This window comes from Clytia hemisphaerica, unplaced genomic scaffold, assembly GCF_902728285.1.
Source record: "Clytia hemisphaerica strain Z4C2 unplaced genomic scaffold, Clytia hemisphaerica genome assembly, whole genome shotgun sequence".
Classification (NCBI taxonomy): Eukaryota; Metazoa; Cnidaria; class Hydrozoa; order Leptothecata; family Clytiidae; genus Clytia; species Clytia hemisphaerica.
The window spans coordinates 481,876-583,102 of NW_027103528.1; the positions used below are offsets into that span (position 1 = coordinate 481,876).

Sequence of the window (101,227 nt, forward strand, 5' to 3'; positions counted from 1 at the left end):
TCCGTTTGCAACCATCTTGGTCCGGATTTTGACTACTGTTTCCTGTTCGTGTTCTTCGGTTCCACCGTTTTGGTTCTCTTGATTGGAACTGTTTTCCCTTGAGTCGTCTTTCTCCTTTTCTGGTTCCCCTCCTATGTCTTCTGAGCCTTCAATATCCTCGGATTCGTCACTGCTTTTATCTTCATCTTTCCATCACTCGGAAGTTAGGATCTTTGAATGATTTCAATCTATTCACGTGAACTGCTGTTGGCTTTCTTTTGTTGAGCGGATCAGATAATTCGTAGTTTACCTCCGACAACTTCTTTGTGATTCTGAATGGTCCAATCCATTTCGCCATCAATTTTGGACTCAGTCCCTTCTGTCTGGCCTTGTTGTGTAACCATACTTCGTCTCCTACTTTGAACTCTTTACCTTTCACGTTCTGGTCGTAGTGATGCTTGTTCTTGCGTTGAGCTTTCTTCAGATTTTCGTTGGCTATCCTTTGCGCCATCTGCACTTGACCGACTATTCGAGCTCGATGATCCTCCACTTGAGGTGATAGCTTCTCTTACCCGGATTGAACTGTAAGTCAGATGGTAAGGTTGCTTCTCTCCCAAAACATCAGGTTAGTATGGGGACTCCTTTCTCGATTCATTGACGCTCGTTCGGTAAGCGAAAAGCACTGATGGCAGATATTGATCCCAGTCGTTTTGTCTGGAGGCTACAAAGTGTGAGATTCCTTTTACCAACGTTCCATTGAGGCGCTCTACGATACCATTGGATTGGGGGTGGTAAGGAGTGGGTCTTTATTTGTTTAATGTTCAGCATATTACAGACTTCTGCCATCAGGTTCGAAAGAAAATTCTTTCCTTGATCTGTCACGAAATGCCTCGGTACTCCGAATCTAAATATGATGTGGTGAAGCAGCAGCTCTGCTATTACGTTTGCCTCGGTTGATGCCACTGCAAACGCTTCGGGCCAGGCTGTCAAGCGCTCGATAAATACGACTACGTACCTGTTACCGGCATCCGTTATTGGAAATGGACCGACAACGTCGCAATGAAGGGCTTCAAAAACTTCTCCTGTCGCGATTGGATACAAAGGTGCATTCTTTTTGGTTGTTCCTTTGTCTTGTTGGCAAATAATACATGTGTTCACCCAAGTCTGGATATCTGTCAGCATATTGGGCCAGTAATATCGTCTGCGGATTTTATCTGCTGTCTTTGCAAATCCAAAATGGGCAGAGGCCAGTTCATCATGGTTGAGTTGCAGAATTTGTGCACGATACCTCTTTGGGATAACCAGTTGTTTCCATGTCCCTTCTGTTGTTGCAATCTTTGGACTAAATACGTGATATAACACGCCATTATCAATGAGGTAGTTATCGATATCGCGAAGAATTTCCTTCTTTTCTTTTGAGTCCTCGGGTATAACTTTGTCTGCGAGGTATTTCATCTTTCCTAGTAGCTGTGGGTCGGCCTTTTGATGCCTGATTATCGATTCCTTATCAAAGGGGCTCTCTGTGATCGCCGAGAACTTTTGTTTCTCTCCTTTCTGCTCATCTATAATGCATGGAGATGGAATTATTCAAATTTCTCTCGCGAGGCTCGAGTTTGCTTCTCTCCTTGAATGCTTCTGATTCATATTTCATGACGTTTGATTCATCTTCTCCTTCCACCGTTGTATTTGGGTGAAAAATACCTCTTCCTTTTCTATTTGATTCTGGTTGTTCTGTTTTTTCCTATTTTTGGTAGACTTCTTTTCTTGAATAGGATCTTTTGCTGCTTCAGACTTGAAGTTGTTTCCCATGGGATTCTTGATAGAGCGTCTGCATTTCCGTTTGCCTTTCCGGGGCGGTATTCAATAACGAAATCATAGGCTTGTAGGTAAAGAACCCATCGAACATCTTATTGAATCGGTCCCGTGTCTTCAGCATGTATTCTAAGGGCTTGTGATCGGTCAGGATAGTAAATTGATCGTTTTGCCAGGTAATATGATGCAAGTTTTTCAGCTGCTACTATGGCTAGACCTTCTTTCTCGATCACTGGATAATTCTTTTCCGCTGGCTTTAAACGCTCTTCCTCCGTAGTGCACAGCTCTATCCATTCCATCATGCTTCTGACTAAGAGTCCATCCGATTCCAGTGTTGGATGCATCTGTTTGAAGATAAAACCTTTTGTAAAATCTGGCATAGCGACAACCGGATCAGACGTTAGGATGTCTTTAAGTGTTGTGAAAGGCTTTCTCGCATTCGTGTGTCCATTCGTACTTGACTCCTAGTTTGGTGAGATGAAACAGTGGTGCCGATAAGTCTGCGAATTTCGGCACAAAGCGGCGATAGTAACTACATAGGCCTAAAAAAGCTTTTCATCTGCTTCGCATTCTTCGGTCGAGGGAATTCTTTCACCTTCTTGGTATTTTCTTCATTTGGTCTCACCCCATCATGAGTTTACGATATGGCCAAGGAAACGCAATCTCCGTCTCTGCTAGGTCGCATTTTCCCGGGTTAGCTTTGAGGTTTGCGTTGGCGAGTTTATCAAATGCACGTTGTAGATGTTCGACGTGCTCCTCGAAGGTTGCACTAAAATGATGATGTCATCCAGGTAAGCCAATACAAGTGCCATAATTCGTCTGCCATCACTGCCTCTACGAGTCTTTGAAAAGTCGCACTTCCGTTTCTAACTCCCATAGGCATCACCAAACACTCAAAAAGACCACGATGACAACAAAAAGCGGTCTTCGGGATGGAGGATTCTTCCATTGGGACTTGCCAGTATCCTGCTTTCAAGTCGATCTTCGTGAAGTATTTTGCACCTTGGAGGTGATCCAATAAGTCATCCACTCGGGGTAGGGGGTGACTGTCTGGCGTCGTAACTTTATTTACTGCTCGATAATCGAAGCATACTCTTACTCCTCCTGAAGGTTTTGGCACAACAATTAATCCTGACGCCCAGGGACTGACACTCTTGCGGATCAATCCTCGTTCCAGCATTTGATCCAGCTCTTTATCGATCACCTCTCGCTGTTTCGGCGTCACTCGATACGGTCTTTGTCTAACAGCAGCCGCATCACCTGTGTGAATAATATGCTTAACCATTGGCGTGATCCCTATTTCCTGGATAGTAGAAGCGAACGTGTCTTCGTATCTGTTCATCAATTTCTGAAGTCTTTGCTTTTGCTCCGGGTTGAGTTCGGGATTTATCTTCACTTTGGAAGCTCTGGACGTGTTGTCATCTCCTTGTCCTCGATCTCCCATTTCTTGTTCTTTATTGCCCATTCCTCTCTGTGTTGCGTCCTCGTCCAATGTGTCTTCCTCCTCTTCATCACCATCCATCTGAATCATCGGCGCAATTGTCTTGATTTTTGACATCGTACCCAGCAACGATCCTTCTGGTATGACCACTGGATCTCGGTTGGTACTTATCACTCTCAATGTGATGATCCCGCTTTCTCCTCTGAGAATGGCTGGCTGGATCGAAATCGACGTCTTTACTTTCAGCTCTTCTGATTGCTCAAAAATGTAATCATCGCCCGTCGGGAAGTGGTGTGTCTGAATTGCCAAATTGTTTCTGACCAAGCCGGTATAGTCTTCTTCTTTTCTCGAAAATACTTCAATTTCTTGAGGTTTGCTGGTTAACATTCGTATTGGCAGGGGCTCGTATTTGTTGTACCTCCCGCCTTTTCGGGCCCATTGATCTCCAATGTCAGGTTCCGGTCTTTGTAGTTGATTGTGCCGTTGTTTTCATCAAGGAAGTCGTGTCCTAACACCACATTATAGCTTAAACCATTAATGACATACATCTTTGTTAGGTAAAGTTCCTTTTCATTTCCAAGGGTAAAGAGATGCTTCCGAGTATTTCTAGTGTTCCTTGGTTGGCTGTGACCAGATTCGGAAGATCCTGCGATGAAAGTTTCATCGGTACATACTGTTTGATATCTTTCCATAGGTCGTTGCTCATAGCGCTGATCGCTGCACCACTGTCAATTAAGAATTGGCATGATCGTCCCAAGAGCTTTCCCCAAATGCGGACTGACGTCGCTGTACCACTTGCAAACGTAACTGTCACCTGTGACTTTGATGTCTTTTCACCGCTTGGTGGCTCTTCTCGACAACCGTCTTTCTTTTTGTCTGAATTCTTCTCTTCTGGTTGAGCAGAACCTCCTGTCTGGAATGAATTTGTCCTTTCTGTTCCGCGAACTACGTTGAGGACCGACTGTGGTGTACTAATATCTTCTTCGTTCCTCCTCTCCGACATGTCTTTTGGGATGAAAGGTTCGTCTAACGGTACCTCTTTCATGGAGCCATGATTCGTTTCATTCCATTGTCGTCGTTATTAATATCTCCGCAAATGAGTTATGCAGGGATCCCTCAGTGGAACAGGAGTTGGAGCAGAGCCCAGGGATTGTGTCTCTTTCATAACTTCTGGAAGGTTCGTGGGGACCACTAAGGTTTGGAGGTGTACCAATGTCCATTAGAGCTGTTTCAGGGGGTAGGTACTCAACGAGTTGGGATGTAATGTGGGGACCACTAAGGTTAGGAAGGGAGTCATCGCTATCAGAAGTTAGACCGGGAAGGGAATCATTATTATTTCCTGGGGTCATATGGGTTTCCTCTATGCAGACAGCAATTTCATTAACGTCGAGGTTTGGTAATACGTCGACTTCCCGAAGAGTTTGGAATTCTTTCAGCATGTCTACGACGGGCTCTCGTCACTAAAACAGGGATTTCCTCACTACCATAGTTAATTGCGTCCTCAGGAGAGATAGGTGCATTTAGATCGGGAATGGCTGCTTGGTTGAAATTCATTGGTGGCGGCGCATCCATCTGGTGATCTCGATCGGCTGCTTGCAGCTGCCCCATCAAGTTGAATGAATCTCTCTTCCTAGGGTATGTGATACTCTTACCATTTGCCTCATTTCTCAGGTATTGGACTTGTTGGCGCTGCTGATGGTGCTGTTGCTGAGGTGTTGGACCTGTTATTGCTGGCGTTCGGGTTGCCATGTAACGGCGCCCGTCAGTGATCGGGATCCTTGGGTCTCGACCTCCACTATCCTGTCTGTACATCAGGGCGTTGCTGTTGTTGTTGTTATTATTGTTGTTGTTGTTGTTGTTGTTCCCGGTATAATTATGGTTGCCATATCGTCCGCCTCGATAGTCGGTATACTGTTGATAATCGTACCTCCGATCATACTGTCTTGGTCCTCCTCCTTGAATTTCTTGGCAATATTTGCTTATGTGACCAACTCTCCTACACTGGTTGCAAATTGGCTGCCCATCCACCGTTCTCTCATATTGGTTTTGAAGCCAATTCTCCTATCTTGAGGGGGTCTGTTTCGTCGTCGCTTGAGGTCCTTGATTTCATTCTTCATTCGTTCGATCTCCCTCATTGCGTCTGTTGCTGATGCAAAGTTTGGATGGCCAAATGTGTTGATTGGCTGAGGTACCACCATTTGTAGCTTCTGTTCGAGCAGTTCGGAGATTTTATCGTCCAAGTCTCTTCCGTCATCGGGGTAGTCATCAACGATACTCGTTTTCGTGGTGCATTGGCAGATTGGACGGTGCATACTTTGTCAGCTGCGCCTGCTGTTAATTTGTCGATTTTCTCAGTCAATTCTTTGATTAGCTTGGCAGAATCGCCTTTATCCTTTGGTTTGATTGCGTTTCCAGTCTAACGTAGGCCACTGCATCGCTGAAGGTCTTAAATCTTTGTAGTGTTACTGACGTTCGTAAGTCGTCCTTCAGTCCGGCGATGAGGGCATCCAGCTTCTGCTCTCCGTTGTAATCCAGTTGATACGTTAGATCTTCAACACGGTCTATATATGCGTCTAGAGTCGAGCATCCTTCTTGCTTCAAGTTGGCCAATTCCGCTTTCTTTGACATTCTCGTGTCAGGCGACGAGAAATAGTCCAGCATCGCATCCTTTATCCGTTGGTACGATGTTTTCACGTCGTCTGACAGTGCACTGTAAAAAGTGCTTGGCGTGACCTTGCAAACCGTAACCCGTTAGTGCATCTAGGCGTTCTTGGTAGTTCCATTTGCCAAGGGTCGCAATGTTCTCGAACTTTTGTAGGTACGTCTTGATGTTCTCGTTGCTCGTCCCGTTGAATTGAGGTATTTTGTCCAAGGTCACTTGGAGGCCATTCATCTTGAAAACGTGGGTTACTGCTCTTCCATTTCCACTTGGGGCAACGCTGTCGTTCGAGCTGGTTGCGTATGGCTCTTCGTAAATGTGTTCGTCACTCGAAGAAGAGGTGTCGAGGATGTCTCGATGTGCTCGACGCAGCGGAGCTGGCAGTCTTGGCGTTGTTCTGTCGATGGCACCGGCGTGTTATTGAGTCTTCTCCTCACGTTCGCCATCTTGTTTTTCTTTCACCACCGCTCCTCTTCTCGTTCTTCAGATTTATCGGTTGAATAATTTATAAGTAATAAAAGTATTACCTGCAGTTGTTGTACTTTCCTGATTTCTATTTATGCATTCAACTTCTGTTTGATGGCACTTCAATGAAAAGTTTGTTTCTTCTTCAACCGCCGTAAATCTTTTAATTATGCAAGTGTTCGTATCTTGTTTGACTTGAATCAAATGTAATCAAAGATGCTTGATTAACAGTTCTTTCCAACTTTCCTTCAGGTCCTTGAATAATTGATGCCAAGCGAGGATTTTTCTCTCCTCGATTAATTCTAAATATTTGATTTTGTGTAAAATTCTCGTTTTGATAGTTTTTGATATTCCCTGATGTAAAATTTCTTGTGTCCTTTTTCAAAATAACGTGTCCTTATTAATCGTGAAATCAACCAAACTACCAATCAACAATAGTTCAGTTTCTGTGGTGTAATTAAGTAGTACTCTACTGCAATCTCTTACTGTTCTCGTTCTTTGGTGTAATGTAGCTTCCTCCTTTTGGATCTTTGATTCTTGCGAAGCGAGTTCTTCTGGTTCACCTTCAGTGTGACGAAGGGAAGTTAGGCGATCGGGGTCACCCTTTAGTTATTGAGGGGACCTCTCAGATCACTTATCTGTTCCTTCGACCAGGGTATCCCTTATTGGGGATAAGTCTATGGACACGTAGTAAAGGTACGCTAATAGATTTCAATCAACATCAATTCTGTTTCTCCAATTAAGTAATAAATATCAAATAAGCGTAACATAAATAACATCAAATAACTTAGTAACTCTGGCATATAATTAACAATAGTCTCTGTTCAAGTCCTTCTCCTTCAAGTTCTCCTTTTCAAGTCCTTTTCATTCGAGCTCTCCTTTCCAAGTCTTCTTCCTTCGAGCCCTCTCTCCCAAGTCTTCTTCCTTCGAGCTCTTTTTCCCAAGTCCTTGATTTCTTTCCTTTTCTCACTCATAATCTCTCGCCCTATTCAGAGGTCTGAGCTCGAGGGCCTGAGCCCCACTCTATTGATGTCTATTCATTTTTCAGTTCATTAACATCGTGTTGGCTCAGTCCCAACCTCCTTTGCATTATTCATTATCGTTTACTATTCATCATCATCAACCTCACAATATTAGAAAATGAAAGAGCCTTAGCTCATATGTAGGGAAATTAAATATCTAAAGTGAGGAGAGTGAAGGGGGTTTAGCATTTGCCAGCAAATAATAATGAGCTGAGTCAGGCTGGATTCTCCATGAATTTCGACCAATTTTGAGGTGGTAGAAGTTTCACAACTCCTTCTTCAGATGACAGTGAGAGAATTCTCTTGCTCTTGTCATCTGCGACTTGAATAATATCAAGAATCCACAATTAATAAAAGTTAACTAACCTTTGTTTTATTGCAGTTGAGCTCCAGCACGCATTTCAAATTCAAAAACATCTCAAAACTGAAGAAAGCTCGGTTTTTTCTTCTTCCCATCTTCTTCGTTCTTAAATTGCACTAACATCATCATCATCATCATTGACAACACCAAAAAAAAATCTAAAGCTTTTTGGAGAATAAAATAAAGAATTGTAAACAACAAAGAAGTGAATAAAAATGAAAACTGAAGCTATAACTCTGGGCAAAAATAATGCCCTTCCAATAAACTTGTGCATCCAAAATACAGTTGAAATTACTAAGAAGTGTTTCCTGATTATAAATCATAATTCTTTGAAAGAAAATACATTTTGACTCTGTTTAATGAAAAGAATACCGGTATGCAACATTTAGAAAAAGAAAATATCAGAGTCCTTCCCCTCTCAGAAAAAAATATTTCAATGATTTCGAAAGATCGAGTGACAAATAACATTTTCCTGACTGTCCAGATTGAACGTACTTACTAAAATAAATTGTTTCTAAACATTCGAAAACATTTGCGCGCTCGTGTGAACACTCAAAAACATTCGATTTTCAAAGCGCTGCTTACATTTGAAAATTCGAATGTATTTTCGGCGTAAAGCTCTGTTTAGACTTAAACACGGAAAAAACTAGACTCGGAAAATTCACCTCATTGATTTCCTCGAGTGCGGTCACAAACCTCTTTTTGTGGGGATATAACCTCAATGCCAACGTGGGGATCTTGGGGTTGTAATGATTGAGTTTTCATTATCCGAATGTGGAATATGATCATCTAAAAAGTATGGTTCAAATACTTGTAGGTTTACAGTATAAAATATACATTAACTTTATTAAATAAGCTCAAATCAATATACCAAAAGTCTTAATCATATTACACAATATTCTTAATAGTTTTACAGTTACAATGTATTGTTTGTAGTTTTAGAGTGCTATTCTACAAGAAATTATTTCATACAAATATGTTTGATAAACAAAAGTAAGTTTTACCGTTTCCTTCTTTCTTGGCTAAATTTTTCTCCAGCCTGAAATGTATGAAATAATTTTCATTGTAATTACCTAAACTTAATCAAAAAAGATTTGATCTTAAAAGAAATAGTAACTCACAATTTGCAAAACTTCTTTCGCAAAATCTATATGGACTTTTGTTACCGACTTTTTAATTTAAATTATGAAAAATAGACAACATGTATGTCAATGATACTGCTTTGTATAAAAAGATAAACCCTAAAAATGCTTGAAGATTAGCCAGATGGTATCGGCCAAAATCAATTACCAGATTACGTACTCATGACAACTGAAGCATCATATCATTTGATCTTTGCCCATGAGGAGCGTTTGCATAATCATTAATGAATCATTGACAACACCTAACTTTTTACTGGGAAAATTTAAGTATAGTTTTAAAATTAATTGACAATAAGATAACAAGTTTCGCTAATTTTGATTAATGTTGCAGAATCTTACTTCTTTTCTTTCGCTGTTTAACTGCAGATAATCGTTTTCTCACACTTCCCATTCAAATCAAACTCATCCAGTATTGGTTTCATGTATGATTTAACCTCACTGAAGTCGGATGTGATTTTCAGTTTTTTGAGCTGAAATCTTTACATTGGGCTTCTCAGGAGAAAACCTTTCAGTCTTATAATTTCTCAACTGAACCAACTTAACAATTTTTCTTGTCCTTTTTCGATTTGCTGTAGCAGTTAAACATGAGACGGGCTTATTGGACATTGCCCTCAAGTTTCCAACTTTAGCATACATTTGACGAAATGCAGTTTTTTGGGTAGAAGGAAGGCCACTGAAAATGATGAAATTGACAAAAATAGTTTTAAGTCAATGCATCAAATTAAAATTCAAAGGTCTGTTTAAAGTTTTTGTGCACAGATATCAATCTATTTACCGCGTAGTCCGGCGGTAACCCGGCGGTATTTCTCATTCGTCAGATAATAATAATAATAACTATAATGAAATTTTGATTTTGAACGAAACGCGCGAGGGTTTGAACGATATGTCGGAACTTTGAACGAAATGACTTTCCCGAATGAACGACATGTCAGATCTTTGAACGAAATGACTTTCCCGAATGAACGATATGTCGGATCTTTGAACGAAATGACTTTCCCTAATGAACGAAAAGCATATTACCCAGAAAGCACCGCGGCATTTCGCAGCGAAGAAAGGAGGTTAGAAAACCAGTACAAGACTTTGATATATAAGCACGGTTAGCGTACGGATATATAAGGACGGTGTTGTCTCTAATTTTAGCCCGATCTGGTGGGAAATTTGATATCTGTGCCGCTTCGAACGAAGAACCTTCTTACATCAGGACGTCCTTAAATATCAGGAATATTCTGTACTGAAAGTATTTTAAAAATTCTAAACAAAATGGCAGTGAATTGATCATGTGCTCGTTTATTGGGGGAGGAATGTATAAAGTGATTGCTGGAAATAAAGATGTAAAAAGTTGTCATTTGACTTCAGATTTTGTAAATGGGACTGAAGAGTTTGAATTTTCAACAAAAGAACCTTTGGATGTTTGTGAGTATGTACGTGCGATGCGAAAAGTTACAAGTTACTTCTTATTGACTTTATACGTTTGCAATAAGCTATTCCATTTTTAAACAGGAGTATTAAAAAACTTTTGCAGGGCGCTTGAACCTTTTAAGAGGCTATATAAGTAAGTAAGTCAGTCGTCTGGGAAATCCACATATATAATTGCACGTTTTAACTTCTGTGGGCGTAAGCATGCAATTGCGCGCTTCTACCGTCAAATTGGGTAACTTTCATAATATGTGGGTAATTATCATCTCAAGATTACAGAATAACTGTTTCATGTTTTAATATACCGTGAATGCACGTTAAAATTGAACGCGTACCTAACTTTGAATGAATGTAAACAAACTTTCCAGCTGGTCTTCAAAATAATATCTAACTTACTACTTACAAGGTTTGTCAATTAAATGCTTTTCCTTTTCTCTTTCCTTCCACGATACTTCAATCCCCACGGGAAAATCAAAATGGTGCTTTCGCTGCATTATTCCAGGGAAAGTCAATCGAACAATTTGATTGTCGAATCAATCGAACTCAATCGAATTCAATCGAACTGATCGATCGAATCGATCTAACTCAATCGAACTCGAATTTTTACTTTTTTTTACAGTTGATTGGGTTCGATCGATCCAATTTTTCAATTGACTTCGATTAAGTTTTCTTTTTGTGCTAGAGGACTAAAGTCCGAACGAGGAACGATAACGATGTGTGTGATCGTCTCATTTCTAAATATTTCTTCTACGCTATTGGCGTTTCCCCGCCCCGCGCTCGATATAATTGAGATATTTGATTGTTTATACCCCACCCTGCATTCGATAATTGATGTGTTCCCATGCCCCGCACTTGATATTTTGATGTGTTAACCCACCCTTCCACTCTATCTATGATAGAATGGGGGAACATATATTTTTAAGGAAATCGTCTTTCTTTCTTAGAAACTAACATCTGTTTCCCTGTTCTCCCGATCGAACTCATGATTGATCGAATCGATCGAATTCAATCGAACTGATCGATCGGACAATCGAACTCAATCGAATTTTACATTTTTTCCAACTTTGATTGAGTTCGATTGTCCAATCGATCAGTTCGATTGAGTTTGATCGATTCGATCAATCAATTCGATTGATGAATTCGATTGTGTTCGATTGCCATCATTGAGATTTTTTGCAGATCTAACTGAGGAATTTCGTTACATTTAACCCTTTCCATGCAGAATTACACTCCCTTTGCCGCATGTCGGATATATCCGACATAGGCAATATATACACCTTTAGTTTAGAGACTTACACTCTTTTTTTTTTAAGCATACGGGAATATTGGGTCGAGGCTCAATATGCTTAGCAAAATCTCATTTTCAGCCTTAATTTATGCTTATTTATATGCTTAGACTTTAGGTTTTTTTTGGGTTCATGAAAATTTGGAATTTTTAAGTCGGAACATTGATTCGGCTCAAAGAATGAAAGTTGTCTTTGTAATTTGGCGCCGCAGGCGAAAATCTTTGGTCTAAGAAAACTCAAACAACTTTAAAAGTAACCCTAAAAAGGTCAGCGTTTTAGAAAAGCTGCACGAATTTTTTTGCATTTCAGCTTGGAGGTATGCTTAGCATTATGCTTATTTTTTACCGAATTTGAGCCTCAGTATGCTTATAAACGTTATGCTTATAAAAAAAGAGTGTATTTCTAAAAACTTTAAAGATGACTTTCAAAGGTTAAATTTTCTTATCAAAGTAACTGTTTTTGTGAATGTGTAACAAAAAATTGCCCCTTCTGGATTTATTTTTGTCTTTATTGAACACATCAAAGATTTAGGCAAAAATCTTCAAATTTTTGGCAATACGGAAGCACATTTTTAAAACCCGCGCGGCAAATAGGTTGAAAATTACAATGTCGGATATATATCCGACAATGGCAAATATATAAATGGGAAATACGCATGTCGCCGACATTGGCTCGGAAAGGGTTAAATAAAAACTTTTCACAGAACAACCCAATTTTGAGATTTTACTCCAAATTTATGCTTTCATTTATAGAAAATCTTTTTGTAATTCTAGATAAAGTATTTTTCATGTACAATACTCCAGATTTAAGTGCTAATGTATACAAAAATTTGAATGTGATATAGTAAACCACAGTAATAATTAATACAAAATTTTGCTTGAAATGCCTGATCTTGGAAGAAAGATGCAAACCTAGAATGTTCATGGGAAAAAAAATTTTAAACCGTTCTGTTATCCCTTAAGGGCCCCCTCTAGGAAGAAAGATGCGAAAAATTAATCCGTTCAAAGTACGAAGACAAATAGTTACCAATCAGAAAATTAAAAAGGAAAAGGATCCTCGAAAGTTCGTCTTACAGACGACAGATTACCAACGTACATGGGATTCAGACAACCACATAACCAAAAATTAAAAATCGACTTGTCGACACAAAGAAAACAAGAAAGCTTATTATACATGTTGATCGAAAAAGCAGAAAGAAACAACTACCATTTTTTCTTTGTCGGTTGTTCTTCCTTCGACGAAGAATTCATATAATATTCCAAATCCAAATCTGTGATGTGAAAAATAAAATATCCGCACCTTGCTAGAGCGCTTATTTTCCCCGTTTTATGGATATATTTTGATAGGTAGCGTAATCTATGCATATACCACAATAATTCTTATTGTTTTTATTTTAGGTATGCAGAACAAGGATCAATGTCATCACACACAATGTCACAACGAGAATGACGGATTGACAATAAACGAACAATTACAATGCAAACAACTAATAGAAAACTAGCCAAAAATCTTTCCGTGAGGTTGTCGTATACAATGCCTGCTTAAATACCCATGCCCTTAGTGGTGAGTGTATTCAGATCGCCTAAACCAGGGGTTCGATTACAACAGTTTAAATTTTGTATTTTCATTCTAAATCATTTTGAAAAGATAATCTTCGCTAAAATGCATCTTTATTTATAGAAATATAAAGAAATCTTTTTTGTTAATAAAATCTTTAAAAAGAAAATGTTTGTTCCCCGTATAAACCACCCCCCATGTTAAAGTACCTAAAAATCTGTAATAATAATTAATCATAGTGCAGAGCTCACCGTCGAAAGCCGAGATCCATAATGGTAGGTGAGCTGTGAAAATTTATTCACAGTTGACTAGGGTTTGTGACTAGTTGCTTGTGGTTTGTTGGTGAATTTTTTCTTGCTTAGACAAGCTGAGAATTCGTCTTTAGGAATAATACCGGGTGACCCACGAAAAAGTTCAGACGTTTCTCGACGAAAGTTGTTTTGTGGATGCTGGAAGCAGTTGGATCTGGCATAAATGTAGACAAATTCTAGTCTTTTTATCTGTTGGAAAGGTAACTTTTTGCTACACTGTGTATAAGGTGAGCTTCCAGACTTATTCAAGTGTACCCAGGTGTACCAAAACCTCCCATACAATGAAAAGGCCTGTTTTTTCATGTAAAAAAAGTGACAGGTACGTACCATCGTAGAAAATAAACTACCTAGCTAAGTTGTGGCTGCACAATCAATAAAGTCATTCAAAGAAAAGCTAAATGACACATATGGACTTAAAACCACCCCAAAGATTTGTTGCAAGAGGAATGTAAAGGGAGATCGGTTAGAGGCCCACAGAGAGCCTAGCTTGTAAATCTATATGCATAATGATAATAAAAATAAAGAATTTTTTGTAATTTGTGTAAATACAGTAATTTTGTTCAGTTATATATTGTAGGCTAGAAAAATTAAAACAATTTTTAGGAAGTTATCAAATTTGATTGAAAATGTATTGAAAATCTTACTTCGTTACTTCTGGTTTTCAAATTGGAATTTCTGCACATCTGACAAATTTCCATTTCCTTTTTGAATTCTTTTTCGCGTTCCGAATGGAACATTTGCAAAGTGAGGTTGAAGAGTCAGTGTGGAATCAAAAGTAACAAAATAACTACTGGTTGAAATAACTTTTAAAATATAACCACACATCAAATGATAAATACAACCACACATCAAACAAAGTCGAATTTATTCAGATGATCATGGTCATTTTTAATGTGACGTTTGTAAATGCTCAAAAATTATGATTTATGCTCAAAATACAATCTTTTTAAGTGTGTTTTTTTTAGGATAGTAGATTTTCAGAGTTTATTAATGTTACAAAGAACTTCATTTTTATGTTAAAAGTGAGGTTACCATGAAATTTAAACACCTTCACTAAATTTTAAAAAACTACTAGAATTAAGGATTATACCGATGATTTTTCGGCCATGTGAAGTTAGATAACTGAGGTTCCATTTCCCAAAAAAGGTGCTGGAAATATGAAAAGTATGAAAAATCGGTTAGATTATTTGAGAATTTATGCACCAAACGCAAGGAAGATTTCCATTTCAACGAAATTCAACTCGGTCGTCTTTTGGGTTCCGGAGGTTTTGGTAATGTACATGAATGCACAATTAATCGCCAGAAGTATGCACTCAAACGCTTTCATATCACCACCAGAAACGCAAGGGCTGCTCAAGAAAGTTTCACATCCGAGAACATGGCTATTCGATTGCAACATAAAAACATTGTGCGCACACATTGTACGTTTATACAAAATGAATCACATTATATCTTAATGGAATATTTGAATGCAAGGACATTACAATCCATAATTGATGACGAAAACGAGGTAATATCATTTAAGCGCAGAATTAGATTCGCAAAACAAATTTCTTCCGGTCTTACGTACTCACATGAGAAAAGTATTGTACATTTAGACTTAAAACCATTGAACATTTTAGTCTCCCAGGTTATAGATCAGTGTAAAATCTCTGATCTCTTCTCTTACAACTCCAACAAAGACAAGCTTGACCGGCACCTATCCATACCGTGCACCTGAATTACTATGCGGCGAGCCTGCTACAGACAAAGCTGATGTATACTCTTTTGGCATATGTTTGTGGCAAATGGTAACGCGCGAAAAACCTTATGGAAACGAACACCATGAAGTTATAATTTTTAAAGTGGTTGCATACAATTTTAGACCCCACATACCAGAGGACACAGAGAAACTCTATTCAGAGGTGATGACTCAGTGTTGGGAGGAATGTAAAGAGAATAGGATGAAAGCTAGTGAGGTTATGCAATTTTTCAGAGAACATTTTTAATCTAAGTAGAATAGGTTTGTTTTTTTAATATTTGTAGAAACTCAATGTTTTAAATTTCCTATTTCACTAAAGGGGAGTCATTTTTCAAATTATTACTCTTTTTACAAAACCTTAAGAAATGTTGAAGATCCTTAAATCTTTGGCCACGAAGGACACATATATGCGACTGTCTCATTCTCTGGCGGTTATAATTTAAAGTGACCAGAAGTGACATAAATGCTTTTAAAAAGAGTATGAAAATAGCTTTCATATGATACAAAAAGCGTTGTTATGGTCACACATACCTGAGGACATGAATAATCTCCCAGTGTTGGAGCAATACAAAGACAATAATGGGGGCTAGGGAAATCATGCAATTCTTCATAAAACATTTTTTAATTTTTTAAATTTTTAATTTAATTTAGTTTATAGGAAGTACGACCATGTTCAAACATTCTTTTCTATGCAGCTCTTTTTCTGTTGAAAAATAATGCTTCAAAAACAATTATCACAGAATGGTATTTTGCGAACATAATAATTCAGATAAAGAGTATTGCAAAATTGTTTCACCTATTTCATTACTGTGCCCTTAACGGATTTCAATATTTTTCAAGTTTTGCCCAAGTCCAAACATTGAAGTTTTACTTGGAAAAAAAAACGTTACATTGGGCAATTGATGAAACATTTTGACTACTGTCAAAAACATTTTTATAGTAGTTTAACTTGCTCAAATTTGAGCGATTAACAGTTAAGGAATTCCCGCATTTGCGGTAGTGCTTTTCTCATGCAATTGCGGTATGCACACAACAAAAAAGAAATTAAGAATATTGGAGGAAAATGCCCTATTTTCATAAATGTTTATTCATATCTTTTTAACTCACAGATGATTTTTTTATTCCGTAGATCAGATTTTTTTTCATGATAATCAACTTTAATCTAGTTCTGTTTTTGTTACTCGATTTTTGTCTGTTTGTGTCGACCAGCACTATGTCATTTCCTAAACCTTTAATGTGTTCAAGAAGAATGCAGAAAAATTAATGCAGGGTGGGCATCATGCAAAAAAAACTTTTGGGTTTAGCATAAAAAATGTCTCTAGCATCTCAAAGGGAAATAAAAACTGTCCTAATTTGACCAAAAACTTGCAACAAAAAACAATCTTGACAAAACATGATGATCTTGCCTTTGATGGGGCTTTCCTTTTTTTCACAGTAAAATTGTCAACTTTTTTAAATTTCTTTTTAACCTTACTTTTCTTAATACGCGAGTATTAATAGTAAAACTTTCCCGAGGTAACGGCAAGCCACCCTCAAATTTCTGTGATACCATTTTCTTAGCAAAAAGAGCATGCTCCTGAAATGTTGGAAGATGGGTGTCGTTTGCACCTCTATTAATCTTATTTTAGCAAGAATCTTCTTCATGTTTCAATATCTTTTATGTTACTTATGTTACTTAAAAAATTATTCTCTTTTGCAAATCTTTGAAAAAGTTGAAAATATTCAGCTTCTAAGTTTAGAAAACAATTATTTAAATAATCTTAATGGCTCCGTCAGTTTTCACCTTAAAGCAACTGATTTTGGCGGCAATAATATTTGGCGGATTTGAGCAAGTCCAAAGATACCTTAAGGTATATTTTGGTGAGAACTAATTTGAGAAAAATTTTGCCAAAATTAAATATTTCGTCCGCTCGCCAAAATTCAATTTTTTGGAATTTTTCCCAAATTACCCCTCATTTTGACAAAAATGTTAAAGATAAGGCAGATAAGAAAAGAAAAAAAATGATTTCCCAGTCATTCACCAAAATAAGTCCTTGCCAAAATTAAATTTTATTAATTACAATTTTCGCTGCTCGCCAAAATTAGTTCTCGCCAAAATAAGTTCCCTTAAGGTAATTGTTTTCATCTGTCTCAGACAAAAAGCCCTCTTTATTATAAATTTTGTAAAATCCATTGTTTAATTTAACAACTAAGAAAAAAAAACACATGTTTAGCATCAATATTTCGGCCTAACAGCCTTTTTCAAGATCATTTGTTAATTTAGATGGAAAGTGACTATTCTTTATCTTTTTGGACCATTTTCATACCACTCTCATCTAGAGAGATAAAAATTGTTGTCACTTTTCTGGTAATGAGAAAAAATAAAAATAAATTAAGTCAGAATGTTCCCTCTTCTTATTTTACCATTATTTTTAGTTTTAGCAATCTTATTGGAATAGAATATTTTTTAAATTGCTACATTTAAGAAAGATTTGTAATTTTGAAATACCTTAAGGGAAGAAATCTTTGTAGAAGTAAGTTTTCACAAAGATTTTTGGAACCTAAATTATTTTCCACCTATATCTTTTTATCTATATCTTACCACCCAAAGTACTCCCCTGGTGGACCAAAATACCCTGAACCGCAAAATTTTAATTTTCGAAACTCAGAAACCTAATCGCAAAATTAGATTCCACAAAAATTTCTTCCCTTGCGGTATTCCTTCTACCATGGTCTCACAAATAGTGATTACTGCTATCAAAAAATTACTCATCACAAAATTTAACTTATTGTTTGTTTCATTCAAGATTTGTACTAGCATTCTCATGGTTGCAAGGGAAATTTGGGATAAATTCCCAAGGTCAATTTTGAAATATAATTAGACCGAGGGTAATTTATGCAGAATTTCACGAAAGTAAGCATGGGATTCCTAACTTGTCAAGCATTCGAATTTTCTACAGTAGAAATTTAGAAAAAGAAGTTTCAATTTCAAAATGTAAGAAATTTCAAATTTGTGGGATATTACAAAACCTAGGAGGGGAATTACAAATTAAAGTCTGTTTCAAAAAAATTGGCAGTCGGCACATTTTCATACATTGCTCTTGATTGAAAAAAGCTATTTTAAAAAGTAATACCATTTTGGAAAGATATCATCGAGTGGAGTATTTAAAGAATTTAAAAATTTAAAAAGAAATTGAAAATGAAGAAGAAAAACGAAGATGAAAAAAATGAAGATTTTTTCTACTGCACCAAAAACATTAATTTTCACTATACAAAAACTTCAAACTTAGCTGATTCCAAATACCTTAAGTGGATTAAATTTTGCGTGGATTAATTTTCGGGATTTTCGCGAAAGTTAGTCCTCGCGAAAATTTTAAAATTATGATTTTTGCCAAAACCCGAAGGATAATGAAAGAAATTAGGTGAAAAACAGGCTGATTCGCGAAAATTAGTAATTAGGAATTAGTTTTGTAATTTTAGATTTTAAATCAGATAAGTTTGAAGTTTTTGTATAGTGAAAATCAACATTTTTGGTGCAGTAGAAAAAAATCTTCATTTTTTTCTTCTTCATTTTCGATTTGTTTTCAAATTTTTAGATTCTTGAAATACTCCACTTGTTAATATCTTTTCAAAAAGGTATTACTTTTTAAAATAGCAATTTTCAATCAAGAGAAATGTATGAAAATGTGCCGACTGCCAATTTTTTTGAAACAGACTTTAGTAGGAAATTACAAATTATTAATGTAAGCAAAAACTTCAATCGAATTTCAATCAACCATGAGATTATAAAATGGAATTTTGGTAAATTAATGACCCTAAATTATGAAAAATTAATTTTGATCAATCAACCAAATGATATTTTTATAATGATCTATGGGGCACCGAAATGCTTCTTATTGCCAACCTTTTTATAATACCAACTTTTTTAGAATGGAGGATATTGATAGAAGACTTTATTCTTGTTTTTAACCTTTTGTTATAATTTATTTTACTCTCGGGTACTTAATAGCCGTTCCCCCCCGCTAATTAATTTTCGAAAATTTTCACCAGGACATTTTATCCAATGCTTATTAATTTTTGGGAAATGTTTTGAAAGTTCCCTTTTTTGTCCTAATTCAGCTGTATTAGCCTCTTTTTCAAAAATTTTCCACCCAGGACATTTTATTCCAAACCCCCCGCTTATTAAGTTTTGCGATTTTTAACCCCCCGTTATCCAAACCCCCCCGGCTATTAGGTACCCGAGAGTAGATCAAAACATCAGACAAACAAAAGGCTTTTTAATACCAAACTTTTTATAATAGAGGATATTGATAGACTTTATTTTTGTTTTTACCTTTTCTTATATCTTTAGATCAAACATTTATTACCTTAAAGGAAGAAATTTTGGCGGAAAGAAAATTTGGCGGATTTGGCGGATTTGCCTGAAATCCGCCAAATTAAGTTTCCGCCAAATTTAATTTTTTCCACCATCCGCCAAATTAAATTCCCGCCAAATTTAATTTTTTTCATTTTATGTCCAATTTTTCCACAATTTACCCCCTAAAAATATGCGATATCAATGTTTTCGCCTTGATTTTTTACCTAAAAATCTGTCATCCGCCAAATTAAATTCCCGCCATAATTAATTTTTTCCCTGATCCGCCAAATTAAATTCCCTTTGAAAAAACTTTTTAGGCCATCCGCCAAATTAAATTCCCGCCAAAATTTCTTCCTTTAAAATTTTAAAATTAATTGAAGGATCTTTATCCATATAACATCAACTATTTTTATTCTTTCACCCTCTCCCATATTTTTCTCGATGTTCTGGCATAGCTTTGTGGCGCTGATTCTTTTTTTTATTCACAATATTTTCAATCTTCTTTTCAAGTATCACCATTCTTTGATTTTGCTAATCATGACACTGATGACCAGGCACCAGGACCTAGTTTTCAGTTGTGTTAATTCTTCCTCTTGTGCCTTCATTATGCTTTCAAATGTTTTGATTTCATTTTGGAAACCGTCTATTTTCAATGTTTTGCATGAATTGTACAGTTTCTTCCTGTAGTGTGATCTTGACACAATTTCAACACTGGAAACTCCTTGCTTTTGATCTTAACAGCTTAGGGGTGGTCCCGTTTGAAAGGTTGTTGTTAGCCTGTAAACTATACAATGATTCTCAAAATGCAACCTCCGATAAATCCTGCTATTTTCCTGAAAACTTACCGATAATTTTAAATTATCAGTAAATATCGGCATATTAGCAGTATTTTATCGGAACATTATCAGAAAAAACAGGGAATGTTTTAGCGGGAATTAAAGGGATCACTGATTTCCCTATAATTTTCTCGCTAATCATAAGCATGAAATAGCGGCATTCCGATAATTTTTACAATCAAAACATTTGTATAGAATGCGCAATGCAACGTTTTCTTTTGTCAATCATCGGCATCTCGATAATTCCCGGTAATATGCTACTGATAATTGCCGATTTTTTCCTATTTAATTATCGGGAATTTACCGGGAAGATTATAGGGAATTATCGGGACAATCCCGCTTTTTCCCAGTACAACTTTTTCCTGATAAAAGCGGCAATTATCGGTGATTTAAGCAAGATTTCTTTTGTACTCTTTTTCCTATGAACCGTCACAAATTATATAGGTATGTTGGAGCACAAAAAAATAGTGCACGGTTTTGGTACTTCACATTCCATATTTTTTTGGGGATGTAAAATGTTTGGTGGTTTCTTACTCTCTGCCTTGAAATGGAAATTTGATCAGGAAAGGACATTTAAGATTCCCATTCCAATTTGAGCGAAGCAAAGACATGTCTGCCTTGTTTCCATTATGCCATAAATTTATATATTATAAATAGTGTTTATCGTTCTTAGGGTCGCTTTTTCTACAGCTACCTATTTACTCTTCTAAGAACTTATTTTGATATGTTGCAGGGGGGTCAAGCAGTCAGTACCAGACACTATGAGTACTAACTGCAAAATTTGAATTTTGAAATACACCCACCACCCCTCAGCAGTTTGTACCCAAAGGTACTAACTGCATTTGAGGGTTGAAAATTGAATACCACCCATAATTAAGCAGTTAGTACCTAAATGCTTTTACGTAGAAAGAAATCGATACCTCCATTTTTTTGGCTCTACAAACCTTAAAACACGGTAAACCCTATGTTTTGTGTTTTGGTATAATGTTTGGAGCTCAATCTGGATGAAAAAGGGAAGTTGAAGAATCTTCCGGAATTTTCTGAATTTTCTTTTGAATATTTTGGACATTTTGCTGCATTTTGATTTAAGATCTGAGTAAGGCCTATGTTACACTATGGTGCGTTCTTGATTCTAAAAATAGAAGACATTGCAAATTCAAAACAATTCAAATGAGTAAGGCGTAATGTTACATATGTTAATAATGACCGGTTTTTTTGAAAATGTTGCCCTTGGTCATCGCAAAGACCTCGCAAGCTCGGCCTTTACTTAGACCTCTGGCATATTTCATAGTAAAGCCCTCACGAACCGGTCATTATTATATTACAGCTATTATGTTGCCGAATGGAATTAAAAAGAAGTCACTACATTGCTGATCAGTGCTGATAACTAAAAAAAAGAAATGTTTGTGACATATGGCAGGGCAAAAAACATAATATGCTGTTATATGCAGAAACCGCGATGGGATTGAAAAAGATTTTACCTCAGACTTTTATTTAAAGGTAGCAACCTTTTTTTAGCACTTACATGTTTTTTTTATAAGCATTGCACTTATAAGCATATCTAGGCTCAGATATGGGAAAAATTAACCATATGCTAAGCATTACCTCGAGCCTGCGAAAAAAATTACTTTGTAGTACAGCTACTTTGTTTTTTGTGAAACCATTGCAAAGCAAATTGAATGTTTAAATAAAAAGTTTGAATAAAAAATTCGAATGTTTATAAAAACTTTGAATGTTTATGTGAAGTTTAAGCATATTTTGAGCCTGATTCAGTATCTTTAGTCAGCATCCTCGCAAAATTTATGTTAGGATATAAGCATCCCTGCCTCAAGCATTTTTTCAGCCTTATTATATGCTTATAAAAACATGTAGTACCCAAAAGTACAACTCAATTACTTGACAAATTCTGAGATACCACCCCTTTCAGCAGTTAGTACAAAATCCTAAATCAGAATATGACCCACCACTATACTAACTTTCAACGTGTCTGTACTGACTGCATGACCCCCTTGTGTGTGTTGAGCAAAATCTTCCTCAGCAGCGTGAAACAAGGTACCAGTTAGTTTATTTTCAATAGATCACAAAATTTCAAAGGGGTAAAAGTATTGAAATTTCACTTGAAAGAGTGAATGTGAAAGTGAAAATAATATTTACAAAATGTCACCCAGTTTCTTTTTTGCAACAGTTTTGATTGGGACCACACTCGTACATTTCTAATGCGATGGACAGAATTCACATAATTTGTTGGATGTTTTCTGTATTTAAGAGTTACCATTTTTGTTTCCATATTATCTATATTCTTCATATGGAAATTAACGTTTTCCCTTCATAAATATTGTGAACACCTACAGTACAGATCCGCTACTGAAAACAACATCTTTTGGTTCATTTAGGTATAATATAGAACATTGTAAACCTAACTTGGAAATAGATGAAAACTACAACAACAACTACCTTAATGTAGATGTTTTTATACTCTTCCATATCATAGAAATCTATATTACACAACAATTAACAATGTTTACAAGAAAGGATTTCTATCATATCTAAAGTCGTTATCTAGGGAATTTGTATTCAATTCTTGGTGCCTAGGGAATTTTCTATGCAGGACGATTGCTAGTTTGATTTCGTTAATATCGCATTGCGATGTACAATGAAGGAACATCAATTGAGTCTCTTTTATGTTCCTTATTGAACAGTTTGAGAAATCATGCCCTGGAGATTTCCATTTAATTCCTTCTTGTTCTTGTTGCAGAGAACGAATTGTTTAATTTGAATTGAACAGATCTAGTTTTAACAATGATCCTTTTTATTCTTTTTTTGCGGGATCAAAAGTGTTCTTATACGTAAAAGAACAGTTTTACTTTACCGCGGAGATCTCTTTGTCCTTTGTATGGAAGGAACATATTATCCCTTGAGAGAAGGGGAACAATAAAGTTCATACCTTTCATTTGAAAATAGAAGGAATGAACTGTTGTTTAATTAGTGAGAACATTTTAAGTAGTTTTTTATAGGAACATTTTATCTTTGTTGTTAGCTATAATTTGTTCTTATTTAAACAGTATAAGTTAATGATCAATTTGTTACAAAATGATTCAAATTATTGTTCATGAAAAATGAACAAAATAGACAACATTACAAAAATGTAGTGTTCTATTTTAAACCTGAATGATTTGTATATTTAAAGAGAACAAAAGATAAACGTATTCACAAAATGAAATGGACAATTAACAGCACTTATGTGTGCATTTTGGCGGGCAAAATACAAATACCCCCTCGTAAGAATATAACCAATCAAACATCAAGTTTCTTAAAGAATGCATTCAAAAAAATAACAAAAATAACAAAAGGACCCCCGGAAAGAATATATATATTATTTTAGAAAGGTATAAAAGAGAAACTATGAACATTGAATATTATAAGGAGGGCCATAATGGCCCGCCGGAGGGTGCTCTTCGTAGACTGGCACTCGGTCAATGGATCAGCCAATGGAAAAAGAAAACTGTCATTCAAGGAGAATGATAAAGGTAAATTTACATGCCCAGCTAAATTGTGTTTACATTCAGACTTCGAAAGCAAGAGAGGTTTGAGAAAACACATAGATAACAAGCATCCTTGGTATTACTATTTTGATGACCAGCCAGAAGTTAAAAGGGAAGAAATAGAACTTAACCAGCCAAATATTCAAAAGAAAGCTTCTACAAGTTCTAAACCTTACTACTCAATCGATGAAGGGATCGGTAAATCGTTTTATAAATGGCTAACTACTACTTGTGGAGGAGGTAAAAACGACAGAGAAGCCAAACAAGTGGCCAAACGTGCTTTGAAATTTTTGATGAATAGCACTGGGGATAACGAATCCCAAACACCTTTATCTTATGAACTGATTGACTGCTGTTTAGGGTCAACAACAATTATACTGAAATTTTTAACTGTTTTAGAGGAAGAATGGAAATTATCTTCTTCAGGAGCATTGAATTATGTAAAAGCTATATCAGATTTAATGGATTATAGAAAATCATTTGGAGTCAATGATAACAAATTGAGGTGTTTTACAATAACAGAAGTTTATTTGAGGAGAGCAAAAGAAAATTTGAGAAAGAAGAAACGTCTTGACGGTACAAGAAACTTTAACTTAGAGACACTTATCGGTCGTGATAGCTGGGCCAGCTTAGAGGAAATGGAAGCAGTAATACCTTATCATATCTTCAATTTTAAAGAGATTGTCAACAAATGCAAAGTACAAAAGCCTCTGCCAAACAAGATAGAACTTACATTCTGCACTCGTTTTATTACAACCTTTTTATTTCTTCGTGTGAAATGTAGTAGACCAATGACATTTCAATACTTGACTCTACAAATGATCGAAAAAGCTAAACAGACTGATGGTTTTATTGACCAAAGAGAATTCAAAACGACAGGTAAATATCTCTTTGATACACTAATTTTAACTGAAGAAGTATTTACTATATTAGATACATACATAGACTTTATTCGACCACTTATGAAACCGACTTGTGATTACTTATTAGTATCAACGACAGGCAATCAGTATCAATCTCTAACAACAGCAATGACAATACTTGTTCATCAAGCCATAGGAAAGTATATCCATCCAACAAGATACAGACAAATAGTCGAAACAACAAGTGCTGATAGATTATCTCGTTCAGAACAGGAAATAATATCAGAAGACCAAAAGCATAGCTCTGATGTTGCAAAGGTACACTACAAAAAGAAACAATCGAGAATAGTCGCTACACAGGGACAGAAATGCATGGAGAAAATGCTAGGCACGGCTCGCCAGGATCACCAAGTGGCGATTTCAGGGGTATTTAGAGATTTAGCTGCATTATCAAAAAGTCCATTTGTTACAAAACAAGCTAGTCTAAATGTCGACGGTGGACAATGTTGTTCGAAATCAACAAGCAACAATATGGCTATCCCAATTGAGTCAGACGATGAAGCATTTGAGCCCAGTAGTATCGAATCTCAATGCACAGAAGTGAACAGCATTATGCAACGCGTTCAATCAATGTGTTCATCCAAAGCTATTGCAAGTCAAAATCTAAACAATTCGGCAGACATAGAAATGGAAATCATCAGCTCGACAGAATCATCTACACCAATCAGATCTGGGAAAGAGAAAGCCTACAATACACGAAAGATAAGTCAAAGTGTTGAAGTAAAAAAGGAGATTGCTATAAGGGAAACAGCAAAAAGATCTTCCAGAAATGTAAAATTTTCGCAAAAGGAAGATGAAGAACTTTTAAAGGGATTACAAAAGCATGGAGAGAAGAACTGGGCAGCTATCATAAAAGATGAAACTTTTGACTTTCATCCATCGAGAACTCGTGATTCTTTAAGAGTACGAGCAGATTCGGCAGCATTTAAGAAACTTATAAAAAATTGAATTTAATTGTAATCAAAAAAGGGTTTTTATTAATAACTAAATTTTAAAATGTAATTTGTTTATTTAAAAATTTAAATGCAATTCTAATAGCACACATCAAAAATATATTATGTCTCTTACTTCTTTCTTTTGTTTTACATTATTAACTATCTGTTCCTATAATGCAATAAATTAACTGTCACCCTTTAATGATTACTTGTCGTTATAGCTTCTAATGAAACTTACTTAAAATCTCATATATTTTGGTTCAGAACGGAATAATGAAAATGAAAAGTTTGAAATTAAATCTTAAAAATGTTTTTCTTGTTACCCGTTGTTACCCGTTGTTACTCGTTATTACCTGTTGTTACACTTTTTCTCGAACTAAGTCAAAGTGGCCGAAAAAGTTTAAGTCCAGAATCGAAAGTGCCTCTTGTTACTCGTTGTTACCCGTTGTTACTCGTTATTACCTGTTGTTACACTTTTTCTCAAACTAAGTCAAATTGGCCGAAAAAGTTTAAGTCCAGAATCGAAAGTGCCTCTTGTTACTCGTTGTTACCCGTTGTTACTCGTTATTACCTGTTGTTACACTTTTTCTCAAACTAAGTCAAATTGGCCGAAAAAGTTTAAGTCCAGAATCGAAAGTGCCTCTTGTTACTCGTTGTTACCCGTTGTTACTCGTTATTACCTGTTGTTACACTTTTTCTCGAACTACGTCAAATTGGCCGAAAAAGTTTAAGTCCAGAATCGAAAGTGCCTCTTGTTACTCGTTGTTACCCGTTGTTACTCGTTATTACCTGTTGTTACACTTTTTCTTGAACTAAGTCAAAGTGGCCGAAAAAGTTTAAGTCCAGAATCGAAAGTGCCTCTTGTTACTCGTTGTTACCCGTTGTTACTCGTTATTACCTGTTGTTACACTTTTTCTCAAACTAAGTCAAATTGGCCGAAAAAGTTTAAGTCCAGAATCGAAAGTGCCTCTTGTTACTCGTTGTTACCCGTTGTTACTCGTTATTACCTGTTGTTACACTTTTTCTCGAACTAAGTCAAAGTGGCCGAAAAAGTTTAAGTCCAGAATCGAAAGTGCCTCTTGTTACTCGTTGTTACCCGTTGTTACTCGTTATTACCTGTTGTTACACTTTTTCTCAAACTAAGTCAAATTGACCGAAAACGTTTATGCCAATTTGACTTAGTTTGAGAAAAAGTGTAACAACAGGTAATAAGGAGTAACAACGGGTGACAACGAGTAACAAGAGGCACTTTCGATTCTGGACTTAAACTTTTTCGGCCAATTTGACTTAGTTTGAGAAAAAGTGTAACAACAGGTAATAACGAGTAACAACGGGTAACAACGAGTAACAAGAGGCACTTTCGATTCTGGACTTAAACTTTTTCGGCCAATTTGACTTAGTTTGAGAAAAAGTGTAACAACAGGTAATAACGAGTAACAACGGGTAACAACGAGTAACAAGAGGCACTTTCGATTCTGGACTTAAACTTTTTCGGCCAATTTGACTTAGTTTGAGAAAAAGTGTAACAACAGGTAATAACGAGTAACACCGGGTAACAACGAGTAAAAAGAGGCACTTTCGATTCTGGACTTAAACTTTTTCGGCCAATTTGACTTAGTTCGAGAAAAAGTGTAACAACAGGTAATAACGAGTAACAACGGGTAACAACGAGTAACAAGAGGCACTTTCGATTCTGGACTTAAACTTTTTCGGCAAATTTGACTTAGTTTGAGAAAAAGTGTAACAACAGGTAATAAGGAGTAACAACGGGTGACAACGAGTAACAAGAGGCACTTTCGATTCTGGACTTAAACTTTTTCGGCCACTTTGACTTAGTTCGAGAAAAAGTGTAACAACAGGTAATAACGAGTAACAACGGGTAACAACGAGTAACAAGAGGCACTTTCGATTCTGGACTTAAACTTTTTCGGCCAATTTGACTTAGTTCGAGAAAAAGTGTAACAACAGGTAATAACGAGTAACAACGGGTAACAACGAGTAACAAGTGGCACTTTCGATTCTGGACTTAAACTTTTTCGGCCACTTTGACTTAGTTCGAGAAAAAGTGTAACAACAGGTAATAACGAGTAACAACGGGTAACAACGAGTAACAAGAGGCACTTTCGATTCTGGACTTAAACTTTTTCGGCAAATTTGACTTAGTTTGAGAAAAAGTGTAACAACAGGTAATAACGAGTAACAACGGGTAACAACGAGTAACAAGAGGCACTTTCGATTCTGGACTTAAACTTTTTCGGCCAATTTGACTTAGTTTGAGAAAAAGTGTAACAACAGGTAATAACGAGTAACAACGGGTAACAACGAGTAACAAGAGGCACTTTCGATTCTGGACTTAAACTTTTTCGGCCACTTTGACTTAGTTTGAGAAAAAGTGTAACAACAGGTAATAACGAGTAACAACGGGTAACAACGAGTAACAAGAGGCACTTTCGATTCTGGACTTAAACTTTTTCGGCCAATTTGAGTTAGTTTGAGAAAAAGTGTAACAACAGGTAATAACGAGTAACAACGGGTAACAACGGGTAACAAGAATTCGGTACTGGAATTTTTAGGCTCGAATGATAACGTTCTAAATGTAATTCATTTTCTGGTTTTATTTCTTGTTTTAGCTTTCTTTGGTAGAAATCGAAATAATTAGTCATAATTTCGAAAGGGGAGTAAAACTGAGTAACAAATATAAGTAAGGATATAATGTCAAATGTTGAAACTTAGGCAAGTTGTATCCACCTTTATAACCTAATATTATTTAATATATTATGATCATTTGTAGGAAATCATAATAAATTATACGATATCAATTAAATACAAATCGTATCTTCTGTATAACTATAAACATTAAGTTTAACATAATCCTAATACCTTTCTTCTAATTGATTTTCAAAGGAATAAGGGTTAAAATCATTTCATACCTAGTAAGTCTTAATATTATTCTCCTATGTCAGAAAATCATAACAAAGAGAAAAAGAGCATTTTAGAATTTTCAAGAAGCATTTGATAGCACAAAGAGGGCGAAACAGAAGGTAGCTAAAAAGTCCCATCCCATACAATTTACAAGGTCAAGTATTACTATCAGAATCACTGCATATGTTGATAATGTCTTTCAATACCACTTTTGGTTGAAAACGTTCAGCCATCAAAGTCATTTTGCTCCCCTCTGCTTCACCCTCTGTATCTGTTTCTGGTATGATAGTTATAACGTTCTCTTTGTTACTGGATTTCTGCTTTCGATCTTGATACAACTTTGATCCCTTTGAAGAGCCAGTTTGAGAAAACTCCAGCTGTTTGTATCTGCATTTCCTTTTATTCTCTTTTTTCAATTCGTCGCTGAAAGACTTGGTCTCGTTTGTTTGAAGGCTTTGAAATAGAGATTTTTCACTCAAAAACTGGTTGATTCCCGATCGCTTCTTAAAGACGCCACTGTTCGATGTTTTCTTGAGAGACATTGCGCTCGCGAACTACTTCACTAAACGCGAAGTGAACACTCCTCGTTCATATGCCTTAAGGGAAGAAATTTTCGCGAGAAGAAATTTTCGCGGAAGAAATTTTCGCGGAATTTAATTTCGCGAATTTGGGTGTAATTCGCGAAATTAAATTCCGCGAAACACACCAAAATTGTTAAATCGCGAAATTAAATTCCGCGAAATTCGATTTTTTTTCTTCTTCTTTTATTTTGTTGTTTTTGACCAGGTATTACCAAAAAAATATGGGCACAATTGATTTTTAAGCATTATAACGTGTATTTCTTATCAAATATAAACAAATATAAATAACTCCGTGATGGTTAAAAGTTAATTTAAGTTGATAACTTCTTCTTAATCGCGAAATTAAATTCCGTGAAACTTTTGAAATCGGCTCATTCGCGAAATTAAATTCCGCGAAATTTGCCATTTTGAAACTCTGATTCGCGAAATTAAATTCCGCGAAAATTTCTTCTCGCGAAAATTTCTTCCCTTAAGGTAACTAACAACAACAACAAGGAAATGGAGACTGTCAGGAAAGGTTTGTGTGTCTAGATTTTTACATTAACTATTGCATAATCAAAAATAATAAAGTTTACTGTTTGACTTGATTAACTTTACTGTTTGACTTGATTAACTTTACTGTTTGACTTTGATTGGTACGTTTTACTGTTTTCTATATGATGTTTTTAAATATCTCAAGTTGTGGACAGAAAGATGACAATGACACTGACAATTGACTGAAATACAAAACGATACTATTCATTTGTGACTGAAATACAGCAGAAAAGATTTTAAAGGTACCCAGATTACTGTAACTATAGAAAATCTAGAAACAGAATGTAACAGAATGTCTTTTAATGACTACATTGAAATATTCTTTATGAACTTACTAAGTACATCAATGACAGTTAATACATTACAAATTTCTGACAAAATAAGAGCTAACAATATCTTTTAGACGTGTGTGCAATAACTTGCAAGCTATTTTTGCATTATAGGGGGATTCTTTACAGAACTAGAAACATTCCTTTACATAATAGAATACCTGCTGTTTGTATTGTAGCATATCTCACAATATATATTGTGTTATTATATGGCTGTATGTAGTCTATGTAGCCCCTTATTTTATCAAGTTTAAACATCACAAATTTACTAAACTAAAATATCAAATACCTTATTTTATCAAGTGGATTAATTTTCGCAGTACAAAAGATCTTTGATTTCGTGCGGATAAATTTTCGTGATTTTCCCTTTTTTTTCGGGTACCTTAAGGGAACTTATTTTGGCGAGGACCAATTTTGGCGAGCAGTGAAAATCGTAATAAAATTTAATTTTGGCGAGAACTTATTTTGGCGAATGACTGGGAAAATCATCTTTTTTCTAGCATTTTTGTCGAAATGAGGGGTAAATTTGGGAAAAATTCCAAAAAATTTAATTTTGGCGAGCAAACGAAATATTTAATTTTGGGGAAACTGATTTTGGGGAATTTTTTCTCGATTCGCCAAATTCGCCAAAATTAGTTCTCGCCAAAATAAATTTCCTTAAGGTAATTTCTTTCATTTTCCTAGGGGTTTCTAAGATTATCATGATATTTTAATTTTCACTCGGATAAACGCGATAACTAAACCACTTAAGGTATAACTTTCCTAAAATATCTAAATCTAAAGAGTTCATATTTGTATTTCATGTTATAGAGAAACGACGAAAGCGTGTTACATTAGAAGAGCTTGTTAATCTAAAGGAGAGTGAAAGATTCTTCCTTGTCAAAATCAACGATAAAATTGGTACTATTTTATACTGATGATGTGTTATTTATTCACTGATAGTTTTTCATTCCTTTCTTCTGTTACAGATTGATCTATCTATGTTAAGTTTTTGTTGCTTTTGAGTTAAACTTTTGATCTCATCAATGACCTTGTAAAGTTGTAAAAATATGCCACCATTTAAATTGTCATGGCTGTTGTATATACAATCTAATTTTTTCATAGGTTATGGAGTTTTTGCAAGGCAGAATTTCAAAGCTCTTGATTTGCTTCTTGATTACAAAGGTAACCTATAGCTGATAGTTTTGAGCCTTTCGATATAAGGCAAGTTCTTTTTTTTCTGTGTTTACAGATTTTGAAGAGGAAACTTTGCACCAGAGGACAGAAAATAAAATAAAAGCGACATTTCTGAATCTTTAAACTTCTATTTTCAAAATAATATGCCAGCTGAAGCAAAAAATATGAATATCTTTAAAATTATATTTTACGGTCAGAAAAATCTGTTTAACTCTAGGAAAATACCATTTATTTATAGAGAAATCGTAAAAATATCCTTATTTTTTGCAAAACAGAGTATAATAAACTGTATTAATTACACACATTTCGCATTCAAAAAATGTCAAAAGATTTTTTGCGTTTATACTTCAAGCAAGATTTTTTGTTTTTGGAAAATTTGACTTGCCTTGACTGAAAAAGAATTGCCTAATTAATGTTTAAAATATGAAAAATATACTCCATGTCTTCTTCTTTTACACATATACTACAAAATACAGAAAACTATTCACACAATTTCAGTGTGAATTTTAGCGTTTACAAATTCGAGGAAAATTCATTGTCCAAGTATGATTCAAGGATTGGTCCAGCACAACTTCATAAAGCCCTTCATTGAGAGCATTATTATTATCATTATTTTTTCAGGAGAGAAAATATCCACTCAAGAAGCAAAAAGAAGATCCTTGTTCTACGATTACGAAAATAAGGGGTCATTTATTTTTGATGGTGTGAAGGATGGTTCGAACTTTGTCAGGTCAGGATTTGCTCTGATTTCTTTTATTTTTATCAAAGTTGGTGTCCTGTCCCTTAGACATTTTTTAGGCTTTGTAATGCAGTACTTAGTTACGTTAAAAGCAGCTATAATATAAAAACTATTATTAATCATAACTGGAGTAAAATTACTTAAATCTGGAATCTAGTTAATTTAGAGTGTTTTTAGTGTTTGATGTAAAATTTCATTTGTACTCTAAATCTTATGTGAACTTATTGTAAAGAAAGACAAAAATGAGAAAGGTTTAAACATAAACTCATCAAGTAAGAAGAATCAATTTCTTGTTACATACTTGCTTTTCATAGTATTGACGCAACATATTATCATAAATCCTTCGGACGATATGTTAACGACTCGCCCAAACAATTTACCAATGCCAAGGCCAAACGGATGGTTATCGGGAAGGAAGTCAAAATAATTTTAGTGGCAACAAAGGATATCGAAATTGGAACAGAAATTAGGTTAGACAAGTGATCACTTTATTTTGAATCGAAGCCTTAATAATAAGGAGAAAGAGGCCTACTAAGGTCTGTACCTATTGAACTGATTACATATTTTTACTGTAGCACTTTTCTTTCAAGAACAATGATGAAAATGTGCTACCAGAAATTTCAGATTGGACTTTAGAACACCTTTTTTTTAGATATGATTATCTAGAAGGGCAACGTTCCATCAATTACGAAGTAATGCCTTGGCGAGCGCCAGTATGTATTCATTTAATATATACAGTCTACATCATTAAAATATTAAAAATACAATGGAATTAACCACTGTTTTTCGGTAACACACGGAAGAGTAAGTCACTTAAAAACAAAAAAGATTGCACCACTTTTTTGCTTTACGTACTATAAGAGGTAAAACTAACCTTTATCGTACTAAATTAGAGGAAAATCAGAAATTAATGAATATGGACTCGAACTAATAATTACAGGCATTTGCTCAACATAATTCATTCGTACTAATTAGAGAACAGATTAAATTAGAAGAATGGCGGTACCATTATCTTTTTAAATTTTGGCACAAAATCATTTTTTCAGTATTTTTTATCCTTTCCTTTCCAGCAATATGAACCTTCAAGACCGTGTCACTTTGATGTTGAGAAAGAGGTTAGTATTTTCAAGGAAAATAAATAGTCTAATAATCTATGGTTTACGGTTAGCTCATTTTAGAATTTTACTATTGAGCCTACGAATGATTCAAACAATACTGTGAAGTTGTGGCAGTCCAGTTAGCAAGTTCGACAGCTCAACAAAGGAAATTTTTAAAAGAAATAACTGGAGACTTGCTTAGTTTGAAAGGCCTAAAAAGGTAGCTGTTCCACATCCTAAGAGACTTTCAAAGTTTACACGAAGAGCTTCTTTTTTGCTTAAAGATTGTTATTGTGAGTGACACTGGCAAGAAGAAGCAATTAACTCCATCCCAGGTATCACATAACTTCTACCTTAAGTGGATAAATTTTCGCGAATCAGCCTCTTTTTCACCTAATTTCTTTCCTTTTCCTAGGGGTTTTGGCAAAAATCGTGATTTTAAATTTTTCGCGAGGACTAAATTTTGTCAAAATGGCCAAAATTCGCGAAAATCTCGAAAATTAATCCACGCAAAATTTAATCCACTTAAGGTATGTGAAATGTTCGATATCATAAAACTTATTTACATTTTTAATATAATAACAATTTCAAGTTTTTAGCCCTGCTGCCATAGTATCTTAATACCTTGTTAAAGACAAAGCCTTATCTAATTTAACAGGATAAAAATATCTATAAACCGCCCTTCAGTGTCTTTAATTGGGTTGATTGTCACAAGATTAAGTGCTAAAGTTACATGAGTCATTGTGTGCAGACTCAAATTTGTATTTTCTTTTTGCTTTTTTTCAGGCTATTAAAATCATGAATCAAAGTTACATGGTGGGTAAATCATTTCATATTCAAAAGTACCTATTTTGTCAAATTCCAGTAGTACATACAAACAATTTCATGTAAATTTTTAAATTCAACGAGTATACCACTTTGTGAACTGAGATTCAGTAAAAGTTTACATTAGTTTACTCTTTAGTTATTTTGTTTCAGAGGAATAACTTTCTTGGCTTTTGAAAAAAAATTAGTAAGAAGTTTCATGGAAAATTTAATTCATCTGATCATCCATTACTTTTATTACTTTTTTGAATTGACAGGAAGAAAAAGAAGAACAAAGTGAGGACAATGAAGAAAAAGAAGAACAAAGTGAGGACAATGAAGAAAAAGAAGAACAAAGTGAGGACAGTGAAGAAAAAGAAGAACAAAGTGAGGACAATGAAGAAAAAGAAGAACAAAGTGAGGACAATGAAGAAAAAGAAGAACAAAGTGAGGACAATGAAGAAAAAGAAGAACAAAGTGAGGACAATGAAGAAAAGAAGAACAAAGTGAGGACAATGAAGAAAAAGAAGAACAAAGTGAGGACAATGAAGAAATAGAAGAACAAAGTGAGGACAATGAAGAAAAAGAAGAACAAAGTGAGGACAATGAAGAAAAAGAAGAACAAAGTGAGGACAATGAAGAAATAGAAGAACAAAGTGAGGACAATGAAGAAAAAGAAGAACAAAGTGAGGACAATGAAGAAATAGAAGAACAAAGTGAGGACATAATACCACCAACTCCTCAAAAATTGTAAGTTACCTTAAGTGGATTAATTTTCGCGTGGACTTTTTTTCGCGAATCGAAAATCTAAAATTTTCGCTTGGATTAAATTTCACGAATCAGCCTCTTTTTCACCTAATTTCTTTCATTTTCCTAGGGGTTTTGGCAAAAATCATGATTTTAAATTTTTCGCGAGGACTAATTTTCGCGAAAATTGCGAAAATTCGCGAAAATCGTGAAGATTAATCCACGCGAAATTTAATCCACTTAAGTTATGTAAGTTTGTTATCTGGCTATTGAAAATGAAGGTAATTTTGAGAAAGCTTTAAGGATGGAAATTATGTATTCCAGTACTGTATCCATAATAAATCCAAATATGATAAAACAGTCAATTACTTTATTCGGATTAAATTTCGCGAGATTAAATTTCGCGAGGTCAAAAATTCGCGAAATTTTTTGGATTTAATTTCGCGAATGAGCGATGCCAAACGATTTCGCGAGTTTTAATTTCGCGAAAAGGGCGAAAATTCGCGAAATTTAATCTCGCGAAATTTAATCCGAATAAAGTATTTAATTTATTAAACAAAATTATTGCCAATGTTTTTATTTCGGATATGAAAGGCAAGTCTCCAATTTTTGTGGTAGCCTTTGCCTTTGATTAAACTAATTTCACTTTTTAAGGTTGAGTCGAGGGAAAGTCAAATCAAATGTTAATCAAAAGATTGAATCTTCCAAAAAGGTAAGTTTGTAATTTTAACATTTAAACAGAATTATTCAGACCCTTGACATTTTAGAAAAAAAGCCAATTTTTTAATTGATTTGCCTTAATGAGAATGTTTACAAACAATATTTTTCTGTAGCAATAATATCAGCCATAATCCCTTATCCAAAAAGAAACTTTATTTCGTAAATTTTCATTTTCAATCTCTTTGAATACATTTTACAGTATTTCCTTTTACCTTCTTTTTTTTGTTTTTATTTTGTTTTTGAGAATCCCTTGTTAATTCATTTTGTGGATTATTTTCATCATTGAAATTTGTAAATAAAAAGGTATCCAAAAGCTATGACATTTCATGCTTGAAAAGGATCTGTAAGGATCGAAATAATATGGTTTAAAAAGAAATGTGTTTTAATTCATGTTTTTATTTTTTTGTTGATACACACTTCGCTTCTCTGTTTGACTCGTTATTTTTTTTCAATTCATTCAGAATTTATCGTTCAATGGTAATGGAAAAGCTGACTTTACAATCGTGAGGACAGTTGATGGAGTCATCGAGATCATTGATGATGAGGTTTTCAAAAACACTTATTATGATGGGTTTCTTATTGTATTACTCTCTGGTCTCTAATAGAAGGGGGTTGGAGTTGCCGGGGGGTTGGAAAAAAATGTAAAACTTAATTGCCGGGGGGTTGGAATAAAAATGTCCTGGGTGGAAAAATTTGGAAAAGCAGGCTAATACACAAGAATTAGGGCAAAAGAATGAACTTTCAAAAATATTTTCTCAAAAATTAATAAGCGGGAGGGTTGGAATAAGAATGTCCTGGGTGGAAAATTTTTGAAAAATTAATTAGCGGGGGGGGGACATCTATTAGAGACCAGAGAGTAAACTGCAAGAAATACTGATAGCACCTATTTTTGCCATTTTAACATTGGGATTTAGCGTTATTTTATAGATGCCTCTCAAAAAACTTTTTTGAACTGGTTTGACAATAAGGGAAAACAACCGTCTCACTGATTTATAACATAGGGAAACCAAAGTGAAGAAGATGAAGAAAAGAACAACAAAAAATCTGGTAATTTTTATGTTCTCAAACTGAGGAAGGAAGGGTTCAGGACACCCCTGTCTCAGTGCCCCGGTGGCATGATTTCAGTACATGATTTTTTTCAGTACATGATTTTTTCCTACGTCACTGGAGTAATCAAATTTTTATTGCACTCATTTGTAATCATCCTAAATGGCTTGGGAATTCAAGAACTGTTTTTTTATTGTCGCTGTCTTTATTCAATTTATATCTCAATTCACAAATGAGTGCAATAAAAATTTGATTACTGCAGTGACGTAGGAAAAAATCATGTACTGAAACCATGTACTGAAAAAATCATGTACTGAAACCATGCCACCGGGGCACTGAGACAGGGGTGTTTCAGGGGACGGGTCATATAGTCAGTACCAGACACGTTGGTGGTTAGTACCATGGTGGGTCATATTCACTTTCAGGATTTTCAAGTTAGTACCAATTTGCATTGGTACTAACTGTACCAATTTGCATTGGTACTAACTACTGAAAGGGGTGGTGTCTCAGATTTTCACATAATACATTTAGCTTGAGTCTAAATTATCCTTGGTTAACCGTATTGATTTGTCACTATGATTTGCCAATAAAAAAAGAGAGCTAGAACGATTGGAGTTAATCAATTTAACAGTGTCCCTATTGTATAATATGAGATCCAACCGACTAGATCAATGTCAGTTGAATAAAGAGCCTGGTCAGGAAGTCCAAGCTAAGAGGTTGAAATTTTTTTATTTTGATCACGTGATCAATTTGTATGTGCAATCTCAACCTTTTTTGCTGGGTGACGTCACTTTATTGTTTTCATATTAGAGAGTTTACGATTTCGGGATGCCAACGGCAACCTCTACGGGAGAGCTAGATAGATCGGATATTTTACATGGATTACCTAGTAATCTTGGACTTTTAGGCAGTCTTTCGATTGTTTTCACAGGGTCCATGTGCGAGGTCCTAACTATGTTTAAAGCTCCCATTTGAGCTACGGAATTAGCACCGCCTAGTTAGACAACCCCGCAAATCTTTGTAGGTGAGGATCCCAAGTGGGTTCGAACTCACATCCTTCGACAGATTAGGCTCCAAGTAGCTAGATTACAGATGCACGCCACCACATCCATATAATTCAGATTTTGCATTTAGTACTCCAGTGTCCAGTACCAACTGCATGACCCCTCCCCTGAATGGTTTTTATTTCAAACAAGAATACACTTTCTGTTTGCCCTGGGTCAGGCTAGGCTATGCTGAGGTCTTCAAACTCTGACTCCGAATATGCTTATCTCAGATGATATTCACCCACCAGTGAACAAGAAAAATTACCTGGAGTATCAAGGGCAGAGACAATAAAATTTTGAAAATCATCCTATTTTGTTAACAGAATTAAGTTTGGATTTGCAAATTGTTTGCAAAGCTTTATATACCTTAAAGTGGATTAATTTTCGCGTGAACTTTTTTTCGCGAATCGAAAATCTAAAATTTTCGCGTGGACTAAATTTCGCGAATCAGCCTCTTTTTCACCTAATTTCTTTCATTTTCCTAGGGGTTTTGGCAAAATCATAATTTTAAATTTTTCGCGAGGACTATTTTTCGCGAAAATGGCCAAAATTCGCGAAAATCGCGATAATTAATCTGCGCACTTAAGGTATGCAGCTGTTGTGTATGCTTAATATGCTCAGTCAGTAAACCTGAGCTATTGTACAGTGTGTCTGTAAAAACCAACAAAAGTTTATATAAAATAAAATCCTCTAAAACGTGTCCCTCTTGGGATTTGACTGAATCACTGCAGCACGAGCATTATTTCATTATTCAAAAGATATCCAATTCCCAAGGCAATTTAATTATTTTCTTTGCAAGAAAAAGCAATACTTTTAGGTCATTAAAAGTGATGATGAATTTTAAGGATTTTTTGTCTGCTTTTTTACAGACACACTGTATGGTTATAAACCTTATGCTTTTATAAAAGAAGAAACACGTATCAACTATAAATAATTTCCAGATGAATCGTAGAATTTTCTTAGCCTTATACCAGCACTTTTATTTTGTAGAATTCCTTCCTCACTCCCAACTAGAACTGAAAGGCTTGTAAGTAATTATGTTACGAGCTTTCTTTTCTTGTTACGATATTTGTCTACTATATAATGTTTTCAAAGCAACAAAAGAACCTTGATCTGAAACTACACATTTTTGTTATAAGCAACTCGATTTTTAGCTTCAGCCCTGAGGTTGCTTAGCATTCTAGCTCAATTTGATCACCCCTGATATTATACCATATTTATGCTTATTTGGTCAAGGGCTATCGTTTGCCATGTTTAGATTATCTCAAAAGCTTTTACTTTACGAGATAGAAATTTTTTTTGCTAATTTCAGGGCTCGAGCCTGTGTAGTGTAGACAATGAAATTACAAATTTCACAAGATTGTTTCTGAATGGCAGTTTTATCTTCAATTAATCTATTCTGGGGCCAATCAGAAAAATAATTTTGACTTCTTTTTTAAAGTAAGAAGATTCCAAGTGCCTACATAAGACGACAGATAGACGATTATTCTGACACCATAAAAGTACCCACTAAAGCTCCAGATGCAGTTCGGTATTTATTGACAAAGATGTTTTTCATTTTTATACTTGTAGTTTTCGTGATATTGGAATAAAATTTTGCATTGATACTTGTTTATTTCATAGGATTGTCTTATACCCGCACTGCTTGCTAATGATGATGTATTGTTGTATTTGGTTTGATGCAAATTTAATGTACTTTAATGTTTCCTTTTTCAGGAAAAACATTTTCACCGTAGATGAATGTTTCAATAAAGATTTTCGGTATGAACATAATTAATTACTCAGTGTTTAACATAGAAAAAAGTGAAAAAATGTAAATTTTAAAATAATTTGTAATTTGAAAAACTTGTGATTAAAACTTTCTAATTGTTCCATGTACTTGAGGGCAAAATTATTGCACTTCATTTTCTTTCCAATCAGGCCAAGCTCACGACCGAATCTACCATATAAGTAGTTGTGTCAACGGATTAAATCTACTACTATATAAGTAGATTACAATCTTTTCACTCTACTTATAAAGTAGAATCGTTCAGGGGTAGGTTTAAATGATAAAGTCATCTGTGCCCTTATAGCACATTGCATGGATGGTTATTGTTTCAAAACCTTTTTCCTTTTTATAGTTTTACATCCAGAAATTGGCATCTTATTAAACCGTATGTTCTCAGAGTTACTTTCAGAAATGACATAAATCTTTTAACTTTAATTGTTTATTAAATCAATCAAATCTCTGTTTATACACCCAACAATAAATTTCTTGCTCTCTAGTTCGCTAGTCAAACAATAAAAATCCAACATGTAAACCAAATTATTTTCATCACATTCAGACCTCAAGCATCAAATGGACTTAAAAAGAAGATGAAGGTAGTTGTTTCTACAATTTTAAAATTCAATTCATTAGCGGTTGATGATTTTAAGATCATTTTTATATCGCTTTATGCATAAGTATCAGATAGGTGAACGTGAAGATCGTTGAAAATATGGTCGTCAAAAATATGAAAGCTGAATTGAAATGATACACTGGGACGCGTTTATAATATGTTTTGATGTGACAACTTTTTTATTATAGGAGGCAGTTTGTATAACCTCAATTTTTTAGTATCGGCTCTCAATACCGTTTAATATTATAGTTGTCTCACTTGCTAGACTATTGGAATGATGGAAAAATTTTTTTTCAACGGAGAGAAATATCAGTTTCAACAAAGGCAAGTTTACTCACACGTTTTCTGCTATAACTTTCTTTCAAGGAAAACATTTGCATGGAGAACAAGCATGAATTCACGTCATCAAGCCAATATTTGTCATCTCATAGGTATATATTTTCATCAAATGTAATTCTTTACTTGCTGTAAAATTGAACTTTAAGATTATTATTCAAATGGAATATTAGTTACTAAGACTGGTGATAATTTAATTCATTTTCCCCAAAAAATACACATTAATGTCAATTATGGTTCTTCGTCCATTTCCCGCCCAAGTAAATTTAAGTAGATTTAGCAATGAGACACGTTTGATTCCTCCTGTTTGAAAATTGTGATTTTCTAGACTCGGACTTTGTATATTTTGTTTAGATCACCTAATACAAGTCCATTCAGAAGTGAAAGGTACATTCGAGCTTTTTTAAAAGTGTATACAAAAATTATTTGTCAACAATTTTACAAAATTTAACTGGATAAAATTTCGCTGGGATTTAATTGGCTATTTCACGAAATTTTAAGATTTTTCCTTGCAATAATTGTAGTATTTACTTATTTACAGGTTTCTGCCGTTGTTTTCAATGTCGCCATCTCCATTGTTATCCAGAGACAGGTAATAACTCTTTGTAAAGCTAACGAAAACTCACAATGCTTTGGTTTTATTGGTGTTATTAAGAAATTGAAATGCATTGATTTTTTCTTTCCAGTAGTGTTGTGGCGCCAATTAAGATTGGGATGCTTAATGGAACTCCAACGAAAAACAGGTAAACTTTTGAATTCCTTAAATATTTCACTACAAGATATATAACTACCTTAAAATATAAATACCATTTTTAATAACGTAGAATTTAATGTGAAATTGTGTTGATAATAATTTAAAACAGAAAACACAATTTTTTGTGACATTTTTACGACGTTTGTCTTAAGGTTTCCCTTTACTTTGACGCTTTATATGAATTATATTAAAAAATCATTTAAAGATTTGGCACTTCATTTTGAAAGAATTATAAGTACAAAAAGAGTAAAAGTGTATTATTTTCATTTTTTAGCTTATCTTTATCAATTGGACATTTCCCATCTCGCAAATCACTCTTTGCTGATATGTGAGGACGCTTATTTTCACTTCAAGCATTTCATTTGACTTGGTGAACTAAACCAATTGAATTATTTTGATTTTAATAGTAATTTGTCTTTTGATTCTTAAATATATCTCACTCGATATTTCAATGACGATCAAAGCCGAAGACTAAATTTGGAATTTTAATAATTTGTTGTTTATTTTTTAGTGACGAACAACAGGACAATTTTGGTAGAGAATTGTAAGTCATTCTTTTGGTTCATAATTTTCACACGCAAAATATCCATTTCTGGAAATTCTCATATTGATATATACAGCCCCTATTTCATATTAGCAAACGTATCAGTGACTGCTTTAAAGGACACCCTTTGTATTTGTCTATACTGGTAAACTAATTGCTGTAGTATGGTCTGTTATCATTGTCTGTACAGCGTTTCAGATTTCTCAAACAAACAAAAAGATGAAGTGCTTGCGCCTCACGTGTACACGCTCCTATTTTTTATCAAAACTCTTTCTCAGAGACATTTCACAGGAATTTTTCGCAATTGCAGACAATGAGTACACAATTTACTAACGAACGATAAACGTGAGATATACTCAGGTACAGGAGTACCTTTTATAAGCATACAGGAAAATCGGGCTAAAACAAAAACAATATTTCGTTTTTCAGCCTCAAATTATGCTCAGGCATATTCTTATAGAAAGAAATTCTCAAATTTCTCAATTTTAATTCATTTTCATTTCCAATTGTTCATTCACCATCAATGTCTACAGGAAATAAATCACAAAAAGTCACCGTGACTTTTTGGGTGAATTCGCCATAATTCACGGTGAAAAGCTGCACTCGTGAAATATGATCACAGCTTTTTAACGTGAATAGTGGCGAATGCACCCAAAATGATTTTTTCCTGTGGTTCACCCAACCATTGAGTAAACTAACTCATCAACTGCAAAAAGCATTCTTATAAAAAGAGTGTAACCACACCATACTCTAGAAAACAAAACTATTCCTGGAAATATATTATTTGAACGAAATGTCATTTTCTTTTAATTTTTCAGTGCTCCTCCAATTTCAAACCTTGTTGTCCAGGATGCAGTTGGCTCAGAATAGTGAGATATTTACTTCGTCTCGTATTTTGAACGAAATGTGACTTTTCCTATTTCAAATTGTCAAGGTCGAATGAATTATTATTTTGAACGAAATGTCGTTTTCTTTTAAATTTTCAGTGCTCCTCCAATTTCAAACCTTGCTGTCCAGGATGCAGTTGGCTCGGAATAGTGAGTTATTTACTTCGTCTCGTATTTTGAACGAAATGTGACTTTTCCTATTTCAAATTGTCAAGGTCGAATGAATTATTATTTTGAACGAAATGTCGTTTTCTTTTAAATTTTCAGTGCTCCTCCAAATTCAAACCTTGTTGTCCAGGATGCAGTTGGCTCAGAATAGTGAGATATTTACTTTGTCTCATATTTTGAACGAAATGTACTAGTAGAAGTAGAGTTTTTATACCACATCATAGTACGAACCAGAAACTAATTATTCATTCGTGGAAATGAGTTATTATCATGAACGAATGTCATTTTCTTTTAATTTTTCAGTGCTCCTCCAAATTCAAACCTTGCTGTCCAGGATGCAGTTGGCTCAGAATAGTGAGATATTTACTTTTTCCCATATTTTGAACGAAATGTACTAGTAGAAGTAGAGTTTTTATACCACATCATACTACGAACCAGAAACTAATTATTCATACGTGGAAATGAGTTATTATCATGAACGAAATGTCATTTTCTTTTAATTTTTCAGTGCTCCTCCAAATTCAAACCTTGCTGTCCAGGATGCAGTTGGCTCGGAATAGTGAGTTATTTACTTCGTATTTTGAACGAAATGTGAGTTTTCCTATTTCAGATTGTCAAGGTCGAATGAATTATTATTTTGAACGAAATGTCGTTTTCTTTTAAATTTTCAGTGCTCCTCCAAATTCAAACCTTGTTGTCCAGGATGCAGTTGGCTCAGAATAGTGAGATATTTACTTTGTCTCATATTTTGAACGAAATGTACTAGTAGAAGTAGAGTTTTTATACCACATCATACTACGAACCAGAAACTAATTATTCATTCGTGGAAATGAGTTATTATCATGAACGAAATGTCATTTTCTTTTAATTTTTCAGTGCTCCTCCAAATTCAAACCTTGCTGTCCAGGATGCAGTTGGCTCAGAATAGTGAGATATTTACTTTTTCCCATATTTTGAACGAAATGTACTAGTAGAAGTAGAGTTTTTATACCACATCATACTACGAACCAGAAACTAATTATTCATACGTGGAAATGAGTTATTATCATGAACGAAATGTCATTTTCTTTTAATTTTTCAGTGCTCCTCCAAATTCAAACCTTGCTGTCCAGGATGCAGTTGGCTCGGAATAGTGAGTTATTTACTTCGTCTTGTATTTTGAACGAAATGTGAGTTTTCCTATTTCAGATTGTCAAGGTCGAATGAATTATTATTTTGAACGAAATGTCATTTTCTTTTAATTTTTCAGTGCTCCTCCAATTTCAAACCTTGCTGTCCAGGATGCAGTTGGCTCGGAATAGTGAGTTATTTACTTCGTCTTGTATTTTGAACGAAATGTGAGTTTTCCTATTTCAGATTGTCAAGGTATCAGTGACTGCTAAAGGACATAGTTAAGTATTATACCACATCATACTACGAACCGGAAACTAATTATTCATTCGTGGAAATGAGTTATTATTTTGAACAAAATGTCATTTTCTTTTAATTTTTCAGTGCTCCTCCAATTTCAAACCTTGCTGTCCAGGATGCAGTTGGCTCGGAATGGTGAGTTATTTACTTCGTCTCCTCTTTTGGACGAGTTTTCTTATTTCGGAATACTAAGTATTTTCGTAAATGCTAAAGGACATTATCGTATAGTGAAAAAATTTGAGCGATCTGATTGGCTTAGGAGGAGTGCATAAACTAGTTAATTTCCAAAACAAGTCCTAAAAGCAGTGCAAATAAGTTCAAAAATCATTGCGCAAATAAGATCGAAAAACAGTGCAAATATGAGAAAACTTTCAAAATGGTAGAATGCTAGGCGGTGGTTTATAACGTCAATTTTCTAAAAAGTTTCGAAAGGCCAAGCGAGCGTCAACAAAACACACCACAAAAACAAACACAAAGTTACCAGCTAGCTTTCTGGTATAATCTATCGGCGAGTTGATCAAATTTAATAAAATTAAGAACATTGGAATTGAAACATAAAGCATTCGAATTGTCAACATTCAGAAGTTAAATGGGCGCGTGGCGAAGGACTGGTTTCGACTGGTTGAGCAAAATGATATAATGCCCGAATTTTTCAGTATACGATAAACCAGTTATCGCGCAATATGGCTTATTTTTCTCGTTCTTTTATTTTTACTGTTATTTTCACTCGACTAAAGTGAAAATAAGAATCAAAAATAAAAGAAATCGAAAAATAAATTCCATATCATATTGCATTCTGCACGATGCAATAACAAATAATTATTTTTATTTTATTTTTTACGTGGCCTGCTCGGTATTTTACGTGATACAATTGGAATGTATGCGTTAATATTTCAGGATAAAACCAAATAAATTAATCTTCCTTGTTAGAAAATGGCAAATACAATACTAACCGGTTTCGCTCAGACTCTACTTAAAAATATTGCCCGAGGTTAAGTTGATTCGTTGCGATGGACACCAATCTGTCATTATTGCGAAATATTCACATTTGAACCAAATTTTCCTTGAATTTTTCAGTGGTCCAGGATCGCTACCATTCGCTACCCAACATGTTGCTATCGGCTCCAAACGGTAAGTTATCCATGAGGTTACGCTTAACCTTGGTATGCGGGTATGAAAAACTGCCTCAAGGAGGGTCTAGGCCTGGTGCCCTTGCCTTGCATAGCCTGAGGTAATCTTGGTTCTGATTTCGTCTTGTCTTTTCCAAACTTTCTCTCAAATTAGATGCCAGTCAAAAATACCCCCCATAAAAGTGAAGTTTTTCAGGGCCTTCACAAATGTATTCAGTAAATGGACAGGTTTGGTGGCTGACAGTTGTGAATAGATTGAGAGAAAAATAGAGAGATTGGGCTTTCCGGAGATATAATTTTCCTCTTTGGCGGCTGAAAATATTAGAAGATATGAGCACTTAGTTCATGTACGTTTTTGGCGGCTGATACTTTAGGCGTAGAAACTTTCGCGAGCAGAAACTTTCGCGATTTTCGCGAATTTTGGCCCTTTTCGCGAAAGTAAATGTATTTAAAAATTCTAGGAAGGGCCATTCGCGAAAGTTTATGCTCGCGAAAAATTCTTCACAAAATAGAAAATCTATAAAACTTCAAACTTTGAATAAAATGTAACTTTTATGGCACTTTTTAGCCTGCTAAAAGACTAATAAGTCAAAGGACAAATGTTTCAAGCCAACCCAAGAAGTATTTGTGTCTCTAAGCCATTTTTTCATGTGAAAATTCTCAATCTTACGTCTTGATTCGCGAAAGTTTATGCTCGCGAAAAATATTTTTCCGTTAAATTCGCGAAAGTAAATGTCGTGAATTTCGCGATTTTTCATCCTCGCGAAAGTTTCTGCTCGCGAAAGTTTGTACGCCTAAAGTAGCTGGCGGCTGATATAAATAACTTGTTATAGCTTCCTAACGGATAAAGGATATAAGATTTTGTAAACTAGAAACGTACACTAATGTGATAGAGTTTATAACAGAAACATTTTTGGTGGCCTAACATGTATAAAATGTACACAAATGGCGGCTGCCTTGGTTATGAAATTGGGTCACTGAAATTTGACTTAAAGTTTTGGTTCCTTGTCAGCCTCCATAGATATATTTTTACCCCTTCTTTTAATTTAAATTACATCTAGTTGCACTTGCAATTTCAAATTTTCAAGAAATTTTTTGATAAAATGTACACAATTGGCGGCTGTCACAAGTTGAAAAAGCTCTATCTTCAGCCACCAAAACGTACCAATTACCTTTATATTTTGATGTACATTTTTCTATCTATGTTAAGAACAGTCTTTCCCCTAAAGGATTTTAAAAAGTTTTAATATGAAAGATAAATGTACAGAGCGGTGGCTGACATTTTATGAAAGACTATTTTACGCCCTACAGCCGCCAAAAATGTTCCTTTACCAAAGAAAATTTACAGGGCTGTTTCTATTTGTATTTCTTAGCCTGTGTGAAAATTTGAAGCTGATTAGAAAATTTAATTACAGTATTTCAAATGACAAATGAGTTAAGCATGTTATAAAAACTCCAGTTAAAAAACGCTGTAACTTTTGATAGCCAAAATAAATGCTAAAATTTTTTTGGAAGTTTTAGATCAATCATATCACTATATTTTGAGAAATAATGCAAACAAATTACTTCGATAGAAAAATGATTTCGTCAACATAACCCCCTGTTTTTAACAAATATGATGAAATTGAGTTTGTACAGAAAATTATGGTATTCCTGGGCCCTATATCTTCCGAAATATCTATCGGCTCGGCTGAAGTTTTGCACACAGACGTGTCTAAGGTAGAACTACCCCTCCTGTAAAAATGAACATCACGGCAACAGTAGAAAAAAACTAACTTTTAACCGCTAAAAACTTTAGCATTTAATTTGCCTACAAAAGTTACAGCGTTTTTTAACGCCACTGTCAATTATTTTGAGATACACTTTATAAAATATTTCGTACTAATATTTTTAAAAATTGAGATTGCACTGGTTAAAAGCAGCAAAAATTGCCTAAACTTTAAAAACTACGGTACAAAAAGGGGATTTTTACCCCCTGAATAGCTTAAAGTGAACATTTAAATTATCCAGAATCAATTTGACCGATTCAAACGTGAGATATAACCATATAAGCCATGCAAGTTTCCTTAACAAATCATTGTAGAGGTAAAAAAGTACCCCCGGCACTTGGCTGGGCCGATCATTCCTATCACTAGGATAGTTAAGGATTCCAAAAAATGTATAATTAAGTCGGTGGAATGTTGGGTTAAGCAAAGTCGCTTATTTAAGAAGATATAAGATTTGGCTCCTGGACTACACCTTAGGTCAAATCACTGACCTAATCTTTCTTTGTAGATTTAACTGTTCACTCCGGTTATATTTACTTATGCTTTTTAAATTTCTTTTCTAGTCGCCGTGAAAAGAAACCATGCCCGGTTTGTGGATTATTGATCACTGAATTACCAAAGCATATGCGTGACGAACACACTTGGTCGACTATATCCTCTCAGAAGGTAACTGGACTCTTCGGGTTAAGAAAGAAGCCATCAGAAAGCACCACTAAAAATGAACGTAATCGCAAGATATGTCCATTTCCCGACTGCATGGCTGTTACAAAAAACCCCGGTGAGCACCTGCGAAGTAAAAAACATGACAAGAAAATACACGACGATGATTACAAAAAACTTTTAAAGATGTTTAAATTGTATGATCCGCAGCTTTTTAAAACAAAAAGAAAACTAGATGTGAATTCTCCTAGAAAGGAAGATGGAGTCGTTACAAAACGAAGCAGCCATCGTTAGTGCAGAAAAGTAAAGAAAATCCTACAAAGCAAGCTGTCGATATGGAGATTTACCACGATCCTAGTTATTCTACTGGACACGATTTTGGTAAAGATAACATTTATACTATTCATCCTTTTGTTGATGATAACGATTCTGGGCAAGATACGAATCAAGAGACTGACCAAGAGACCGACTATGATACCGACCAAGAGACCGACCGTGATGCCGACCATGATGCCGACCATGATGCCGACCGTGATACCGACCATCAAAAAGCTGGTGATCTTGATAAAGATTTAGAGAACTTGATCCTAAAATTCGTAGACTATATGACTGGTCCGTATCGTGGGCGAAAGAAAAGATCCCTAATATGTGTTTCAAATGACGTCCGCAGGATCCTGAGAACAATCGAGGCCAAAGATCTAAAAGGTTTAGAAGAATTTGTTGCAACGGATGAATTGCTCCTCAAATATGTTGCTCTTTGTGAAAATAAGAAACTGTCACCAGGAACTATAAAAACGTATCTTGGCTCGATGATGGATTTTTTGCACTTTCTTGGCCACTCGTCAAAATGCCACAATTTAAACACTCCCAATATATTACATACCGAAAATATCATAAAAGATTGGAGAAAGAAATTAAGTAAGAAGTGTAAAATGTTCAGCCACAAAAAACGTGTAGACGATCGTGTTATGAGTGTTACTAGAGAGCAGGTTCGGAAATATGACAATGGACCTTTTAAGGCTAAAGCCACCAAAATCATTCACGAACATAGAACAAATCCAAATACCCAAATTACAAGATCTCAACACACCATTGTCCGCAGTAGCCTTGTGGTTGAGATTGGCTTAGCCAATGCTCATCGCTCGGGAGTGGCTGTGCACATGAAGATGAACGAGTTCAAAGGATTCATTAAGAGTGAAGAGTTCATCAAAATTCCTGTCTGGGACCACAAAACTATTGAAAGTTACGGGCCCGCACCAGTCCATCTACGACACAATGCATTCAACAACTTAAAGATTTATGTGGAGAGAATTAGACCACAACTTAACCCAAGCGTGGATGAAGTGTTTGTTACGTGGTCTGGAAAAGCCCTTCAATTGTCTGATCCATCAAAATTTCTCCACTCTGCATGGAAGGATAGTGGAATATTCGATGGGCAGGAAATTCCCCGAAATCTGTGTATGAATCACATAAGGCAAACCGCTTCCACACGATCTCGTGAAGAAAATAACCCTCATACAAAAGAAATAGCGATTCTCATGGCACATAGTAAAAAGACAGCTGATATGCACTATGATATTTACGAAAAAGAAAAAGCTAGTTTGGTTGGTGCACGTGAAATCGAAAATATATTCAGAGGTGAAATCATAATATTTTAACCCCTTGAAATACAGTTGTCGTTCACTGTTTCCATGTAAACTTTTACTATTCTTAGAAAGCCTGTATATTTCGTGCAGTCTCGATTCTTTATCTCCAATTCGCTTTAACATTTTGTTCTCCTTTTAATCGAAAGATCAATCTTATGAGAAACAAAATGATCCACTTGGCTTCCTAAAGACTGCTTTCAATTAACTATGACGATTTTTCAAGTCAAGCATTTACTCGGTCTTAACCTTTCTAATCTGTTTTTCTATTAGGAGAGACTCCAAAAAAAGACCACGACACTAAGAATAAAAGCCCGAGGAAAATCTGGAATAAGACAGAGGAATCGATTTTACGGAACGCCATAGTTGAAGGAACACCAGTTAAGGAGATTCCTGTGACGGCAACAACGAGGCAAATAAGAGATAAATTACGAAAACTAGGTCCTACGTCTGCTATTGTAGTGTGGTCGTGTTACAAAAATACAGGCTGTTTGTAGGAAAAGAATAAGATCCAGCTGAAACTTTCTCCAGACCTTCTCTATAGGATGGTTATGCCTCAGGAAAAATTCCCCTAAAATCCCACTGGTGGAACATCCTTTTTTTGGGACATTTCTTTTTCCCCAAACTCATTTTTAGATATTATCAAGTATACCATTCGAAAGCTCTCGAAAAGTTATATAGAAACTTTTAACGGGTAAGCCGATTTCCTTACCTAACTCGAGATATTTCATGCGCAAGTTCCACTTTTCGCCACATTTTGGTTATTTTGGTCTAAAATTGACCATATATAGCATCTTATGCATGAATTATCTTGACTTAGGTAATGAAATCGGCTATACCCGTTTAAAAGTCTTCTATATAGTTTTTCGAGAGCTTTCGAATGGTATACTTGATAATGTCTGAAAATGAGTTTGAAATTTTCAAAAAATTTTGCCCTTAGGGTTTTGCCTGGGGAAAAAAGAAATGTCCCAAAAAAAGGATGTTCCACCAGTGGGATTTTAGGGGAATTTTTCCTGAGGCATAACCATCCTATAGAGAAGGTCTGGAGAAAGTTTCAGCTGGATCTTATTTTTTTCCCTTAAATTATGCTAGACAACCCCACTATTGATAGCCCACCAGGAAGTGATGTTCCGTTGAGTCCGACAACAGATGGTAGTGATTGTACTCCAAGCCCTAGGCGTCACCCTATTCATGTAAGTAGTAATTTGTATAAATGTTAAAATGCGATAGAGATTACGAGTACGCCTTCTTTTTCTTAAAAGCAAGTATCTGTTCTCGGTCAAGCTCAAGTATAGTTGTCAAGGAATGCTTATCCCAGATGATTATGTCTTCTTCCTCATGAAAATATATTTACAGGAAATAGCTTTGAGGGGTGCCAAAACGAGGCTGAAACTTTGACTTCAAATACTGTCGGACTTGACTTAAGTTTTGCATGCTTATATTCCTTGTGTGAATCCCTAATCATTTTTGGAAAATTCAGGTTTTTGGTACTTGAGGAGTTTTTCGCGAAAGCGAGGCTACAACTGTGAGACAGCCTGGAGACTGAAACGAATTGTCGGATTTGGATGTAATTTTGAACCCTTGTCCCCCCCCTGGTGAAACCGTGTGGGAGTTTTCTCATTTTGAAAATTTTGATTTTTAAAGCCTTGGGACGAGTTTTTCGCTAAAACGGCAGACTGGAGATGTCAAAAATTTTCCGATTTGGCTGAAATTTTGCACACTTGTTCCTTGGATGAATACCTGGTGGTGTTTTTGGGGGGCCTGGGGACGAGGTTTTTCATCAGAACGAGGTTAAAATCTTTGGGGCAGTCTGGAGATGTCAAAAATGGTCCGATTTGATTGACATTTTGTGCACTTGTTCCTTGGGTGAATTTCATGTTTTCATTGGTTTTCTAAATCCGACAATTGTGCCTTCAAATTGTTTGAAAAATACTGAAGTTGAGCCAGATACAATTTCCGTTTATTATCTCAACGATTTGAAGCCAAAAAAACATTCACAAATTACTGTGTACAGCTCCGCGCTTTCAAATCGATATACACTTTCATTTTATTATTTGAACGATTTGCAGCCAAAAAACATTTAGTGAGGTTGCTTAGTACAAAATATTGCACAGCAATACTTCAAATGGTGATAAAAGGCTGATATTTGGCACAGTTGACCCTTAGAGGGTCTAAAACAAGATTTTAAACAGAAACACTTTATTTTCTAAATTGGCCACCTGCCAGATGACGTCATTAGGTGACTGGGCAAAAAAATATTTTTTTTGAGAATTTTCAAAAATCTGATTGTACCAATGGAAAGAGCATGAAATGGATAAAAATCGTGGTATAAAACATGCCTTGATTATTTTTGGACCTACCTTAAGGTAGTGTCCTATAATTAACCCATGTTCGTTTTTCGTTCGTTCGTTCGTTCGTTCGTCGTTCGTTCGTTCGTTCGTTCGTTCGTTCGTTCGTTCGTTCGTTCGTTCGTTCGTTCGTTACCAGCTTTTCTCGATATTGGCTCATTCAATTTTTCTGATTTTTTACAAAGGTGCATTACTATAAACCCTCGAATGTGACGGAGCCCGATTTTCGAAAAAAAAAAAAATTCCGGCCGGTAGAACCGGAAATGTCCCGAAAAAAGCGGCTTTTTGAGATTTTCTCGAGATTTTATCATTAGTTTTTTGCGATTTTTTTGCACATAGATGCACATTCGTACTGCCAAAAAGGTGTCGAAAACCGTTTACCGAAAAAAAAAATTTTTCCGGTCTATAGAACCGGAAATGTGCTGGAAATCGTCGTTTTTTCATATTTCCGTCACATTTTTTCAACTTACTTAATCGTTTCTTTACAGAAGAAGGTTCTTTATGATGATGCCCAAAACTTAGCATCGTTTGATTTGCAAAAAAGTCATCCTTTGAATCCAGAACTCTTTAAAAATCGCCGGAACAGCCGAAAACCGGCGTAAAACGGGTTTCCTTCATTTTTTCAAGTTATACTCGACAGATTTTAATGATTTTTTGCACAATGATGTAAAATCGCAATGCCCAAAATGTGACGTAGCCCAATTTTCGAAAAAGAAATTTTTCCGGCCGGTAGAGCCGGAAATGTCCCGAAAAAACAGATTTTTTAGATTTCTCGAGATTTTATCATTAGTTTTTTGCGATTTTTTGCACATAGATGCGTTTTAATGTTGCCAAAAAGGTTCAAAAACTGTTTTCTGACAAAAAATGTTTCTGGCCTGTAGAACCAGAAACATGCCGGAAATCATCATTTTTTCGGATTTTCGAAAATCATATTCATATTCTTCATATTCTTTCCTTACTGAAAAAGTTTCCGAATAGGGATTCTCAATACTTCCGTGTTTTAAAGAATTCATTGTTACCTTAAACTTTCATTGTTTTGTTACATGTTCAATGTTCGTTTCATAATAAAGGTAGGTCCATAAAAGTATCGCTTGTCCTATCAAAAGTTATTACAATCTGAAGGTTTTAGATGACGTCATCACAAGCTCTTCTGGGTAAAACCAAAAAAACTCTTAATTTCGGAACCAGTTAACCAAATTTGATGTTTTACACATGTATTCGCGTCAGAATTCTGCATTCTTTCTGATGGTAGGGTTGAAGTATGGTGAAAAGTATTCAAAAATGTCTAATAATTTGAAAACGGTTTCTTCCAGTTTCTCAAGACAGAAAAACTAAGAAAAATTAAATTTTCGATAAAAAAGGATTCCTCATTATTTGACGAAACCATTGAAAAGAGAATTAAATTCTGATGCGAATACATGTGTGTAAAACATAAAATTTGGTTAACTGGTTCCGAAATCATGAGTTTTTTGTTTTTGCCCAGAAGGGCTTGTTATGACGTCATCTAAAATCTTCAGATTGTCATAACTTTTGATTGGAAAATAATCAAGGCATGTTTTATACCTCGATTTTCATCCTCATTGCATGCTCTTTCTATTCTCAACAGTTGAGCTAGAATCTGAGAATGTCTGAATGTTTGTGTGTGTGTGTGTGTGTCTGTGTGTCTGGAGACTTCAAAAATGGTCCGATTTGGATGAAATTTTGCACACTTGATCCTTGGGTGAATCCCAGGGGGTTTTTTTTTCATTTTTTTCAAAATTCTCATTTTTAAGGGCGTGGTCACGAGTTTTAGCCCCAAAACGAGGCTAAAACTTTGGGGCAGGCTGGAGACTTTAAAAATGGTCCGATTTTCTCCAGGTTGGTAGGTTTTGACTAGGGATTTCATAGGTTTCACTCAGTTTTATCAATTTTACAATTGGGGATTCGATCTTAAAAGATACTGAAGTTGAGCCAGTGCGGTTAGCACGTTCGACAGTTGGTACAATCGGATTTTGAAAATTTTCAAAAAAATATTTTTTTGCCCAGCCACCTGATGACATCATCTGACAGGTGGCCAAGTTAGAAAAATAAGTGTTTCTGTTTAAAATCTTGTTTTAGACCCTCTAAGGGTCAACTGTGCCAAATTTCAGCCTTTTATCACCATTTGAAGTATAAATGTGCTAACTGACTACACTAATTCACAAATTACTGTAACAGGTCCACTCCCTCAAATTTTTCCTTACAAATCTCTGTGTACAGCTCCACTGCCTTCAAATCGATATACTTTCATTTTATTATTTGAACGATTTGCAGCCAAATGACATTTAATTATTTGAACGATTTGCAGCCAAAGGACATTTAATTATTTGAACGATTTGCAGGCAAAACATTCACAAATCTCTATGTACAGCTCCACTGCCTTCAAATCGATACACTTTCATTTTATTATTTGAACAGTTTGCAGCCAAAAGACATTTAATTATTTGAACGATTTGCAGGCAAAACATTCACAAATCTCTATGTACAGCTCCACTGCCTTCAAATCGATACACTTTCATTTTATTATTTGAACGATTTGCAGCCAAAAGACATTTAATTATTTGAACGGTTTGCAGCCAAAAGACATTTAATTATTTGAACGATTTGCAGGCAAAACATTCACAAATCTCTATGTACAGCTCCACTGCCTTCAAATCGATACACTTTCATTTTGATATTTGAACGATTTGCAGCCAAAAGACATTTAATTATTTGAACGATTTGCAGCCAAAAGACATTTAATTATTTGAACGATTTGCAGTCAAAAGACATTTAATTATTTGAACGATTTGCAGGCAAAACATTCATAAATCTCTATGTACAGCTCCACTGGTTTCAAATCGATACACTTTCATTTTATTATTTGAACGATTTGCAGCCAAATTCACGAATTACTGTGTACTCGAATTTTCACTGACTTCAAATCGATACGCTTTCATTTTATTATTTGAACGATTTGCAGCCAAAAGACATTTTATTATTTGAACGATTTGCAGCCAAAAGACATTTAATTATTTGAACGATTTGCAGCCAAATTCACGAATTACTGTGTACTCGAATTTTCACTGGCTTCAAATCGATACACTTTCATTTTATTATTTGAACGATTTGCAGTCAAAAGACATTTAATTATTTGAACGATTTGCAGGCAAAACATTCATAAATCTCTATGTACAGCTCCACTGGTTTCAAATCGATACACTTTCATTTTATTATTTGAACGATTTGCAGCCAAATTCACGAATTACTGTGTACTCGAATTTTCACTGACTTCAAATCGATACGCTTTCATTTTATTATTTGTACGATTTCCAGCCAAAAGACATTTTATTATTTGAACGATTTGCAGCCAAAAGACATTTAATTATTTGAACGATTTGCAGTCAAAAACATTCACAAATCGCTATGTACAGGTCCACTGCCTTCAAATCGACACACTTTCATTTTATTATTTGAACGATTTGCAGCCAAAAGACATTTAATTATTTGAACGATTTGCAAGCAAAATATTCACAAATCTGTATGTACAGGTCCACTGCCTTCAAATCGATACACTTTCATTTTATTATTTGAACGATTTGCAGCCAAAAGACATTTAATTATTTGAACGATTTGCAGGCAAAACATTCACAAATCTCTATGTACAGGTCCACTGCCTTCAAATCGATACACTTTCATTTAATTATTTGAACGATTTGCAGCCAAAAGACATTTAATTATTTGAACGATTTGCAGGCAAAACATTCACAAATCTCTATGTACAGGTCCACTGCCTTCAAATCGATACACTTTCATTTTATTATTTGAACGATTTGCAGCCAAAAGACATTTAATTATTTGAACGGTTTGCAGCCAAAAGACATTTAATTATTTGAACGATTTGCAGTCAAAAGACATCTAATTATTTGAACGATTTGCAGGCAAAACATTCATAAATCTCTATGTACAGCTCCACTGGTTTCAAATCGATACACTTTCATTTTATTATTTGAACGATTTGCAGCCAAAAGACATTTAATTATTTGAACGATTTGCAAGCAAAATATTCACAAATCTCTATGTACAGGTCCACTGCCTTCAAATCGATACACTTTCATTTTATTATTTGAACGATTTGCAGCCAAAAGACATTTAATTATTTGAACGATTTGCAGGCAAAACATTCACAAATCTCTATGTACAGGTCCACTCACTGCCTTCAAATCGATACACTTTCATTTTATTATTTGAACGATTTGCAGCCAAAAGACATTTAATTATTTGAACGATTTGCAGCCAAAAGACATTTAATTATTTGAACGATTTGCAGGCAAAACATTCAAAAATCTCTATGTACAGCTCCACTGCCTTCAAATCGATACACTTTCATTTAATTATTTGAACGATTTGCAGCCAAAAGACATTTAATTATTTGAACGATTTGCAGCCAAAAGACATTTAATTATTTAAACGATTTGCAGGCAAAACATTCACAAATCTCTATGTACAGGTCCACTGCCTTCAAATCGATACACTTTCATTTTATTATTTGAACGATTTGCAGCCAAAAGACATTTAAATATTTGAACGATTTGCAGGCAAAAGACGTTTAATTATTTGAACGATTTGCAAGCAAAATATTCACAAATCTCTATGTACAGGTCCACTGCCTTCAAATCGATACACTTTCATTTTATTATTTGAACGATTTGCAGCCAAAAGACATTTAATTATTTGAACGATTTGCAGCCAAAAGACATTTAATTATTTAAACGATTTGCAGGCAAAACATTCACAAATCTCTATGTACAGGACCACTGCCTTCAAATCGATACACTTTCATTTTATTATTTGAACGATTTGCAGCCAAAAGACATTTAATTATTTGAACGATTTGCAGTCAAAAGACATTTAATTATTTGAACGATTTGCAGGCAAAACATTCACAAATCTCTATGTACAGCTCCACTGCCTTCAAATCGATACACTTTCATTTAATTATTTGAACGATTTGCAGCCAAAAGACATTTAATTATTTGAACGATTTGCAGCCAAAAGACATTTAATTATTTAAACGATTTGCAGGCAAAATATTCACAAATCTCTATGTACAGGTCCACTGCCTTCAAATCGTTACACTTTCATTTTATTATTTGAACGATTTGCAGCCAAAAGAAATTTAATTAATTGAACGATTTGCAGTCAAAAGACATTTAATTATTTGAACGATTTGCAGGCAAAACATTCACAAATCTCTATGTACAGCTCCACTGCCTTCAAATCGATACACTTTCATTTTATTGTTTGAACGATTTGCAGGCAAAACATTCACAAATCTCTATGTACAGGTCCACTGCCTCACGAATTACTGTGTACTCGAATTTTCACTGACTTAAAATCGATACACTTTCATTTTGTCGTTTGAACGATTTGCAGCAAAAACATTCAAAAACCTCTGTACACAGCTTTAAATCGTTACCATTATATCGATATATATCGTGTACACAGAGATTTGTGAATGTTTTTTTTGCTGCAAATCGTTCAAATAATCAATTGAAAAGGGTATCGATTTTAAGAAAGTGAAATTTTGGGTAATTTTTAAATGCTTTTTGACCGCAAATCGTTCGACTAATAAAATGAAAGTGTATCGATTTGAAGGCAGTGCAGCTGTGCACAGTAATTTTTGAATGTCTTTTTTTATCAATTTGGTTTAAGGTCTGAACTCACTTCACCTCTATGGATCTTCTTGTGAGCCAGCCCATCACCTAGGGCGATTAGCAACGCGAGAGGCTACCTCGCTACGTGATCCATACGTGGGGCTCGAACCCAGAACCTTCCGATCAGGAGGCGAGCGCTCTACCACTGGACCACACCCCCCCCCCCAAATTTTGGCTGCAAATCGTTCAAATAATAAAATGAAGGTGTAAATCGATTTGAGGCAGTGGATCTGTTACAGTAATTTGTGAATGCTTTATGGCTTCAAATCGTTCAGATAATAAAAGGAAAGTGTATTGTATCGATTTTAAGAAATTGAAAATTGGGGTACACAGTGATTTGTGGATATTTTTTGGCTGCAAATCGTTCAAACGACAAAATGAAAGTGTTTCGATTTGATTTGAAGTCAGTGAAAATTGGAGTACACATTAAATTGTGAATGTTTTCGGCTGCAAATCGTTCTAATGATAAAATGAAAGTATATCGATTTTAAGGAAGTGGAAATTTGGTTAATTTTTGCATGATTTTTGGCTGCAAATCGTTTAAATAATGTAATGAAAGTGTACATCGATTTGAAGGGAGTGGAGCCTGTACACAGTAATTTGTGAATGTTCTTTTCTGCAAATCGTTCAAAGTCGTTCAAATAATAATGAAACTGTATCGATTTGAATGTAGTACAAACTGGCTGCAAAGAAACTTGTTATTGTTTTTTGGGTGAAAATCAGTAACGATGATACCTTTAGATTTCATCTAAATTTCTGATTACCGAAAGTGTTACCATAGTTTCTATTGAAAACTCTACTGTATTAGTGTTGGTTAGGTCATTAAATAAAAGTTCAGGAAAGGCGGCTCGCCATCAGTAACGTGGTGGCAGAGGGAAGCGGACTTTTTTGAAGGGGCGCCGTAGTAGCTCTTTAGCATCTGATTTCAGCACCCCTATCCCTTCAAGGCGCCCTTTTACTTTTCGTTTTGGTCAAATCCAATCTCTATATTGTGAATTTTTTCGCTCGCTTCGCTTGGCTCAAAAGAATCTTAATCATCATGAAAGCAGTCAAAAAAGTCCAAATGTTTTTTTTGCTTTGACTATAGAGAATTATAATCGAAGAAAGAACATTTATACGTGGTTGCATTTTGTTGTTCCACTCAAATCTTTTCGTGCTCGCTTCTCTCGCATTTCAATGTCATCGCAATCCGCTCTCCGCATTCCTTTTCAATAGAAAAATTTCTAAAAATCTTGTTGATGTTTTAAAAACCGAAAATCCAAAACACTGTAAACTAAAAAGGCAGTGTCCGAATTCTCCATAGAAAGCTGGAAAATGGGGACGCCAAATAGGCCAACCGGGGCGCCAAAAGCTCAAATTCAACTTTTGCCTCCCCAGCCTCGACTTAGCCACCACGCTACTGATCGACATGTAAATTTTACGGTTTCTGCATGCTTAGACGATAAAATGAAAAGAAAACCGTTTTTCGCTGATTGTTGCTTCAATTTTCTAAATTAAGAGTCATTTTTTTTCCAATATTAAATTGATATTTAATTGATTTCCGATATGAAATTGTTTCTGAAATCGAGTAAAATCAAAATTAAGTTGAGTTCCAGTTCTCCATAAAATGGTGATGTTATATTGCTAGAATCGCTATAAATTCTGACTAGGAGAATATAAGTAATTTTTAATATAAGCGAGGTCTACCCATTGAGTTTAAAGCCCGAAGGGCTAGAGTCGAATCTCCTGGAAGGGAAATGATGCCACTTATTTCCCATCCTTAACGCGCTCCCCGCGTGGTTTTTACACAAACGCCGGGTTGAAAGTAAAATATATCGCCAGATTTCGAAAAATGTGCTGCTCAAAAACAAAGAAACTACTAGATTCAATCCGTCGTCGTGATTGTGGCGCTAATCTTAAGGTTTCAGTTTTTCTTACCTGGGAAGGGTTAAAGATTCTACTCTAGCCCTTCGGGATTTAAACTCAATGGGTTTACCCATAATATCCCTAAATCTTACTCACAATTAAAGTTTATTTCAAATTAGCTGGCAGTAAAATTTCAAATGCTTGTATTTTCTGATAGGCTTTGAATTAGATAGCTATTTTGTGCGCGTTGAAAAGATAATCGTGAGTGGGATATTATCAAATAAAAACATTCAAAAAACTTTTGAAAATGAAGATGAAAAATGAAAAAGAAAAAAGTCAACTCCCGGTACAATTGCGATATATCTCCAAAAAAATTATTCAGGCAAAAGATATGGCTCAAAGTTTATCACTGATTGACTCTGAAAAACACCAAAAAACAGCGAAAAACAGCCTTTTTTACAGTAAATTACCTGAAGACTTTGTGTCCTATCTTTTGACTGAATAATTTTTTTGGAAAAATTTTTTCACGGTGATGATGTTCTAAGATTAAAGAATTAACTTTGTGAAAATGGTAATTATATCACAATTGTACCAGGAGTTGACTTTTTGGACCTACCTTAAGGTAGTCCTTTAAATTAACCCTTGTCCGTCCGTCCGTTCGTTCGTCTGTTCGTCCGTCTGTTACCAGCTTTTCTCGAGATAGGCTCATTAGTTTTTTCTGATTTTTCGCACAATGATGCAAAATGGCAATGCCCAAAATGTGACGGAGCCCGATTTTTGAAAAAAATTTTTGGGCAAATTTGGGCCAAAAACTGCCTAAAAATAGGGTTTTTCTTTTTTCGCGATTGGCATTTTTTTCTGATTTTTTGCACGATGATGCAAAATGGTAATTTTCGAAATGTGACGAAGCCTAATTTTCGAAAAGAAAAGTTTTTCCGGCCGAAAATGTCAGAAATATGCCGGAAAAACCGGTTTTTTGGCATTTTCTCGAGATTTCATCATTAGCTTTTTCTGATTTTTTTGCACAAAGATGCGTATTCCACTAACGTTTTAATTATTTTCACTTTTCTATTTCTTCTAATTTTTGCAGTCTAAATTGTCTTACTATTTTTGCCATTTTTCCTATTTTCATCTGATGTTAATCATTAGGTAGGTCCATTCAGCATGTTGCTCGTTTCTTTTTCATTTTCAGTTTCAAAAATTTTTTGAATTTTTTTATTTGATAATATCCCACTCACAATTATCTTTTCAACGCGCACAAGATCGCTATCTAATTCAAAGCCTATCAGAAAATACAAGCATTTGAAATAGACTTTAGATCTTTAACCAAAGAAATCAGTCTTAACTGAAATGAAACTCCCTTAAGAGCTCTGACCATAGTGGAAAATCATTTTCAGAATTTGAAAATAAAACCTTATGTTTTCGCTTCTTTGGCATGTTTAGGAACAGACTGCTTTTGAAAAATTTAATTTAATTAATTATATCATGAGTAATTAGGAAATAAGTGTGGCATGGACCTTAAAATAAAACGTCATAACGACGTTTGTTATTCATATACTTTTACAAAAAATGCTTAATCTTTTTTAATTGGAATTTTTTTCAAATTATTCACAGATAAATGCACAATTTTAAATTTTTCGAAAATTTTTTCTTAATCCACTTTTCAAAAGTTATGTCAATTTATATGAGAGAAAATAGGGTGAAAAATTGAAGAAAAAGCACTATTTTGAAGATTTTGAGACAAAGAAGCCATGACAAAAATTTTCCGAAAATCTATTTTTAGTTCCTTAGTAGACACATCACCTGAGCCAAAAATTTTTCCAAAAAGTTTTCTTTTCGTCGAGAATAAGGTCCTCAAAGTTGAAATATACTCTTCTTCGCAAAAGTCTTCAATTTCTTTTTCATGAAACTTTTTCCTTCCGATTTTTACATTTTTAGACGCACAAATAATTGGCCTCACAGAAAATGTATAATATGGTACACTTAAATGGTCTATATAATGCACAAATTAACACTGGTGCATACCAAAATACGAAAATTCACTATGGACAGAGCCCTTAAGGGTTAGATCTTAGATCTTTAGGACGAGATAATGACGAACCGCATTTCAATGAGTTGTTTTCTATTCCCTTTCAGTTCTCTGTCTGTTCATCTCCAAAGTCTGATTTTTTACTACTGAAAATGAAAATGAAGTAAAAGAACCCTAGGCAAGGTCTGGGTTTTTTTTTGAAAATTTTGATAAAAGAATGGCCTTTTCGCTGGTCTGTGTTCTTCAAAGCTAGAATCCAGGTGGGATTAAGCCCCAGGCATGTGTTTTTTGGGTTTGCAAAATGGAACATACTGCATACTGGCAGAGTATTTCCAAAGCCTCGTTTTTTTTAATTCTGGGCCGAAAATGGCCAATTCTCAGGCCCGCGTTTTTGTGTTGAACCTTTTTCGGGGTGGGTTTTTTCTATATTGGAAAATTTGAATAAAAGTAAATTACCTACCTGGCCTGTGTTTTTGGGGTGTAAAAAGACCATTTCTCTATTCATGATATGCATCACTTACAATGTCTTCTGACATTACATCCGTACCCAACAGGTGATTGGTTGCAAGTGACGTATTGACTGATTTTACGTCACTTACAACCAATCAGCTGTGGGGTCTATGATGTAATGCCAGAAGACATTGTAGTGATGCATATCATGAATATTGGAAAATTAAGTGAAAGTAAAGCAACGATACAGTATATATTATACAGGCCATTTTCAAGGCCTTGTATTTGATGGATTGTTGTATTTAAGTGCTGTCAATCACTGATGACATAAGTATATACAGTGCAGTATGTCCGTAACAAAGCAAAATCCTCAAAAAATCTTGTCATGATAAATGACCTACGTTGATTATTATTCTCTTACAAACTAATTAAATTGTCTGGGGAATTAGATATCTTTTGAATAAGCAAAAAAATTCTAGCATGCAATCGTTAATTCAAATCCCATAAGGCTAAGAATTTTGAGGATTTTAGGTATCAATTTGTGGTCGTTTTTTACGGACACACTGTACAGGTCAGCCTGGTTCCGGGTGGATCTATTTGACACCGAGTTTAGTAATTTTTAATATCGCTATTTTTCTTACATACAGGAACCAGGAACACGGGTCAGCTTGTGGATGCCCCCTGATTACCTTTATCTACGGCAACACGGTAAAATGTTCATTGATAAAAGTGTTAAAATGAATGAAGAAACAACAAATGTCTGGGTTATCTCTATGATAAATACTCACTCACCCAAATCAGAGTGAGAGTTGCGTACGAAAGAATTCTGGAAACTAATGAGAAGAAGAAGAAAAAGAAGGCAAAATGACTTGTTTATTGTACCGGTTAACATTATCGCAATAAATCTGTACAGGAGCATTCCATGAGATGCCACACGCGTAACGAAGTTTCTTTGATTTGTAAAGTGGTTGATTTGTAAAAGGGTCTGAAATTAAAACCAAATTTTAAGGCTATTCTGTTTAATACGAACTAATTTTTAATACAAAAAGTTTCTTTGAAAAATTTCAAATGTCATTTTTGCAAGTTACGTGTGTGCCACCAACTCACGTTGGAATGTACTGTGAGTGTCTCGGTTGGCTTTCTGTGAAATACAACCTGTGAAAGCAAAATGGAGAATTCCATTCGGGCAGACTGTCAGCAATAACAAACATTGTTAAATGTTATTATCTTAAGCAACTTTCAAAAAACATCTGAGATGGAGAAACATTAATTCCATTGACCAGAAGACAATTTGCGATCAAAGCTATAGGAGTAGTGAAAGCTTTTACAATTTTAAAAATTATAAATACAAACATCGCATCTTGCAAGCTCCTTTATTGTTCCAAAAGGATCATTTTCTATTGCAAAAAAATTACAATTCTTTTCAACTCCTTTGATGATTAAAAGGAAAGAAATTCCAAATTCAATTCTCAAGTGACTTACGATAATAGTTTTCTTTTATAAAAGTTATCACAGTCAAATCAAGACACATTTTAGAACAATTCGATGTTTTCAAAAAACAGGCTCTCTCTCGTGATAAGCTTGAGATGAATTCATGAAAACAAAACAGACTTTTTGTGCTACTTGATTCCACCACGGGAATTCAAACATATCTAGTTTGCTTAGTCCAGCTTTCTGGACTAGCTGCTATGGTTACCTTTGTTCTCAGTTGAATAGAACTGCGATTTGCTTTCACAGTGAGTATTACGAACTGTGATTATCACAGAAGTTGGAATGTTCATACAAAGCTTTGTTGGCAACGGAGTTGGTAAAGTTCAAACTCCGTACGATATCTTTTGAACTGTTACTGAAACATTTACACCATGAAATTTTATGATTTTTTTTTTTAAACATATACACATCCTCGATAAGAGGTGTTAACGCGGTAGTATATATTTTTTTTAGGTTGTATGTATAGTTAAACCGTGCAAAATATACGTTAAACCAGAAATATGGCAAAGAAAGATAGATTACGTCTATTCATCTTTTGTTCTCTAGGCTAGTCAACACTTTTTGTTCCTTTGTAACTGTCAGTTAGGAGTAACTTAAAATTAGCCCATCATCTCGGAATATCAGCAATTTAGCCCAGAATGGGCAATTTAGCCCAGATTATATAGGAAAATTAGCCCATAATGAAGAAAAATTGATTTTTGAGCGAAATATTAATAGTCGCATTCTATAACTCCTCAGATTTGATTTTTAATGATTCAATCAATGTATATTCCAAATATTATCCCTTAATTAGCTCCAGAATGGGAAATATTCAATTTTTTCTAACTGCGCATGCTCGAGCATATGCGCAGTGAAACAAAATCAGAAAAAAAGCTTTCTGCACACGGCACTCAATATCTGAAAAATAGCCCATTATCGATTATTTAGCCCATCAGCTAATAATTCTTTTCTAGGAGCTAAACAGGAAAGATTTTTCAGTGGAGATTATTCTTTGAAACATGAAAAATTTGTTTCTGGCAAAAAAAGATGCGACTACTAATATTTCGCTCAAAAATCAAATTTTTCTTCATAATGGGCTAATTTTCCTATATAATCTGGGCTAAATTGCCAATTCTGGGCTAAAATTGCTGATATTCCGAGATGATGGGCTAATTTTAAGTTACTCCTAACTGACTGTTAATTTCAATTGTTAAACAGCGTTTTCAGCCAATCAAAGTCAAGGATAACAAAACCTCAGTGCCAAAATCTTCGAGGCTGAGCCAAAAAAAAGTAATCATATATACGGAATCCTGGTAACCTATGCTACACAGAAAAATCTTTTTCATTTTCTAAATATTCCAGGAATTATTTTTTAGACCTTACGAGTGATAGTAAATAACACGCCCTAATTAGCCGATAAGTAGTGAACTATTTCGTTCTTTTGACGTGAAGCGTTGGCTCAGTGTGGTTAGCACACTGGGTTTCTAATCATAGACACTTTGCATTTAGTGGGTTCGAACCCCGTAGGTATCAATTTTGAGCAAGGGGATTTTCCCCGACGAAAGTTTTCAACACAAATAGAAATTGAAACTTAATTTCTTAGTTTTAATCTAATACAGTGACCGTGTTGAGGGTCGATCATCGTTATTTCATCAACTGACATCTATTTCTTTCCATCAATCACAAAAACAAAATTTCGGGCGAGGATTAAAAAATCAGATAGGATTTTTGGAGGAGTGTTGAAAAGTACGGGGAAATTTTGTAGAAACGATTCCAGGATTGCCTAGAATACTTGCTGACATTAGCATTGCGGTATTTTCATTAAAATGTCATGTTGGAAATAAGCCAATTCGATACGACCGTGCTATGTGTATAAAGGGTATGGCCATTTTCGTCTTTGAAAAAAGCAAATACCAAAATAATCATCAAATTCAAAATTTCAACAAAAACACGCTCTTAAAAGTTTATCACATTTCCCTTTCTCAAAATTCGCTGCGCTTAGATACCGTGGAATTAGGCATGTGCCAATTTCTATTATAACTATCGGCAGAGCGTCTCAAGAAATCTCCTTTTTTATCATCACAGAAGAAGTGATTTCCTTTACCTCAGATTACACAGTTCAATGTTCATTGTTGAACTGAGGGGAATCTCCTTCAAAACACATTATTAAATATCCCACCTTGCCGCAGCCTTGAGCTACGGTAAATCTTGCGATTTTTTTATACCGTATTATAGAAAAAACTCAACAGGAATCGTGTATCCATGGATTCATTATAGACACCGGATGAACATTAGGTTGAATTTTTTCTCAATTTTTCATGTTCTAGCTACTTTAGGGGAAGAGACTTTCGCGGAAAGAAACTTTCACGATTCATTAAATTTCCATTGTTTTTAACCCAGTTTTTTTTATGAATATCTTTGCAACAGGTGGCTAAAAACGCGGGCTTTCTTCGCACGCCCATCAAACCAAAATGTGTCCCAATATTGATTTTTAAGTCGGTCTGAATGAAATTTCAATACCAACCGTAAATTTTAGAAAAACATTATTTTCGCGAGAATTAACTTTCACGAATTAGCTTTCAGAATTTTCGCGTAATTAACTTTCACGAATTTGCCCAAAATTAGCGAAAATCGCGAAAGTTTCTTTCCGCGAAAGTTTCTTCCCCTAAAGTATGTCCGCAGTAACGACATTATTGTTCACCCTCCTTCAGTGATAAAATATTATTTCGCTGCATAGTTGTATTGCCTTTTTACACTATAACGTTGCTTTTGAATTCCCAAATGAGACTTCAAGTCTTCCTCAGAGAAACAAAACCAAAAAACTAATTACTAACTACATCTCCTTGTGACGTTTCAAGTTGTGAGATAGATGCAACAGTCACGCTATCTATAAGAATCTGAACAGTTATACCAGAAAATTTTAGAATCACCTTGCCGCCGCGTGCCGACAATACCATGTGAAGCTAAGGTGCCCCGGTTTAGTATATGTGAAACCCAGCTCTTAACGACTTCATCATCATCATCATCATCTTTCGACCGCGGTCGAGATGATGGATTCCACCCTCTGGCGCCAAGAATCGCGGTCGCGCATGGCAGTCTCCAGGTCACTATAATGAAGTCCAGTGTCCCTGCTAACTGCGTCAGTAAAAGTTAACTTTCTCGATCTTTGAACCAGCCGCTTGGGTTTCCAGAGTAAGAGAGAGGAGATGACTTCTGTGGATGCACGAAGGCAATGACCAGCAAACTGAACACGTCTAGCCTTTAAGATGTTTGAGATAGGCTTAATCGAACCATAGATGGTGTTTTTAGTGGGATGATCGCGCCAGGAAAGATTTTTAACTCTTCTTAGAAGGTGTGTGTATGTTCCATCGAGTTGTTTTTCTAATTTACGTGTGAAGGACCACGTTTCCGAACCATAAAGAAGGATAGGTTCTATGGTGGATTTAAAAACTTTAATCTTAAGGTTAGAGTCAAGAAGAGAAGATGTCCAAATTTTGTGTAGTTTGTTACACGCACTCCAGGCAAGTGCTTTGCGAATCTTAAAATCTTTTTCAGATGACGAAATATAGGAGCCTAAGTATTTGTAATCGTCAACTTTCTTTAATTTGATTCCTGCAACAGTTCTGATACTTTCGGAAGGATCAATGGGATTGAGACTGAAAAACTCGGTTTTTGATTCGTTAAGATGTAAGCCTATGGAATTTGCAGCCGATTCTAGTGCATTTAGTAATTTTTGAGCGTCTGAAAGCTTAGAACTGGTTAGAGCTATATCATCAGCAAAGTCTGTATCAGTGAGATAAGTCGCTGGACTACGAGGCCCAAGTTTATGTTCAAGTAGAAAACCACATTGTGAGATTTTATCAACAGAAATACGCATGATGTAATCTACAACTAAAATAAAAAGAAACGGGGCTAGGGTATCACCTTGCAAGATACCTGCTAAGATGGGAAAAGTATCAGTCTCGCCGTCTGTAGTCTGGATAGAAGATTTGGTGTCTGTATAAAGAAGCTTGATGGCATTAATGATTTTCAAGGGAATGCCATATAGTGAGAGGATATCAAACATTTTATCTCGATCAACTGAATCGAAAGCTTTTTTAAAGTCAACAAATACAAGTATAGCGTCGAGATTGAAATTCCTGGCTTCTTCAAGTATGCGACGAAGGGATAGGATTTGTGTTAGTGTGGAGCGCCCACTACGAAAACCATTTTGGTTTTTACGAAGAATGGGTTCGACTTTAGACCTAATCCTATTGAGTAAAAGTTTGTTGTAAATCTTGGCCGCTATTGGAAGAAGAGATATACCACGATAGTTAGTGGCAAGAGTGAGGTCTCCCTTTTTCGGAACAGAAATGATATGAGATTTTAGCCAATGATTTGTGCAAACATTTTCTTCGAACGCGATATTACAGAGATTAAGAAGGAAACTGTGGAAGTTTTCGTCTTTCCAGATAATAGGTGGAATGTTATCTGGACCGAAAGCTTTACAAGATTTAGTTTGGGAAAGGACCTTTGTTAATTCTTTTAAAGTGAAAGGAGAAAGAGGAATGTCCAAAGGCGGAGATATTTGTTCCCTTTCCCTGGGTAGAGAATTATTTTCAGAGAGAATTGGCTTTTTGCCAAGAAGATTTTTAAAATGATTGAGCCAATTATCTAGACGTTTCGCAGTGGATCCGCCTTTTAATTGAATGGGGGGTTTCGAATTTTTTCCACTAAGCTCTCTGACTAGGCTCCATGCATTTCGATAAGAGTTATGCGAGAAGTATTCAGACATGGAGTTTATCTTGCCGTTTATAAAGGATATTTCGGCTTCTAGGTAGGCCTCGTCAAGTTTAGCTTTGCAAGAATCTAAATTTGCCTTTCGCCTGCGCTTAGGGACATTGTTGTAGAGAGATGCTGCAAGTTTGAGATTTTCTCTTGCTGCAATGACAGACGGGATGTCTTTCGAGTTTGAGATGTTTTCTTTTCTTTTCCTAGGAAGCTGCTCGAGAGCTATTTTTTCAGTGGTTTCAATCAAACTGGAATAAGCATCTTCAATGTTGTCTTTATTTAGATCCTCAATGAAAAGATGAGAAAAGCGGTTATATACTTCGACAGTAAATCTGTTACGGATTTCAGGATTGAGAGAAGATTCCTTCCAATCGATTTTCTTCAGAGGGTGTGGCTTCGAGTGTTTTGATGCACGAAGGCTCAATTTGATATTTGAGGAAACAATACGATGATCAGAGCTAACAGTGGAGAATGAGGAATATGCCCTGGAGTCTTTAATACTATTCCTCCATTTTTTACCAAAGAGAATATAGTCAATTTGAGCTTTATCGCCATTTGGATATCGGAATGTCCAAAGGTGATTGGCACATTTCATGAAATAGTTATTTGAGGAGAAAAGGCCGTATTCATCAATCAGATCTAAGAGGTATTCGCCATTGCGATTAGTGTGCTTATTAAAGGAGAAAGAGACATCGGGACATGCAAGCTTCGCATTAAAGTCACCCGCAATGCTTATGAAATTATGTCTTGGTATATCGTCGAGTACATTTTTAAGTTCCAAATAGAATTCCTCAACTTCCTCTTTGGGGGCGCTATTGTGTGGACTATAGACACAAATAACTGATAAAACTGGATTGCTTGAGAACTCAGCAATCAAAATTCTAGGCGTGATAGATTCTACCTTAATCAAGTTATTTTTAGCTTTGGAAGAAAGAAGAAGACCTACTCCTCCCACCGTAGTATTAACAGAGTTTTTGGTTGCTGAAGATGTAATAAGTTGAAAAGTAGAGTTTGAAGAATACATAAGGTTATCAGCAGGGTGAAAAATGCGATGTTCTTGGATTGCAATCATGTCTATGGAATTTTCAGACATTGAACGCACGAGCTCGTTTATTTGTGTAGGTCCATTCAAGGTTCGAACATTGAAAGTACTAATTTTCAAGAGATTGGTACATCTCAGTAATTTGTTTTGTTTTGGGTGATCAGGTTCTTTCTTGTCAGAAGAAAACCTCCCCAAGGAACTGGGGGTGAAGATCTCTCCATCATTGGATCCCTTTATGGTATCAAAGAGAGAAAAATGATCGATAAAATCAGGGGCTTGCCCGGGGATCAAGGGCGTGTCCTGAAGGACTACCGATTGATCCCGGACCCTGGTGCTGTTTGGTGTAGAACCCATTATCTTTTCAATTGCTAAAATAGTGCTGCGCAACGGCTACATACCCATTTTCCCATGGGTGGGGCAGTACTCAACTAATTCGAGAGATATCTCCTTAACGACTTAACATATGACGACGTGAAGATGCTAGAAAGATTTCGGTCTCTAAATGTTTGATATTGATTTGTGCCTTTTGCTTTTGCTTTTGCTTGATTTTTCTTGTCAGAAGAGTTTTATGGCATGCAAGATTTGACAAATGTATTTATTGAGCCTTTTTGGTTTTATTTTGAAAGTTTCTGCTAGTACAAGTTATAGAAGTTATAAAGCTTAGATAATTAATCATTTTTCAAAATCAGAAGTCTTCGAGCCGCCATGACAGTTGTCCTTTGTACAGCAATTGTTTTCTAAAACAATGGAAATACAATGGCTCGCTCTCCACCGTTTCATGAGATGTTTATCCGGAGTCTGTAATAAATCCTTGGCGGAAACACTCTAAACAGACACAAATGTCAATTCTATCCTTTATTTTGATTTTCTTTTATTTAACTTGAAATGCCAGAAAGGGTATGATTCCTTTGCTCAGATTGGCATTTCAAATTACCACTCGCTGGCATCATTATTAGGAATTTGATAAACTGAACAATAGTGTAGAACAATTGGACACAAAAGAAAATCAACAGCAGTTACATATGCCGCAATGTCTAACCGAGCCCATTGTTCAAATTTGTTGTCGTATAATTAGATCAACGCTAATCCCAAGGGCAATAAAAATCTTATTTTTTCTTTCTTTTCGACATTCTTGCTTTCGAGCAAGAGACTTGATGATAAGACTTGATCTTAGTGATCTTAATCTTACGACGTATATAAGCTTGACACGATTTAATGTTGTGTGGAATAACTTTCTAAAGTCCATTTTTTAGAGGATTTTAGAGTTTAAAACAATAGAATTCTAATCATAAGCCGAAAGTGAAACGAATTTCGATCCCTTATGGAAATGTATTCGGAAGTTTTAATCCCCAAAGGTACTCTTTCGTGCTTAATTGTAGGGGGTATAATATGCAGGGGGTGGAACTCCGGAAGAAAAATCATAAAATGGGGGGGGGGGTCATAATTGAGGGATATTGGAGTGGTTTTAGTGATTATCCCTAGGAAAATGAAGGTTTTTGAAACTTTTGGGGCAAAAGTCATAAAATGGGGGGGGGGTCATTATTAAATGATTTTGGGGGTGAAAAAATCGAAAAAATGGAAAATTACCCCCCCCCCTACAATTAAGCACGGGAGTGTATCGTCATCGAAACAGTCGTGAGGCAATTTTGCTTGGCTGTAACTTTTTTTGCTCTGTTTGATTCACTTCAACTTTTCAGGAAGTGTTGTCCTCCTTAGAAATAAACAAAAACAGGTAAAAATATTTTTGTACAAAGATATCAGAATCCATGTTGGCGGAATGTTTTTCTTCTTTTGCCTCGTGGGAATTTAAGGCAAAACAATTTTTTTTGAAAAAATTCAATCCCATCAACCTTTGCGTTAATTTCTCTTGCACGTTAAATGCATCCAATTACAAAAGAAATGTAACAGCCTGCACGGATTTTAAATTAAGGCGAATTGGATTGTGGGATTGAAACCCGTACAAAAATGAAAAGTAATAATTATGATGTTTGCGTTACGGAGCGCTATTGCAAAGTATGTCAACTTTCTTTCCTGCTCCTTTGGGAATTAAAAGTTCTCTTTAAAAATTCTGCTTTCAATTCTCTAGTGACTAAAGATAACTGTTAATTGTTACTTTCATTTATAAAAGCCGTTAACAGTCAAGTTAATAGAAAGTCAATCTTATTACAAGATGACTTAAATCTTTAGACAAGGGAAACAAACTCTCTTTCGTTAGAAGTTTGAGAAAAAATCAAAAGAACAAAGCAGATTTTTTGTGTTATTTGATCCCACCACTGCAATTTGAAAATATCCCCTTTGCTTGGTACAAGAATCTGTATCGGTGCGATCGGTAAATTTTGATGACGTTGTTTTGGCCCGAAATGAGCTTAAAACCGCTAAATCAAATCTCAAACATTAATTAAGTCGCTAAAAATCAAGCCTATTTGTATTCTACACGTAAAATTTCCGATCCATGGATAGGTCAACGACCTGTAAACTCTTTTCCAATCTCAAGATATCGCACTTAACTGGTATTGGTGACGTCATTGGGCCCAACATTGCCCAAAATGAGTGGCCTCTACCCAGACCCCAAAAACCTATCCAAGTGTGTCCTTTTTCAAATTTCCGATCCATCGAGTATTGAAAGACATCCCAAATCCATTCCAAACTCGAGATATCGAATTTCAAAGATTTTGATGACGTCATTGGGTCCAAATTGGTCCAAAATAAATTTGCTAAAGTTCTAACCTCGACATCGACTCTGGCAACCCTCTTCATTGTATTCTCCGTGAAGTTTCCGATCCATCGAGTGGTCATCGAGACGACCTTTTAACTCCAATCCAAACTTGGAAGATATCGCATTTCAAAGATTTTGGGCCAAACGATGACGTCATAGGGTTCGTTGACCTAATTTTTGGTCAACGTTAAATTCGCAAATTTCGAAAATTTAGCGGTATTCGTGTAGCTTATGCCCCAAGGGTCCCAAAAAAACAAAATACGTCAAAAATTTCCATGGGAAAGTAAGTTAAAATTTTTGCGAAAGATTAACTCTTGACAAAAAGTTTGAAATCGAAAACGAAAGTGACACACAGAAAGAACAATAAATAATATATAGACAACTTGATACATATCCCATTTCACATTATGACTGGAGTTTTTAATTTAAATTTAGATTTTAATGGTATTGGATAATTTATCCAATGCGGACAGAATTAACAGCTCTCTGGATTCAACCGTTTTTTCGATAAAGATAGCGGGGCACCATTGGTAACAATAAGTAACCTTTAGAAAGTACATACATTTGTTCTTTGAATAATGTGAATTTTTCGAAAAATTCGAAATTTCAAACTTTTAGAGTCGGAATTAGAATTCCGAATTCCTCAAAACTCAAAACAGGCAAGTATCGAAAATTTCTTTTGATATTTCTTTTGATTCGCTTATATTTTTTCCTCGGCTCTATAATTCGATATTTACCATTTTATGTTTATCGCATTAGGGAGACTTCTCACTACTCAATACGCTCCATTATTCCTTAAAAATCGAATTACTTTAAGGAAAGAAACTTTCACGGAAACAAACTTTGGTCAAATTCGAGAAAGTTAATTCCGCAAAATAATCTGAAAAGCTGATTCGCGAAAAGTTTATTTTCGACTTAGAGAGCAATTTTAGAATGAATTTTAGTTTGTTAGATGTAAACAAAGTCAGTTTTTTGGGCTTCTTTCAAGGAGAAAACCGTAAAAAGTTGAGACAAAGCAAGAAAAAAAAATCAACAAATCGCAGAAGTTTTTCTCTCGCAAAATATTCTTACAAGCTCAATTCGCAAAAGTTGCGAAATTGCTAATTCGCGAAAGTTTCTTTCCGTGAGAGTTTCAGAGCATGACCGAAATGTTTCCAATCGGTCCGTTATAACAACGCAGTAAGTCGCAGCAAGATGAGTTACATCATAAGCATTAAGGGCTCTGACCATAGTGAAAAATCAATTTCAGAATTTGAAGATAAAACCTTATGTTTTCGCTTCTTTGACATGTTTAAGAACAAACTGCTTTTGAAAAAATAAATTTAAGTAATTACATCATGAGTAATTAAGGAATAAGTGTGGCATGGACCCTAATAAAACGTCATAACGACGTTATTCAATTACTTTTCACAAAAAAGCCTAATCTCCTTGGGGAAATCTTTTATTGTTTCAAACTTTTTTTAAGTTAATGACAAATAATTTCTTTATTTAGATTTTTTCGGAAAAATTTTCTATTTGGCTACATCCCAAGTTATAGCTGTTATAAATTTAGTGCAGAAAATTGCCAAAAATGAGGTTGTTTGGAGATTTTAAAGGAAAGCTACTTCCACAAAAATTTTCCGAAATTATATTTTTAGATACTAAATAGATACATCACCTGAACCAAAAAAATATTCCTAAATGTTTGATTTTTACCGAGATTAGAGCTTTGAAAGGTGAAATACTCGTTTTTCTTCGAAAAACTCTTCGTTTTCTTCTTCATTTAATTTTTTCAATATTTCGATTTTTAAATTCTAAAAAGGTAGGTTTACCAGAACATATAAAAAAGTTATACATTAATTTTTTTAAAATGCAGAAATTGCCATTTAAGTTGGTGTAAAATCGAAAAATGTCCAGAGCCCTTAAAGGCCGGTCTCCTCTTTCGCGCGAAATTAGCGACAGAGTTTTTTGTCAACTGTTTTTGCCTGAAGAAAAGATTACGTCATTGCGCGACAAATAAAAAAGTTGAACTCAGTTAAACTTTTTCCAACCGTTACGTCAATTTTGGCCAATGTAATCGCTTCTTTTTTCGATCGGCCAATGACGTGCCTTAAAATTAGAAATCTGTCGCTCATTTCGCGCGAAAGAGGACACTGGCCTAAATAGAGTGGTTTTCAACCCTTTCAATATCGAGGTGACTTTCGCAATATTATGGTGACTTTTAAAATATTACGGTGACTTTGAAACTTTTAAAATATTAGGGTGACTTTGGGTGACTTTTGAAATATTAGGGTGACTTTGAGTGACTTTTGAAATATTAGGGTGACTTTGGGTGACTTTTGAAATATTAGGGTGACTCTTTCAAAACTTTAAAAATGAAGCGCTACAATGGTTATAAGAAATTTACATTTCGTTCATTCCGATTCGCAAATCGTTCAAAAGTTTTGCCGCGGAAAAAATCATTTCTGTAATAATAATAATAATATCCATTTGTCTAAGCTTTCATAAGCGGGGCGGGAAAATAAGCGTGCAATTGCGCGTGTATGCATGGGGCGTAAGTCGATCGACGCGCAATTGCAATCTTACGCCCACGGAAGTTAAGCGTGTAATTGCGAACATTTCCCAGACTGTATGATGATATAATTTAAAATGTTTGTATTACCGTTTACGAGGGCTTTCCTATAATCCTTATTTACCACGTCCATAATTCGATTGAATGACTTTGGATATTGCGTTTTTGGTGTATTTTTTGTGCTACGACTCTCCCTGCGCCATTGGGCTACTGCCTAAAATAAGAAAACCGCAGTATTAAAACATATCATAAGCCAATCTCTAATTTGATTGATACCGAAGCCCTTCATTGAGTTTTATTAGATAATCCTCCAAATAAGAGACCCGCTTACGTATGCATGAACCAAAATTTACTAGAAAAAAAATTTAATGTGCAAGTCTGCAAACTATCTTAAAAGAGCCTTTATTCAAGGATATTTAATAGCAACACTAACTGGTAATACCTTGTACCATTCATCATTTGTGATGTTGTTTTGAGGGGCGTTGTAATCTATTTAGACTACCTTTGCCCATTGTGGATTTAGTTTAAACATCTTAGTTCCTGCATTCCGCTTACTGAAGATTAAGGGATTTATGCCTAAAATGAAGAGATTATGCCTAAAAAAAAGAACAATTAGTATAAAGCAACAAGGTGCCAAGCATGTATAAAAAAGATTATATCCAAAAGTATTAAAGAGGTATATAACAATTGAATGTTTTATAATAAAAGTGGATTTCAGAAGGTCGTGAAGAGAGCTTGGATATAAAAATAAATAATTTAAAATAAAAGATTATTGGCTATTATAAAAAGATAACATAAGGGTTAAAAAGAATATGGTTTGTATTACTAAAACGTAATATATGTATTCGGTGCGTGTGTAGTGGGCTGTAGGCTCATAGGCTCTGTCCCAACTGTTTAAAAAAATTTTTTTAATTCTAAAAATGGATCGTTGTTATTACTGACAACTGTTTGTTTTAATTAAAGTATTGTAATAAAGAGAAAGGTTTTTTTTTATTATTCGAAGTAAAGCTGACATAAAGGAATCCTAGTAGGACCTGTCTGTATTCTGATTATAGAGATATAAATATTTTATTTGTGTGAATGAAAATTAAACTAAAAAGGGATTATTTTTTGAGTGATATGTATATGTGTATTATAAATATAAATAGAAAAGAAAATTGTTAATAATCAAACTAAAAATTTAATATAAATTAAAATGAGACAAGTTTTTCATAAAGTGTCTTTTTTTCTGCATTTGGCCTATTTAAAACGTTATAATTATTGAGTGGGTGATGTTGTATACCATTGCTAGCAAGTAGCCAATTTTTAGAAAGTCGTTTTATCCTATCCTCCAAAGAAGTAACTCTTGCTTCTCTATATAATTCAGTTATCCTAGTCCATCTAGGTTTCCCTAAAATAATTCTTAGTGCCCTATTTTGTATGATTGGTATGATTTATTAATCTTGTTTGTTATATAGGACACCAGATTTAGTTGCTCTTCGAGTTGGAGACCTAAGAATTTGATCTTATTATATTTTTTGAGTCTCACATTTCTAACCCAAATTGATATTTTACTCGTACCGAAATTCACATGTTTGGTCTTATCCATATTGACTACTAGCCCCCATTTACTAAACCATTCAAACAAAAGTTCAATATACTCGTCTAAATTTGAGTCATACACTCTCTTATACCTTTCCCAGGCAGCCAGATCGTCTGCAAACTGGGTCATCTTTGTTGTATCACTAGATAGTTTGGGAATATCACAGACAAAGAGAGACAAAAGGATAGGTGAAAGACAGGAGCCCTGAGGTACTCCTGCTTTCAAAGAAAAAATGTTTGATTTAAAGTGAGAGTATTTAATATAAGCCTTCCTGTCTTTAAGGTAACTATGTAGGATGTTTAGGAGGTATTTTGGGATACCTAAAGAGTTTAGTTTAAAAAGAAGAAGAGAATGGTTGACTTTGTCAAAAGCCTTCTCAAAATCCACAAAGACTGCATGCATTCTTTCACCCTTGATTTTTGCTTCTTGATAGTCGTTGAGTAAAAGGAAAAGATTATCTACTGTACTTCTTTTAGCTCTAAAGCCAGACTGCTCCTTGTTTAAAATGTTGTTATTTTCAGCCCAATTATATATTCTGTCTGCAAGGATTTTCTCGAAGATCTTACCAATAGTAGGAAGAAGGCTAATTGGCCTATGTTCTGAGATCTTGTTTGTGTTCACTACTTTGGGGATGAATCTGGGAAGATGGAATTATTCAACCAGTCATTAAAAAGAGAAGTAAGTGGTGATATAAAGAGAGGAGAGAGTGTGGAAAGAAGTTTATTTTGTATGGCATCATGGCCAGGTGCTTTGTGGACTTTGAGGGACTTTAGAACATTGTCAACCTCTTGATGTGTTATTTTTTCTTCGACTTCAAATCTAGTCAAGAGAAGATCAAGCATGTGATATATAGAAAAACGTTCTCTTCTATGAAAAAGAGTGTTCTTAAACCAGTGGTCGACAATATATTTATGCCTTCTGTCAGAGGAAATATTTGGTTGGAAAATTTTTTCTTGTCTTTCTCTAAAGGAATTAGCTATGTCTTGTTTATCTTTCACCTTAGAGCCATCTTCTTTGACAAAAACTTTATCTTTATACTGTGTGTTGCATTTTTCACCATCTATAATTGTTTTAATATATTTCCAGGTCTTTTTGGTTGTTTCTCTAACATTAATTCTTTTCTTCATGAGCTCGAATCTTGCATCATCGCTATCTCTTATTTGTTGTTTGATCTGTCTGTTTAATTCTGTTTTTCTGCTTCTCAAAAAGATGTTATTTTTATTTTTTCTTAACAGATTGATTATACTTCTTCTTTCTTTTATCAATTTTCTGGTTTCAATAGACATACCCTGGTTTTTACTTGGTATCAACTTGGTTATCACATGTTTATCTATGTCTTGAAGAGTGGAGATCAGTTTGTTTGTTTTTTCTACGACATTCTTTATTCCAAAAGTTTTGTCACAAGAAAATTGATTTATGATCCTAGCAGCAGTCTCAAGGTTAAGTTTATGGTAAAGTTTAACAAATTTTGATTTTTTAGGTGCTGTAGGATCAAAGAAAGAAAAAGAGACAGGTAGATGGTCAGAACCAATGGACTTAAGCGAAGTAATGTGCTCAATTTGAAAGAATCTAATAGGAGATGTTATAACTTGTTGTATAACTTCTTTAAATTCACCTTATTTTGGTTTTAAAGTTTGGTGGCATCACATATGTTTCAAAGTTGTTATCATCGTACAATTTCCTAAAAGTAGTACCTCTATGGTTGTCTTTTATACTGCCCCAAGAATGGTGTTTAGAATTTAGGTCTCCGACTATGATTGTATTTAGAAGAAAGAGAAGTTTTAAAACTTCAGCATCTGCTGTAAAAGTAGGTGGAAAATAGCAACAACAGAGATGAAAAGATTTTGACATATTTAGCGAGTCAGGAAAAATTTTAATTAAAAGGATTTCGTATTTCCCTATTTGATATTTCCTTATCTCATCATGTGCAATATCCTCTCTAATTAGGATGGCTGTCCCTCCTCCATAAGATCTTAAAGTTCTTCTATTCTTTCTATTGTTCATGATAGCTGTGTAGTGTTTGATTTTGATGGTTTCTTTGTTAATTAACTTTGTTTCGTTCAAACAAACTATGTCAGGTTTTTCTTCAGCTAAGAGAGTTTGTAGATCTCGTTTTTTCGATTTAAATCCGTTAAGGTTTGATTGGATTATTTTTAAGCTCATCATTTTGGAGATAGGGACACCGGTGGTTCTTCAAGAATTAAAGAGGTATTTCTGAGTTCATCTAGGGAATTCAGGAAGTTTTCCTTATCAAATTTATTATGGTGTCTCTTCATGATGGATTGAAGATGAAAGCAAATGTCAATGTGTGTAGTCATTTTCTGTTGCTCAATAGCATAGCAAGCTTCAAAAACAATAAAAGATAAAGTTTTGATGTCAATAGATTTTTCAGATAGTGAGAGAATTTCTGAAGAAAGTTCAGAAGAGAGATGTTCTTTGGTTACATAGTTATCTTTGACTTCAGATAAAGTATGGCAAATGATTTTATTTTGTTTTTCTAAATTGTCGATTCTGGATGTAATAGAAGAGAGACTGTTACTGATTTTGCTAACGGTTTTCTCTAAAATGTTGACGTTTGTAAAAAGGGTTTTGGTGTTATCAGAGATTGTTCCTAGCAGAGTAGAAATCTCAGTGACTTGTGATTTTATTGAGTCCATTCCTTCAGTACAGGATTTTACACTGGTTTGCAGGGTGACAGATTCTTGACTAAAGTTTGCAACTTGTGCATATGTTTTTTCAAGTTGGCTGTATGAATTTTTTACTTCTTTAACAGAATTATTGATTGCAGATATCTTGGAAGACTTTTGTCTGTCACTACGTGTGAAAGTAGCTTTTTCAACTAAACTTTTATAAACACTACATCCTCTATAAAAAGACGAATGGTTTTTTCCACAGTTCACACAACATTTCTGGTTACACTTCCTTATACAGTCTTCTTTACCACACCAACTACATAGAGGATTTTTGGTTTTACAAATGGATTGAACATGACCAAATTTTAAGCATTTTTTACATTGGATAATGTACTTTTCAATAGGATCATATTTCCTGACAAAGTGTCTACTAACAGAATTGTTAGCCTTTATGGTAAGAGGAAAGTCGTCTTCTATATCACCTTTTAACACTTCAAAAACAACTAGATTTCCTTCTCTTCTGAGATTGTATACTTCGTTAACATAGTATTCCAAGTGGTCAAAAACAAGTTGGAGGCTGACAGGTGGACCAGATTCTGGTTATTTTGCTAGTTTATTTATGCAATAACTATCCAGAAGATTTGATTTTTTGTCGATAGAAATTGATTTAATTTTTTCACTCCAATTGTCTTTGTCCAAAAGGAATTCTATTTCACTAATGTCTATTTCACAAATAAGAGTAGAGGTTTTTGTGTGTGCTTCATTAGCAGAAAGGAAAGAAAAATTTTTGACGTGGGAGTTTAATTCCACTAGATTATAAGGTTTTTCAAAATTGTGTTCATGGAGAATGACTTTGATCTTTTCCTTCTTTGGTGGTTCTTGAAGAATAAGTGGATTGGGTTTAGATCTATTCGTTTCAAAGCCAGATTCCAGAACAACATTTTCATCAGAAGAGTCAGCAGGTTTTTCTTTGGTGTTTTAGAGGAGGAAGGGGTGGAAGATGATTGTGAGTTTGAACGAGGTCTTTTAATTCTAGAAATACCAAAGTGGACTTTTTGTTTTTTCTGAGTAATGAAGTCAGTTCTTAGATCTTCAATGCTCTGACTTACATCTTCGAGAGGTGATGTAGGTCCTCTTTTTGTACTATTAGACATAGTAAGAAGAAGTAGGTAATAGAAAAAGTAATGTAAATAAGTTTAGGAGATAGACAAAAGTAGATAGATAGATAGATAGATATATATTTACCGGGGTTTAAGACTCCTAAGAAATATTTACATTCTCTAATTATAAACAGATAAAAACACTGATATAAATAAATATTTTTCTTTTTATGAATGTTACACAGTTTAATGAAGACTATAAATAAAATCCTTTTTTATAGGAAAAAAAAGATGTAATGTTTCTAATTTTTTGGTATACTAATGCGTTTACTTTGAGTAATTAAAAGCAAACAGAAGAGGTCTTATTTTAAGATTGGACAAGAAATTTGGGTTTAATACGGAAGGTGAGCCCAAGAAATAGTAACTGAATACTAGAATGCCCAGGGGACCTTGGAAATAAGACGCAGGTGTTATTCAATTAAGGTCCAGGTGTCCGAAGCCTGTTTCAAGAATGATATAATAATAAGCAGTACGAGAGTAATTATAACAATAATAATAGTAGAAATAATAATAAAAGAGAGAAAAAAAAAAAAGACAATAAAGAAGAAGAAAAGAACAAAGGGTAATGATAATAATTAGCTAGACTACTTTTCTGCCATGGAAGTCAAGATAAAGCTACGAAGGTGATTTTTGAGAGTTGATTTGGATGATGAGGAAAGGTCTATGACAAGTTTTGAATGAAGGCTGTTCCAATCCTTAGTAACAAGGTTTGCAATATTATAAGAACCATACGTTACCGAGTTTGTGATAGTTAAGTCAAGCTGATAATTGGTGCTTCGTGTATTGTGATCCTCTCTAAGTTTCCTAAGAAAGTTATCAAAATAAACAGGTAATTTCTTGTTGAAGAAGTCAAAGGCAAATAGACAATTTTTAAGAGAACGCTGTTTGATAATGGGGAGAATACGTGAATTGATGTAAAGTGGTAAAACAGATTCCCTTTGGTTTTTGAAGTGAATGATACGAAGAGCCTTATTTTGAAGTTTTTCGATTCTATTTAGACGCTCTTGAGTAGTAAAACCTAGAAATGGAAGACAGTAATTGACATGGGATTCAAAGAGGGAGTAGTATACAGATAATAGCGTCTTGTAGTCAACATAATGCCTAAGTTTCGAAAGTATACCTACAGTGCTAGCAAGTTTTTGAGAAAGTTTGAGCAGATGAGTATCCCAGTTAAGATTTTCATCAATTATAACACCAAGATATTTAGCATGATGGGAAGGTTTGATTTGCTGTCCACTTAATCTGAAGTTTAAATGTTTTGTGATTTTTGTTCTGATAGTTCTGAATAAAATAATTTCGGTTTTTGATGTATTGAGACTTATCTTATTGGCTCTGAGCCAATGAACAAGTAGAGCAAGATCTCTGTTTACTATCCTGTTCAGTTCTTTCAGTGATTTCTCAGTGAATACTAAACTGGTGTCATCTGCAAAATGAATGGAAGTGGAATAACAAACTGAATTATGCAAATCATTTATGTAGATAATGAACATAAGGGGTCCTAGAACAGACCCCTGAGGCACCCCATGCTTGACTTCATGATAGTTTGATTTTGCATCATTTATGACAACACATTGAGATCTGTTTTTAAGATAGGATTCAAAAACCTTTAGAGCAACTCCTCTTACTCCATAATGACATAGTTTTTGCAATAAAATATTGTGATCAATAGTATCAAAAGCTTTTTGAAGGTCAAGAAATACTGCGGCTGAAAATTCAGTTTTGTCAAGTGAGCTTCTGACAATTTCTGTGAGTGCTGTGATAGCATGTGTTGTACTATGCCCCTTTCTAAATCCGAACTGGTTTTTGAAAATCACTGATTGTTTTTCAAAAAATTCAGTAAGCCTGGAATGTAATAAAGTTTCAAAAATTTTGTTTATGTTTGATAGTAAAGAGATTGGCCTATAATTACTTACCTCGGTCCTAGCGTTCTTTTTGTGGAGAGGCTTAATATTTGCTTTTTTTAGACAGTCAGGATACTCACCTTTGTCAAGACATTCATTGAATATGTAAGATATAATTTCACTAGCAGTAATTGATGTCATCTTTAGAATTTTAGGATCGATACTGTTAGGGCCTGACGCCTTTTTCAAGTCAATTTTTTCAATAAGTTTATATACAGCCATTGGAGTTGTTGGAGTAAGATGAATGGAAGCATTAGTAGGATTGCCCATAAAATCAGTGAAAATCTTGTTGGTTTGAGGTATTTTAGCCTTGGTTTTTTCGGCTATCGACCCATAAAAATCATTAAAAAGTTCTGCTATATCCTCTTCTTTAGTTATATGAGCATTGTTGTGAATCAAAAGCTTAGGAGAGGAGCTATCTTTAGTTTTGGTGTTAGTGATTTCGTTTATAGTTTTCCAAATGAGTGATAAGTTTGTCTTGTGACGGAAAAAGTATTCTTTGATGTATTTGTTTTTGCTAATTCTGAGAAGTTTTATTATGAAATTCCTGTGTCTTTTGTATCTAGCAAATTTTGGAATTTTTTCAGGAGAATCGTCTTTGAGTTTTAAATATTCACCGTGATACTTGTCTCTGTTGAGCATAGCTTGACGCAAGCCGAAAGTGACCCATGGTTTGGGTGAGATAAAATCATTGATAAACTTTGTTTTGACTGGAGCATGTTGATCAACAAGGTTGTTGGTAAGGTTGATAAAAGTTTCAAGTTTTTGGTTTGAAGTTTTGTTTTCAAAATGGTCAGGCCAAGAAATAGAGATAAAGTCGAGTAAAAAATCTTCCCGATCAAATTTGCTAAAGTCCCTCCATGATTTCTTTGTTTTGGTACGTTTGTTAGCTGAAATATCAAGATTAAGAATTTGGGGGAGATGGTCAGAAATTCCGCAAATAAGATTATGAGAATTTGATTCAAAAGACAGTATGTTTGTGAAAATGTTGTCAATGAGAGTTTTGGAGTAAGGCGTTATTCTAGTTGGTCTGGTGATTTGAGGAGTGAAAAATCGAGAAAGATTTGTTTCAAGAAAATCCTTGTGACTAGGTTTAAGATCAGCTTTCAAAAGATCAATGTTAAAATCACCCATTAATATTGCCTGTTTGTTTTCACTGTTGATTTTATCAAGAAGATTAGAATAGAGAATGTTAAATTCGTCAATATCCATGTTAGGATGTTTGTAAATACAAGCAACAATAATACTGGGATGGTTGTCTAATATAACTTCATGAATGATTGATTCAACTTCATTTCTTTTGTAAATTTTTAAGTCATCCCTGGGATTAGTTTCATATTCTTTGGAAAAGTAAAGTCTTGCACCACCTTTGTTAGAGTCAGTGCAGCAGTCATAATGATTATAGCCTTGAATTTTAGCCGCATTTTCTGCTTTTTCTTTGTCTTTGAAGCCAGTTTCTGTTATTCCAATAATTTGAAAAGGGTTAACTCTGTTCGAGATTATGTTAATTAGATTTTGTTTATGTAGTTCTAGAGATGCGATATTCATATGGAATGTAGATAATGAATTCTTGGAAAGTTTTTCAGCCTTTTTGTTTTGTTCACTTAGTGAGAGATAGGGACAATGTATGTCTTGCCCCATCTCAGTTTCTGCAAGTGCAAGATCAATGTCTTTAAAAAATTGAATGTTTAAATTGTTTTCAGGGTCAGAAAAAAGAAGATGATCACAACACTTACCTTGGAGAGTTAGTTTGAGTCCTTCATCAGTGAGGCTGTCAAAGACGGCTTCCTTCTTGAAACATTTTTGGCAGAGCCATGCATCATCTGGATTTGAATCTAAAAGCTTTTGGTAGTCAGAAGGTGATGTGTTATTACATTTAGCATGAATCCAAAAACGACAATTATTACAGTAGATACCTCTATGAGTGGTTGCAACTGGGTTGTAGCAGACCCCACAAGGGAAGGCAACCATGGCAGAGAGAGGGAGGAGAAGGAGAGAGAGAGAGAGAGAAAAAAAATATATATATATAAAGATGGTAATTTAAAAAAAATAAACAAAAACAACAAAAAAAAAAAAAAAAAAAAAAAAAAAAAAAAACAGTAGATTAAAAAATGAAAATATAGAAGTTAAAAATAAAATAAAATGCTTCGTTGGACGGACAAAGGACCTTAAATAAAAATATAAAACCGTGAAATGGGAGTCAAAAGTGAAGGGTATGAAGCAGAATGTTAAGGAAATTTCAACCATTTGATAGTGGAATAATACTATGGCAAGGGTTAGGAAAGGGACCCAACTATCCTAGCAAATATCTAAAATGATTGAACAAGAGAAAAATTCTCATTAGAGTTCTTTTTCCTACCAAGTAGGGTAGCAGGGTAGTTGAGTCTATATTCCATATCTTTGTGAGTTTGAAGGAGTGATTTACGATGGGCCAGGGCTTTGTTACGTCGAATTGTGGTGGACTTGGAAAACTGTTGACTAACGGAAATGAAGGAACCTCTGTTAAGCTTGTTATGCTTTATTATTGTGTCCAAAATACTATTTGAGTCTCTCCACGACAGAAATTTGACACTTATGGAAGGAGCATTTGATCGATTGTTGTTGTTGATTTGTCGGTTTCGCTTGAAATTACGGTGTCCTCTTTCAACTGCTCCTTTAAAGAATTCCTCACCGATGGTTGATTTGTTGGCAATAAATTTGGCGAGACTGTCAATGGTGATGTCGGAAGAAGTTTCCTTTTTAGGGTCATATGGGATGTTTTTAAAAATAAGTGTGGATCTAAGATTACGATCAGTCTGTTCAGCGAGATCAACTTGCAGTTTCTCAATTTGTTGATGAATTTCATTGTTGTGGTTGTTGTTTGATGTCTTGTTTTTGTCAGCAGCATCAATCTGATTATGTTGATTGTTCTCCAGCAGAGTAATTCTGTCTTCTAGAGTTTTAATTTTGTCATCATATTTTGACTCAACAAGTTTGAGTTTCCCATCGATGGAATCCTGGAAATCTTTGAGCTTTTCATTCAGTATGTTTGAAAATACTTCTTTTAGTTCGTGATGGTGACCATATGTTGTTCCATAATGCCAAAGAATGTAGATAAAACAGATAATTCAAAGTGATTTTGAAGATTGAAGCAGATTTTTGTTTGAAATTATGTTGAAGATAGGTTGAAATTTCCTAAGCTTTAGTTTAGCGTCCTCACAGCTCGGCTACCATTTTGCGAAAAAAGTAATCCAGAAGTAAACTTGAGGGACCAAGACAGAAGTCTGGTCCAAAACAATGCACAAAAACAACGAAATCTGATGATATCCCTTAAGAAAATTTTAAGTATGCATCTAGTATGCATCAGTATGATTATAGTATGCATGTAGTATGCATCAGTATGAGCATACTTGCATACCAAAAAACAAGTATGCATAAATTTAATAGCATACTTAACACAAGTATGCCTCTAGTATGCATTCTGAACACAAGTATGCATCTAGTATGCATACTAAAATTGAGTATGCATACTAAGTCTGCATATCATACTGAAGTATGCCATTAGGTCTGCATACCAAACTTAAGTATGCCATTAGGTTTGCATACCAAACTTAAGTATGCCATTAGGTCTGCATACCAAACTTAAGTATGCCATTAAGTCTGCATACCAAACTCAAAAATGCCATCAGGTCTGCATACCAAAATGAAGTATGCCATTAGGTCTGCATACCAAAATTAAAGTATGCCATCAGGTCTGCATACCAAACTGAAATATACTGCCATGTAAGCAAATATGCATACTAAACATAAGTATGCTACAAATATGAAATCTCAGCTAGACTATAAGAGCAGGTTTAGTAGTCTTAGCCAAATGTAGACTAATAATAGTGGATAATCCCTTATCAATTAATTAAAATCATCCTATTTTTGCCTTGCAAAAAGAACTGAAATCGAGAAAGGCTAGGATAGGCCAAATGTTAAAAAAAAAGAATGACATCCTAAACACATGTATGCTTCAATCTTAAATTTAAACCAGACTTCAAAAGAAGGTTTGTAAATTGTAAATTGCCTCAGAAATTGAATGTATTTTGAACAAAAAAAGTAAACAAGGAATTTGTTACCTGGAAAATTCTTTTTGAATACAAATTCTGTTCTGCCTTTTCAAGGATGCATATTTGGTTAGAAAAAATAAACTTACATAGATTGATGGTGACAAAGAAGATCATACCTTCTCAATATTTACCAATGACTGTTCATCTTTTTTAAGTGTTTTTTTATTAGTTAATTGCACTTAAAAGAAAATAATTAATGAATGTTATATGATGAAGACAGGACGGTCGATTGTAATTATACAATATTGACTGTTTTGGAGGTGCATAGGGGAAATCTTGACAACAGCCGATTCAGACCGAGCTTGCACCAAACTGACCAAACTCTTTAATGCAACAAATTCTGAAGAAGAAAACTATGTGTTCACCTGTAAGGGACACTATCGTCACAACCAGTTATAATAATCAATATCTGTACCTGTTCTTATACAATGTGTTCTCACAGAATTAATAGACAAAGTATGTAACATAATGTTATTAAGATAGTTCAAACTGAAATCATGATAAATCTAATAGACAATGAATTGAATAAAAAATACACAAGAAAATTGAACTAAAATTGGCTAGAAATCTAGAGAAAATGAGCTAAAAACTGAAAAATTTAACATGTGAAAATATAGCAACATGAATGTTGTAACTTTAGCTTAACTTCAAGAAAAGCTATCTAGAAATACATAAAAAATTTTATGCCTAAGCCAAATGGGCTGATGTGCAGAAACTGAAAACAAGAAAATGCAGAAAACAACATATCAGGTAGTCAGTATACTGAAACTGCGCAATAAGTTAAAATTTAAATGATTGAATTTATGTTGAATGATTGGCTAAAATTGTGTCTGTGTCAATTGATGTCCACTTACAATGCTTCTCATAGCTTGTTAGATTTGATGTGAAAACCAAGTGGAAAAAATGACTACTTATTGCAAAAAATTGAAACAGGTAGATAATTGGCTACATGTTAATAAACTAATTATGTATTAAAATGTTACAAAAGACAAACTTAAACTGAGTGTAACCTAACATAGAAGAAAGTTATGCGATAAACTCATATTGCTCTGATTTAAATAAAGAAGAAAATTAGTTTCTCAGGTAAAAAGGGTATGAAAACTATGAATAATAAACAAACAGATTTTAAAATTTGATGAAAAATTTTAACCATTTCGAGTAAATTATGAACATATAACTACTGTAAATTGATAAAGCTAAACATTAAAAATGTAATCATTTTTGAGTCTTAGGATGAAAAATGACAGAGTCAAAAATAAATAAACAAATAAATTCAAAGTTAACTGTTTTTCCCACACAAAGGTAAAAGTTGGATGAACCAGTAGAACACTGTTCTTTGAAAAAATATTTATCAATGTTACTATTAGAGAAAATTCTATAGATAATTGGCTTGACATTAATTGCAAATGATATATAACATAATAGGTTTTTGGAGACTAATATAGAAAAAGATAATGTTTTTATGATAATACACCACCTGGAAACAATGTAAAGTAATTTTCATTAATCAAAAAACTATTCAAGATTACAATTAGATTAAAATATTGATAAACGATCATAATTTTATGTGAAATCAAAGGAAGAAATAGAGTGTGTGTAAGACAGAGCAAGAGAGAGAGAGCAAGAGAGAAAGAGAGCAAGAGAGAAAGAGAGGAAGAGAGAGAGAGAGAGGAAGAGAGAGAGCAAGAGAGAGAGAGAAAGAGAGAGACAGAGAGAGAGAGCACAAGAGAGAGACAGAGAGAGAGAGCACAAGAGAGAGGCGGAGAGAGAGGCTTTATTACATTATTATTATAAAATTCTAAACGTATAATTTAGAATCACGCTAAAATTATTAATCTAATATGCTTATTTCTCTGAAGAAAAAGAATGGATCATAACAAATGGAAAGAAAAATGAACCTTCATGAGTATATAACCCAGAACAATGCCCAATGACCAAAGCTCAATAATTTTCCAATTCTTTTACCAAATCCAGGTCTCAGTGTGCTTTTTAAAAAACATGTGAAAAAACTTAAATTAATCAGATTCTAAAATATTAGGAAATTCTGTAATGTAGGCATTTCCACCATCAACTTCAAGAGATATGCATTGTTCAAAGATGTCTTTAATTTCAATGATGCTCAATTTGTTATCAAGCTTGACTTTTTTAACCAAACATTTGTTTTCATCAAACTTCAAACATTTCAGAAAGCTGCTTGATGGTGCAAATATTTGAACTGGTTCAACATTAAAGTAATGTCCAAAAGCAATATAATATGAATCTCCATCATCAGTTTTAAAGCAAGCAAAACGTTGAATGGAAAAGTAGTGGCCTGTGGTCAGAGAAACGGATATACTATTTCGACGGACTTCTTTTGTGCGACAACCAGATCTTATTATGAACCCACCAAGCTTAATAGATGGAAAGGTTGACACTGATGAATGCATTACCATAAACCGACTTGTAAATAGTTGGTCTTCTTCTCTGGTGACATAATAAGGTGAAAGACTGCCAATACCAGTTAACGTTTGAGTAATTCGAAAAATATGTTTGTGGTAGGTTCCATTTAGTTGCTTCAAGTACTTGTGCTCCTTGGTGTTTGGTTTTATACAAATTTCTGCGAGGTATGGAAGATTATTTGAGGCAGAAACAGCACTTGCTAATTGAAAAGGAATGTTTTGTGTACCATGGATGAGTTTTAAAATATAACCATTCTTATCCTCAAAACTGAACAAGCTATAAACATAGAGAGGACCAAGCTCCAAAACAGTTTGCGGTAGATGTACCAAAGAGTGGATATTAATGGTCATATAACGGCGGGTATAGAGCTTATCGAAAGATGCACAGAATAAGAAGAGAAATCTTCTGGCAGTATTAATATCGTCTAAATTAATTTTTGATTTCAGCAGAAGGTGAACAGCATGACTGAGTAGATAAAAATGCTCAAAATAAATTGACGGTAGAAGATTTAACATAACAGGAACAAAATAATACAGCAAAAATGAGCGAAACTCTGATGCTTTCCAATAGCCAAGATTACCTTTGATGGTACGGGGTACACGAGATATATGATTTGGTGGCTTCAGGGATACTAAACGATTTTCTATGGTAGGTAATGCTTGAAAAACAGAATAACTTTCTCCTTTATGGGAGCCATCAAACCAAAAAGACATAAGTAACTTTGTGACTCCAAGAAGAACTGCATGCATGTAATCGATACCCATACCACGAATGACATCATAATCTGGCACAAGCATTAATGGCGATGGTCCTTTAACACCCTTAACATGTGCCTCGCTAGAGTTGATTGCTTCAATAGCATATTCCTTTGTCTTGGAGTGTGTACGAGGAGGGCCAGACGGGTTAGCCTTATCAAACGGAAAGCATCTCACATTACCATTTTTATTTGTCTTTTCTGTTTTTCCTTCCTGTAAACATTTAGGACACCCATAAAATGAATTGAACTGCTGAAAGTTTAAGACACTCGCTTTAGCAGGCATATCAAAGGTTCCACAGAGCAACATTGACTTGATTGTTACATCTTTATTAATTTTGATTCCAAAATAGGAAAATTCTCTCAATGTTTCAAATTGTGGTGGCAAGAATAAGAGCATGTTAGGATGAGTTTCACCATACCACAGGCCACTGATTAATATATTCTCCTTTTTTCTTCTGTCTTCATAAGGTAATTCGTTAATGGTGTAGAAAACTGGCCAGATAGAAGATTTGATACTTTTAAAAAGGGGTACACCATCTGTATTCCACATAAAGGAAATGTTCAAAGGATTGTTCAGAAACGAAGAAAATGATTTGTAGAGTGAAAAGTCGTAAATATCAGACGGGGAAGAAGAATTACGATTGAAGCGGTGTAACAGCTTTTCCAACATTCCAGCACGTGAGAAAATGGACTTGATTTGGGCTTTGATATCAAATTCCATAAAATAAGATTTAGACAATGGTTTTGAAGACTTTTTTGATTGAGCACAAGTAGAATTTGGACACACTGTACTGTTTTTATCAAGTTTCATTAAACATTCCTTGCAAAAGTAATGGGTTTTGACATTGGGTGATAAAGAACCAAGCATTTTCTTGAGGATGAACAAGGATTTAGGAAAAATGTGATTTTTAGGCAAAAGAATATTAATCAGCAGAATCAAGGATGAAAGTGCAACACCAGGTAGTTTGAATTTCTGGACAAAGGCAATAACAACTGTAAGTGCAGCTCCGAGTGATATGTCAGAACCAGGATGGAGAGGAGAAGAAAATTGACTTGTTCCACCAGAATTGGATTGATCAGTTTCTTCTACGTGTACTTCTGGATCATCTGTATTTAATGGAAAGATCAGTAGTTTAATTTTCACATGTAAATCTTTATTAAGAACTTTTTTATATACATTTAGTGTATTCATTCTAAGGCAGTTCCAGTTATAGTCCGTTTACCCCGCTGTGGACGATATGGATTTTCAATGATACACATAAGACATAACATTCAAGATTTTTTAAAGAACAAGTGATACTTTTATGGACCTAACTGGTTATCAAACCTAATGGATGAACATCAATGATTCCATTCGAAGATATTGACATTCAAAGTTCCAAATTCAAGACAAGACAAGTTTTGGAAAATCCAGGATTTTTCCTCATTATTTAGCTAAGTATCGGAAAATCCATAAAATTTGCTCTATTTTTTCTTGCAAAGTATCAGAAAATCCAAGATTTTCCCATAAAAAATCTCGAATGTTACGGAAAATCCTGAAGTTTTTCAAAAGTAAATTGTTACAGAAAATCCATGTCGTCCACAGGAGGGTAACGGACTATAACTTGAAACGCCCATTTATTTGTTATAAAATCTCCTTTTGTCGAAGAGTTCATGTCACTTACTTCACACAGTTTCATTTTCACACATAAAAAGGAATTTTAACGAGAAAGATATTTACAAGAAAGCTTTCCACTTACTCAATGTACTCATGTCTCTAATTAAATCCAGACGCGTTCATGAACTCGAGAGTAGTTATTTTATGCAAAATCTATATTATATTCTTACCATGTAATTCTTCAACAACATCATCCCAAAAATCACCATCATCAAGGAATCCATTATAACCCTCAAATTCATTGTCTAATTGAAAAACGTCTGAAAGATCATCCACATTACCAGAATTGTCATGGCTCGACATGTAAACTGTAAAAAAAATTATTCATTACCTAAAAATCTCAAAAATAAAAGTAAACCCAACAAGACAGGAGGTTGGCAGTATCTATCCGTCGTCTATCGGCCATGTTGCAAAACTGAAAGTTATATTTCAAAACTGTTTTGAGGAAGCAAATAGGACATGTTGTTTAGCATTTTTTTATAAGAAACTCCAATTTCCGAGTCAGGAATGTAGCTGCTGAATATTTCTAGCTCATTTTCAGAAAAAAAATTTTGATCACGCTCTGGAATATATACAACCATGCACATTGAGATGGTAAAGATTTAAGTGCTTTTTTTAAAAGGAGACAGTGAAAAATATCATTTAATTTTAAAGGGCTAGAGTTTTAGCAATCAAAAGTTTCTTACAAGAAGGAGATTTGAGGCGGAAATTGAGCTCTTATTATTTTTAAAAATAAATACCTTCGAATACTTTATTCAGGTCAGATGAATCTGAAACGTAAGATATCTCATCTGGTTCGCATGTAGTTGATGCATCTGTCATTTCAATGTCACTATTTATTTCTCCCAAAGAAGATGTGACTTCAGTTTCATCGTGACCACCTGAAACGTCTACATGTTCACTACACTCGACCTCAAAAGCTTCTTTAAAAACTTCGTCTGAAGTTGATTCATAATAAGTTTCCCTATGTCGATAAAAGTACGAGAGAGATAGACCTGTCACCTTATCCGACGCCATTGTGAAACTAAAATTTGGCGGGAAAATTGCCTGATAATTGTTTGATGAATATTAAATATGGCGGTAAAGTTGCCTGGTCGTTATTGACAATCGAATGTTTCACGTTCGATCGAGAATGGAATGTTTCGCGTTCGAAAATCAAGATCAAAATTTAAAGGGGAGGAGCGGCCATTTTCGATTTTTTGATAAAGTGGGAAGTTACGAGGTGATTTTGTTAAGAATAGTTAACTTTTATTAAACTAATCAAATTTAATCAAAATGGCAAGCCGTGTACAGAGAGACAGAAAACCTTCGTCAAAATTACAACCAGAAAAAGGTAAGATTAATTTTCATGCTTAATCCCGGAAGTAACGCAATGAACGATGTTATTTTTTTTATAAGCACAAAGGTATTAGGCTCGGGGTACTTTGCTTAACATTTTCCAGAAGTGACGCAATGAACAAGTTTTTTATAAGCATAAAAGAAGGGCTTTGTGTAAATGAATCGCTATTACTTGTAAGTTTTTGAGAGAGAAATTAATCCTTTTTTGTTACCGACAGATGATGGCCCACTCTTGGAAATCCGATTCACTGAGGAGGAGAGTAATGGTAAGCGAATGAAACTGACGCAGTCATTCGCGGTGCTGAAACCCAAAGATATTGATACGGGGAAAGAGAAAAGTATCCAAGAATTGGAGGAGTTGAAAAAGTATGCTTTCTTCTACACCCACCATAAGGCATACTATCCCGCAGTCTTGTTGGAAATAAAACGACAAAAAAGAAGGTCGACAACAATAGAAGGTTTGTAATTATTTATTTTCGTATTTATAGGTATCATAATTCTTTCTGAATAGAATTCTTTCTGAATAGAAAACTTGTTAAAGAAAAGGGATTCATCGATACTCGAAACCATCTTCGTTTAAGTACACTGTAGTCTTTGTTTGGAACAAACTTTAGACGACTGGCCTTTGAAACCAAAGCATTTAAGGTTAAACATCTTCAAATAATATATCATCTGTCCAGTGATAACACATTATAAACACACCAATAACCTGTCATTTAGGAGGTTTGACCAAAAATCATATTTGTTGACCTGAAAAAGAGAAAAAATCGATGATATATTTACTACTGTTCAGTTCCTTTTGGAAATATGCTTCTAGTGTTGAACAGCACGAATACAGGCTGGGAAATTGTTTAAGAGGCGAAGTGTCCACATACTAGGAGACAAACTTTCCTGAACCTATAAATTTTCTGAGTCTTTATATTTCAAAAATGAAAATATTGCAATATTGCTTCACCTTGTTTGTTATAGAAGATGTAGATGAGCTTCAAGACGAAAACCAAGGTGACAACGATTCTGAAGATCATGGTTAGCAAATTCCATTTTATCTGAGGAGAAAAATTCGATCATTATTATATTGTTATACCTCTTTAGTATATCGATATTTCAAGAGGGAATAAAATTTTGCTTATTCCAATAGTTAGAAATATTTATATCACTCATGAAATACTATTTTATAAGCATATATTATGAAGGCTCACATTTACTAAATCTTGTTGCTTTTCTGATAATGGAAAAGAACTAATATCGTCAGAACTAAATAAAATGCATAATTATTCTTTTCAGAAAAGACAAAGCCACGAACAAAGAAGCAAAAATTCGAGAAAGGTAAAGAAGATACACTGCAAATAATTTTTCAAGCTTTATGTAAGCAAGAAATTTGGGCGGATTTGGCCAGAATTTGCCAAATTAAACTTTTTGAAAATATATTTCTGGTGGTTTTGCATTTTTTATGCTGTTTTTACGCCATTTTAAGGATAATTTTTTCAGCAAATGCCAAATTAAATTCCCGCCAAATTTACTTTAAATTCCCGCCAAAATTTCTTCAATTAAGGTAGTGGTCATAAATCCATAACTTGCAAAACGAACTTGAGTTGTCTCAAAAACATGTTTTTGACTATTAGTAGGGGGAAATTTGTAAAATCGCTCGATTTTTTTAGTCAAAGCACTTGTTATACATTTTTGGAAAGCTAAGGGGTAGGGGAATCAAAATAACTTGGGTGCCAATTTTCTTTCGGACACTTTGGTGTGGTTTTCGGACAAATACGACGGTCTCAGGCAAAAATCATAGGGTGAAAAATTAATGAAAATTTTAGCTTGAGAAAACAGAGACCTGTTGTATATTTTTGGAAAGCTCTCAAAAAATTAAGATTAGTGATATATTGCGAGTATAGGTGATTTCTTTACCTAACTCGAGATATTGAGCTTCCAAAAGCGCAAAAACTGGACAAAACAGCTGTTTCTGGCTTAAAAACACTGTTTTTAAGGATTAATATCTCGAGTTAGGTAAAGAAATCACCTATACTCGCAATATATCACTAATCTTAATTTTTTGAGAGCTTTCCAAAAATATACAACAGGTCTTCGTTTTCTCAAGCTGAAATTTCATTAATTTTTCACCCTATGATTTTTGCCTGAGACCGTCGTATTTGTCCGAAAATCACACCAAAGTGTCCGAAAAAAAATTGGCATCCAAGTTATTTTGATTCCCCTACCCTTAGCTTTCCAAAAATGTATAACAAGTGCTTTGACTAAAAAAGTCGAGCGACCTCAAAAAAACGAACAAATTTCCCCCTACTATATTTCTCAGCACCCATGCTTTTCTTTATTTAAAACATTTATATCATTGTACCTGTATTTTTCAGCAGACCAAACAACCGAAGAACCAAAGAGTGCGTCTAGCAACCAAGGTAAGTCTGATACGATACCTATTTAAGAAAGTTTTAATTAAAAATATATTTAAATGTTTTCTATGATACTTCCAATTTTACAGTTTGAATGAAACAGGGGGTTATAACAATTATCAAATTTTCTTCAGAACCCAAGAAAAACAATGCAAAGAAAAAGAAGACAAATGATGAGACAGAGGCAAAAAAAAACAAGGAACAGAGAGGTGAAAACCGTTATCCAAGATTTACCTTAAGGGAAAATTTTAATGCAAGACTAAATTAATTTGAATATATAAGTTTTGCAAAAAGGGCAATTTTGGCATTAATTAATTAGAGTAATTAGAGTTTTCAGTAATAGGAACTGTGTCGACTCTGGTCTAATGAAGACTAATTGTTGCTATATTTTATTTTAGACAGGGAAAACAATATGAAAAAGGCTAAAGCAAAGACAACATCCGTTCTGGGCCAGGAAATTTTGAATAAAACAGGTATGCATTAAGCTCAGATGGTCAATTAGGTGTCTAATATGAATATTGGCATTCTAAATAGGATGTTAACACAATTAATCCATTCCAGCAGTCAATGTGACTGTAACAAAAATAGAGGCTGGACATTAACATTAAGTGCATTACTTTTTATATTTTATTGTATTTATTCTTAGATGCATTGAAAGACCTAGGTGTGTCCGATGAAATACTGGACCAATTTGTTGATGCCGACATGTTGAATTACAACATCTCCAGAATGGATGAAAGTGAAGGTAAAAAGTTAACCGAATCATTAAAGGCATAGAGGATAAATCAGAAAAACATGACATGAAACTTCAGGCACAAACTTAAGCGTAATTTAGCAGTAACAAATTGTGATGTGTATTTTTTTTACAGATTTTGAAATTGAAGAATGCTCAAAAACGAAACATGTAGAAGACCCACCACTTTTCCAGCAACAAAGTGAGAATAATGAAAACCGACCTGCACAAATTAATCTGCCCTTGCCTGCTATCTCAAAAGGTAAGTAAATTTCATAAAGGTCTTATTTGTTATTTTGTCAAACAGAATGGAAATATCAGTCTTCAATACTGTAAGGCACTGTAATAAGCAAACTATTGGTAAAAAAAAGAAGATCATAAAATGAAGATCTTTCTGCTTTTAATAAAAACATGACATGAAACTTCAGGCACAAACTTAAACGTAATTTAGCAGTAACAAATTGTGATGTGTATTTTTTTTTACAGATTTTGAAATTGGAGAATGCTCAAAGACAAAACACATAGAAAACCCACCACTTTTCCAGCAACAAATTGAGAACAAAAATGAAAACCAACCTGCACAAATTAATCTGCCCTCGCCCATTATCCCAAAAGGTAAGTAAATTTCATAAAGGTCTTATTTGTTATCTTGTCAAACAGAATGGAAATATCAGTATTCAATACTGTAAGGCACTGTAATAAGCCATCTAGGAAAGACAAATTTTAGCAAAATAACTTTATGAACTATTACAACTGTTTTTTTTCTCCATAGAAAAGAAATCTCCAGTTTATCACAACATGACCTCCACTAAAGGTATGTATCTTAAAAGTAAGCTAACATCAAAAAAGTTTGTACTTTAGGCGTAGAAACTTTCGCGAGCAGAAACTTTCGCGATTTTCGCGAATTTTGGCCCTTTTCGCGAAAGTAAATGTCTTTAAAAATTCTAGGAAGGGCCATTCGCGAAAGTTTATGCTCGCGAAAAATTCTTAACAAAATAGAAAATCTGTAAAACTTCAAATTTTGAATAAAATGTAACTTTTATGGCTATTTTTAGCCTGTTAAAAGACTAATAAGTCAAAGGACAAATGTTTCAAGCCAATCTAAGAAGTATTAGTCCCTCTAAGCCATTTTTTCATATGAAAATTCTCAATTTTACGTCTTGATTCGCGAAAGTTTATGCTCGCGAAAAATATTTTTCCGTTAAATTCGCGAAAGTAAATGTCGTGAATTTCGCGATTTTTCGTCCTCGCGAAAGTTTCTGCTCGCGAAAGTTTGTACGCCTAAAGTAGTAAATTTGCTTCAAATCAAATATCTGAGAATTAGGTACCAACGCCCACCGTCACAGGCCAAATTTTACTAACATACATACCCTGAAATAGAGCATGCCAGACACCAAAGGTGGTGTGATATTTTTGTCAACTAATTTGACTTTATTTTGCAAAAGTAATCCTATGCCAACTAAGAAATCCAATTTAAAATGTACCATGTTGTCTTCTTAACATTTCATAGACAAAGAATGTTCCAACTGTTCGAGATTGAAACGAGAGCTCGAAGATGCAAAAAGGCAGATACAAATCAGAGGTAAGGTTGTCCAATAAGTTTTTTATCAATGCACAACCTTTCAAATTGAGTCAATTGTAATATTAAAGGCAGTTAGTTACAGGCGAAGTTGGTTTCCAATTACAAATTAAAATTTACTTACTAGATCAACAACTGCATCAAATTAAATCGATATTTGTGCCCGACATAATTTCAACACTGGAGTCAATAAACCATGTTGGTCCCAACCACAACAATACGGTAAGAAACTAGAAAATAGAAGAAATGTATCTATAATTTTGGACACTATTCTTTTTTTTCCTAGGGATTTTCCAGGTTTAAAAAAGTTTTTAAAAAGCCAAATTTTTTATCGACGTATACAATTTTTTAATCAAACAAATAAGGTCTCTATAAAATACTTTTCTAGGTGATAAGCAGTGACAGTCTTAGTAAATCATCCAAGGTGCAAGATGTATTACCCAATGTCACATTGGTAAGAAGATTTATCATTGCATTGAGATAGTTGATTTGAAAGCTGAGAGTGATAGTCAAAAGCAGGGGACCGTCCACATAGTTTGTCCACATAGGAAATGCCAGGACATACTTAGGTTAACTTCCATAATGTACCTTACTAGATTTTTGACAGATTTGAAAAAAGAAGGATTTAAACTTAAAAAATATTCTTCACATATTGCCTAGGTCCCTGGAGATGTTAACTATTTTGCTCAATGACTTCTATAGCTTTGGACACCATATTAATATATTCAAAAAAGCTATTCTTAAAACCAACTTTCAGGAATGTGGAAATGTTACACCAAGTGGATCTAAGCCAAAGAACACTCAACTGACCCAGTTGGTCAATAAATTTACACCTTCGACAGTTAAGGTGATCTATTTGTACATTTATCATATGCATCATTACAAATGGGATTCCAGGAAAAAACAAGCAATGCTGATACCATAAGACTGAGTTAAATTTTGTAGATCAAAAAATTAATTTAGCAATTTTTAATTTTATTTCTTCCATTTTAGAATGGCCCATTATTCAAAGAGCCCTCTGCGTCAGTTTTGACAAGTGGACAAAGTGAGGTAATAAGGAAATATTAAATTTAGCTTTGAAATTAGCCACTGTTAACCAAATTGCCAAGTTTTGACCTGCTAAATTTAATTTTCGTCATCCGCAAAATTTAAATTGCTCCCATTTACTCCCCCAAAAGGGGATTTTATCTGGCCCTAAAACAGGTTTTTACTCTTTTAATGGCTTTTTTGGACAAAAATATCTATCCTTCATCCACCAAATTAAATTCCCACCAAAATTTCTTCTTTTTAGGTAAACGAGCATGCACCCTATGCCAAAATTTCCAAAAATAGCACATCACAAATTTAATTTTTGTGCATGCAAAATGAGCACACTCTTGTACCCTTTCCTTTGCATAAATGATAGCACTTTAAACAATGCGAAAGAGAAGATTACTGAGTAAACAAATGGAGCTCACACAGTCAATAATGGATACAGGCCTTAACCAATAAAAATTGAATTATTTGACATTTTCTATATCAGCAGACGTCAACACCACCCTCAAAAGAGTTCTTCACCGTTGGAAATAATGTTATGAAACAATTGCATCCACGGACACCGCATATTTTGTTAACTGATGATGATATTTTGAAGTTGAGGATTGCGTCCAAAAACTTGAAGGAATGGAGACCTTTCGTCAATGAGCTTTTGTCAATGAAATTCACGAAAGAAGAGTTGGCCATGTAAGGTTACTTTTCTTTATTTCCAAAGACATTATCATTTTAGCCTGTTTGGTAATTTTAATCAATTGTTCTAGCTTTAGAAAAATGTGGGTTAGTCGATCAGGATATTTAAAAAAATTATCTGAAAATGTAGAAGTTTTGAAGCAATACTTTCCATCTTTAAAACAATAATGGCAATTAGTGAGGGCTGATCAGTACAGCTGAAAAAAACTAGTCATTATTGTATTTGTTACCCGTTTCCTTCAGCTTTGATTGATTTTTTAGCGTTTTAACGCAAAAAAATAGCGAAAGCAAAAAGAGATCAAAAATTGTTATAATTTGATGTCAGAAATAAAAAATGAGAGAAATTATGTCAACACAATGTCCATTTTCCTTTGAAAAAATGACGACACAATGAAGTTTTCTAACAACAAGTAACTTTGGGCAGTGTAGGCCTGTCGTCAGGCGTAGCTATCACAAATAAGTTGTGTTCGTGTCGTCCGACCGACTAACTTTCTATCTATCAGTCGGAAAGTCGGAAATATATCGGATTTTTTTGCAACAGTGATATGCAAAAAATCATAATGCAGCTAGTGCGCTTGATAATTCTTGCCGCGCGAACAAACCTATATTCAGGGCGCATTTTTTCGATGATTCCAGTGCTGACCGACTTCCTAAGTTCAGAGCGCACTTTTCCAACGATTTTAGTGCCGACGGACTCACTTTTTGGGGCTGGAAATGACGCGAACACAACTTATATGCGATTGACGCCTCATGTGAAAAGAACCATTTGTATTGCGTAAAAAGCCCTGTAGCCCACTTTGAAAAAGTAACCAGTTAACAATATTGATGAGTGACCTTTGAGCTATTTCCATTTTGATATGTAAAATTCAATTCAATATTATTTTTTCAATTTTGGAAAACACAGCGTCAGTATAAGGCACGTGGAACAATATTTAAAATGTCACCTTCAGATCGTCATAATTCTAACAAAGAATTCTCAAAAATAATCCTGAAATCCAGCTATTTCTTGATTGTTTTTACCCTTCTTTATTTTTCAGACTGAATAGAACAGATTTAAATTTAATCGCGTGCCAGGCTTCCTCACATTCTTTTAAAAACAAGACTAAATGTCAGATGAGGATTTTCCTACCCAGCAGATTTTTTTTCCATCGGTTGCCTAACCGGCCCACCCACTTTCTCCAAGTTAAATGATGGGAACGAAACAATTTATACGAACTACCTAAGAAAATTAGATTTGTTTATGTTCTGCCATTTTGAGCACACAACTACATTGTAGACTTTTAACATTTAACATTGCAACCTCATTTCAGGTCTTCAGCTGAAGGAAAAGAAAACAGAAAGACAAAGACCTCAAAACCAGCTTTGAACCCCTTCATCATCAAAGAATTGATAGGTATGAATTAAATTTGTTGGCCTGTTGTAGGTGTCACCAGCTACTTGTAATGTGTTAATGCACACATGTGTTAGTTTTGACCTTTCCACCTAACACTCATTGCCCACTGTATGTTTATATGAGACTTGCGAAATTAATAAAATCTTATCATCAAATGGACTTACCTGGGTTGAACTTTCAAAATTTCTTTCATCTTAGCCTATACAACAACAAAGTGGCCATATAAAAAGGCTGAAGGTGACAAACCAGCGGAGGGATGCTCGGAATCATTATGCAAGCGGACAATAAATAACAAATGTGGATCTGCCAGAAGTAAGTTTACTTTCAGTCACGTTTGATCACTTTGATATTCACAGATTTCTACATATGTATGAGCCTGTCTAGCAGAAGCTGAAAAGAACACCATGTTGTGTTCATTTTGTTTTGATTTGGATGTTCCATTTCGACTATTTTGCAGAATGATTTTCACTTCTCAAAGTTGACACATTCCTGAGCCGTTCTAGTCTTGACGGCTATTTTCCCGAACATTACCGCCCGCGCGGCGATTCATTTCTTTTAGCACTAACAGCGGGCTTTTTGAAATTTAGAACTACCCAAGCAGAAGAACGACGCGTAATCACGGACTGGAACCGACGAACGGGGCGCGGAAAGAAATATTTTAAATGACGACTGGATGGCAGGAATTCCTGGATGGATGGCTATAGATAACTATAACTATGTTCACTTTTTTTTGCTTTTTTATACATTCAAATTGTTTTTATTTTCGGTAAAAAATCGTTCAGTGTGATACAAACCAATTTGTTTTTTTACTTCGTTGATCTCCAATGCTAGCTTAGTCTTCCTGTCATACTACTTGGTCATACTATGTGTGCTTTCATTCAAACTTGGCGGAAGACATCAAGTATGATTTTTTTCAAATGATGCATACTTAATTTAAGTATGCATTAAAAATCAGGCATACTACAAGCATGCAAGATCAAGTATGCAAACGGAAGAAATTTTGCATACTACAAGTATGAATTTTCTCAAATGCATACTTAATTTAAGTATGCATTAAAAATCAGGCATACTACAAGCATGCAATGTCAAGTATGCAAACGGAAATTTTTTTGCATACTACAAGTATGAATTTTCTCAAATGCATACTTAATTTAAGTATGCATTAACATGAAGTTTGAGTATGCATTCCAAGTATGACAAATTTTAGTCTGCTTTCGCAAGTCTGCATTTGAAAAAAATCATACCTAATTTCTCATACTAAATGAATACTTGAATCATACTTGAGCATACTTCAGTTATTTCCTTAAGGGATGATTTCACTGGTAGGACCAAGACTAGGTCTGGTCCAAAACAATATAAAGACAAGTAATGATATTAATATAATGTACATATAAGATGTACAAAAAACGGAAATAGCACACACCGTGGCGCCAAACCGGGTTCTAGGCCGACTTTCAACAATTTTTCTGTAGAGTGTCTGAGACACCTTTAGGCTAATTTTTTTATGAAAAACAACTAAAACGTTGCAAAAAAGCAGAAAAGTATGTGGGAAACAATTAAATATAGTAGAAATAAAAGTATTTTTATGGTTTTGTGTACTAGTAATTATAATATATACGTATATCTTGCCAAAAGCAATTATATATGATTTGAGGTTAGCGGGCTCAAAATCGTGTGTCAACTAGCCGTATTGTATAAGGGTTGCAAAGCGATCCAGACT

General features: G+C 34.6%; 5 protein-coding genes and 1 pseudogene across 5 annotated transcripts; 5 read left to right on the top strand and 1 right to left on the bottom strand.

Moving 5' to 3' along the window:
• Nucleotides 1-9,784: 9,784 nt before the first annotated feature.
• LOC136799604 (serine/threonine-protein kinase mos-like) lies at nucleotides 9,785-15,439 on the top strand (annotated as a pseudogene).
• A 14,206-nt stretch (nucleotides 15,440-29,645) lies between these two features.
• LOC136799605 (uncharacterized) lies at nucleotides 29,646-47,833 on the top strand. Its single transcript, XM_067056328.1, has 36 exons — nucleotides 29,646-29,784; nucleotides 30,941-31,030; nucleotides 31,235-31,294; nucleotides 31,928-32,036; nucleotides 32,360-32,515; nucleotides 32,698-32,758; nucleotides 33,116-33,160; nucleotides 33,427-33,477; nucleotides 33,929-34,009; nucleotides 34,225-34,393; nucleotides 34,444-34,696; nucleotides 35,348-35,405; nucleotides 35,875-35,958; nucleotides 36,415-36,460; nucleotides 38,497-38,533; nucleotides 38,948-39,037; nucleotides 39,223-39,267; nucleotides 39,831-39,867; nucleotides 40,251-40,315; nucleotides 40,575-40,607; nucleotides 40,762-40,812; nucleotides 40,907-40,963; nucleotides 41,249-41,302; nucleotides 41,486-41,518; nucleotides 42,337-42,387; nucleotides 42,505-42,555; nucleotides 42,673-42,723; nucleotides 42,877-42,927; nucleotides 43,082-43,132; nucleotides 43,245-43,295; nucleotides 43,450-43,500; nucleotides 43,655-43,705; nucleotides 43,823-43,873; nucleotides 44,068-44,118; nucleotides 45,061-45,114; nucleotides 47,443-47,833. The coding sequence occupies exons 1-36, from the start codon at nucleotides 29,766-29,768 to the stop codon at nucleotides 47,831-47,833; spliced, it is 2,739 nt and encodes a 912-aa protein (XP_066912429.1). The 5' UTR covers nucleotides 29,646-29,765.
• Nucleotides 47,834-47,874: 41 nt separating this feature from the next.
• On the top strand, nucleotides 47,875-49,793 carry LOC136799606 (uncharacterized). Its single transcript, XM_067056329.1, has 2 exons — nucleotides 47,875-49,177; nucleotides 49,456-49,793. Exons 1-2 carry the CDS (start codon nucleotides 47,875-47,877, stop codon nucleotides 49,677-49,679), a joined length of 1,527 nt encoding a protein of 508 aa, XP_066912430.1. The 3' UTR covers nucleotides 49,680-49,793.
• Nucleotides 49,794-87,289: 37,496 nt separating this feature from the next.
• Nucleotides 87,290-91,409, bottom strand: LOC136799438 (uncharacterized). The gene is made up of 3 exons (XM_067056143.1): nucleotides 91,078-91,409; nucleotides 90,508-90,645; nucleotides 87,290-89,787 (listed from the first exon to the last, which is right to left on the bottom strand). The coding sequence occupies exons 1-3, from the start codon at nucleotides 91,352-91,354 to the stop codon at nucleotides 87,500-87,502; spliced, it is 2,703 nt and encodes a 900-aa protein (XP_066912244.1). The 5' UTR covers nucleotides 91,355-91,409; the 3' UTR covers nucleotides 87,290-87,499.
• Nucleotide 91,410: 1 nt separating this feature from the next.
• Nucleotides 91,411-95,080, top strand: LOC136799608 (nucleolar protein 58-like). Its single transcript, XM_067056330.1, has 9 exons — nucleotides 91,411-91,670; nucleotides 91,894-92,133; nucleotides 92,645-92,701; nucleotides 92,960-93,001; nucleotides 94,039-94,083; nucleotides 94,212-94,286; nucleotides 94,476-94,550; nucleotides 94,724-94,822; nucleotides 94,947-95,080. Exons 1-9 carry the CDS (start codon nucleotides 91,613-91,615, stop codon nucleotides 95,078-95,080), a joined length of 825 nt encoding a protein of 274 aa, XP_066912431.1. The 5' UTR covers nucleotides 91,411-91,612.
• A 1,285-nt stretch (nucleotides 95,081-96,365) lies between these two features.
• Nucleotides 96,366-100,300, top strand: LOC136799609 (uncharacterized). Its single transcript, XM_067056331.1, has 8 exons — nucleotides 96,366-96,392; nucleotides 96,778-96,843; nucleotides 97,147-97,236; nucleotides 97,383-97,439; nucleotides 97,912-98,111; nucleotides 99,425-99,507; nucleotides 99,706-99,819; nucleotides 100,095-100,300. Exons 1-8 carry the CDS (start codon nucleotides 96,366-96,368, stop codon nucleotides 100,121-100,123), a joined length of 666 nt encoding a protein of 221 aa, XP_066912432.1. The 3' UTR covers nucleotides 100,124-100,300.
• The last annotated feature ends 927 nt before the right edge of the window (nucleotides 100,301-101,227 follow it).

Coding starts and splice junctions, on each gene's coding strand:
- LOC136799605 (XM_067056328.1), top strand. Junction 42,928..43,081: donor GATGCAGTTGGCTCAGAATA/GTGAGATATTTA, acceptor TTAATTTTTCAG/TGCTCCTCCAAATTCAAACC. Junction 43,133..43,244: donor GATGCAGTTGGCTCGGAATA/GTGAGTTATTTA, acceptor TTAAATTTTCAG/TGCTCCTCCAAATTCAAACC.
- LOC136799606 (XM_067056329.1), top strand. CDS start 47,875: ATGGAGATTTACCACGATCCTAGTTATTCTACTGGACACGATTTTGGT. Junction 49,178..49,455: donor AATCGAAAATATATTCAGAG/GTGAAATCATAA, acceptor TTTTTCTATTAG/GAGAGACTCCAAAAAAAGAC.
- LOC136799438 (XM_067056143.1), bottom strand. CDS start 91,354: ATGGCGTCGGATAAGGTGACAGGTCTATCTCTCTCGTACTTTTATCGA. Junction 90,646..91,077: donor CCTGAATAAAGTATTCGAAG/GTATTTATTTTT, acceptor TTTTTTTTACAG/TTTACATGTCGAGCCATGAC. Junction 89,788..90,507: donor TGTTGTTGAAGAATTACATG/GTAAGAATATAA, acceptor CATTAAATACAG/ATGATCCAGAAGTACACGTA.
- LOC136799608 (XM_067056330.1), top strand. CDS start 91,613: ATGGCAAGCCGTGTACAGAGAGACAGAAAACCTTCGTCAAAATTACAA. Junction 92,134..92,644: donor AAGGTCGACAACAATAGAAG/GTTTGTAATTAT, acceptor TGTTTGTTATAG/AAGATGTAGATGAGCTTCAA. Junction 92,702..92,959: donor CAACGATTCTGAAGATCATG/GTTAGCAAATTC, acceptor TATTCTTTTCAG/AAAAGACAAAGCCACGAACA.
- LOC136799609 (XM_067056331.1), top strand. CDS start 96,366: ATGCAAAAAGGCAGATACAAATCAGAG. Junction 97,440..97,911: donor TGACAAGTGGACAAAGTGAG/GTAATAAGGAAA, acceptor TTTCTATATCAG/CAGACGTCAACACCACCCTC. Junction 99,820..100,094: donor CAAATGTGGATCTGCCAGAA/GTAAGTTTACTT, acceptor TTTGAAATTTAG/AACTACCCAAGCAGAAGAAC.